General features: G+C 37.7%; 5 protein-coding genes, 2 long non-coding RNA genes, 1 other non-coding gene and 1 pseudogene across 11 annotated transcripts; 7 read left to right on the top strand and 2 right to left on the bottom strand.

Annotated features, from left to right (window-relative positions):
- Positions 1-13,650: 13,650 nt before the first annotated feature.
- Positions 13,651-15,561, top strand: LOC147503643 (1-aminocyclopropane-1-carboxylate oxidase-like). The gene is made up of 4 exons (XM_086556905.1): positions 13,651-13,930; positions 14,184-14,410; positions 14,573-14,906; positions 15,007-15,561. The coding sequence occupies exons 1-4, from the start codon at positions 13,826-13,828 to the stop codon at positions 15,298-15,300; spliced, it is 960 nt and encodes a 319-aa protein (XP_086413031.1). The 5' UTR covers positions 13,651-13,825; the 3' UTR covers positions 15,301-15,561.
- Positions 15,562-18,705: 3,144 nt separating this feature from the next.
- On the top strand, positions 18,706-20,575 carry LOC147503642 (uncharacterized). Its single transcript, XR_015220229.1, has 3 exons — positions 18,706-18,767; positions 19,654-19,749; positions 19,846-20,575. It is a non-coding gene; the product is annotated as an uncharacterized LOC147503642 (long non-coding RNA).
- Positions 20,576-52,801: 32,226 nt separating this feature from the next.
- LOC147503641 (uncharacterized) lies at positions 52,802-55,287 on the top strand. The gene is made up of 5 exons (XM_086604911.1): positions 52,802-52,952; positions 53,143-53,956; positions 54,205-54,293; positions 54,375-54,619; positions 55,141-55,287. The coding sequence occupies exons 1-5, from the start codon at positions 52,802-52,804 to the stop codon at positions 55,285-55,287; spliced, it is 1,446 nt and encodes a 481-aa protein (XP_086461037.1).
- Positions 55,288-55,926: 639 nt separating this feature from the next.
- On the top strand, positions 55,927-56,424 carry LOC147503640 (uncharacterized). The gene has a single exon (XM_086604910.1). The coding sequence runs from the start codon at positions 55,927-55,929 to the stop codon at positions 56,422-56,424; it is 498 nt and encodes a 165-aa protein (XP_086461036.1).
- A 3,585-nt stretch (positions 56,425-60,009) lies between these two features.
- Positions 60,010-60,133, top strand: LOC147503639 (small nucleolar RNA snoR111). The gene has a single exon (XR_015194127.1). It is a non-coding gene; the product is annotated as a small nucleolar RNA snoR111 (small nucleolar RNA).
- A 1,736-nt stretch (positions 60,134-61,869) lies between these two features.
- On the bottom strand, positions 61,870-66,804 carry LOC147503638 (inositol diphosphatase DSP1-like). 4 transcript variants are annotated; one of them, XM_086556904.1, is made up of 6 exons: positions 66,504-66,804; positions 66,165-66,412; positions 65,940-66,033; positions 62,461-62,518; positions 62,331-62,374; positions 61,870-62,249 (listed from the first exon to the last, which is right to left on the bottom strand). In XM_086556904.1, exons 2-6 carry the CDS (start codon positions 66,308-66,310, stop codon positions 62,064-62,066), a joined length of 528 nt encoding a protein of 175 aa, XP_086413030.1. In that variant the 5' UTR covers positions 66,311-66,412; positions 66,504-66,804; the 3' UTR covers positions 61,870-62,063. The 4 variants fall into 4 exon arrangements, with proteins under 4 accessions (XP_086413030.1, XP_086413026.1, XP_086413028.1 ...); XM_086556900.1 differs by having other exon boundaries at positions 62,461-62,536; positions 66,504-66,643; XM_086556902.1 differs by having other exon boundaries at positions 62,461-62,533; positions 66,504-66,643.
- A 1,477-nt stretch (positions 66,805-68,281) lies between these two features.
- On the top strand, positions 68,282-73,547 carry LOC147503637 (kinetochore protein NUF2 homolog). Its single transcript, XM_086556899.1, is given in 12 exon segments — positions 68,282-68,490; positions 68,568-68,788; positions 68,869-68,959; positions 69,030-69,209; positions 69,557-69,646; positions 70,277-70,340; positions 70,343-70,383; positions 71,203-71,256; positions 72,256-72,370; positions 72,456-72,613; positions 72,809-72,904; positions 73,002-73,547. Coding segments are annotated over 12 exon segments (1,350 nt in total). The 5' UTR covers positions 68,282-68,319; the 3' UTR covers positions 73,071-73,547.
- A 7,170-nt stretch (positions 73,548-80,717) lies between these two features.
- On the top strand, positions 80,718-82,808 carry LOC147503636 (protein CYTOSOLIC ABA RECEPTOR KINASE 4-like; annotated as a pseudogene).
- Positions 82,809-84,460: 1,652 nt separating this feature from the next.
- LOC147503635 (uncharacterized) lies at positions 84,461-86,891 on the bottom strand. The gene is made up of 3 exons (XR_015220228.1): positions 86,773-86,891; positions 85,771-85,833; positions 84,461-84,723 (listed from the first exon to the last, which is right to left on the bottom strand). It is a non-coding gene; the product is annotated as an uncharacterized LOC147503635 (long non-coding RNA).
- Between the last annotated feature and the right edge of the window lie 33,019 nt (positions 86,892-119,910).

Here is a 119,910-nt window from a genome sequence, read left to right as displayed (position 1 = left end):
TTTTTCCTCCAACAAATCCCTCCACTACCGGATCGACCACCACAGGTTCCACCCACCGGCACTCCTAATCTATCTGAAATTGATCAGGGGAAAAACCCCAACTACTTTAACAAAAACAAAAACTCAATTAGTTAAAACCATCTCCTTCCTCCAAACTAGATCTGGACCGTCCACCATTAACGTTTGTCAAAGCTTCAAGCTTCCAACAGCACCCATTAACCCCCTTCAAAAGCTCCCAACAGCATAACCCACCCAAAACAAACAACAAAATTAAAGCAATATATACTCGAGCTCGCGCCTCCATTAACGACTCTTTCAAGCTTTAACAGCACTCACCTCAAACCATTACACAACTAAAAATAACAATTCAACAAACACCGTTCACCCAACAACCGATTCTAATCACAGTTCAATCAACACACTTCACCAATACCCCCGACAGTTTAACCACTGATTTCAACCAACAAAAAAAACAACCGACACCACAACAGTATAACAGTTTCAACGATATACAGTACAAATGTTAGTTTGGGCTCGCGCCATTAACAGCCCCATAAAGCTTTAACACTTCATTTTCAGAGTTCCACCAGTTTCAACAGTTTCAATAATAACAAAACAATATACTCATATTTAACCATTTTAACAATAACGACATAGAACTAAGAAGAATGAACAGTAAAACTAAGTGAAAACATTGGACGATAAAATTGTTTCTGTATACCGGTGAAGTAGAAAAACTAACCACTCACATTAATCCAAAGCTCCACGAATCCCTCATAGACCGAATCGTTGCGCTCCAACGCTCTAGCAATCAAGCTTTTATCTTCGCCTCCATTTTTATTTTATTTTAATCCCAAAAACCTATTCTCTGGAAAAATATGAATATATACCTGGGTTTGAAACCTAAGCCCAACACATACTCGGGCCCAAAAATCAGGCCCACATATCCCAAATCCAATCCAACAAATTTTAAATAAATTAATTAATAAATAAATAAATAAATATGTATTTTAAATACGGGTGTTACATTGACCATATGCAACAAGGCCTTAAACCACTAGGAATTTCCTAGTGGACGAGTTATAGCCTCGTGAGAGTTTTCCAGTGAAAGTATTCACAAACTTCATCTATACTACAACGACTCAGAAATAAAACTATTGTTTCCTTATCTATGTCTCAATTATCTATACATCTCACTAGCAATGAATACAGAATAATCAAATCGAAACCTAAGTTAATATATGCATAATAATCAATCATTTACGAGTAATACTATGAGATGAACTAGCAGGTCCGTTTTTGAAAACTCGGAATAACGTACTTAAGTAGGTCCTCACATAAATGTCAAGACAAAAACCACTCTGATTTTTTCCGCTCAAGTTTCGCTACTCCAGTGTGCATTGGGCACACTTTACCTTACAAACTCAATGACACACAAGGAAGTAGGAATCGATCAAACACATCTGTAACTTACTATCACACTAACCTATTCCTAATTGAGCTAGAGGTCTTTATTAGGTGTTGTGGGGATTAGGAAATGGTTTAAGAAGGAAGGAAATGGATATTCAAAAAGGACAAGTCTGAGATAATAGGGTCTTCATATTACGTAACTAAAGAAACCTTTGTTCTTTTGCTTCTACATTTTGTTTCCATCCTTAGCCTTTTTATTTTGGCTTTTTGACTCCTTTTATTCAATTTTTGGAGTTTTTATTTTGTTTCTATTTTTATTTTTATTTTCTTTTCTTTGGATGAAAACTTCTTTTCTTTTTCTATTTTGAAGCAACTAACTAATTTTTGTTTACACAGGTTTTTCCTTTCTCTTTTCTTTACTCATCCTATTCTCAGACTCATTCTATATTGGGTAGGTTGATTTTTTGTTTTGTTTTGTTTTTGTAACAGGGTAAAGGATTTGCGGTTTATGAAAGACTAAAGAAAGGCTTAGAGGGGCGACTAGCGGAAAATAATTTCATAAGGCTTGAATTTCTGGCTATATCGATCCAAAGAGGGCTATTCTCGCTTAGGATATGGTATAGTGATCAAACAAGTGGACGTATGATTTCTCTATTCGGATTTTACTTCTCCCTTGTGTCATTTCTCAAATATTTCACTCGTATAAGGCTTTAGGCTATATTTTCACAGGATTTGTAGAATAAGTACTCTAGCCTAGAATTCAGAAACTTACTGCCAAACAATCATAGATACTCATGTAATATATTTATAAATAGATGCAAAGATTATTACCTACATATTAACCTAAGTTTCTAAAAACTATTCTAATGCAAAAGCTAACATGAAACTTCTAGATTATTAAGAGCAGAGAGAAAGAAACAATACCAATATTCCTAAATGTATAGCATAAATTTTTTATTTATATTTTTGAATTTTTGAAATTTTTACTAGAAAACAAGTGCATATTATACATATCTATATCCTAACAGATGCCTTAATTATACATGTTTCTGTGCCACCCCTAAACAAGAAGCATGCTTTGTCCTCAAAGTATTGAAATAAAAAGGGTAGAAAAATGCCATGGAAACGCATGAAATTTAGAACATCTGCAAAACAAAGTTAAAACATACTAATATAGAAAAAATAAAAACAGACGCAACTCTATATGAGTTCCACCCGTTATGGGGTTAACAAGAATTAAATTTCTTGGGACATAAGCTGACACTAACTGAAACTAAAAACTTACCTTATCTCCAGTGTTTAAGCGTTGTCAACCTCTTCTATAAAGAAATGAGGTTCCTTCGAATCCTGCCACGCCATGATAATTTGCCAGGCTTCACGCCATTTATCATCTACAATCGCTAACCTGCTTAGCGTCACTTGGTTAGATGGGGTGTAGGGCGCAACAAAATAAGGTTGTAGCTTCCACCCCGGCCAAGTCATTGCACGGAAAGAATGAATAATATAGTTGGTGGGTCGCACAATGTCGACCCCCACCCAATCCATGAAACAGGCACAAAAAACAGAGAAGAAATATAGCATAATACGGCAAACTAAAATAGGCATAATAAGGTACTTATGCCTCATGCTATGGGTTCATGCTAAACTAGACATTAAGGTTTGGGGAATATCATAGAGCATACGTCCCCCAGCTAAAGCAAGGAAAATATCACAAGTTTCGTCATTCGCAGAAGAATAATGTCATCCCCCTGTAATGTTTAGCATTATCCAAAACATAATGTGGCTCCACGCTCATGGACAAAGCTACCAAGTGGCTACGTTATAGTCCCTTGGTCCTCTATCCTAAAGATTCCTACCCCATAATCCTCATGCAAATCCTCATAGTTATAGAGGTACATATTATCTACCAAATAGGCCCATGAGTCTTGTATTTCAGCGGGCATAGCAAGTCCGAGAGCAAAGGCTAACAAGAACCTGGTAATTTCCATCGTTTCATCCTCAATGGTGATGGAGAACACTTGTTCTCCATCCGGTCTATCAAAGAACTTACAATTATCATAAAAATAAGATGTAAGTGTAGGAGAATAAAGTTCATTAGGTCTTACCATTAGCGGTTCCCAGCCTGCTTGTATGATTACCTCGCGAAACCATGTACCATAGGTGTCACTTTGGAACAAGTCTTTAAAAGACTGCTCTGGTATGAGTGTAGGAGAGTTCATTTCAATAAATGCACTCTAGAATTGCTGCAAGCTACCCCGGAAAACCTGACAAAAAAATCAGAATTTTTCATAGCTACGAAGGTCAGGGTGCGGGTGGCGCCAAATTCAAATTTAAAGGGCGCTGCGGTCGCTTCAGTGTAAATCGAAGTTATAGTTTTTTAATTTGGGCGCTCAAAATTGGTCTTGCTAGGGCGCGTGTTGCACTCCGTGTGTTCTGAACAGGATGAAGGGAAAAATAAAAGGAAAAATTTGGAGGTTTAAGGTGAAAGATGAAAGTAAGATGTGTGGGTTTTGTGTGGAGGATGAAAGAAGTTTATATAGAGTTTTAGTTTCTAAAATGAATCGACAAGTTGCCAAAAATCTTTAAGGCAATTGCCGGAAACAAAATATTTCCAAAACCTAAAATGGAAACTACCCATATGAATTATTCTAAAACAAACCTAATATCTTTTAGATTGAATTTAGAATAGCAACTTCCTAACTCTTTGAAATTTCATCCTACTACAATATCTAATCATAGCCATGCCAATATCGGCAACATTCCCAACAATCATCGCAAAATTACTGCTAAAATTGTGGATCATATAAAAACAATGCTAAAAGAAATAATACCACCCCCAAACAATTCGGGAAGGTGGGATTAACGTAAAAATCATCGCATGCTCAGACAAGAACCAAATTAAATTAAAATAGAAATTCAAATAACAATTAACTACCAAATTCAAATTTAACTACTGAATTTAACAACTTAACATCCAAACTACTAAAAAAAAATAAAAAACAATATCAAAACACAAATAACAAGAAATCTAGCTACGAGATAAGGAAGGGATAAGAATAAGATGTTTAGTAATCAAGAATGGAATAACCAAACACCCCACCCCAAAACAAATTTTTGAAAATAGGTTTTTGAAAATTTGTTTTAAAACGTGGGTCTTTTAAAGTCAGATTCTCCTAGACTTAATGTGGGGTCATTTTACGTCAGATTCCCCTAGATGGTACACACCCCCAAACAAACAAGAAACTGGGGTGGCACAAAATAGATGATGCGTGGTCAACTATAAACTAGTAGTCGAAAGAGTTTGGGGTCTAGCCATAAAAACATGATACTAAATGTCCCCTCAAACAGAATGAAGTTGTATAATTTGAAACAATCATGTAGAAGAATAAAAGAAAACTTATTCAACCCCTTAAAAAACATATGCAAACCATCATGTTGTAGCTGTGTTAAAAAGTTTGAATGACCTAAAAGATGAATTAGCAATACTTTAGGTGAGAAAGGAATGAAGTCTGGATCCTGATGTCTTTCATGAGGCTCAGATGCAGAAAAATAAAACAAACTAGGTTTCTCACTACACTCGGTCAAAGCTTGGCTCTCAACTACAGGAATGGTGTACTCATAGGATTGTGTGCTAGGCAAACACTCTTCACTGTGAGGGTTGAGAAAATTATAGAGGGTCTCTGAGGCAATAGGCTCAAGTGCAAATTCGAGGTTCCTCTGAAATGGTGGGTGAATGGATGGCTTAGTTGTGGTAGATGGTTAGATATTAGGAGGTAGTAACTCAAGTGGTTGGTGGTTAGTTGGTGGATCCTCACATGCTCTTAAGAACTCTACATCTTGCTTGGCGAAATCCACAAGGTTATGGTTCGTGGCTTTATCTTTAAGAAAGTCATCTATTCCTTCAATTGTTAAGTTATTTCCTCAGCTACCAAACTAAATTGATATTCACATTGCTCTAAAGATGTAACTTCCTCTTTTTTTTTGCACATTAACATGTTCATGCCTTATATTAGAATTGTTAATCTCTATTTCCTCACCCTTTTCCTCTAAAACACTATAAGTATCCTCAATGGTATCATTCGAATGTGTCGAGGAATCGTCCAGCCGAGTGTAGTTAGCAAATACAAAGGCCTGGACATGCTCAACAGGAGGGTCCATATTAAGAGAATGTCAATAGTTATCAAATTCTTCCTCTATCACACCCTTATAAATATCTTCTAATATATCATCATTATATTCATCTTCAAATGGATCAATGGGAGGTTCCTCGGTGGCATCTCTCAATTTGGAGTGGTAATCCAAAACATGTCCTAAAGAGTCGTCTTCAAGAATTTCCTCATCCAGGTAGGGTGTGGAGTCAACATAATGGTTAATGGGAGGGTCATGGGAAGGTTGTTCTAGTTGTGTGTCGATCTCTAGCAAGGTTGAAAGTTCTTTGTTAGGTGAGGAGATCATGGAAATCATCTGGACTATGTTCCGAAGCATAGTTAGGTTCTGAAGCATAGTTTGAGACTTTGGTCTGGGACGGGTGGCGAACTAGATGGGTTGGTGATTTCTGACATGGTGGAAGGGTCTGGCTGGTATGGTGTGTGATAGTCATAGTTATTGGCGTTTGGATATGATATGAGTTCTTCTTGGGATATGGCATTTGAGTGACTCTGGTTGACTTCGTACTGTGATGGGTTAGGTTGAGGTTGAATAGCTGGTTGATTGTTATTGGTGGAACTCCATGAATAGTTTGGATGACTAGAAAACTCTTGATTGTATGGGTTACTATAAAAATCTTAAAATTGAAGCTCATAATTATTATTATATCCTATAGTAGGCTCAAACTCTTGATATGATGGGCAATAAGAAGCCCAATGGTCAGGACTACCATAGCATGAACATGGTGAAGGGTTTTCATAATAATCACATGATTGCTCGTCTACATATTGATATGCCATAATTGTTAATATATATATATATATATATATATAGGACAATTAATATGTAAACGAAACTCTAATTATAAATTTCTAGATAGGCGTGTGGTATACTAGATAGGTGTGTGTGTTGACGTTCACGATAAATTACGTTAGTCATTTTTTCTCTACCTGACATTAATCTCATGCAAGGCTAAGTCCAATATTGACGAAACACGACAACAATCAAAACAACCCTGATATGCTAGTACAAGAACTCCTCTGACAGAAGATTCGAGAAGTGGAAGAAAGAAGTACCTGAATGCCTCCTTGCTTCGCTTATGAATAGCGTCTTGTTTACGCTAGCTCAGTGTATTTAACAAGTTAGAAACATTGAATAACTTGAAGAAATGGCAATTTGAAACTAACCTGTGGAAATTGGGCGCTTTAGAATGGGCTGGCCGAATTAAGGTCCAACTCGAAGTTCGGGAGCTTCATTGGCGGCCGAAGTTTTGTTTTCCTTGGTAAGGCGCGGGTCGCGCTCAAGTGAAACTCAAGTTCTAGGCGCTTCAGCGTGGGGTGCACTCGAGTTTTGCCTTGGTAGGGCGCGGGTTGTGCTCAAGTGAAACTCAAGTTCTAGGCGCTTCAGCGCGGGGTGCGCTCCGTGTATTCTTGCGAGAAAAAATTCAGTTCTAAAACAAACAACCACAGTTAGAATCAAACAAGGGTGGGTGGGTTATAAGACTTTAGAAGACTAACAATACTAAAGGGAACTAAGATGGCAGCTGTAACGCCCGTATTTTTAAATACGTTTTTATCTATTTAATTAATTAATTTAAAAATTTGTCGGATTGGATTCGGGACATGTGGGCCTGATTTTCTGGGCCCGAGTATGTGTTGGGCTTGGGTTTCGGATCCAAGTATATAAACACATTGTTCTAGAGAATAGGGTTTTAAAAATAATAAAATATAATGAAAATGGAGGCAGAGCTTGAAGCTCGTTTGCTCGAGCAGTGGAGCGCGACGGCTCGGACTCGGAGGAATTCGTAGGAGCTGTTCGTACAGGTGAGTAGCTATTTTGCTATTTCACTGGAATACAGAAACCATTTTATTGTCCAATGTTTTCACTAAATTTTTACTGTTCATTACTCGGCGTCCTGTAGCATTGTTAAAACCTGTTGTATATTGGTTGTTGTTCTTAATTACCAAGTTTTATTGGAACTGAGCTCGTTAATGGCGGCGAGCCACAACAAGCAGTGGTTCAGTGTTTGTAGTTTTAAACACTGTGGATACATTAAAACTTGTTTGGGGTCGTTAGTTGACGTCGGGCTGTCGAAGCTTCGAGAGGCGCTAATGGCACCGGCGGTTGGGCTGTTTTTGGGTTGGTTTCATTTGGTTGAGTGATGATGGGTTGAAGTGGGATAGTGTAGGGCGTATGAGGCTGTCGAATGGGTGCTGGGAAGCTTGGTGGAAGCTCCCAAGACTTGTTAATGGCGTTCGCCATTATCGCGGATAATTGGGACTCGGGGTTTATGCGTTTTTAAAATCGTTTGAACTGTTTTTGTTTGGATTTGGTGGGTTGTTGATGTTGGATTGTGTGGGGCTGTCGATTGGAGCTTGGAACAAGCTTTAATGGTGGCCGAAATTTGTGTCCAGATCTAGTTTGGTGAAGGTTGGATGTTAGGATTTGAGGTTTTTTACTTAATTAACGTGGTAGGGGTTTTTGCAGGGATTAAAACCGCCTAGTTAAAAATGGGTGGTGTGTGGAGGAGTGGTGGCCGGATTGTGGTGGCTGGTGTGGTGCTGGATCTGTTGGAGGGAGAAGAGAGAGAACGCGATCCGGTGCTCCCAGACGCATTCTATTTTCTCTACACCTGTTAGCTGTTGGGCCTTGGGCCGATTTTAAATCTTTTGAGTTTGGGCCGATCCAAAAATCTATTTTAGTTTGGGCCGGTTTTTATGTTAAGTTTTGGGCCAGTTCTTTTTGGTTTTGTTTGGGCCCTTTTTTATTTGTTTTGTTTAATTTATGGACCAGTTTAATTTAAAGTTTTCGGGCCGGTTTCAATTCAATTTTTGGGCCGAACCACTTAACTGTTTTGGGCCAGTTTCTAATATTACTTGGGGCCAGTCCATAGGACTTAAAATAGATCTATATGGGTCTTTCAACTTTTAGACTTTCGGGTTCTAAGGTTTGGGCTCGGCCAGTTGGGTCCGAACCATTACCTTAGTCATGATCCCATGAGCCATGCACTTTGACTTTAGCCATGAACCATGGCTATGACCCTGAACCTGTCGAACATGGAAACGACAATTTGACTTTGACAATGACAGTTTGACTTCGACCATAATGTGTTGATTTTGACTTTGACCGTTGACTTTGACGTTGACCATGACGTGTTGACTTTGACTTTGACCGTTGACCATTGACTGTTGACTTTTTCCAGTTTTTCTCATATTTGATTTTATGGACTATTATAATAATAAAATGTTGTCGAACATTATATAACGTGGTTTTTCATTATCTAATTATGATTTGACGTGAGTAGTGTGTATAATATATATATATATATATTGGGCTTTGATTGTGGACTGTGGACTGTCTAATTGTGCTACATTTTATGTTGTATATTGTATGGACAAATCCAATGCTAAAAGGCTGTGAAAGCTTGTATAAATTGGTTAGTCCTTATCTAAGAAAGATTTGACATTGAGGTTGTGTATTTTTGACACGTGCTGAGATAGAAACTGTAGGAGATATATTATTCCTAAAACGCTATAAAAATATATGCGATACGTTTGAAGCAATTGTGATATCATATGATATATTGGGATGTATATATTAAATGCAATAGTTTTGGAGAAATAAATGTATCACCGCTCCATTATTATATATGTGAGATGCTACTATGAGGTAGTATAGTATTGATGAATATTTGCCCACGGGAGTGTGGTGTAGTGCAATAATATATTGGCACGTGAAAGAATGAAATTGGTTATGAGATATAATTAAGATATTTCTAAATATTGTGGTTTAGTGCAATAAGGTATTTGACCTGCACGTGATATAGTGGAATGTTTATGAGTCATAAATGTATGACACTGAATAAAAGCACGTGAACGAAAAATCCTAGAACCTGACTGCCACAACTCATGTGATCTGCCCTGTGTGGGCGTATGTGATATATAAGATGTTGTATATATAAGATGTTGATTGACCCATGTGTTGGGCAATTGTAGCCGAATAGTAGCTTGATTATTCCGTTCGCAAAATAGAACGAGACGCGCGATATTTTATGCCGAATAGTGGCATTACTTACATAATTGCTTCCGTGTGAGGATTTACCGTGTGTGCGCATCTCATTTCGGGTGGTTACGCACGGAGTGGTTCATTATGTAAGGGGAGGCATGTGGATGTACATGTTCGGCGTTGGGTAGCGATTGTGGTAGCCGGGGAAACTAGGTAAGACATAAATACAACGTGAATTTTAGGGACACGCAAGGAAAGCCTTAAATAATCTAATTATGGTAATATGTTTGGTTGGTTATTTGTTTAGTTAGAACCTAGGGCGCCTCGATGGAGAAACTACATGCCTTATTTATGATGCGATATAGTATGTTGTATTAGTTGTTGGAAGTTAAAAGGCCTCGATTGGAGGAACTACCGAGATTATTGTACTTAAGGATGTTGTATTAGTTGTTAAAAGTTAAAGGCTCGGTGGAGGAACTAATTTGCCGTATAGTTTGTGTATATATTGGTATAAGTATATGTTGTATTTTTGGGCTCACACACCAGCATTTTTTATAATCTTGACCGATTTGCATGTTTGCTTATCAGGTGTGTTCATTAAATGAACACAGTTGATAAGTCTTGACAGGTTTAGTGTTGAAGAAGATTGGTTGCTGCTCGTGGTTTACGTAAGCGTCACATTTCAAGATAGGTTTTGTTTTCCTTTGAGGTGATATAGATTTTTAGTCTAGACAATGTTTTGTGTATTTTCATTTGTAAATTTTTATAATGAAGAGGACTCTTGTTTAAGTTAAAATTTTTATTGGTTTTAATTATCCGCATATTTAACTGTTTATGGGTTTTTGGGAGTGGAGAGTGCGTCACACCTCGGAATCGAAGAGTCGGGAACAAATAATGTTTTTCCAAATTCTGTCGAAATTCGGGGTGTGACAGCAACGGTGCCATTTGATAATAAGTCAAATATAGTTTTACCTACGAATAAATGATGAAACTTAAACACAAGTAAAACTAAAACTGGACTTTGCGTGTGATGATTATCAAAGTTTTCTACTCTCGATTCTATAGCAATATAGTGGAAATAGAAGATTCGTTCCACTCCTAGTTCTTTAGAATTCGCGTTTTCAACGACTATCGGTCTATCCAAAGTTAATGAGAATATGGACGGAAATTATACTACGATGCAAATTATACTAACAAGATACGATAATTCAACTACGAAATGCTAAATTGATATTATGATAAGAAATTAGGGGGGATTGATTCCACCTTAACTCGACTTAATTTACTAATGAAGAATCGTCGTAATCCGAATTGAAGTTCTTTCACATAACAATTGGTTCTTCCTAATCCCTAGTTGTTCATGGTAATTTCTACTAACTAACATCTAGCATGTGAAACAATCAAACCCATTCTCATGGTGACCTAATTGTTTTCTAGAATAGAATGGAAATTATGACTATTCTACGCTAACAACAATTAAGTTTTCATCAAGGCTTTCTCAAACCCCTCTAATGGAAGTTTAGCCTAGAATCATTATGCTATCATTAATATATATATATATCTAAGCAAGACATGATATAAATATTCTAAATTTGCTTATTTGAATTCAAATGGAAATCTAATCATGCAAGATTTGATTGAAACTAGCAATGATAAATAACTAAGTCTATGAATTGAAACTACAATGATTTAATGAAATGAAACTAGATTATGAAGAAGCAACTAATTTTATTGATCTAATGAAATTAAATTGAATAGAAAAACTAATACTTTATTGTAAACTAAATTCGATTCTAAAATAACAATCAACTTGTTCTAACCAATCTATTGGAATTAAAAAAAACTAATTAACTGAATGAAATAAATCTAGATCTAAAAACAAGCTATTGAACTAATTTAATGGAGTCTAAAACTAGATCTAGAAATCTATGCTCTAATGGCTACCTAAAAACTAGAATTGCTTAAGAGTTAAGTCTTGTGTTGTGAAATGGAGGAGACCAGATCTACATTTTCGTGCATGGGCTGAAGAGCCATGTTTTGGGCTAGAAAATCGAGCCTAAAGCCTAATTTCTTCAGTCCACAGAGCCCTTTTCAGTTGGATTTGACTTCAGCAGCCTTTTCGTCTATTTTTGCACCTCTGATTGGGTCAAGGCTTGGACCATTGAAAATCTCTTTCCGAGCCGGTCGTTTTGACATAAGGTAGGCCCAATTCCAAGGTCTGAGTCCAAAGATATAGCCTTTGGAAGTTCTGCTGACTTTTGTGCGCTGTTTCTTCCCGCGTTGACTTTGACTTTTCAGCTTTGACCGGGCTTTTTAAAGGCTTTTTTTTCTCCTTGAATCTTGGCCTTTAATCACAAAACTTCTTAGCAACCAACCCTTGCTCCTTTATCTCGCCAAAGTGACACGTTTCTACACATAATTGACTCCAATGCCTGAAATACATAAAAGTACGTAATCAGCATTAACTCTTATTTATTACTCGCCTAATTGGTCTAAAAGTATTATTGTTAAGGGGTTAAAACTACAGTTTTGGGCTCTTATCATAAGCCCTTACTTGAAGGCTACACTGATGCAGACATGGCAGGTGATGTTGACTCGATGAAGTCCACCTCCGGTTATCTGGTTACTTTTGCAGGGGGAGCACTTTCTTGGCAATCAAAGTTGCAAAAGTGTGTTGCCTTCTCCACTGCAGAAGCCGAGTATATTGCATCCAATGAGTGTTGCAAAGAGTTGTTATGGATGAAGAGGTTCTTCAATGAACTAGGGCTAAAGCATAAACAGTTTGTAGTTCTATGTGACAGTCAGAGTGTCATCCATTTGAGCAAGAATCCGAGTTTTCATTCTAGATCTAAGCACATATACACGCATTATCATTGTATTAGAGAAATACTCGAAGACAAGCATTTGCGTATCGAAAAGATCCATACCGATAAGAACGGGTCGGATATGATGACCAAAGTCTTACTGAAAGGTAAGTTTGATTTTTGTCGTGCTATTGCCGGAATAGCAGCACACTCTTCCTATTGATTTGGAAATTGCATAGAGGTATCCCCCCTCACTATTTGGGAAGGGGAGATTGTTGAAATTATCCCTCACATGAGGAGAGAACGAAGTTCATTCTGTGTGGAAATGTTTGAGCGTGACTGACGCCGATTGGCCTGATCAGTAGCCGACCCTACCACGCGGGAAGACTTCGATTAGCCAGCGACCAGCCAAGTCTATTTCCAGAAGAAATTGTGGACCGCGAGTTTGCAATAAGAGTTAGAGTTTTTGGCAAAACCTAACACCCAGAAAACACACAAGAGGAAGTCAGAGAAAACCCAATCTTGGAAGTTATCAAGATTTAGAGATAATATTTACAGAGAGATAACCCTGTAAAGAGATAAGAGTGATCTAGTAAAGTGAGAGACTAAAAGGAGAGATTGTAATATTCCTTCCCACTTTCTAAAGAACTAGCTCTTGTGGAAGTAGGCACCATTGGCCGAACCACGGTATATCTTTGTGTTGTGGTATGCATTTAATTCTGTTTTATATTATTATCTGTTGTTAATAGTTGTTTAGCGAGTTAGGCATGTTAGTATATGTTGTAGTTAATATTTAGAATTTGTCTGGAATTGATTGTGTTCAAGTACAAATTATCTGTGTAGTGAGGAAATCGATTGGTATTGGTATAAACCCCAACAGTTTGTCGTTACAAGCCACTACTCTTGCCTAATAAGAGATTCAAGATAGATTATTTTCTATATAGTAGGATAATTTCACTTTACACAGTTGATAAAATACTTTGAACGTAGGCATACGTCATTTTGATTCCTCTTGAAGTCTAGAAAAGGATTGGTGTCGCATTCAAAACAAAAATCAAACAATAAAAGAAAAGAGTGTTCAATAGAACCACACCAATCCAAGAAATCAGAAGCAGCCAACCATTCTGGTGGCTTCCTAGCAGATGCAGAAAAAACTGTAGCCACCCTAATGGATCCCACTCCTTTAAAAAGAAAGCTGGCTGAAGTGTGGAACAAGTCATGTGGTCAGCTAGTCATGCACCTTATCCATGTGCCAATTATATTGTCGTCTAACACAAAACTTCTTGATTGGGCACACACACTGACACACTAGCCAAACTACAGTTCACTTGAGCCGCTAAACGCCTATAAATTGCACTCGAACCTCCATACAGTTCCCATAAAAAAAGGGGGTACCACACTACCACATACATATATAGAAAGTTTTCAGCCATTGCAAGAGAGTCTAAAGAGTAACAAACATGGAATGCTTCCCAATTATCAACATGGAAAATCTGAACGGTGATAAGAGAGCAACAACCATGGAGATCATTAAAGATGCCTGTGAGAACTGGGGCTTCTTTGAGGTAAGTTGATTTTATTCCTCGCTTGTGCTATGTTTTACAGCAACACAATTCCTTTTTCCAGTACCATTTTTGGACCTATACGTGCACCTTTTTTAGTTGAACCTTAGTTGATATAGTGTTACATTTCTGTCTATAAAATAAAATTAGAAAACGAAATTCAAAAATAAAAATAAAAAATACAAGAAGAAGAAGAAATAAATGTTGTGAAATATATGCATCAGTGCATCTGATGTTTATGACATGTTAATGACAGTTGGTGAATCATGGGATCTCTCATGAACTGATGGACAAACTGGAGAAGTTGACAAAACAACACTACAAGAGGTGTATGGAACAGAGGTTCAAGGATTTGGTTGCAAGCGGAGCTCTCGAGGGAGTAGAAACTGAACTAAGTGACATGGACTGGGAGAGCACCTTCTCTGTGCGCCATCTTCCCGAATCGAACATATACGAGGTCCCTGATCTCGACAACGAATACAGGTAACACTATCAGTAATTTATAAGTCTCAATTCACTTGGAAGGCACAAATATGTGATGCATATCGAAATTCGATACAATGAAGAGTTAACAATGTGTATTGTATGTGTTAGTGAATGAGTCTGTACTAAAATATTTCATAAACTTGTTTGGACATGACACAGGAAGACCATGAAGGAATTTGCTCTTGAGTTGGAAAAACTAGCTGAACAACTGTTGGACTTGCTATGTGAGAATCTTGGGCTTGAAAAGGGGTACCTCAAGAAGGCTTTGTGTGGATCCAAAGGTCCCACTTTCGGCACCAAAGTCGGCAACTACCCACCATGCCCACGCCCGGAGCTGGTCAAGGGGCTCCGAGCCCACACCGATGCTGGTGGCATCATCCTTCTCTTCCAAGATGACACGGTCAGTGGTCTCCAGCTCCTAAAAGATGGCCAATGGATCGATGTTCCCCCTATGCGCCATTCCATTGTAATCAACATTGGTGACCAACTTGAGGTACGTACTGTACTCCAATTTTGATGGCAACACCATTATTTGTTAAATTACAGTAAAAATTTTAAATAGAGTTAATTTTTTTTCTTTTTTTTCCATATAGGTGATAACCAACGGCAAATACAAGAGTGTAATGCACCGTGTGCTGACTCATACTGAAGGTACAAGAATGTCAATTGCTTCATTTTACAACCCAGGCAGCGATGCTGTGATCTACCCAGCACCCACATTACTAGAAAAGGAAGAAGTGAACCAGAGCGAAGTCTATCCAAAGTTTGTGTTCGACGACTACATGAAGCTCTACGCTGGGTTGAAGTTCCAGGCCAAGGAACCAAGGTTTGAGGCCCTGAAGGCCGTGGAAAATAATATCAAGGCAACTCCCATTGCGACAGCATAATTAAAGTGGTTCACTTTATAGAGGGGGACAATCATTTTTAGTTCTTGTGTGTTGTGTATATGTAAATGTTGTGGTCCTTGCCAAGCTAATTATGTAAACGAATTTCTGTAGTAATTTGCGACAAATGCTTGGTTTATTGTAGAAAAATGACCAAAACCACTGTGTTATTGTTACATACATATGCAGCTGTCAGTCCCCTCTACCAATATTAGATATATCTATAAGTTGTCTTAATAATACAAAATCTAGAGTTCATTCAAACTTAAAATGTATAATTTCAAAATCTTCCTCTGCAACAACATTGTGTAATTTCCCATCTAACTGTATATAAAATGTAATTAGGCAGTTAGTTTTCTTCATGACATACTCTCTCCAATCTATCCAAACTCCAAAGTCAATGACATTTAAACATTAATAAGTTCGGTAAACTGAAACTTAAGTTCGACAACGCTTGGGGACCATTAACTCAAAAACTTCGGTACCTATTCTTATTAACTCGAAAACTTCATTTGGTACCTATTCTTCTTTGGTGTCTACTGAGATTTTGGAACTTGAGGGAAATGCATCTCACAACGAAAAGAAGAAGGATAAGAGATCCCAACAACGACGTAGACAAGTAATGGTCCATTTGGCAATAATGCAATCTTCATTCCTAAATATATGTCTACATTCCTGCTCTTAAAAGGATATTTTTTCAGAATCGTTAAATTCAAAGTTTCTTGTAATGATACATTAAAGTTCCAATAAGCGCAAATGGTTCTATAGGTCCAAATTTAAAAGAAAGAGCACTTTAAACCCAATTCTGTCTAAATCAAATAATGACATCTAAAGGAATGACTCCACTCTCAAAAATATAGTCTATGATACCCCTGCAGACATGCTCAAGAAGGTGAATGATGGAAAGGCATCTAATCTGGTGATGGGTGACGGTTGCACTACGGAATGGTCTCATTTCTTAGGCAGCTATCCAAGATCTTGGATATTAGTAATGATGTGCCAAATTCTAACGTCAAGGCATTTTCAAGCACAATTAATTGTGGGGTTGGTATAAACCGCAGTTAAGCGTGCTCATGTGATAGTAGTTTCCGGATGAATGACCTATTGGGAAGTCTCGTCTAAATTAAACCCCATTCTTTCTCTGAACTAAATGGGAATATCATTGGTGTGTAGTGTTGGATGGGGCGGATCGTTACATAGTACAAGTCTCAGTTCCACATAAGATAAAGGTGCATACTTATGTACTTACATATAACTTAAAAAAATGTTCAAAGTCACAATTCCATATCAACATCAAGGACTAAAATGCAAGACTAAATTCTGCCTAAGAATTTATGACTCTTTTGGTCCAAGACACTTCTCATATCTTTTGGCCCAAGACACTTCTCATATCTATTCCAACATTTTGTTTTCAATGTGCATGTCTAGTGTACGATGATTCTCCACGAGAGTGAAAACAACTCCGCATATAAGAAAATCTACACTTTTGTACAAAATCATGTTCCACAAACAACTTTGAAATTAAGAAAGAGTTAACATCCTAAGAATACAAAGAACTTTGCAAGAAATTCAAAACAATATAACAAACTTCCAATTGTTTCTAAAAATACAATGAACTTTAAAATTCGTTTCTAATCCATCATACACATTGTCAAAGAATAGACGGCATGCTTATGTGGATGTTAATTAAGAAAAGGCCTAGGCTACCACGAGAATATCCTCATAGGGATGAGGGTTCCGAGACCATTGGATGTGTGATCCAACAGTCTGAAAATCAAAAACAAAAAGGAAGAGAGAGAATGTGAGTTTGTTTTTGATTTTCGGACCGTTGGATCACACATCCAACAATCTTGGATCTCGTCCCTATGAGGATATCCTTGGGTAGACGAACTCGAAAGAAAACCTCCAAATGTTTCTTGTCAATGTGTGGTTAAGTAAATAAAACGTGTATTTTGCTTAGGTGGACTCAAACTAATGTTTCATGCTACTCATCTCCAAAATGCCAAAATCTCAATCTAACTTTTGTAGAATTATACTTTGAAATGAGAGGCTCTTCCCAACCCATAATTCCAATATCAATTAGTATGGAAATTCCAAGCCAGTGAGTTGCATTTTCTCTCTTTTTTGTTTCTTGTAAAGGGCAGTGAGTAGGGCATTTTATCATAAAAACAACTTCTATCTCCAAATTCGAAATTAGGACTTCGTTAGAGCATGTCCAATCCAATGGGGGTGTTATATGAGCTGTTAAAGGCCATATAGCACCCCAAACAATTTTTACCATCCGTGTGTTAAAATGTGACAAACGGTAGAAATTGTGTTGTCCATATCTATGTAACACCTTAAAGTAGAAACGCCCATTGGAACAGTTTTAAAATTTTGGGCAGACAATTTTGACTTTCCATGCTAAAAGTGCCATAAAATGGACGTATCAATCTTTTAGCAGTTTCTTTTGGCAACTCTCTCTCTCTTAGATAATGAAATATGCAGGAGCATTTTGTTCAAAATACGTTCTTTTTTAAATTTGGCTGGTGTACGTGATAAACCTAGCCAAATTTGTAGCATTGTCTAACAACTGCCATAATTAAGTTGCGGAAGACTAATGGAACAATTTTTACCGTCTGTGTGTTAAAATGTGACAAACGGTAAAAATTGTGTTGTTCGTATCTATTTAGCACCTTAAAGTAGAAACACCCATTGGAACAGTTTTAAAATTTTGGGCAGCAAATTTTCACTCTCCATGCTAAAAGTGCAATAAAATGGACGTATCAACCTTTTAGCAGCTGCTTTTGGCAACTCTCTCTCTCTCTTAGACAATGAAATATGCAGGAGCATTCTGTTCAAAATACGTTCTTTTTTATTGGAAAATGTTAAGTGGTTGATAGAAAGTGGCAATGGATTGGTAATTTGGTTATGTATTTTGAATACGGGTAAATTCCTAATTCGGCCATGATAATTGCACATTGTGCTCCAACTAGCGATGCCTTTTAATTTTGACCATTTCAACAGATTTTAACCATTTTGCCCTTACTTGCAATACTATCTCTCCTCCTGCTACACTCTCTTTCATCCTGCCACATTCTCTCTCCTATTTGTACTTTTGATGTTGACATGAGAAGTCATGAGAAGTTACAATAACCCGTTAGATTCTCTTAGTGATACGGACTATCTACTGTTGACCGTTGGATTTTGACCCTCATAAAATGAAAATATTGTAGTAATTTATACAGGCACAATTAACTAACTTTGAAATCTAGAAGTAGCAATTTACAGACCTACTGTTAGCAACTTTTTCGTTATTTTTGTAATTCAAACATGAGACAACTTTTACTTTGTTTTTTGTGCCAACGTCCAAAAGTTTGTATAAAGCTCCAAAACTACTATTTTTTTTCTTCATCTTCTTGATTGTCTCCTTATTTTCGTTTTTCTATGGTTTTTCATGATGGACAACAACAACACAAACCTTGATAATGGTATAGTTCTTATTGTTTATTGATATGTTTTATTGTTTTCAGTGATAGTTTGTTTTTAGGTAGTCTTGGGTTTGTTTTTACATAGTAATGTATTTTTATTTAATTTTTTTTAAAGGTTTCCATGCTTGTATTTATCATTTCCATGTTGATTTTGTTCTTATTATTATGATATTTATAAAAGTTTTATGTCATAAATGTAGAACAATAAAGTGGTTGTTTTTGTTCTTCTTTAAACTTTAGTGAGCTTCATCTTTCTTCTATCGTTTTTTTGAAAAAGTAGAGTGAAGGGGTTTAGTGATTGGTTTGGGTTGGTTTTTTTTTTTTATATACAAAGATGGTGAACTTGGTTTTAGCTAAAAATTTCGGCGTTGATTCCGCCATGGGTTGGTTGGATTCAAGGTGTTTATGGTAACTTTGATGTCTTGTGGGGTTTCTATTTTTGTTGTCTTGAATTTTTGTTTATATTGGCTTCTTTTGAATTGCAACAAAGGAGGAATAAAAAATTGGGTGTCTTGAATTTGATATCCATGGTTCGCTTGAGGTAACAAGTATATGTGAGACCTACAAACATGACAGCATGTGTAGGAAAGCAATATCGATGTGCGGATGTGCACATGGCAGCTCAAAATTACAAATGGGGATGAAATAAAACATCTGAGTGAAGTGCTCAAATTGTAGTGAGCTGCTTAATGAAGAAATTCCAAGAAGTGCTTCTTCTGGAAAATAATTGTTTTTGAAAGAAAATGTGTTAGCTTATCAAAAACGTTTTTTCAACCAAGTTAACCTTATGGATGGAACAATAGGTAAATGAAAAACTTTATTTACGTTATTGTTAGTGCTAGTACATGCTTTCGTTGGTGACAATTATAAGCATTTTGTTTACCAGACAGTTCATTTGATCAACCGTCAATTGGAAGATATGGAGATTTATGACACCGTTGAAAGGGTCCCACAGAGCTTGTCAACGTTCGAAAATGTCATGGTAGGTAAGGGTTGGCTAACATGTTGTAGGAGTGTAAATGAGAAAGTTACTGATACATCCCTTTCTAATTACTGATTGTTTGTTTTACCATTTTAGATTTTATCCCCAATGGAAGCTCAATTTGGTACTTCAGAGAGAAAATAAGAAAGTGGACCTCCTTCAACCCTCATTGAAGGTGCACATTTTCTTTCTTTCAAGTTGCTGATAGTCCTTGCACTAATGACTGACTTATTGTAGAAAAGTTGAATGTGGGTGATGATCCGCCTGGCATTGCAGATGATGATCAACTTGACTATGATGATTTTCCAAAATCTATATGGAGTACAGTTGACATTCCTGAAGAATACATAATTAACAGTCCTCAAAGAAATGAGAAGGTTGAAGATGAATTTCAAATGAAGTTGATAATGAAGTTCAAATACTATTGGTCGTCCTCCCGTAGATGAGGTAATGCCTAGCCAACCACAGAAGAAGAGGAACCCTTTTAAAGGAGATGGTGTCATAGTGCAAAAGAGAAATGTGCGGTCGTTATGGTGCCCCTGGACACAATAGTTCAACATGCACAGCTTCGACTGATGATGTTGTTTGGATTGACTTTTCAGTCGGGGTTCCGCCAAATTTAGTAATGAAGATCGACTTTATTTGCCGCAACCATCAACTGCATTTACATGTACTGTCAACAATAACTTTTGTTTTTTGTTTCAAAATCTCACTTCCACTTAGAAGATGTTATTGGTTTTTACTTATGATTTTCACAACTCCTCTTATGGTGTACGTTTTGAGATTTTCACAGTTTGTTTTGGGATTTTATAATTTTAGGAATCTATGTATCAACAACCTTGAGTATTTTGTGGTTTGTGAAGTTGCTAGTTCAACTGCCTTGAGTATCAACAACTGTTAATGTTCACAGTACATGTTTTGTTTGTGATTATATATAAGAGTTGTTGTTTATAAGGAGAGAAATGAGAGAAATTTGTAGGGAAATTCGAGGGCAAAAGTTGTATTTATAAGAAAACATTTTCCCGCCAATTGCTTTCCCTCTCAAAAGAATTCTCCCTAACTTTTCCCCATCAAAGTTAGCATTCACAAAGGTAGGCCGAAAGTGTCATTCTAAATTGTCAAACCGGACATCCTAAGATATATGTTTCTTATATCAACAACTTAAGCCATGAACAAGGGCATAATTAAAACTATCGGATTCACTTAAATAAACATTTATAACTTATGTACAAAATAGTATTATCCACTTACAAGTGAAACAAAATTTTACTTCAATACCAAGTTAGGCTAAAGTGTAACATTTAATAATACATACTGAAGTTCAAAAGAAGTAACTGGCATCCTAAACTGTATCGTATATCAGCACCTCGCAATGGCCGAGTTCTCTTGTGGGCGTAAAGTGTAGCACTATGGGCATCTTCCTGAATATCATCTTCATCATTGTTCCCCTGCTTCCCAGTACCATCTTCACCAGTGTTCCCATCATGCTCACTTACAGCTTGAGTATTGTTCCCCATTTTCTCAACATTCTTTTGAATTTGGCAATGCACACATCCTTTTTACTACCATCTTAAGCATTGTTCCCCTCTTGCGCGATGTTCAATATTCTCTTGGGTAATGTCTACCTCCTTTTGACTAGTATCTTCAGCTTTCTTCAACCCTTGCTCAACATTTTGTTGGGTAATGTTGTCCACGTCCTTTTGACTACGAGTTCACCATGCAACAAATATCATATATAAGTGACAAACAATGCCTCAATATGTCACACAACAACCAAATTTCAACAGTTGTTGGTTGTATTATCTTGCCTTTATAGATAGTTTTCTCAGAGGTGTTCTTGAGAGGGTAAACCATATTGCCATGCAACCATTTAGAATGCGGTTGAGAATTGGAATGGATATTATCTCAAGTGGATTAAATCCAGATGAAGTGGCTAATAAGAGCAAAGAATTCGAAAAGAGGTTGATAGAAGGAAGTCAGCAAGATGGAAGCAATTATGAAGAAAGACATCAACAAGTGGGGAAGGAATGTGAAGTTGCTACTGACAACCAAGTGGACATTGGCCAAGAGCAAGAGAGGACCAATGATCCCCCTTCAGTGTGAGCAAGATGAGAAGGGTGTTATAGATGCTAATGAAAAGCAAGTGGACATTGGCCAAGAGGAAGAGAGTAAAACAGATGCACTTCAATGTGAGCAAGAGGATAAGGGTGTTCTAGATGCTACTGTAATGCAAGTGGACATTGGCCAAGAGCTAGAGAGTCAAGCAGATGCAGTTAGAATTAAGAAAGAGGCCAAGAATGTTGAAGTTGCTACTGAGAACCAAGTAGACATTGACCAAGAGCAAGAGTTTTTTAAACTGAACTGACAATGATTATGTGAGTGGTTTAAGTAGTGATTTGTTGACTATGAACACATTCTGTACTGAGGCATTGTTTGTCACTTATATGTGATATTTGGTGCATGTTGAACTTGTAGTCAAAATGAGGTGGACTTTGCCCAACAGAATGATAAGCAAGAGGTGAAGATTGTTGGAGATGGTAGTTAAAAGGAGGTAGGCATTGCCCAAGAGAGTGTTGAGCAATAGGGAAACAATGCTGAAGATGGTAGTCAAAATGAGCTAGTGGACATTGCCCAAGAGAATGTTGAGAAAGTGGGGAACAGATGCTCAAGTTGTAAGCAAGATGAGAATACGGGTAAGGATGGTATTGAGAACCAGGGGAACAACAATGAAGAGAGTATTCATGCCAGGACGAGGCCCACAATGCTACAGTTTAGGACCATAAGAGAACTTGGTCATTGCGAGTTGCTTATATACGAGACAATTTAGGATACCAATTACTACTTTTGAACTTCAGTATGTGTTATTAAATGCTACAATTTTGCTTTACTTGGTGTATTGGATAAATTCATAAAAGTAAACTTTTGTTTCACTAGAAGACCTGTGAAAATCCCAAACACCATAAGATGAGTTGTGAAAATCATAATTAAAAACCAAAAACATCTTCTTCTAAATGGAAGTGGGATTGAAGATGAAGATAAAGAAATTGTAACTCCGGTTTCCCAAAAGTCTTCTGCATCGGTAGTGGGTGGATAATTAAAGGTTACTATTATTGATGGAGTAGTTACAGTGAAAATTGAAGGAAGTATTGGTGATGTTAGTGAACTTGTCAAGAATTTATCCATTAAAGATTAAGTGTTTGTTGTTAGCATCTTTTAAATTATTGTTTTGCTATTGATCATAGTGCCTCTGATTTTAACATAGTGTCTCTGATCTTTTATGACTAAATGTTGTAGAGAACATCAACTCTGTTAAAATAAAATAAAAAACAAAATTAGAAAATTCCATATGGAGAACTTAACTATTGTTGATAGTCAAGACATGTGAACCTGTCAGTTTCAAAAGTGAAAAATGACATTATTTCGATTCTCAAACATATAAAGTCATTATAAGAACTTTGAAAATCCCAGAAAACTATAAGATGAACTGTGATGTAAAAAACATAAGTCTTCATAAGTAAATATCTTTGAAGGGGAACTTGTATTTCAAATATCCACCAGTTGCTGATAGTCACTACATATGAACCTGTCGGTTTCAAAATTACGAAATGATATTACTTCGATTCCCAAACATAATAAAGTCACTATAAAAACTTTGGAAATCCCAAAAACCCATAAGATGAACTGTTATGTGAAAAACATAATTCTTCATAAATAAATCTTCTAAGGGGAACTTGTATTTCAGATAACCACACCAATTGCTGATAGTCGGTGTCAGTGTAGCTGATTGTTTTATCAAATGAAATCTTCATTGCGAAAATCTACCAACGACGTCATAAATCTCCACATCTTCCAATTGATGAGTACGTCCCAGTTGACGGTTGATCAAGCGGACCGTCTAGTAAACCTATAAAACGTTCATAATTGTCAGCTACGAAAACATGTACTGACACTAATCATCTTTAGCATTGTTTCCCTCTTGCTCAACATTCTGTAGGGCAATGTGACCCCATTTTAACTACCATCGTCAACATTCTTCACCTCTTGCTCAACATTCTGTTCGGTAATGTCTACCTCCCAAAAAGTAGCTGATATATATTTTGAAAGTAACTACTATATATATATTTTACATTCAAGAAAAACTTATTAAAAAAAATGTACTAAAACAACACGAGCTCAACATTCAACAAATATCATATATACATAACAAACGAATTCCTCAGTATGTAACTCACTCAAAAATCAACAAATTAAAACTTAGAGAAACTTTTTTTTTTTTAAAATATTTAAATAAAATAATCACTAATAGTTTGTAACTCGATCATAGATCAACAAATTACAACTTATAAGATAATTTAATATGCCAAAAAATAAATAAATAAAAAGTAACCAATCACCACCAGTTTAGTACAAAAAATCATGTAAGTTGCTGAGATATTATATGAAAGTAATGACCATATTCATATATTACATTTGTAGATGTTAGTTATTTTGGGACTACGACCTGATAATTTGTTGGATAGGAAGTGGTTGTACTCTTCTTGGGATAAGAGTTGCCTACGTATCAAGTTTCTCGGGGTAAACTTGAATTAAGTCGTACGTAGTTCATCTCTTTCTATTTATAGATGTGTGCTTGAACTGTTATGGCTTGCAAATCCATCTTGTATGCTATTTTGATGATTTGCCATTACTCTGATGTTACAAAGTAAATGACTCCTTGATTGTTGCGTTGACTGAGCTCCAGGATTGCGCTAGTTGATATCTTTCCATGAATGGCTGTAACTGCTGCTGGTAATGACCTAGGTGTTGGGTCGTTGGTACGATCTGATGTTGTGGGACGAGCTGAAGTAAGACGTCCTGTCTTGTGGACACGTGCTCTATATAGTGTAGAACGGAGGGTACTTACACAGCCCCCTTTACTTTTTGTTTGTTCTTTGGACAGCTGTTGCGTGGAATAAGAACGGTTTAAAAAGTAAAGTTTGAAAGCACGTGTCTGACAGCTGGTTTGTTTTGAATTTAGGTTTTGGGGAATGTGCGGGAACTGCTGGGCTAGATTTGTGGGCCCGGAGTTACGGCGATTTGTGGGCGAGTAATGATTTAAGTTTTTAGAACACGAAACGTTTTGATTGTCTCGATGTGTACGGGTAGTTGAAGGGTTTTTGACTTGTAGAAGATTTTTGTTTGTTCACTTTTCAACCAAAGGAAAATAAAAGAATCTAGAGTGAAAGAAAAAGAAAAAAAGAAAGAAAGAAAGAAAAAAAAAAACTTCTCGTCCTTCTTGAATCAGGTTTGTCCTTCAACTTTAAAAATTTGATTTTTCTTTCTTTCTTTGATTGTGCAATGTCTATGACTAGTGATAGTTTGAGTGGTGAAGTTGAAGTTAATGAATGGAGAGAGAGAACTGTAAGTAAAGAAACTGAGGAGAGGGTTCGTAGTGGTGATGAGGCTTCGTCGTCTTCCTCGTTGGAGATGGTGGATGAGAGGAAGCCTAAGTCAATGAATTGTTATGCCGCTTTGAGGAAAGAGTTTGGTTGGGTGAAAACCGATCTGTCTGTGTACGATTTGGTTGGGGAGAAGAATTTGTATACTAACGACTACGTTCCTTGGGGTGGAGGAGTAGTTGTTTGTTATGGGCAGATGAAGGCTGGGATGAAGGCTGCCTTTTTCCCGTCTTACTGTGGAGGTTTTGAACTTTTGGAGAAATCCCCTTGTCAGCTCGTGGGGAACAGTTGGAGAATTCTCCATGTGTTGGACCTATTGAATGACAGGGTCTACAACATCTGTTTGAACGATGTAACGGAGCACTTTGTTGTGAGAAAGTCGAGTGCTGTGAACTTTAGTTTTCATGTTTATAAGGGAAAGTCTTACATTATTATCGGGGTGAAGCAAGGAGCAAGGAGGGCGTAAGCCAGCCATTGTTGGCTGTAGGTAGATATTGCCCTCCTGGTTTGGAGATTGATAAACGTGTTGTACAACCTTGTGGTCGGTCGTTGGTTATAAGTCGTAATGTGTGTGTTGTAAATTATAATTTGGACGTTCTGATTTATTTGGTTTGTTTTTGCAGAGATTACAATCCACGATCGTACGAAGAACGATGTTATTGAAAGGTTTGCTTGTTTGAGTTTGGAGGATAAGCAGGCTTTGTTGGGTGAGGTTGCGCATTACTTTAAGAGGCGTGGAGGGAAGAAAATCAACCATAAGAAGCTGGAGCAAAAAGCTAAGGCTCGTAAAGTAGTGGTTGAACTTTCTGATTCTAGCTCAAAATCTGCCATGGAGAGGGAGAGTTAGAAGAAAGCACCTGTTTCTGGAGTGAAAAGGAGTGGAGGTGCTGGTGACAGCCGTTCTGGTGGAGCTAGGACGTCTGGTGGGGTCGCTGAACACCGTTCTGGAGCGGTGAGGGCGGTTGGAGGGGTGACGCCTTCCAGACGTCCTGAGTTGGGTGACGACGCAAATCATTTTCTATCCCAACATTCTGAGTTGGGTGATGCAAATCGTTTGGCACCCTAACATTCTGAGCTGGGGGTGGAGGGCGTTCTGCGTCCAACTGCTTCTCCTCTAGTGATGTAGATCGTTCTGCATCCAACTGCTTCTCCTCTGGAGATGCAGGTGTTGAAAGTGCTGGTGGTGCTGTAGGTGGCAGTGCTGGTGGGGAGGGTGATGCTCTCACTTCGTTCCGGAAGCCTAATCTGAAAAGGCATTCCGAAGTGGTTGAGTCGGAGGGGGCTAAGAAGGCCTGATCTAAGTCTGAAGACCGACCTGGTTCTGTTGAAGGTCGTGCGTCTTCAGTTCGGGTTCCCCTAAAGAGGATGAACCTGATTGATTTGGCTGACGATGCTGGGGTGGCTGAGTCCCGTGGAAAGAAGAAAGTTGGTGAGGTTGAGCCTGTTGCTGAGCATGGCAAGGGGTCAAAAAGTACAGACCCAAGTAAGAAAAGTGACCGTGCTGTCCTTGATAGGATGGTTATGTATGAGGACCCTATAGTGGGTTGAAGAAGTTTGTTGAGAATGGTGATTGTAGCTTTAAGTCCCCTTTGGTTGGTAGGGCATTGTTGGAGAGTATTGTGCTTGCTGGGGATAGGCGCAAGCTGGATGGTAAAGGCCTGGATGTGAACTTTGTGGAGATGGAGCGGTCGTTGTGCTTTGTGAGTATTCTTCCATTCTGAGCTTGCTCTTTTTTGGTCTTGTTTATTTTGATCCTTTTTAATGTCTATATTTGTTATCTTGTTTGCTAGGTTCTGGCGATGTATAAGAAGCTGAAGGATATGACTTCTATCTCCGACTGCTACAAGAAGGAGCTGGATCAGCAAGCAAACTTGTAGTAGACTGGTGGTTAAACAACAAGTGGAGAGAACGGAGGTTGTATGGCTAAGGGATCAAGTGCAACAGCTTGGTGGTAAAGTGGCTCTGCTGCAACCCGTTCTGGATTCTACAAAGCTGGAGGTTCAGCAATGGGTCGATGAGTGCAAGAGGCTGCGCTCCGTTGCTGAACAAGCTGAGACTGCATATAACGACTTGGTGGACAAGGTGGAGAGTGGCGATGTGTACGTGCTATTGGATGATTATGTTGAGGCATTGTATAAGTATGATCTCCTTAAGATGTCTATTGAAAGTGGGTTGCCACAGTGTCTGCTGCAGATGCTGGTGTAGATGCTGGTAGACCATCTGATCTGCCGTCTGACCAAGTCGTTGTGCCACCGTTTGCTCCAGTTGTTCCTTTTGTTGTTCCTGTTGTTTCTGGGTCAGGTGTTTCTGAAGTTGTTGTTGATCAGGCTACTGGTTCTGGTGTTGTGGAGGGTGGTGATTTGGACCCTTTGAATGTCGATAATCTTTTTGTGTGAATTAATTCTGAACGTCTTATGCTTGTTCTTGGGATGGGAGGTCTTTGAACAATATTTACATAGCTCTTTGTTCTTGATACTGATATAATATTATTTTTTATGGGGATACTGAGGTCATTTTCCCAGGATAACCTGGGGGCCTCGGTATCTAACTGATTCTGTAATTAGAAAATTTTAAATTATTTACTTGTTGAAGTCGGCTTAAAGTATGCATATGATTGCTTTTGTTTTGACTGATTTGTTGTTTGACAACCTATGCTGAGTAGTACTAGTCCTGATGGACTGCTTGACTTTGATAGGTCGTCTTTTGTCACAGGTCGTAGAGCGTTTGAGTACGACCTGATGCATTTGTGTAGTTGGCACCTAGGTGTGCGCCCTAATTCGTTCCTTTTGGGGGAACTTCTGATTGATATAATTAGCCTTTGAGTGGCCATTATATTTGAGTCTGACTTAAACCTTTTGTGATGTCGTAAGTTGACTTGGGGTCCTTTTGGGGGTCCCCCAGATTGAATTTGTCTGATAATTGGCCTTTGAGTGGCAATTACAGTTGAACTATACTTAACCCTGGTGTTGGTGTTTAAGTTGGTTTAGGGTCCTTTTGGAGGACCTTGGTTTGAATTGATTGAAAATTAACCACTGCATGGCTGTTGTTGAGTCGTTCTGGATTTCGTCTTTGATATCTGACCTGACATTGTGATGTCTTAGGTCGGGTTGCATAGTGTGAAATGCGAGGTGCTCATGTAATGCAAAAATGATAGCTGTACTCAAAGTGTTGATGAAATTTCATTCATATTGACTTGTGTACTTGAAGAAAAACTTATTGATAAAAACGCTTGAGGAGAGCTGTATTCCAAGGTCGGGGAAGTTTTTCACCGAGTTGGGTTTTGATCCAGTATGCGCCATTTCCAACAACTTTGTCAATAATGTAGGGGCCCTCCCATATTGGGTCGAGCTTGGCTGGTGCTAAAGTCTTTTTGAGGACTAGGTCGCCAGCTTGGAAAGATTTTGGGACGACCATCTTGTTGTAAGAACGTTGGATCGTTTGGTGGTACCGAGCTAGGGATATTACGGCAGTTTCTCTACATTCTTCTAAGAGATCAACTTCTTTTGCCAAGACGTTGTCATTGACTCCTGATTCAACAATGTCAGAATGTATAGTTGTGATTGTGAGTTCTGATAGTATCACTGCTTCCGTTCCGAAGCAAAGTGTGAAAGGAGACTCATTTGTACTGGCTCTAGCTGTTGTTCTGTATGCCCATAGAATGTTTTCAAGTTGCTCTGGCCATTGGTTTTTCTTGCTCTCCAGCTTCTTTGGGAGGTTTTCTTTGATGGCCTTGTTGGTAGCCTCTGCTTGGCCATTGCTTTGTGCATATCTAGGTGTAGAAAATGCTTAAGTGATGCACCATTTTTGTAGAAAATCCTTGACTTGTGTGCCAGCAAATTGTGTTCCGTTGTCCATGACTAGGGTGTGGGGTAGACCAAATCTAGTGATGATATTAGTCCAGATGAAGTTGATTACGTTGACTTCCTTGACTTGGACTAGTGGGATTGCTTCAACCCACTTAGTGAAGTAATCTATGGCAGCTAGGACGTATTTGAGTCCTGATTTCTTTTGTGGGATGAACGGTCCCATGATGTCTAGCCCCCACATGTGGAACGGCCATGGGCTGGCTATGTTGATCAATTCCCTTGCTGGACTTAGGTGATTGTGGCCAAAAGTTTGACATTGGAGGCATTTAAGAACGTACCTTTTGGCCTCGATATGCATGCCATGCCAATAATACCCTTGCGTGATTGCTTTGTGTGCCAGTGATCTTGCTCCTGCATGGTTGCCACATTCACCTTTGTGGATTTCGTCGAAAATGAGTTGACCCTCCCTTAGAGTTATGCACCTTAGAGTGGTCCTCCTGCTAATTTGCGGAACAGTCTTCCTTTGACCACTGTGTATCTTTGGGCTCGGAGTTGTATTGCACGAGCATGCTTTGTTTCTGATGGGATCTCACCATGTAAGATGAAATTGAGGAATGGGCCCATCCAAGATTGATTGATCTCTTCTTCGGATGAGGGCTGGAAATCTGTGAGGCTGTTGATATTTTCTTTCTAGTAAGCAGGTCGTTCCAGAATGTCAATGTAGACTATGGTCGGACATGCCTCTTGTGATTTGGAGGCTAGGAAAGCCAAGATGTCTGCATGTCTGTTGTCTTCTCGAGGAATGTGGTCTAAGGAGAATGTTTTGAACAAGTTGATTAAGTCATAAACGACCTGAGCATACTTTGCTAAGTTTGCTCCGTTCGTGACATATTCTTTGGTGATCTGCTTGACAATTAGCTGGGAATCGCTATAAGCTTTAAGCTTTGAGACTTGTGGTTGATGTGCCATTCGGAGGCCTGTGATCAATGCTTCGTATTCTGCTTCGTTGTTGGACGTTGCGAAATCGATTTTGATTGATTTCTGTAGCTGGGCTCCCTCTGGTGAAGTTAATATGGCCCCCAGTTCACTACCACTGTTATTGCATACGCCATCTACATGGAGGTGCCATGTGTCTAGAGTGGCTTGTTGATGGAGTGAGGTGATTGGCTCGGGTTCCCAGTTGATGTCTTCGACGGGGAAATCTGCCAAGAAATCAGCAACGACCTGGCCTTTGCAAGACGTTCTGGGAAAGAACTCGATGTCATGTTCTCCAAGTTCTTCAGCCCATTTGGCCATGCGGGCTGTTTTGTTGTTAGAACTCAACACTTGTTTGATGGGTACATCAGTGATGACCTTGATGCTGTGTGATTGGAAGTAAGGTCGGAACTTTCGAGCTGAGTAGAGTAAAGAAAGCATTGTTTTCTCCATCGAAGAGTAGTGTTTTTCTGCATCTACCAACGTCTTGTTGATAAAGTAGACCGGCTTTTTGATTCCATCATGCTCGCGAAAGATAACTGAGATGATTGCGAAGTCGGTAGTTGCAAGGTATAGCCCTAGTGTTTCTCCTTCTTCTAATTTGGACAGGATGGGTGGAGTTGATAAATAAGCTTTCAGGTCGGTGAAGGCTTGATGGCATTCATCTGTCCAAGTGAATATTGCTCCCTTTTTTAGTATTTGTAGGAATGGTCTACATTTGTCAGATGCTCTTGAGATGAACCTGTTGAGGGCTGAAATCATGCCAGATAACTTGTGGATTTGTCGTAAGTTCTGGCATTTCAAGGGGAGCTCGTATATGTTCTGGGTTTGCTTTAATGCATCTTTATGAGACGAGGTAACCTAAGAATTTCCCTGAGGCTACTCCAAATACGCATTTGGCTGGGTTGAGCTTCATCTTCTTTTGGCAAAGTCGTTCGAAGGCCTCTTGTAGGTGGAAGATGTGATCACCTGCCTTTTCGCTTTTGACCACCATGTCATCTATGTAGACCTCCATAGTGTCTCCTAGCAAGTCTTTGAACATTTTGGTGACCAGTCTTTGGTAGGTCGCTCCTGCGTTCTTCAAGCCGAAAGGTAGGACGTTATAGCAAAACGTACCTTGCTCGGTTATGAAGGACATCTTTTCCTGATCTTCTTCTGCAAGTGGTATTTGGTTGTACCCATTGTATGCGTCCATAAATGACAAAAGCTCATGGCCGCAAGTTTGGTCTACCAGTATGTCGATTCTTGGTAAGGGGAAGCTATCTTTTGGGCAGTGCTTGTTGACGTTGGTGAAATCTATGCAGAGTCGTACCTGACCATTCTTCTTTGGAATGACTACTATGTTGGCAAGCCAGGTCGGGTACTCGACTTCTCTAATGAATCCAACATTTTTGAGCTTTTCTATCTCTACGATGATGGCTTTTTGAAACTTGAGTGCTAGTTTCCTAGGTCATTGTTTGATAGGCTTGATGGTTGGATCTACATTTAACTTGTGGCAAGCGACTTAAGGGTCGATTCCTGGCATATCGATATACGACCAAGAAAAAACATCTTTATTAAGAGATAGAAATTTGACAAGCTGCTCCTTGAGCTTGGGGTCTAAGTCAGCCTCTACATAAACAAATTTTGGGTCATCAGTTGTGCCCAAATTGACTTTTTCTCCTGGTTCTATTTGAGCTTGTTTTCCCTTGAGCTTGTTTGATGTCGATTCTTTGGAAATTTTGGGATGTTTGAGGATCTTGCCTCTGGGGCGTCTTTGGCTTCAACGACACGAGGCTTAGGTAAGGTCATCAGGACTGATTGCATCGGTGAGCTTCCAGTTGGTTGCTTCTGAGCTCCATGATGCCTCTGGGACCGAGATATCGTAGGACCTGGTATAGGGTTGATGGAATTGCTTGGATTTTGTGAATCCAACGGCATCCTAGAATGGCGGTGTAGGATGACCTAACATCGATCACACTGAAGCGTGTTGACGTTTTGACCATGTCCTCTTTTTCGCTAATGGAGACTAGTAGGATAACGTCTCCGATGGCATCTGTACGATCTCCATTGAACCCATAGAGCGATGCATTAGACTCTATCATCACCGAGTCCGGCAAGTGCATGTCCTTGTATGTTTGATAGAACAGTATGTCGCATGAGCTCCCTAGATCGATGATGACTCTTTTGACTGTCCAACTGTTGATTTTTACATGCACTACCAAGGCATCATTGTGAGGTAGGCACACCTTGTCTAGATCCTCTCTTGTGAATGAAATTGTTGTTGTCCTCTTAGGGTCGGTGGGGTTGATCATCTCGGCTTTGTATGAGAGGTGGTAGATTTCTTGGATTGCTCCCACTCGTCTGCGCTTCTCCCGACCTGAGGTTTCGTCATTTGAGCTGTCTGTAATCGTGTTGATTACTTTGTCCTTATCTTGGTCGGAAGAGTGCTGTCTCCTATTGTGCTTTGAGTGACCTGGAGACTTAGATCGTCGAGTTGATCTGCTCCTGCTTTTGTTTCTGTTATTGGCAGGTCGTTCATTGCTACGGCTCCTGCTTCTGTGGCATTTGGCATCCAGCTTGTGCCTCAGACACTTTTCTGGCAGGAACTCTTTTAATTTGCCTTCCTCTACTAGGTCTTGGAGGTAATGCTTGAGGCTCCAGCAATCATTGGTGGCGTGGTGGTGGAGTTTGTGGAAATGGCAGTATGGACGCTCTGGTATGGCTATTACCTTGTTGATGTTTGGTTTGAAGTATGGTGTCGTATATATTTTCTTCAGGATTTGACTTGGCGTCCTAGAGAAGTTGGAGAATTCCCTCTTTGTGTATAAGGGTTTGCTGGCGTTGACTCTCTTGTTGTTGTTATTATTGTTGTTGTTGCTATTTGAATATTGCTTGCTTTCCTTGGGGTCTGGCTCATTGCTAACTGCGAGGACCTCTTTGCCTTTGCGCTTTGCCATCCACTCTTCGTACTTGATGTATTTGTCGACTCTGTGGTACAGGTCGGCTGAGGTGTCTGGCTTGTTGCGCATGAGGGACCCTGCGAGGTCGGAGTCGTCTAAGAGGGCGTTTGTGAACGCAAAAATTGCAAAATCGTCACTGAGTCTTGACTCCAGCGAGAGGAGGTCCTTCTTAAAATGTCCTAGGAAAGCTCGGATCGTTTCGCCATGAGCTTGTTTGAGTTGGAACAAGGAGTCCAGTCGGGCGCTTAACATTGTGGGGCGAACTCACGCTTTCTAACGTCAAAGCAAAGCCATCGAAGTTGTTGATCAAATCTGGAGGGAGTGTGTAAAACCAGTCTATTGCTCCATCCTTTAAACTGGCTGGAAAAAGTTTGCACTTCAGGTAGTCGTAGTCAGGATGGCTATAAAGTGCTAGGATTTGGCTGAAGCGAGCTACGTGCTCGCCTAGGCAGGAGGTACCGTCGTACAATAGGAACTTTGGTTGGATGAACTCTGAAGGAGGTTGTTTGTCTCAGATATCTTGGATGAATGGTGATGCTTTGTACGTCTCTAGCATCTTCTGAGCGAGCTGGATCGCGCTGGATCTTTCGCTTGACTTCTCTAATTTTTGCGTGAAGTCTTCTAAATGCTGATTGGTGGTGTTGGTTAGGGCTACAATAATGTTGTGCTCCCCGGCTTCTGTGGTGCCATTGTTGCGTTGGAGTTGGCCTGTTCTTGCATTGCCTGGTTTTCTTGTTACAAAGTGATGAAGGCTTCTTGGAGTGTCTTCATCTGGTCTGCCAATGCTTGTAAGTTGGGCTCTATTGTGGGTTTTCTTACCAGCTTCGTGGGATTGAGAAAAGAGTGGTCGTTCTTTTCTTAAAGAAACAAACCGGCAGACGGTGCCAATGTAGATGTTGGTTATTTTTGGACTACGACCTGATGATTTGTTGAATAGGAAGTGGTTGCACTCTTCTTGGGATAAGAGTTGCCTACGTATCAAGTTTCTCGGGGTAAACTTGAATCAAGCCTTACATAGTTCATCTCTCTATTTATTGATGTGTGCTTGAACCATTATGGATTGCAGATCCATCTTGTATGATATCTTGATGATTCGCCATTACTCTGATGTTACAAAGTAAATGACTCCTTAATTATTGCGTTGACTAAGCTCTAGGATTGTGTTAGTTGATATCTTTCCATGAATGGTTGTAACTGTTGCTGGTAACAACCTGGGTGTTGGGTCGTTGGTACGATCTGATGTTGTGGGACGAGCTGAAGTAAGACGTCCTGTCTTGTGGACACGTGCTCTATAGTGTAGAACGGAGGGTACTTACAACATTCAAGAAAAACTTTACACAAAATGTATTGGAAAAACCACAAGTTCACTTTCAAGTTCATGTGGAGCACCTATTCCACAATCATCACATCATTTTTTGTACAATTTCTAATGTAACTAAACTAAATGATGGGTTAGTTTACCAATTATTGTTGAAATGATTTTTACATATATATAACTAAAATGGATTTTTGTAGATGACTGATGAAGATATAAGCACAACTAAACAAAAAGAAAACACGATTTTATTTATTTATTTATTTATTTTTAATTCATGTGAACAATGAACAAAAATGACTAAAAATGGAAAATATAATTGGTTGTGAGAGATGAGTTATTTAATGAAAATAAAAATATATGAGAAATAAAAATGGAAAATGGGGAAGGTGAGTGACAAGACAAGAATTAAAAGAACTAATGAGGATAAAACTTCTATAAATATCGTAACAATAAAACAAAATAAACGTGGAAATGGTAAACACACAACTATGAAAATCTTAAAAAATCCAAGCACAACAACGTAAAACAAACCCAATACTACTGATAAACGAAAAAATTGAATAGTTTCCCTATGAAATGAACGATGAACTCAAAACGTAAGAAAACTAAACTGTTTACGTGTCTATATTTATCAAAGTTTCTACTCTCAATTCTATCGAAATAGAGTGGAGTAACAAATTCGTTCCACTCCTAGTGCTCTAGCATGGAATTGTTTTCTAATCTAATTAATCAGTCTTAAGTCAATGAGAGCTTTACGAAGGTGATATACTACGATACTTACTGAATTTGATTACTTGAATTTAACTACGAATGATATGGAAATATGATTGTTTTGAATCTAGATAAAGGCTTAGAGGGAATTGAATCCACCTCGAATCCAACTTAATAACCTAGTATAGATTCTTGTATCTCTCTTCTTACGTTCTTACGGCAAGAAATTCGAGTTCTAATCCCTAGTGTTCATGGCATTTCTACCGAAAGTACTAACTAGCATGTGAGTCGTCCACCCATTCTCATGGCTTAATCACGACCTTCTAGATTGGAATAGATTCTACAATGCTTCTACACTATACCACCAAGTTTTCATCAAGGCTTCATCAACCCCTCTAATAGAGGTTTTAGCCTTAAATCATTCCGCAATCATTCCCATATGAATCTAAACTACACATATTATCAAGATTCGAAATTTACTAATCTAAACTAAACAATGATTAAATTCTAATTAACAACTAAGAGATGGTAACCAACAATAATTAAAACTAGATCTAATAGATTGAAATAACACAATTTGAAATTGCTAAAACAACTATTTTATTTATCTAATCAATCAAGAACAATGATTCAAAGACTTAATCTAAAACAAGAATTGAAAATGGAACTAAAGCTTAATTTAATTAATGAAAACAGATCTAGAATTATCTATATTATTTTAGGTCTAACTAGCTACCATTAACAAAGAGCTAAGCTTTGGTTTTATACTTTCAGATCAAAAATCGTGCATGGGCTTGGAGCCATGTTTTGGGCCGAGAATCGGGCCCAAACCCAATTCTTCGATCAAAAAGGCCTCTTCAGCTATAGTTGGCTTCCACAGATGTTTCGTCCACTTCTGCTCATCTGATTGGATCAAGGCTTAGACCATTGGAAAGCTCTTTCCAAGCCGGTCGTTTTGACATAAGGTAGGCCCCATTCCGAGGTCTAAGTCCAAAGATACGGCTTTCGGAAGTTCTGCTGACTTGTGTGCTGTTTCAGCCCGTGTCGACTTTTCAGCTTTTGACCGGGCTTTAGGAAGGCTTTATCTTCTTGAATCTTGGCCTTTAATCATGGAACTCCTTAGTAACCAACCTTTGCTCCTTTATCTCGCTAAAGTGGCACATTTCTGCACATAATGGACTTTGAAAACCTGAAATGCATAAAACACATAATCGGTGTTAACTCTATAATTATTACTCACATAATTGGTCTAAAAGTATGACTATTCGGGGTTAAAACTACAGTTTTGGGCTCTTATCAAACCACCCCAAACAGCATTTTGCTTGTCCTCAAGCAAAGATGAGAAATTAGAATAAGTGACCAAAAATGGAGTTTTATCTACTCTCGTTTATTTGAGTGCGATTGCATTGACCATATCACAGACAAGGCCTTAAACCACTAGGAATTCCCTAGTGGACGAGTTATAGCCTCGTGAGAGTTTTCCAGTGAAGGTACTCACAAACTTCAACTATACTACAACGACTAAGAAATAAAACTATTGTTTCCTCATTCATGTCCCAACTATCTATACATCTCACTAGCAAATGAATAAGAATAACCAAGTCAAAAACCTAAACTAATATATGCATAATAATCAATCATCTATGATACAAAGATATATACTATGAAATGCCTAGCAGGTTCGTTTTTGAAAACTCGGAATAGCGTCCTTAAGTAGGTCCTCACATAATTGTCAAGACGAAAAACACTCTGATTTTTCCGCTCAAGTTTCGCTTCTCCAGTGTGCAGTGGGCACACTTTACCTTATAATCTCAATGACAACAAGGAAGCCGGAGTCGATCAAACACATCTGCCACTTACTATCACACTAACCTATTCCTAATTGAGCTAGAGGTCTTTATTAGGTGTTGCGGGGATTAGGAGATGGTGTAAGAAGGAAGGAAATGGATATTCAAAAGGACAAGTCTGAGATAATAGAGTCTTCATATTATGTAACTTAGAAAACCTTGTTATTTTCTTTTTTGCTTCTATACTTTGTTTCCATCCTTAGCAATATTTTTTCTTTTTTCTTTGGCTTTTGACTCTTTTATTCTATTTTTTTTGGAGTTTTTATTTTATTTCTATTTTTATTTTTCTTTTCTTTGGATGGAAACTTCTTTTCTTATTTTACGAAGCAACTAACTAATTTTTTTTTGTTTTTACCACGGGTTTTTTCTTTCTTCTTTCTTCCTCATTCTATTCTCGGACTTATTCTAAATTGGGTAGGTTGATTTTTTTTTTTTTTTTTTTATTTGTTTTGTTTTGTAGCGGGGTAAAGGATTTGTGGTTTATGAAAAGCTAAAGAAAGGCTCGAGGGGCGACTAGAGGAAAATAATTCATAGGTTTGAATTTCTGGCTATATCGATCCAAAGAGGGCCTAAATTCTTAGGATAGGATATGACATAGTGATCAAGCAAGTGGGCGTGTGATTTCTCTATCCGGTTTTACTTCTCCCTTGTGTCATTTCTCAATTGTTTTGGCTCATATAAGGCTTTTTTAAGCTATATTCTCACGAGGATTTGTAGAATAAGTACTCTAGCCTAGATTTTGAAACTTTCTGCTAACAATCATAGATACTCATGTAATATATTTATAGATAGATGCAAAGATTATTACCTACATATTAACCTAAGTTTCTAACAATTATTACGATGCAAAAAGCTCATTGAGACTTCTAGATTGTTAAGAGCATAGAGAAAGAAAACAATACAAATATTCCTAAGTGTATAGCATAAACTTATTTATTTATATTTTTGAAAATTTTTGAAACTTTAACTAGAAAACAAATGCATATTATACATATCTATATCCTAACAGATGCCTTAATTACACATGTTTCTATGCCCCAAATAAGAATCATGCTTTGTCCTCAAAGTATTGTAAATAAAGAGGGAAGGAAAAAAAATACCATTGAAATGTGTGAAATCAGGGAACATCGCAAAACAAAGTTAGAGCGTACTAATATAGGAAATAAAACGACTTGACTCTATAAGAGTTCCACCCATTATGGGGTAACCGAATTAAATTGCTTGGGACATAAGCGGACACTAACAAAACTAAAACTTACCTTATCTCCCTTTTAAGCATCCTCTTCCTCATTAGTGAGGCGAGGTTCCTTCAAGATCCTGCCCGGTCCATTGTAATTTGCCAAGCTTGCTTGCCGGTTATCATCTACTAATGCTAACTTTGTTAAGTGTTATCATATGCGATGGGATGTGCGGGGCAACCAAATGAGGCTGCACCTGCCATCCGGCCAAGTCATTATCTTTAACGAAGCGAACCACCCGATTGGTGGGTCTCATGACTTCAACCCTTTTCCAATCTGTGAATTGTGCACAAAATACTGAGGTAAACAACTTCGCATGATCGCGGCTTACCAAAACAGGCATAAGAAGATACTTATGCCTCATGCTTTCAGGCTCTCTTAAGACTAGCGACTAAAACTTCGGGGAATGTCATATCGGCGACGTCCACCGGCTAAAGCTAGGAAAATGTCACCAGCGATCTTGTTTCTTTGAAATGAGCGCCATTCCCCAAAATATTCATCGGGATGAATAACATGGTGGTGCCTACATTTAGGGAAAGGCTACCAAGGGCAATGCTATATAAGCCCCTGGTCCATTACTTTCGAAATACCCCTCCCCATAATACTCATGGAAATATGTATAATTATAAAGATATGCATTATCGGTCATATCGCCCATGTGTGAGCAGGATCGGTATTGGTAATCCACGAAACTAGGCGACCACATTTTTATCGAATTGATGTGTGCGTGTCCTCGACTCTGACGAGAGAATTCTTGTTCTACATCTATTACAATAGAATTTAACATGGTCGTAGAAATAAGCGTAAAAGTTGTGGTGAATATGAATCGTCATCACTTACGGTAGATGGCGCCATCCTAACTGCGAGGATTCTTTGCCGAAACCAATGTCCATAGGTCTCGATGCCCAACACATCTTTGAAGGACTGTTCAGGTATGATTATAGGAGATGTCATCACAATAACTCTTTGAATAGCTCCACAAAAATCACGGAATGACCCGCCTGAAAATTGAATTTTTGGCGTTAACGAAGGAAGCGTGAGCGCTCACATAGAAGCGTGATGCGGCTTCGTGGGTTTTAAATTTACAGTGTTTTGGGCGCTGGAATTCGCTCAAAGGAGGGCGTGGGTCGCGCTCGACAAAATTTTTCGAAAATGTAGTAAAGGCCCGGCGCTCACGAAGAAAGCTGAAACCGGAGTTTGGAGCAAAAAGAAAAGAAAAACTTGGAGTGGAAGGTCTGCGGGATGATGGTGGGATGTAGTGTGGTTTGTTAGTGTAGAAAGAAAGGAGTTTAAATAGGTTACGAGCTACCAAAGCGAATCGGGAAGTTCCCAAATTGTTTGAAGGCAATTTCCGGAAATAGGAAAATTCCAAAACCGAAAACGGAAACAAACCATTTCCATGATTTTCTAAAAATCCTGGTATCTTTCATACTGGATTTAGAATAATAACTTCTAAACTCTCGTAGATTTCATGCTATCACCACACAAGTCATAGATATGTTGATATCGGCCAAATTATCAACCTTCCCTCCAAGACAACTTACAGCATATGATCATATAACGACTTATGCTTGGTATAAATATTTTCACCCCCAAACAAGTCGGGAAGGTGGGATTAATGATAAAAACAAGCAGTACTCGAAATTAACCAATTATATTAAAAATAAAATTTAAATCCAAACAACATTAAATAAACACATTAATATTTAAATTTAACTACCTAATTAAAATTCAACTAATAAAACGAAATTATGAAATAACAGCGAACTCCAACTGGGGTGAACACCTAGTTTTGTGATGATGATGGACCCTGAGATGGAGATTGGCTCTGGGATGGAGAATGACTTGAACCATCTGTCCTTCGGTGACGACGCTCATGCCTGTCGGACTCGGCTAAAACAGAGTCCTCCACGGGTGGCATGAGTCGTAGCATCTCTATTCGGAACAAGCATTGGGCTTCCATCTCAGATCGCAGAGTCATTGCATCTTGGGTTTGTTGTTCTTTGGTGGATAGTCTCCATGTTAGACAAGATATCGTCGAGAACCCCCCGAGCATTTCAAATCTCCTCACGAAGGTTCCCTTGCTTCTTTTGAACTACTATCTGTCTATTTCGGATATCTCCACAAATACCATAAACGCACCGCAAGGCAGTTTGCAACACTTGCATGCGTTCTACATTAGAATTACACTTCTCTAATGCATCTTCATCCAGCCATGTCATATCTTCCCTTTCATCCTCCGACTCATCCATTTTTTCTTCAAACAACGGCCAAGTCTCTTGGATGCAATCCATATAGATACTTGCATTAGAATGCAATTTGATCTTAATAGGAGCAGATCTTGCGACAGCTCTAAAGGAGAGCATGATCTTAGTGATCAATACGGGAAGAGGCGCTAAACTCTTCCCCACTCCTCGAATCACATTAAACATTAAATCAAGGATGCATAAATTATACTTCTTTGTTTGCAAAATCCAAAGAACGTCTCGGACATTGCGAGCCGATATCAGCGACTTTGTCTTTCAGGGCGTTCCTACCAATCCAGCGAGCTACAACCCGGTTGATTGGTTCTCGAAATGATGCGGGCGGGACGCAATGGGATGTCGGATTGTATTCACCCTCCACAACGGTATCCTTTATCAAAGCGGGAACTCGGTATCTTGGGATTCCTGAATTGTCGTTACTAGGTTGCTTTCAAAGCGTAATTCCTAATGATTCGACTAACAATTGTCCGTTACTTCTCTCAGCGTTCCTCCTAACTTTATGAAAATCCTATCCCCTTCCAATTCTCGCTTTTTATAAAACTGTTCTACCAAATCATAGTGATAGAACTCCTCGGTTGAGTACAATAGTCCGTTCAATGTCTCTTGAACATCTCTCGGCGTCGTAAAATGGCCTTTAAATCGGAAGCAATGGCGTGTTCCGGCAAAATTCTACGTCGTAGCGCCATTGAAATTTCTTAGACTACTAATGGTTTGTAGACTGTGGGGGAGGCGAGTTTTGAAGAAAACTATTAAAAATGGCATTGGTGGCGGTGGTGGTGGTGGTGGAAACTATAATTGTTGGCTGTTTTTCGTAGTTGGGTTGGTGGTGATGATTGTTTAGAGAAGATTTAGGTGGATTTGATTTCCTTGGTGTAGGTGTAGTTAGGTTTTCTTCCCTCTCTCTATATTTATTTTTTTATTTTGGTTTCCAAAATTTTATTTAACTTGTAACCGGCGGGATGAAAGTGGAAACAACATGAAGCGTCGTCGCGGTTTGGGAAGGAAGGTGACGCACCGTCGTGCGTGCGGTTTGGCCCCAAGCCCAATTTGAATTCCGAAATTTCTGATTTTTCGCGCAAATTCAAACTCAATTTGCCGCTTTGTTACTGGCCCGATTTTGGCGAATGAGTTATGGAAATGATCAGTAGAGAATTTCCAATCCAACGATTCATAAAACACTCAATTCCAACCATGGGTGACGTATAAGAGGGTGGAAGAATGCCTCGAAGTGCGTGTGTGACGTAAGTTATGCGAACGAAGGAAATCTAAGTTTAGATTACGTCAACCAAATTGAACTACAAGTAATGTGCCTAAACAAAACCAATGGAAAGTTCGAGCAATCCCGATGGAAAGATCATTTGCCCCAAAAGCAATTTTTAAACACAAAATTTGTTTTACAAGCGTGGGTCGTTTAAAGTCGATTCCCAAGACTTGTTGGATTGCTATTTCTATGATTTTAAAATTTTAATTTTATTTTTATTTGTTTATTATAAGAAACACGAAAAACAATAAATACATAATTCAACCCATTAGAGGAACATGACTCAAAAACCAGAAAACATGCAAAAGTGGAAGCGTGAATTATGTGAAGCTGTGGACTTAGGATCCGGTACTTCTGACCACACACTCCATAGGAAGGGGCCGGTTACCTGAATGGTGCACTTATCGGTATATGGAAATGAAAGTAAGTACACCAAATGACAAGGGTCGATCCTCATAGGCGAGGGTCTGTAAAAGGACTTCCTCTACATCGAGGGACGAAGTTCGTGAAAATGTTTTAACCGTTGACCATTAACTTGAAAGGTATGCTGTTGTCGTTTGGATTTACCAAGGTGATTGCCCGTAAGGGGTGACTTGATAACGAGAAAGGGGCGGACCAGCGGGTTTTAGTTTTCACGGGAAAATATGTAGGCGGAGTTGTAAAGCAAAACCTTTTGACCGACTATGAACTCTTTGCGCAAGATATGCTTATCATGAACCGTTTCATGTTAGCTTTATAATCCTTAGCGAGATCATCGAATCGCTCACGGATTTCTTCAAGCTCATTCAATTGCAACTTGCGTTTGACACTGCCTGCCTCATCAATATTGAAGTTAAGGCTTTTGATAGCCCACGAGCCGCGGTGCTCTAATTCAGCGGGCAAATGACATGGTTTTCCAAAACAAGTCTAAAGGGAGACATACCTATAGGAGTTTTGAAAGCAGTTCTATCGCCCATAAGGCATCCGATAAGCGCTTTGACCGATCTTTCCTATCGGGGTTTCTGGTTGTTTCTAAAATCTTTTTGATTTCCCTATTAGAAACTTCTACTTGTCCGCTAGTTTGTGGATGATAAGGAGTTGCTACTTTGTGTGTAACTCCATACTTTTTCACTAGGGATGCAACAACTCATTTGCAAAAATGTTCCACCATCACTAATGATGGCTTTGAATGCCAAAACCGAGAGAAAATATATTCTTTGATAAAAAATACCACGGTCTTATGGTCATTGCTACGGCAAGCTAGGGCCTCTATCTATTTAGACACGTAGTCCACGGCAACTAGAATATAAATGAAACCATGGGAAACCGGGAAAGGACCCATGAAATCAATGCCCCAGATGTCGAAAATTTCTACTATCAAGATTGGATTTAATGGCATCATATTACGTTTCGTAATTTGCCCAAGTTGTTGGCAACGAATACACGTCTTGCAATGCACTTGGGCATCCTTAAAAAGGGTAGGCCAATAAAATCCACATTGAAGAACTTTAGCGGCTGTTTTCATCCTACTAAAATGTCCACCACACTCTTTGTCATGGCAGAACGATAGAACTTCATTATATTCCCACTGGGGAATACAACGACGAATAATCGATCCGACAATACTTAAAAGGTAGGGCTCATCGGTAGTATAACTTAACTCGGCCAAAAACTTCTTACGTTAGTTTCTTGACCAATTATAAGGCATAACATCAGCCGCTAAATAATTTACAATGTCGACATATACCATGGTCTTTGAAAAAATGGCATCTGATGCTCATCGGGGAAAAGAGTCCGGTATGGACTCGAATCGATCGATCGTCGTTTGTGAGTCTAGATAGGTGGTCGGAAACTACATTTTTCACCCCTCTTTTGTCCTTTATTTCTAATGTGAACTCTTGCAGGAGAAGGATCCATCGGATTAATCTACGCTTAGCATCCTTCTTTGCAAGAAGGTACTTAAAATTTGCATGGTGCGTGTAAACTAAAGTTTTAGAACCAACCAAATAAGGGCCGAAACTTATCTAAAGCATAAATGGCGGCTAAGAATTCTTTTTCTGTAGTTGAATAATTTCGTTGAGCATCGTTTAATGTTTTACTAGCATAATAAATGACGGTGGACTTATTATCTAGTTTTTGTCCCAAAACTCGCACCAAGCTGCATAGTCACTAGCATCACACATGAGTTCAAAAGGTTTAGACCAATCGGAGGTTTGTATAATTGGTGAGAGAGGTTAGAAGCTGACTTTTAAAGTTTCAAAAGCCTGCTACAGTTAAAATTAAAATCAAAGATTGCATCTTTCAAAAGCAAATTAGTTAAAGGCCTAGCTATTTTCGAGAAGTCTTTGATAAATCGCCTATAAAACCTGCATGGCCTAGAAAGGCTCTAATATCGCGGACGGTCCGTGGTTTAGGTAAAGTCGCTATCTTATCTAGTTTGGCCTTATCTCTTGATGCCATCACTAGATACAATGTGACTTAGTATTATGCCCTTTTTCACCATGAAATGACACTTTTCCCGGTTTAAAGCGAGGCTCTTCTTCTTCACACCTTATCAAAACCTTAGGCGGGTTAGACAAGCGATCGTGAAGGAGTCTCCATAGATAGAAAAATCATCCATGAAAACTTCCATAAAAAGCTCTACCATGTCACTAAATATATGAAGCATACAATTTGGAAGGTTCTAGGAGCATTACAAAGGCCAAAAGGCATTTGTTTATAGGCATACGTTCCAAAGGGACATGTGAAGGTAGTCTTTTCTTGGTCATCAATATCAATAATAATCTGAAATAGCACGAGTAGCCATCCGAAAACAATAAAAAGCATGACCCGACTAGGCGTTTGAGCATTTGATCTATAAAAGGTAAAGGAAAGTGATCCTTTCGTGTCATAGCATTTAAGCGTCGTAATCAATCACGGATCCTCCATTTTATAGGACCTTGTGTGACAACATAGTCACCCTTCCGTTCACGAACCATGATAACTCCTAATTTCTTAGGAACTACATGAATGGGGTGACCCATTCGCTATCGAGATTGGGTATATGATACCCGCATCGAGTGTCGTAAGACTTCTTCCCTAACCACCTCTTTCATGGCGGGGTTCAAGCGATCTTTGAGGTTAGCGAGAAGTCTTGGCGTTATCCTCAAATGGATACGATGAGTGCAAACATTAGGGTCAATTCCTTAATGTCAGCTAGGGACCAACCAATCGCGAGACCGATGTTCCCTAATCACCCGGATTAAACATGTCTCTTCATCCTTAGATAATGAGAGAAGATATAATTACCGGATGATTACCATCGGATCAAGTTGTATATATTTTAACTCACGGGGAAAGGGTTTAAGCATTTGGGGTGGAAGGAAAATCACTAAATGTTTCGTCGGGGTCTTCATTTTGCATAATGAAGACTTGCTTAGGTAGCAAGTCTTCATACTCAATATAAGGAGCAACCGAAGGGTCTACAACTTGTGTGGACTCAAGGATGGTGTTGACTTCCTCTAAGTAGGAGTCATTTACAAAATCTGACTTTCCAAAGGAAAGGAATTTGTACATATTGTTTTCAGGAAATGTGTTGTTAAAATAATCTTGAGCTAAGCTCTCGATCATGCTAACCTCCCCATCTATAGACGAATCTAGTAATTGTTTCATCATCTTGAAAACATTTACCTCAACTGTGAGATGGCCAAAAGATAAGGACATCTTACCATCACGGCAATTAATAAGTGCGTTGGCAGTTGCTAAAAGGGCACTAAAGATGATCGGTCTGAGTCATTAGCGACTTACGTATCGAGGATAACAAAATCAGCGAGGATAGTAGAAATCCACGAACCTTAACAAACGCGTTTTCCACTACACCCTTAGGATACTTAATTGACTGTCCGCTAATTGCAACATTATTTTTGTAGGTTGCATTTCTGTGAACCTATTTGTTTATACAAGTATCACGGGGAGTAAGTTAACACTTTCGCCCCAGGTCTAATAAAGCGGTCGTCGTGTGGGAATCTCTAAGGTGCATTTTCTGATGGGGCGACCGGGGTCCTTGTACTTAACAATTCCATTATTTTTAGGATAAAGTTGGGAATTGTTCAGTTAAAAGGCATCTTTAGGTATGTTGGTTTTCGCCTAGTAGTGCACAACTCTTTAAGAAACTTAAGCGTGATTAGGTAGCTTTTTAATAGCTTCGAGAAAAAGGAAGGTTTATCGTTAGATTCTTGAAAGCGTTCTAATCTCCTCAAAGTTTGTATCCCTGGTTAGCATGGCTAATTTTTTAGGGAATGGTGGTTTAGCTCTATATTTAGTGTATGGCTCGACTTAATGTGTAACCTTGGCTTTCTGTTTCTTAGGTTGTGGTTTAACTGGTACCTCTACAGTGGTAGGCTCTTCAGTTTCTACTTCGATATCTAGTTCGATATCCGATGTAGGGAGTACTGATGGGGTAACTATAGGCATAGTTACTTTGTTATCAACCACTCTTCGAAGCGGAGAGTGGTGATGGCATTCATGTCACCTACTATTGTCGTTTCGTACTAGTATTACCGTTTACCTCAAATTTTGTGTTTGTTGTTTTAGGGTTTGGTATAGCTTGTCCTGGAAACACGCCTTTTAGTTGGGCTTTCTCTTGGGCTAATTGTTGTATGCCCTGATTTATGGATTGTAAGATCTGTTGATTAGATTGAGTCATTGATTGGAAAAGTTGTTGGGTAACTTTGTATAAAAGGCGTCGATCTGGTCCGGTTGTGTAGGTGTAGTAGTCACAAGTAGTGCATTTGGAACTATCTCACGTTGATTATTTATGGGTGGGTTTTGATAGTTACTATTGTTAACCGGAACGATACCTCTATTGGTATTATAACTATTATAATTACTCGACCTTGTGCTACACCTTGTCGTGGTTTAAGCTTGGTTGTTATAATTATTATAATTTCCTTGACCTTGTCCCTGTCCTTGCCTAGGTGGAGCTTGATTATAGTTGTTTGCTTGCCTAACATTTTGGTTATTAAACCACGGAGGTGTAACTTGTTGATTGTTTTAGCCAACTAAAGTTGGGATGTTGTCTCCATGGGGCATTAGGAATAGGATAGTTATTAATGGAGCAAACATTATCTTGCTCTAATTGTTGTTGTTCAAAGGCGAGAGGACAATAGGAGTCGGGGTGCTTTCGGGGACTCAAAACGAAATTACATGGGTTGGAGTTGACATTCATGACGAGGAATAGGCTTTTGTTGAATAGAAATAGCCTCGACTTTTTAGTTAGAGATTCGATTAAATTTTTAAGTTACGGATCGGGTTTCATCTCAAACATATCGGTGGCCTTAAGCTGTTGAAGAAGAACTAGCGGAGGCGGGGATATCATCGCTCCCCAATTGTTATTTCGTTTAGTTTGTTCTTCTAAAAATTTGTAAGCCTCAGAGACTCCTTTACTTAGGAAACTACCCCATTCATTATGTCAAGGACTTCTTTATGGTGATGTTGAAGTCCTTTGAAAAAAGGCGCGAACTAATGTGTCTTTTGCTAGGTTATGGTGTGGACACTCTATAAGCGGATCGGTGAAGCGATTCAAGCCTCGAGAAAATGATTCATGAGGGTTACAGCCGGAAGAAATGAATCTTGGATAGCATCTCATCCGTCTTTAGGGGTGGATAAAATGTTCCATAAATAGCTGAACAAGTTTAGCCCACGAGTCCTGAGAGTTAAGCTTGGGGCAGTTAACCAAGACGCAATTTGCCTTATCGGCTAAGGTGAAGGGAAATACCCTCAGTTTAATTTGTTCCGCACCAACCGTAGGATGATGGAATGTTGTAAGGACTTGTTCAATCCTACGCATGTGTTGGTAAGGTTTTTCATGGCCTAAACCATGGAAAACGGGTAACAAATTAAATATGTTTGGGGGGATTCGAAAATCCCCCACTGGATCTGCTAGAACAATGCAAGATTTAGGACTATTGCTCAAAGCTTTATAGAAGTCGGAGAGAGGAGTCTCTCTTTCTTCAGCCATTATGTCAGGTATGGTTGGTGGGATAGTAGTTAGAGGTGTTGTGATTGGTATACTCGATATGTTTGTTTGTTGACGGTTAATTACGTTCGGGTTGTTTCTCCGACCAGACCTTAATCTCATGCAAGTCTAAGTCTAAACACGAAAACAATCCAAACAATCTTGATATTTAGTATGAACCTCTAACTGGAGATGCGAGGTATGGAAGAAAGGAATACCTGATAAGCGTCCTTGCTTAAGCTTATGAATAGCGTCTTGTTTCTGGCGTGTTGAGTGTAAATAACAAGTTAGAACAACGAAAAACTTAAAAACTGTTGAAATCCATAAAATTTTGCTTAGGGGCAGGTTAATTTCGCATAGAAGCATGGTCGCGGTCGCTCTTTGTCGATAAGTGGCCTGGTGCGCTTTGGTATGGTAGGCTCGAAGTCTAGTAAGTGAGGGCGGGTCGTGCTGAGTATGAGGGCGGATCGCGCTCGTGTGCCGAACTATAGTAGCGGTAGCTCCTTATAAGCCGATCGCTTCGGTGTAATTTTGTCCCGGAATTTTTCGACGCTGAAACGAATAACCATAGTATGAATCAAACAAGGGTGGGTGGGTTTAATGGGACTTAAAAAATGACTAATTCTACTATGAAAACAATGCTAAAGTGCAACTAAGATGGCAGCGGCGCCATTTGATAAACAATAAAATTGAATAGTTTCCCTACGAAATGAACGATGAACTCAAAACGTAAGAAAACTAAACTGTTTACGTGTCTATATTTATCAAAGTTTCTACTCTCAATTCTATCGAAATAGAGTGGATTAACAAATTCGTTCCACTCCTAGTGCTCTAGCATGGAATTGTTTTCTAATCTAATTAATTAGTCTTAAGTCAATGAGAGCTTTACGAAGGTGATATACTACGATACTTACTGAATTTGATTACTTGAATTTAACTACGAATGCTATGGAAATATGATTGTTTTGAATCTAGATAAAGGCTTAGAGGGGAATTGAATCCACCTCGAATCCAACTTAATAACCTAGTATAGATTCTTGTATCTCGATTCTTACGTTCTTACGGCAAGAAATTCGAGTTCTAATCCCTAGTGTTCATGGCATTTCTACCGAGTACTAACTAGCATGTGAGGTCGTCCACCCATTCTCATGGGGAATCACGACCTTCTAGATTGGAATAGATTCTACAATGCTTCTACACTATACCACCAAGTTTTCATCAAGGCTTCATCAACCCCTCTAATGGAGGTTTTAGCCTTGAATCATTCCACAATCATTCCCATATGAATCTAAACTACACATATTATCAAGATTCGAAATTTACTAATCTAAACTAAACAATGATTAAATTCTAATTAACAACTAAGAGATGGTAACCAACAATAATTAAAACTAGATCTAATAGATTGAAATAACACAATTTGAAATTGCTAAAACAACTATTTTATTTATCTAATCAATCAAGAACAATGATTCAAAGACTTAATCTAAAACAAGAATTGAAAATGGAACTAAAGCTTAATTTAATTAATGAAAACAGATCTAGAATTATCTATATTATTTTAGGTCTAACTAGCTACCATTAACAAAGAGCTAAGCTTTGGTTTTATACTTTCAGATCAAAAATCGTGCATGGGCTTGGAGCCATGTTTTTGGGCGAGAATCGGGCCCAAAACCCAGTCTTCGATCCAAAAGGCCTCTTCAGCTGCAGTTGGCTTCCACAGACGTTTCGTCTACTTCTGCTCCTCTGATTGGGTCAGGGCTTAGACCATTGGAAAACTCTTTCCGAGCCGGTCGTTTTGACATAAGGTAGGCCCCATTCCGAGGTCTGAGTCCAAAGATACGGCTTTCGGAAGTTCTGCTGACTTGTGTGCTGTTTCAGCCCGTGTCGACTTTTCAGCTTTTGACCGGGCTTTAGGAAGGCTTTATCTTCTTGAATCTTGGCCTTTAATCATGGAACTCCTTAGTAACCGACCTTTGCTCCTTTATCTCGCTAAAGTGGCACATTTACGCATTATAATGGCCTTTGAAACACGAAATGCATAAAACACGTGTCGGTGTTAACTCTTAATTATTACTCACATAATTGGTCTAAAAGTATGACTGTTACAGGGTTAAAACTACAGTTTTGGGCTCTTATCAACTACCTAGAACCAAACTGACACTGAAGACAACAAAATAAAGTTCAAAACATATCAATAAACAATGAGAACTACAGAATAAGTTTGTGGACATACCACTATTTGCCTCATGTGCTGATTGGTGGAGAGGTTGCCCAGGAAAACTGTTTACCTGCCCAAAAAAATTGTTTATCTGGCCCACAAAGTGTTTGGACCAATGAGAAGCTGCTGTTTGTGGACAAGTCTGTCCACAAATTCGCTCTCATGAGAACTATACCATTATCGGATTTAATTATGTTGTTGTCCTCCATGAAAAACCTTAGAAAAATTGAGAAAGAGAAGACAATCAAGAAGAACTAAAAAAAACAGGAAGCTTTGGAGCTTTGTAAAAAAAATTCTAGTTTGGCACAAAAATCGAGGTAAAAATTGTTTCATGTCCGTACAACAATCACTACAAAAAAGTTGCTGATAGTAGATCAGTAAATTGCTACTCCGTGATTCCCACAATAGCTAATTCTACTGGTATAAATGATTGCCACATTTTTTATTTATGTGTGTCAAAATCCAACAGTCATAAACCGCTAGTACGTATCACGAAGAGAATCTAACGGGTAACTATAATTGTGCATGTCAACATCACAAGTACAAGAGAAGAGAGAATGTGTTGCAGAGAAGAGAGAATGTGTTGTAGAGGAGAGAGAGTGTGGCAGGAGGAAAGAGAGTTGTAAAGAAAGGTAAAAGGGTCAAAAAGCCGTTGAATCGGTCAAAATAAAAAGGTGTGGCCGGTTGGAGCACAATGTGCTTTTATCATGGCCGAATTAGAAATTTACCCTTTGATGACTATCTTATCATCATCTCTGACAAGTAATTTTAAGTTCAATTAAATAGTAAAATTCGATGGTGTACTGTTGTATATTCGAAAAAATGACTAGTTTGAACTTTGAGGTGCATGCCTCCAACACTCCTCAACTATTTGTAATTTTGTATCAATGGGGGACTCTAGTGGGAGAAAATAAGTAACTTAGCTTAACCTATTTCTGTGATCAGATGCACCATTTTTCAGCTTCTTTTGGCTAATTTTAGTCTTCTCCTTCAGGACTTCCCAAAATTAACATCCTATCTTTCCTTTTTTGTTTTGTTTGACTTCACTGACCAAACCCTTCCCGCCATCAAAACCCTTGTTTCGGTTTACAAAACAAAGAGATCAGCTCCTTCCCTCCATGTTTCTAGCCACCCCGTTTCTTTAAATGGCAAATATTCCTTCTTCCTCCACTAACCCCTTTGCTACTGTTGAGGGCTCGTCTGGTTTGCATAACCAAGCCTCTCGGAGTTCTCATTTTAGAGAAGGGTCCAGTTATACAAGCAACACTCTGAGGAGCTTTGAAACTCATCAAGTTGATGGAGTTGCCGAAATTCCAGCTAGTATTTTAGAGCAAGGAGTATCCTTTTGGAGTGATTATGTTGTTGGGTTTTTTGTTAAGAAAAGACTCCCATTTCCTTTGGTCAAAGCAACTCTGGATTGATTATGGAAGATTAAAGGAAGTTACACCATATCGACAGATAGAGAACTATTCTATTTCAAGTTCAATTTGGATGAGGATAGAAGACAAGTTTTGGAAACGGACCCCATTTTCATAGCTGGTCGTCTATTTGTTGTTCGAAAGTGGACTCGAGAGGTGGAAGCTCAGCGACACAGGACCACAAAAATTCCCATCTAGGTAAAGATCATGGATATGCCAAAAGAATTATGGACAGATGATGGGCTAGGTTATGTAGCGAGCTTGATAGGGAAACCTATAAGTATGGATGAGGCTACAAGGACAAGAACCAGGCTCAGTTTCGCTAAGATATATGTTGAGGTCCCAATAGATTTTTCTTATAGGTCTACTATACTAGTGAAAATGGGTGAAGAGGTTGTGGACCTGGTAGTAGAATATCCTTGGGTGCCGGCTTCCTGTACAAGGTGTAGCTTATTTGGGCATAAACTCTCCAATTGCCCAACTCGACCAAAACAAGTTTGGAGAGCCAAAACTATACATAGAGATAGTGCATCACCAAATACGGGGGAAAATATTATCTGGGATGATAACTCTACTGATGGAGGTTCTACCTATGCTGAGTGTTAGGATGGTGAGGTTATGGAGATGGCTATATCAGGGTTAGAGTTAGTACGATATGAACCACCAGTGGTACCAGTTCAGCAAGAGCCTGAACAGAGCTTCACTCTTGTCACTAATAGAACTTCTCGAGTTATGAGGCCAGCAATTAAGGAGTTCCAAATCCCTTCTGATCACAAAACTGAAGAGTATAATGTGGTTACCATGCAAGCCCAGGGAAAAAGGAAGAGGGTACAGGAAGAGTATACAAATGAACAAAACTCGTTTCAAGCACTAGCGGAGAGTGATGATGATGAGATAGAAGATGACATTTCTGAAGGGGTCCCTATGGAATATTTCAGTGATCATTTACCCCTAAGGGATGTGGTGGTAAAAGCAAAAAATTGAGCACAAAAAAGAGGTGTTGAGCTTGAGAAAGAAAGTGCGAGTTCTAGAAATGAGAATAGCAAGGAATCCCAAATCAGCGAGAAGAAGAAAAAGGCGGGCAGACCCAAGGGGTCAGGGAAGAAAAACATTAAATGGTTTCGATGATTAACTTTTGTGCTTAGAATATCAGAGGGCTTAATGATTTCAAGAAAGCGGATGAAATTAATAGATTTATTTTGAAGAATAAATTATGTCTCCTGGGACTGATGGAAATGAAAGTAAAGGAGGCAAAGAGTATCATTATCCGTGGTATGTGTGCACCAAACTGGAGTTTTGCTAATAACTACAGTAGCAACCCAACTGGTCAGATTTGGGTATTATGGGATCCTAACCTAGTATCAGTACACAAGCTGCATGAAACCTCACAGTTTATCCATTGTAAGGTGTCAGTGCTTTTTAACTCCTCTAGCTTCTTTGCAACTATTATTTATGCAAGTAATAACAGTCAGGATAGGGTGGGCCTATGGATGGACCTTAAACAGCTACACCAAAGCATCTCTGAACAATGGTGTGTCTTGGGTGATTTTAACAATGTCATTTTTCTCATGAAAGGATTGGGGAAGCAGTGCAATCGAGAGAAACGTTACCCTTTGGGGAATGTCTCGCAGATACAGGGATGCATGATTTAAAAGCATCAGGGTGCTTTTACACTTGGACAAATTATGGGTCTAGAAGTAACATGAAATGGTCTAAAATAGATAGAGTGTTGGTAAATCTTGAATGGTCTAGAGTGTTTGCTTATGCCACAATTGAATTCTTAACTCAAGGTATCTCAGACCACTCACCCATGCTGATGCATCTGGTTGACATGGAAAGGGGCAGAGTTCTGTTTCATTCCTGCAATGTCTGGACACTACATAAAGAGTTCAAGGAGGTTGTACAACAGGTTTGGAATGTTGAAGTGGTCGGTAGTCCGCTTTATATTTTGGTTCATAAGTTGAAGCTGCTGAAAAACAGATTGCGTGGATGGGCCCGAACACACATGTCGGACCTTCACCGATCTTAAAATAGAGGCAGCAAGAGATGAGTTGAAAAAGGTACAAAGAAAACTTCAGCAGTTCCCTCAGGATGCTAGTTTGACTGATCAAGAGAAAGATACTAGAGAAAGACTGGTTACCTTGATAGAGATGGAGTATATGGATTTAAAATCTAAAGCAGAAAATGATTGGCTTGACTATGGGGATAAAGGCAAAAAATTCTTTCACCAAGCTATCAAGGAAAGGAAGAATAAAAATTCCATTTGGGCAGTTGATATGGAGGGAGTAAAACATGAAGGGGTCGATGTCTCCAAAGCTTTCCTTCAATTCTATCAAGGTCTCCTGGGTGTTCAATCCCAAGCTATGTGCTCTGATACTTTGTTACAAGATATTCCTGTCATAAAAGTGGTGAATCAAGAGATGTCAGCTTTGCTCTCTGAAGATATATCAAATGATGAGATCACGAAAGCTCTGTTCTCAATGGAAGATGCAAAAGCTCCAGGCCCGGATGGTTATAATGCTTTATTTTATAAGAAAACATGGGATAATGTGGGTGGTGATTTCCTTAAAGCTATTCAATCAATCTTCATAAATAACAATATTCACAAAGGTGTCAATGTTACTTTTATGTGTTTAATTCCAAAGAAAGGTATTATGAATAAAGTTGATGAGTATAGACCAATTCCTTGTTGTAATGTTACTTACAAATGTGTTGCCAAGGTTCTAAGTAGCAGGATGAAACATCATCTGGAAGAGTTGATAACGCTAAATCAGTCGGCCTTTATCCCTGGAAGGTGTATATAGGACAATCTGCTGCTAGCGCATGAGCTTCTTAGAGGATATACAAGGAAGCATGGTCCCCAGAGATGTACAATTAAAGTGGAGATACAGAAAGCCAATGACATAGTCAGCTGGGAAACATTGATTCTAGTCCTTAAAAGATTTGAGTTTCCTAAAAAGTTCATCAAATGGCTTGTCATGTGCTTCACCTCTCCTTCTTATTCTATATTGGTGAATGGATGCCCACATGGGTTTTTCGAAGGCAAGAGAGGGCTCAGGAAAGGAGACCCATTATCTCCATATCTGTTTGTGTTGATCATGGAACTACTCCCCAGGGTCTGAACTCACGAAGTATTATTCCACATTCAAAGTGTCGACGACTTGTCATCTCTCATTTGAGCTTTGCAAATGATGTCCTTCTTTTCTCTAAAGGTGAAGCTGAGTCTATAACTGCAGTAAAGGACTATATTGATTGCTTCTCCAATCTTACAGGGCTCAAAATTAACTCCATGAAAACTTTTATGCTCACGGGTAGCATGACAGAGGATGAAGGGTTAGCTCTGGCCAATTTTCTAGGGATTCAGAAGGTTACTCCTCCTACAAAGTACCTCGGATTACCTCTTACTTCTGTGAGACTAAGCTCCAAGGACTATCTACCTTTGATTGAAAGAATCTTGGTCAGAATTTCAAACTAGAAAAATAGGGCTTTATCTTATGCGGGAAGATTGCAGCTTATACAATCCATTCTTTCTTCTTTCCACATCTATTGGGCAAAGACCTTTATCTTGCCTATGGGAGTTCTTGATAAGGTGGCCAAGCTGTGCAACCGGTTTCTTTAGGCTGGAGTGTCCATGCAAACTAAGATAATACATAAAGCCAATCATGCAAAACTGAGATTACACAAATTTGAAGGGGGGGTTAAGCATTATGGACCTGAGAGTGTGGAACAAAAAAGCATATTGTGGACTAGTCTTCAAAGTGGCGAGTAAAGAGGAATCTTTATGGACACAGTGGACCTGGGAATATCACATAAGGAATAAGCACTTTTGGACCATGAGGATACCCCAAGACACCGAAAGACTGCTAGAAAATTCATACGATGCTTGCTGGAGATGGTGAGGGGACTAGCTTATGGCATGATCCCTGGATGTCTTCAAAGCTGTTGATCCATGATAATCAAGCTCGAAACTTGCTGTAGGACTTTCCAGATGATGCCAAAGTGAGTGAACTGATTACCAATGGTAGATGGAATGAGGTGGTAGCACAGTTACCAGATGGAAAATTTAAATGGAACATCCTGGAGACAAGCATCAACCCAAACATAGGGAACGATTTAGTTGTGTGAACACCTTCCAGTAGTGGCAAGTTTACCACCAAATCTGCATATATGGCGATAAAGAAGGTCAAAGAGAAAGTGAAATGGCACAAGCTGGTTTGGGGTAAGTTCATTGTTCCAAAACACTCGTTCATAACTTGGCAACTGTTCGCAGGGTCTCTAGCCACTCAGGACAGGTTGATACACAGGAGGATTATCACCACATCTAGATGTTGTTTCTATGAGGCCCACCCTGAAAATTAGAAGCATCTCTTTTTCAATTGTAAGTATTCACGCACAATGTGGGCAGTAGTAAAGTAGCGACTAGGGCTACAAACATTGGTTTGTGAATCTACCATAGAATGGCAGCGTATTTTGCGGATTAGTCGGTAAAGATCAGTGACTAGTGAGATAATCAAAGTTGTTGTCTGTGCCACAGTTTATGGTATCTGGAATGAGAGGAATAGCAGGAAGTTCAGATAGAAATCTCATGCAGCTGACACCCTCTCTAATGATATAATTGAAAGGATGTGAAATTATCTCCAGAAAGTAATAAAAGACGCAGAAGACACACCTGAAGCTAGGAAGATCAGTGCTAGTTTCGGTTTTGTCTTATCGCTGAAACAGAGAACACCTATTCTAGGAATTTAGGTGAAACCACCACTTGGTATGATAAATGTTAATACCGATGGGGCAGTAAATGCTGATGGAGCGGGATATGGTGGATATCTAAGGGATCAGGATGGGGTTCTAGTGATTACCTATATGGGCCACTTAAATCTTAGATTGGTTATCATCCAAGAACTAAAGGGAGTTGAAGCTGGGCTTTTAGCAACCCAATACATGAACTGTAAGAATATCTTGGTAGAATCTGATTCTTTGAGGACAGTTCAAGTGATCTACGGGAGGGAGATATGTCCTTGGTATTGTTTAGAACTGGTTGCTGTGATCAGAAGGACCATGAGGAAGTTTGAGTATGTTGTAGTCTCCTTTGAGTTTAGGGAGAGAAATAGAGTGGCTGACTGGCTGGCAAAGGCCAATATTGTAATGGGTAGTTGTAGTCCTTATGAGAGTCAAAGCACTTTTTATAGCATTCCTCCTATAGCGTATGAGTTAAATGTTATAATGGAGGAGGATGTTAGGGGTATGATGTACCAAAGAGGGTAAGCTGGTTTTCTAATACAAGTTAGGGTTTGCCTAACCCCTAACTGTTTCAAAATATATATATATATATATATATATATATTTGTAATTACAATATGTAGTACAGTGATTAGACAAAAGAAGCATTTATTTTGAAAGGTATGTATAAGTCTCATTTATAAGAGCAAGTCTAGTAGAGAGCTGCTACTAATATAGGTTGCTTAAAAAGGTGTCCCATAGAATTTGTAGACTTTATAGCTTGCGAGTCAAAATTGGCATGCCAAAACATGAAAAACCAATCCAATGGGCCTTTTTTTTTAGCATTTTGTGGAATTGGTGAACAGACGATAGAAATTTTGCTGTCTGACACTATTCACTTCAAAGTGAACTATAATCGTGAGCAATAAAAATGAAAAGTTTTGTTATCAGTGAGTGACAAACGGTAGAAATTTTGTTGTCTGTTGAATAGTACAAGTGACAGAATTTCTGCCAATTCTGACGTTTGTTGCAATTTAACGCATGGACGATAGAAATTGTGTCGTATGTCTCCCATAACTTATTTTTTATGTCTAGACAAGGTCCATGGATCTATATTTTTAAAACAGAACATCCTAGAACAAGATAGTCCCACATTGGGGGTTTAGGTTTAGGGTTTAGGGTTAATTTGACTGGATCTATCACACCAGCCAAGTTTAAAACCCTTCGAACATCCTCATTGGAATGGTCATTTGGTGTTTAAGATAGCACTCCCACATTGGGTGGGGGCTTATAGCGCTAGAAGAAAATGTTTTGCTAAATGGATTGGCTAACAACATTTGAATTTAATCATGGCTCCACCACTGCATATACGAATATAACTATATAAGGGAAGCCATTTTTTCTATCAGGGGAAGCCATGGTTTTTATTCCTAAATCCTAATTGTCTTCTATGAGCAAAGGACAGGACAATATCATAAGTGAATGTTACATTACTATACTATTTTCTATGCGAGGTCGACCAGAGTGGTATTGCAGGACAAGAGAGCAAAGGAAACAATGAACCGATGGCACTGGCCCAAATAGCTGCAATGTCCAACACTCCAACTGACCTGGAGATAGATGCTTTAGTTTGAACTCACAAAAATAATGCAATTAGTCAGCCTGGATGTTCATGTGAGTTGAAGGTGGTACTTAACAAAATAATATATGTTACTTATTTTTCTATCTCGTAAAAGGATCCAATAAAGATCATTGTTGCCAGAAAGTGAGACAGGTGCTGGAGAAAATACTAAAAACGGAAGGGGGAATAATAGCAAGTTCTCTTGACGAAGGAACATGAAACTACAGTAAATCGACATGAGATGCATGAGACGTGGGATCAGTTTCGCTGGGGAATTTGCTAATATTCTTATCTCTTGCTAACATTTTTCAAAAGGCAAACTAGGGGTGTCAAAATGGCCCTTAGTCCGCCCACCCCGACCTGACCCATGGGCAGAAAAAACCCTCAAAATGAAGCTCTTACACATTCGCAGGCCTGGGTGACCTGGCCCTTAAGCCTTTGAGTGGAGGGTAAGAGCCTAGACTTTGAAGCTCAGGCCCTTCCTAAGCCCGGCCCTCGTTAAGCCTCCATTAAGCCCTCAACCTTTATCACATAGATTTTAATGAATTTTTTTACAATATATTTTATTTTAGCATTAATACACTAAACATTACTTAAAATAAAGCTTATTTTTTAAGTTTGCCAACCTTATAATTTCATAATAATACTTTATTAAATGAATTTAGTTGATTTTAATTAACTAATACAACTTTAACAAGTTGTTTAGTAGTGTGAAGTTTTAGGCTATGTTTGATAGCCCCATTTGCCATGGTAAATGCAAATAAATGACATACTATTCATTTGTTTGCCATTGTTTGATGTGTTTTTTTACTCGGGGCAAATTTTTTTTGGGTTTGTCACAAGTTGTTATTTGCCATGATTATGGTGTCAAAATTTACTTTGGGGGGAGCTATGTAAATTTTGCCACGACAATTTTGTACACAAATTTGCCATGGATTTGCCACCAATAATAAAAAAAAAAATCCCGAAAACATTCACTCTCTCCTCCTTTCTGGTTCGCAGTCTCCCTCTCTCTCTCTTTCTCCGCTTCCTCTCTCAATAATCTCTCTTTAATTGATTTGGAGGGGCGAGATATTTTATCAATTTGGAGGAGATGAAGAAAATATTGGAAGAGATTGAAGAAGAAGCGGGAGCTCTTTGCGAGATGTCGGCAAAGGATGAGGAGGAGATGGATGCTTTTGAAGGTAATTTCTTTAACCTTGAACTGTTTACCCTTTTTAGTTTCTTTTAATGATCCATTGATAATGTTAGATATATACAGGTGAGTGATCCTTCCAATTTCGTTTTTTTTTTTATTTTATTTTATGTACAATTTGTACTATAAATTGCATATCAAATTGAATATTGAGAATCAAGACATGCATTAGAACAACACATCCAAAAATCGGATCAATTAAGTGTGTAAATTGAGAGATATGAAATTCCCAACATGAGTGATTTTTCTTATTTTCCTGTTTTCTGATTTCTTTATCAGTTTTAGTGTAAATTCAATATAAAATCGAATATTAGTTATTTTTCACTGATTCTAATTCGTGCTGCAAGAAGACTGGTATATTCATGTTTTTTTTTATTGGTTCTTGGCCTTTTTACATCCGCAAATGGGCGCACATTCTGTTTAAAACTGGTTATGCTCCTGTTGAAGTCATGCTCTGTCTGACTTAGAACCGAATTACAGTATATTTAGAGTTTTGATTTAGGTTTATGTAAAATCACAAGATGAAAGTTTTGTTAGTCATCTATCCAACGCAACAAGCCTCAACCCATATATTTGGATGTGTGGGAAGAAAGTTATGGTCTCCACAATTTAGGTCATCAGAGTTTTCTGATAGCATATAAATCAGGTTCTGCCCCAATGTTAGACCCATGCATGTTTTCATATAGTTAGGTTGCAATTCAAACCCTTGTCAAAACTTGAAAAAGTCAGGTTTATGAGTTTTCTTTCCATCCCAATTGGCCTCGTCGCATTTCGTGGTCTATGGAGATGGTGATGGTATATAAAAGTTTGGATGGCAGAAAAATGTAAGTAAGAAAGAAGTTTCTGCGCACCGTGTTCGAGTCTGAAAAACTTCAGGATTTGAGAGCCGGGCCAGACCCATTTGACACCCCTAGGCAAACATCATAAACACAAAATTCACTAAACCACCTGGCTTTGGACCCTGTTAATCTATTCTAGACTTGGGCCGATCTTTGACCTACCTAACAAACACTCAGACCAGGTCTGGACATACATAGGTTCGGCCCGTTCACAGCCCAACTTCAAAAAAGTGTTGTAGAAACATCTGCTGATTCGGGACCATCTGATAACTGTTCAATTGGCTATAAAATGTATCTCTCGCTTCACGATTCACTATTTCAATCCCACTTTAGGGTTTTAGTCTGCAGCTTGGCAGCTGTTGGTGACTTGTGTGATTCTTAGGTCTTGCTCTCTGTTTGTAGACGTGTCATAGTATGGTAGTATTTCTAAGTTGTGTTTGTTTGTTTGTAATGAAAATGGGGATCCTCTATTTTGTTATATGAAACGAGAGACTTACTCGTGTCTCTTCGTTGAATAAAAAAAGAGGAAGAGTGAAATGAGGAGATATCGTTTCTGTTGCCCTAATTATGTTTGGCGATTTGATTGTTGCTCCTGTACAGTTTATTTCGTTACTTTTCTTGTATATTATTTGTTTTTGTGTTAAGTCGTTTTCACAGTTGGATAATGGATAATTGCTGCATTTCACATGTGGTTTTCTAGTATCCACTATCAACTATCAACTATCAACTATCAAGATTCTTCCATACTTCGCTAAATGAACAATTTAAAACACCTTTTAGACAACCGAGTGAATGGAATCAATAGACACAGAAGGTTTCATTTTTTCTATTAAACAATATGAATTAAAGATTGTGTGAAATTTGATTGTTAATTTGAACACAAATGACATTTTTGGATTGAAGTAAAGATGGGAAAGATTGTGAATAACATTTTTGGGCAATGTTACATAACTGGCACTCTGGCAGTAGAAGGGTTTCTGATTAGTGAGGTCAAAGTTGTATCCCATTTTCTACGATGGTGTTGAGTGTTGACCCTGATTTACAACTTTGGTTAAACAATATCAAAACCTAAAGCTAATTTTATGAGGTTTTCCCTTTTCCAAAAAATATAAAGATACCGTAATTGAGAATATCTAAAAATGTGAAAAGACTTTGATAGTCTGATTGTTGAAAAAAAAATGGAACAAAGAAATTGACTTTGTAAGAGCATCTCTAGGTGGAGGCTCCAAGTGTATATTGGTCGGTGGAAGTTGTATCTGATAATGTCGTGGTCCTACTCCAAATTTGTTAGAATTGTTTGAGAACATCTAGAGTTGGTCATTGTTTGTGGTTTCTTACCTCAAATATAGTCTCAAACTTGACAATTGATGGATTGAAACCTAATTTGTTTGTTCGTTGTTCAATTTTAAATTTTAAAAGGAACGTCAATATTATAGTGCAAATGTGGAATTATACTTGGAGTCCAACCACATATAATTGAGAGCATCTCTAAATGGAGGTATCAAGTGTTATATACATGAAGGTATCAAGTGTCGCAAATTTGCTATTTCGGGTGGGGATACAGTGCGGCACAGTTGTAGTGTTGCGTTGGTGTTTTTTTTTTGTTTTTTTTTCAACATTTTCGGCAACTTTGGGAGTTGTCGTGTGGGTTTTTTTTGGGCAACTCTCGCCTATTTTATTTTAGACGTAACAAAGTTTTAATAATTTCAAAAACATTTTAGACGTAACAAAGTTTTAATAATTTCAAAAACTAACAGAGAACCACTTTTAACAAAACAAGACATTTTAAATAAAAATGGATCCCACTATTAACTAAATTTGCTTCTACAACCTAAAGTTGGTCATTGTTTGCGAATGGTTGCTTCAAATTTAGTTTCAAACATGACAATTTATGCCTCCATCACCTAGAGATTATACGAGGATTTGAGGTGCTGTAGTCTAAAGAACTGCAATTTTGAGCTTGCGTGATATTCTGATTCTTGATGGACTCATAAAAGCTAAACCTTGCCCAATGAACATATCATCTCAACTGAGCTGCCATTCGTGAAGTAAGTCAGAATGATATGCTCGTTTACCTATATGGCTATATCACATAGCTACATATTAATTAGTGAGATGAAAGACTACATACAGCTCAAAGGGATGTGACACTCCGCAAGTGAGCAAAGTACAGGAAGCATCAGATTCGTTGTGGGATAAACAGATTATGCCGGGTAATGTACATATGGATTTTGCAATATTTAGCTAATCCGATGGACTTGATATAAGCGCTGACATTGATTCAGTGACATAGCTAGACTTATTCAAGGTGTATACTACTATAGTTGAGACTGATATAGCAAAAAAATTCAAACACAGTTAATCTCAATTACTTGCCCAGGAAGCAAATATAAAGGACACTTCTTTATTCTCTGGCTACCACGAGTTCAAGACACACAATGGAAGCTTATCATCACACTAATATTTCAGAGCGTAAACTCACATTTATCTTCTAAAGTAGAAAAAATACAGTCTCTTTTAGAAAACTCTGCTACCTCTTTGGGCATGAGAATGAGGTCAATGAATGTTTCAAGCTGGAGACATCAAATTTCTCCATAAACCTTTGATCTGAAACCCTAGCTTTGGCTGCAGCAAAGCGTTGGTATTCGTCGAACACTGAGGACAAACACCATCTTTGTAATTTTCTCAAGCATCCAACCACACAACCAGTACGATGCTGGATAGGACGACTAGTCAGCTAGAGGGCACAGATATATTTCATTTAAGGATTTAGAAGAGAGAAGTTCGATCGGCATACCTTTCCACGTTTGCAATGAATTAAAAGTGGGTGGTTCCTAACATCTGCATTAGACATGGTAGATCTTACAAAAATGTAATCCATGTACACGCTTCACAGGTTTAAATATAAATTTATGGAAGTTTAATACCAAGGACAACTTTGAGGGCCTCGCGAATTGTATCCTCTGGAATGTTCACAAAAGGCTCCTGTATGCATGAGCTCTGCTATCAATTCATAGAAAAATGACTACTCAAATGCAGAATAGAGTTATTCAAGAATATGGAACACGATGCCACTGAGATCACTTAAATTAGGGTATGTTAAGTACATTATACGAAGCTGATAAAAATTTATCCGACGGCCAGGATGATCCACTTGACACTTGTAGACTGAGGTATTTCCCCAACCACTGATACTTCCCTACTTATATGATTGGAATAAGAAAATGCCTAAATAGGAACACTAATGAACAATCTGTTTCTGGAAAGTAGGCACTATAATGCTAAGAAAAAAAACAAACAAAAAGTAGATGATCCAGGGTGGTCATGGTGCAAGCTTGCTATGACTGTCCTGGTACGTAGCCTGACTTGACTCACTTGAGAAGCTTTTTAGTAGAGGATTGTAAGTATTTAAATAAAAAGACAACTTGCAATTTAAAAGAATGAAGGAGTGGGAATAACTTGCAACGATGGAGAAGAAGAAGTGGGAATAACTTTGGGAACAAGGTATGGCACTTGCTCCCTTATGTTGTGATCTGGGTCATATGGAAAACAAGGAACAACCATGTCTTCAAGAACAAAGAAAGGTCAATGCAGAGAACTATTTTAGAAGTTAAAGGAACACTGTGGTACTGGTTGTCTGCCTCTGAGCTCAGAAGGAACTATGCCTTCAAGGATATGGTTTTGGGATGGTCTACTGTAATATTGGGGACTTAACTCTGCTAAAGTCTTAGTAGGAGTTTAAATGCTACTTTTACTTTCCTGTAGCTTAGTGTGAGGAACTCACTCACATTCTGTAACTTTTTCTTCTTCACTATAATCAATAAATTTTAACTTAAAAAAAAAAAAAAAAAAAGAATGAAGGAGACCCTACTCTTAATGTCTTCAAATGCGAATTATCCCTTTCAGTTTAACTCTATACAATTTGCATTTTTTTATGTTACAGTCTTGACCAAACACAAAAAATGGAGAAATATTATGTAAAGACAAAATTTCTTCCACCATTACGCCTATTTCTAATATTCCATCACTGGTACGTACTAGGTATTGGTCCTTAAAAGCAGAAGTTCACTGGACAGACCCGAAACCAGAACTCAATTTAATTCCCACTTGGAATTGAATAGAGAATATTTGAACCTTATTTCTTACCCTTGTCAAATGACTAGATTACACTTGCCGGCAACATATATTGAAATAGTCTAGTTCCAGTACATTCCCTTGCTACCATCAAAACCCCTCTTACAAACATCGTCAGTGTCATACCTATATTCCATCATAAATGCCCCTACGAAAACTACAGTTAAAATAGAGGTCAATCGGCCACAATTGTAAAGATCTAAAGCTAGTACATAAAACGGAAGGTCAGAATTCAGAAATACCACTTCTGGCTGAGTGCTTCTTCGCCGAGATATATAATAGGATGGAACTACTTTCTAACTGATAAAGATTACAGAAACCCCTTCCTAGAAGAAAATCGTCAGTTTTCCCTCGCAAACATGTCTCACACGCCGCATTATAGCTAGTAGGAAAAACTTGCGCCTTAATTCCGTATGGCAAGACATATGGCATCCTTCAACTGATTCCAGTGTAGGGGTTTTGTTAATTTTTGACAAGCCACAGAAACACCTATACGTTTGATTTATTACTCTTAAAAGCTACAAATATATGAATAGACTTGAGAAGCAATGATGATTAAATACAAAACATGGCGGCACAAAACTGTGCTGGGAGCCTGGGACTAACATATGGTTTTGTTCATACAAACTAAAAAGAGGAAAGTAATGGTTTATGTTCTTTAGAAGTTGGAATGTAGGTTATATGAGTTATATTATACTCATTTGAGTAAGTGGACAAACAAAAGGTATGACCATTATAACACGTACAAGAACAGTTGAGATTATCAACTGTAGTGAAAGGATGCAAAAATAGTTACGATGAGCACGTAAGGAGACGATGTACAGGAAAATTAATTGACATCAATTGAGCATTTTTCAGTGAAGGTCAATAATAGCGGGCACTGCGAGAGTACACCCTAATGCTAGTTGGAAGCCCCAAATGACATAAAGGTTGCAAATAGTTATGGTTATAGCAAGAAATTTAAGATGACAAATACCTTGTTCATGGTGATCAATTGAAATACACAAGTCAAAGAAGACAATGAAAAGGATTAGAGCACACCAAAGTACTTCAGACATTATCAAGTCTTACATGGAATGGAGAGGGCCTAAAGGGTTATGCAATGGATGTCAAAACATATACCCCTAGGGCCTAGGATGATATTGTAATCAATAATTAGTAGAGTAGAAATATACTTAGGACAACAATACGACATAATGATTATGGAAAATTGGAGGTTCAAAATTTCACAACTCCCTAGACTGGGTAAAACCAATAAATTTCAGTTCACAAGAATATGATCCCATTAGCTGATTAGGATTGAGTACGTATAAGTAAAAGGACTTCATAATTAACATGAAATCACTGACTATACATCAAACCAAATGGCACTCTAGAGCCCTTGAAAGCAAAAAATGATCTAAAGGTGATGTATAGATCGAGCCTTGAAGCAACGAATGAGAAAAGTAACTATTATTATGATGGGTATTTTACAATTTAAAAAAGCTGCTTAACCAATGTGATCACACTACCAGCTAAAAATCAATGACAAAGTAGTGAATAAAGCACAACAATTTTTAAAAGAGAGAAGAAAAGCAAGAAAATAATTCACCTGAAAATTTACCCCTAGCAGACACACACACACACGTACGGATATGAAATACCTAAACTAAATATGACAAAGCCAGTATTGTCAAGAAATTGAACGAATATACTGCAACAAGTCATACAGAGAGGGCTAAAACGAAATTGTACAAATTTCATGTTTTAATAGAGCTGCCACGGGATAGATGCAGATTCACGTTTTAACTTTTAAGCCAAAGTAAGAGAACCACAGCAGATGTGAGTAACTGATTTATAGCAAAATGTTAACTAGTATTGTGCGTTATAAGCACATAAATGATTATCGCCACATTACTTATCTAGATAAAACACTTCTTGATCTAAGAGTTACTTCACTCAAATTGAATTTGGAGACTCAATCAAAGATATGCGAAACAAAGATCAATGTTTAACATAAAAGGAGAGCCCTCAAGGAGCTCTCACTTTAAGGAGGTAGCAAGAAGCTACATGTTTGAAGATGCTTGTCAAGAAAAAACTCCTTAGCTTTCTACATTTTGAACCATGCCAAATCCATTCACAAGCACAATTCATTCCAATAATAATGAGAATGTAAACTGATGAAACAAAATGAATTCAATAGATTCTCAATTTTAACTTAACGGTACGTCGCAATAGACTAGTTCACAATCGGATTAACAAAAGTATAATAAAGTGAAAAATGGAAACGCACCTTATGTCCTTCAATCCCAAGGTGAAAAAGCTGAATCCCATTCGACTTGAGAAACTCCGTGTTTGCATCCGGATACGGTTCTGGACAAAGATATCTACACAAATTTACAATACAAAGAAACCCTAAAATCCATCAAAACACTCAGAAAAACGATAATCAAACATACTTATCCAAATAATAAAGATTAACATAAAATAGAAATATATAAAGACAGTTTAAACTTACATAATAGAGCGTAAACCAAAAGTTTGCAAGAAACTAAAGTTAGATTGCTCCGGAAACCCAGACCTATATATACCATGATCAACCATAGCAAAATTCAAAGGCGGAACAAACATCTCTTCTTCTTCTTCTTCTACTTCTCTTTCCATAGTTGGATATTTACTATCTGGAAAAACGCTGCCACTTGTCCCATCGTTATTCCCATCTCTCCATCATGCTTTTCTAGTTTCATCACTTTCCCGCCAAGAAAACTAAAACAAGAAGATTCTAGGAATCAGCTGAATTTAAACAAGATATTCTGGTTTATTTCGGCAGTCAAAATATAGATTGGTTAGAAAGAACATGTGAAGAAATGGCGGCGCTTGTTGCTAAAATGCACCATGGGTGGTGAGAAGTTGTTGAGAACGACTTGTTTGACAGTTTGAATTTGCACGGCAAATGAAACAGAGAAAAACTCGCCACTATTTATCTCCTTTCGCTCTCGTTTTTTAAAACGTCAGGGATATTTACCAAGTGTCATTCACGACTTCGATAATTGTATACCCGTTCTTTAGAAGTTTACACGTGGACCGTAAAATGTTGTGGGACGGTTGGATGGTGTGGTGTTGATTTGAGATATTGGGGTTGAGTGTGCTGTGTCAGTGAGCTAATATATTTTGAGGGTGGGGTTAGAGTACATTCGAGGGAATATGCTGATGGATTGTCGTTTATACTTTTACAAAGCTCTCGTGTCGCCACGTACTTTTCTTGTCATTTTCTCATTATTATTGTATAGTCCGATCCCTCACTTCCTTTTGTTAGAGGTACTCAATAATAGTTGATGCAACTAGATAGATCATTGATCTTGTAACGAAGTCGTCACTCATGAGCACTGTTATTAGTTTTTGTTTTTGTTTTCTTAGGAAAGATGCTACATTAGGATTGATTACAAAGTTGAATAATTGACTAACGGTGCTTGGTAATGAAAAGTAAAACATAGCTATGGAGACTTACTAACGATACACAATTATTTAAGTCCTTTTTTTCCTGACAAAGCCGCAAGTCAAGTGTCTTACGCCGGCAAATTCCTTGCAACAATGGCTCAACTAGAATGTAGGAAAATAGAACAAGAAATATAAATCCATAAAATAGCTATGGGGATTTGCTAATGAGGACTTGGTAACGATATACAATTATTTAAGTATATTTTTTTTAATAACAAAGCTGTGAGTCAAGTGTCTTGCGACAATGGCTCACTTAGAAAGTAAGGAAATAAAAATTGTAAAGTAGAACAAGAAATACGAATCCATGGTGTAACAAGTAACTAGGCTTATCCCCAATGGTTACTAGTTCGATTCTCTTCAAAATCACTGGAGAGACAGTATCTGGTCGAATATCCAACTAGAATCTTGGGATTAGTCGAAGTGCACGTAAACTAGTGGGACGGCCGGTTAGCAAAAAAAAATAGTAACTAGGCTTATGGCTCATTATCATACCGACCTAACCTACTATCCTATGCAAATATCTGCGTCAATTTCAACAAAAGAAAACTCTGCGTCGACAAATATTCAACATAAAAACCAACACTGCTAGTGGGCAGATTAAGCGAGTGGATGCAATTTGTTTCGGGATACCAAGATGTATGTCTTGCTATTGGGCAAATGAGATTTGGGATCAGTATGCCGTTAAGAGTTATGTGTTGCAGACTTGCAGTGTGAGCAAATCAAATGTAACCTTTTTTTGGCATTTGTAATTATTGTGATTAAATATTGCAAACTTTTAGAACAGGTCGTTTGCAAACATATTTTTCTGTTTCGCTAGTCGTATTAGTGGACCACCACTCGTTCTAAATTAACATACAAGTACCACACATGACAATTGTCTCACAAATAAGTGGCTTCATTATAAGAGTTATACACTTTGTGTTCAAAGTATGTTAGGTAGATATACAATCAATGAGATTATATAATTGGCACCTTGGGTTGGAAAGTCATCGATTAGAGGTTAAAAATTACATGATGACTAAATTTTGTCAAACAAGCGGACCCAAAGAGTGTGATTTGGGCTCCCTTAGGCCTGTGGGCTGTGGGTCCATGAAATCAAAATTCTGGCATGTACACGTGGTAACCAATGTGACTTGAAATAACAGAGGCGCGAAAAAAAAAAAAAAAAAAATCAAATGGCAGCAAGCAGCTACTCATTCCCAGTGCTAACCCGCAAAGAAATTGCAACAGTCCTCTTAGAATCCCAACTCGCGGAAAACATAACCGAACAAAATCTCATAAACCCAACACCCGAACTCGTTACTAAACTCTACACGAATCTATTATCTAACCTCGACCCACTTCAGTAATTTCCCTAACCCTAACCCTAGTTAAATTTTCTTTTGTTTCATTTCCCATTATTCTAACCCTAGTTTAATTTCAGGGTGATGACCATGGACAACTGGATTTTCACGCGTTGGGACATTTGGAGAATCCAGATCACCATGGTGATTCAGTTAAAGTTATTAATTTGTTACACAAGGTTAATGAAGTGATTGCTGCTGTACATTGTCCTGTAAATTTTAATTTGAAAGATCTTGTTAAGCCAGATAGTCAGCGGACTGTTGTTTTTCTTAGCGCCATTCTTAATTTTACCCTTTACAGGTAACATCATTATTATTTTCTACCAGTTACTGTATTTTGTGATGTTGGTGATGATTGTTGTTATTTTTTAAATGTTGTAGGGATACTAAGTTGAATTTGATACACCCGTATGTTGCTCAAATTGGTGTACATGAAGAGAAAAAAGCGGAGTTGGAGACGAGAATTTCACAGGTAGTACAAGGAGTAGTTTATTTTATTATTTATAAAGGGGTCGGTGAAGTAGATTTTGTGTTTTTGGCAGGTTAAGATGGAAATTGAACAAGTTAAAGACGCAAGAGAAAGGGAGAAACCCTTTGTTTTAGAGCTTGATGCGGAGGTTAAAGATTTACGTCAGACTATTCAGGTTCTTAACAATCAGCAGATGTCTTTGAAGACTTCTTTTCGAGCGTTGAGAGAAAAGACCAAAGAAATGGATGAGAAGGTTTGTTCTATTCATTCATTTAATCAGCTTGAAAAATGAATCTTAGTTTATACAGACTGTGTCACGTAGGATACCATGATAAAGTAAGACATTGATCAAGTACGGGTATATAGTAAGGCATTGATCTAGTACAGGTATATTGTTTATTCAGGTATTAAGATGAACTGCCATGTTAAAAATTATACTGTTGAATTTACAAACTTCTGAGTGTTGTTGGCAGACATCTGTATTCCTTTTGTCCAAAAGAACTTCTTTTGTTTACAAGAGACAAACTCGACATGGGTATCTAGAGCTGCTCTGTGGTCATACATCTAATTATTCTGTTTCTCTCTACCTTTTTCTTCCAGATTACGACTGCTGACTTCACATTGTCACAAAGTGCTCAGGAAAACGCAAAACTGCAATCTAAAATAGTTCAATCACCAGAAAAGTTACAGGTGTGTTTTCAATTTGAACTGTCTCAAGAGTTCATCCATATCTTGTACAGGGTTGCTACCTTTGACTTTTACATAATTAAATGTGATTAAGGTACAGTTATGAAGTACGAATTTGAGGATTGCATACAAATGTGTGATATAGATTTAGACTGATAAGTTATCATATACTTAAGGGAGAAATACACGTGTTTGAAGTGTATTTCCCTGTAAAAGTGGCCATTCTTAAATTGATCATTTTAATAAAGGTGCACAAATTTATTACTGTAGAATAGCACACTCTATTACTAATGAACCACACTGCGGTCGGATGAGCGAAGGAGGAAAAGAGAGGAAATCAATGATCTTCACCTCGTTAAAGTATTTTGGTCCTTCCAGAAAGAGGAGATCTTACTCAAACTCAGAGCTATGAATGACTGGATTAAAATTCCTTACTTTAGATGATATGCAGGAGTGCAGGACATTGAACACTGCATGCATGACACATATTTTGTTCCCAAATTAGAACTTTCTAAAGTAGCGTTCATAATCTCTGTTTACCTATCTTTTCCTCTTCCACAGCTTTATTTGATTCATTTTAGAGTTTTCAAATATCAAACTAAAAGTTTGACACTCTGACTTTACATGTAAAAGGGGGCTCTGGAGGAGAAGAAATCAATTCGTGATGAAGTGAAGAACTCTGAGAGATCTGCAATGCGATTTTTGAACAGAAGAGTACCACTCTTGAAGTGTATTCAAAGGTACTATTTGCAGTTAATTCCATTGACCATTTTGTGTTTCATAAAATTGCTCTCAGCCGGCTAAATCTTGTGAGTTTCTATGATCAGTAAATCTAAATCTCATAACCTGTTAATCTGTTTTCCATGTTATAACAAGATAGACGCCCGTACTCTCTTTTTGAACTTAGTGCTACTCTTCCTTTGCTATATGTAGTCTTTATGTCCATCTTAATTCATGCTTCTGGGAGGATACTTTTTAAGAATAGATCCTTTGAATTTATCGGAAAGAATAAAGAATAGATCCTTGTTGAAGTTTATTTAATATTCTTTGTGGTGTTCTGTAAAGACTAAAGGGAAAGGGTCCCATACAACACTCCGGTAACTATTCTTCATTGGAAAGAAAAGAAATACTCACTGTTGGGATCCTCCACTTTTTTTTTATTTGCCGCCTGTCTTATTTTTTTCAAGAAAGAGAAGCGTACTTATCATCCCTTGACAGGTATAATCTTATATCGGGTATCTAAAGCCTCGGAATAAAATAAAGAAATCTTGGAGATGTCTGGTATAGTCCCACAAGGGATGTTTAAAGCCTTGCTATATAATACATAAGTTTTCGGGCCTCTCCACTCATTACCAATTGGTTTTGAGTTGGGTGCCCAAAGTTAATATCATCAATCATCATCTGCATCCTCTAACTCGTGAACAACTATGATCTTTTCTTTTCAATCAGCTTGATTAAGTGTTTTCATTTTTCTGAATTAAACTAATAACAGATCCTATCTTATTGAGTTGAATAGTAACTTTATATTGCTTCTACTCAGTTGGTTGTGTTTTCCCCAGGCTGGCAAGAAAATGAAGAAGCGCTTGGCCCAGATGCAAGCAATACAAGAACAGGTTAGGTTGTACTTTAGCACATTTAAATGCCTTGGACCATCACATATTGTATAACACTTTTTTGGAATTTTTTTTAGTATTACAATCTTCCTGTCAAGTAGAAAGTATTAGCAATATGGTAGTGCTTAAAATGACTAGTAAGGACGTTAAAAAATTTATCTTCTTTCGTGTTTGAACTCCCATGTTTTTTTACGCTATGCAAGAATCAGAGATTTTAGTAGATATTTTTAATCTCGCGTCATTATTTTAACAAAGTGCTTGTGGTTTACACACAAGTCTTCTGCAACTCACATACTCGTATCTCACACTCAAGTTCTGAGTAAGTGAATACGTCAAACACCTTATGAGCATTAGAGTTGAATCCATTTAACTGATGAAGAGTGATTATTTGGGCACTGCTTCTGAATATTGTTCCAACCAAAACGAGGTAAGTGTAGTGTTTCAGCATCACGTACAACAGAGCAAGTGCCTACTCCAGTTTTCATGGTGGAGATTCCAATTTTAGGCCTTCATCCAATAACCCCAAACCCAGTAGGACCGGAATTGGTTGTAGTTGAAAGCGCATAATAAATCATGGAGAAACCAATGGATCCATTAAAGTCATGAAGTGAACAAACCAAAGAAAGATAAATAAAAAGGTCAACATCCTATCTCCACTATTAGGATAGTTTTGAGCAGCACACTTGCTAGGTGCATTACTTCTGTTCATTATATGCTTTATCACATTTTTATGTCTAAATCCGTTTTGGCCCTATAACTAATATATTAATAAGAAGTATTATATGCTAGGTGCATTACTTTTGTTGTTTGGACCAACTCGAAATGTTGTAAAAACACAGCACAGGACCATACATCCCCTTGCACACCACCATTGTAATTTGGTTGGGCCTCTTTAAACTGCATTATTGATTTGAGGTTGTTAGGTGTTTTATAAAATTTATGAAAGATGCCAAGGTATTATAAGATTTTTTTTTGTGTTGAAAAAAATTCTTTTATTAGGTCACCTCTGCCAAAAAAATCGACAAAGATGTCAAGGTTTTAAAAGCTAAGCTAAGTGATATGAGTGTGCTGGATAAGTCTCTCGAAGCCAAGCTAGTTGAACGGCAAGCAAAAGGTGACTATAATTGATTAGGTTTACCTTCGTTTTTTTTACTTTCAACATGACATTTAACTAGAAAGTACATTAATTGTTTCTGTAGCGGAACAGCTGGAGGAGTCTAGGAAAGCATTGGAGGAAGAGAGGGATCTGAAACATGCGGAGGATACTAGATCTTTGAAGAGTGTGAAGTCAGAAGTGGAATTGAAAAAGCGGGATATGGCTTCTAGGGGTAAGAGGGTTGAAGCTATGAATGAAGAGGTAATCCACGCTGTCACTGGAATCGATTTCATTTTTCGTCCAATTTAATCTTCACCGGTTGATATTCTTAGGGGAGTGCTTCCTCCAACAGTTGCGTTACTCCTATGTCTTCTGTTTTCTGTATACTGAAATTATTGTTTTACTTTTAGCATAATGTTCCGTTTACTTTTTCCTTCTGGACACTTGTGATGCTAGGTGGATAATATAAAGTTGAAAATGAATTCGGTACGAGAATCTGGAGCAGCTGCACAACAAGAACTTTTTTTTAAATGTAAAGAGATTGTGAAAGAGGTATGTTGATAGTACCTTTTGTTGTTTGTTTCTGCACTTGGTACCTTGATTCACTATATCATATAAGCTTTGAAATGTGTGTTTTTGGTGCTTGTAGTTTCAAAACAATTCACACACCATTGGGGTTGTTCTGCAAAGAATTGAACCTGGTCTAGAGAATGTTTAGATTACAGTGCTGGTTCCAGATCGGAGAGCCCATTTAGGGGCTTGTAGTTTGGCAAGATTGTTATGTAAAACTGGACTGATGGGAGTTTTGGAGATTTCTAACGGTTTTTTTAGCACAATTGTAGACATCTTTTTTTAGCACAACGCCGCAAGTCAAGTGTCTTACGACAAATTACTTGCAGCGGCAACAATTTCGACAATGAAGCTGACCTTAGCTTGTTTAGTGTGTCTTTTGTACTAGTGTATATACCTACCTATTTTACCTATTAAGTGCTATAAAGTACGAAAGTTGAAATTGTAAACTACAATCTGTGTTGTAACTTGTAACAAGTAATCGGCTCTCCTATGCACCACTCTCATATATATACCACTCTCATATATATAAGGTATTGGATTACATTTCCAAGTCTTTTATTAGCAAAACTTATGTATGCATATAGATTAGCCAATGAGAAAGATATTATTTTTATTAGCAAAATTTTAATTTAGTATGCATATTGATTTGTCAATGGGATAGATATGATGTTTTGTGATTCTAATAGCAACCAATGGTTCCACCACTCCCAAACAAATATTTTTGTAGAATTACTATGTGTATATTCATGGTTCCTATTTTTCCTGGCTAGCTTATAGTTGTAAAGTTTAAATTGGACACTAGAAAAATCAAATAATTTTCTGGAAATTATAGAGCTCATCAAAATGTCTTAAAAAAACGTTTGATGCTCACGCATATGTGGTAAGTTTTCTACCCCTTTTAATATGCCTTTGGCATGTAAGCCAGCATGTATTCAACATATTAATAGGCGGAATCGCCTTTGATTCTTTAATACTCAGAGTCAGTTGATCAATTAAGCAAAATTCAAAGAATCAAAATTTTCTAAGTTAAAAACACAAAGAGCTTGAGATAACAGTTTGTTTGTTTGTTTGTTTTTTTTTTTTTTAATGATAATTACAGCCCAAATAAATTATAAATGTTTCGTACAATAGTTGAAATTAATACACAAATAAATTATAAATGGTTTTTTCTATTCAAAGTTCACATGTTTCTTCATTAATCATGACTTACATATACTTCTTACCTCTTTGAAAACAAAATAGTTGTATACTTTACTAAATCCTTTATTATGCGTTCACATTTATAATTAGGGATAGCAATCCTTAATTGCCCTCCTGATACTTGAACAGAATCCTAACATTCTATTTTATTGCTCGTGCCGGTATGAAATTTTTAAAAATTTCATAAAATGCATGCTTTTGAGACAACTATTAATGTTATAAGAGTTTATAACTATTTAGTACCACGAATTTTTATTTTTTTTTCCTAAAAGTTACCTGAACTTTAAGTATCACGAATTTTCATTTTTTATTGATTTAATACTTCATACATTTATTTGACCAAAATGTCCTTATGTATTTAATTTCCAAATTTCCACTCCATCACTTAAGTTACTATAGTCATCTAACTCTTCCCAATAGAATGAATTCGTAAATGTGATGGTGATTATATATCTTCTTCATCCACCACTCCACTTTTTAGATAAAAAAAAAAGTTTTGGTTGGTGGCGGGGGTGGAGGTGGTGGAAAAGGTGGATGGGCATTTTGGTTAGATAAAAGTATCAAAACCGTCTAAAAATATCAAATCGTAAAAAATTGGAAGTTCATGGTACTGATAGGCAAGAAAAAAAGTTCAGGTACCATTTAAGAAAACAAAATAAAAATTGTAGTACTAAATAGTTATAAACTCAATGTTATAAAATGAAAATTGTAAGCAAAGATTGGAATGATAAAAAAAAACCTTTGTTCTACACATGCATAAGACTTGAAAAAGAGTTGCATTATATTTCTTACAATAATATGGCTTTAGCTAAAAAATAAACAAAAAAAAGTATTTGGCTATAAATAATTAACCGAAAAGCTAGTGTGCACAGGGTGTACCCATCCGCTAGGGTAGGGATCGGGTCGGGTTCGGGTTAGATATGGCTATATTCGAATCCGAATAATTTTATAATATCTGAACCCGATTATATCCGAAATTTAATATCCGAACTCGACTAACCCGATCGGATAACACTAAAAATTCAAAAAAAGCCCAAAAAATATATCCAAACCCGAATCTGAATATGACAGACTCGAACCCGACCCGAATAAGTAAACGGATATAAAAATCGACCCAAACCCGACCCGATTCGAGTTTGGGTCGGGTCAGATTCGAGTCAAACCCGACCCGATTCCCTGCCCTACCATGCGCAGGCATCTGGGCCACTCATATATGCAGGGGATTCGTGTGTATTGTAACAAAGAAGTCATCATCAATCGGCTCTCATTCCTGTGCACACATACATCGTGATGCACCCTAGATTCCCTCAATAATTAAAATATGAAATTCTTGACACACGCGTTTCATTGACTTTCTTCTATCATCTCCAACGTCATATTTATGAATTCAACTTGCTAGCATCCTTAGCCATTACAAAGTCTGGTTTGGAGGTATGCATTGCACTACATTTCAAAAGTACAAATTTTCACCACAAAATACCAAAATTACGGAATGCACTACGCTACACTTTAAATATAAATATTTTCACCACAAAGTATAGCCAAATTACCATAACCAACTTCAGAAGATCAAAGACACATAGAGGAGGTTACACCTAAAATTTCATACTTCCAACTGTTAGGAATATACAACTTAATTGTACTTACTCTTTACCAATTACCAAACCATACAAATCTTTTGTCTTATAAGTGTCTTGTACTTCTTAGTTAAATCCGAGCCTAGTGTAGATACACTATGTCATTAAGAGAGATTTCCCCCCTCACGGTGGTTGAAGGTTGATGGGAAACTGTCTCTCAAGATAGAACGGATTTCCTTCTATAAAAAGCTAGCACTTCAATTCTACAGAATCAGCGAACATAACATAGTATTTGACTAAGAACAGGAGGAGAAGAGAAAGATCAGAACTCTGTGTGATCTGGTGTGTTTTTCTTTCCAAATTTGTCAACTATTTATAGGTGAGTGGTGCCTTTTTGAAACAACACAGTGACTCTTGGGAAAAAGTAAGAAACTCTTTGAAAAACCACATGTTTCAAAAGGACGCACCATTTCGGCATAAAGCACTGTTTCGAACCAATGCCTATTTAGAAAGGTCGCACCTTTTTGGCATGATGCACTGTTTCAAACCAGTGCACCCTTTTGAAAATGTGTCTCTCACTTTACTGTTTCAAGAGAAACTAATTAGCCTATTGGACCCAATTCAGATTGGGCTTTGTTAAGAAATAAGAAGTTTGTAGTCCAAAAAGAATATACATAGCAGCAAAGCCCAAGCCCAAGCCGAGTCGGTGTGATTGGCGGGCGGCGGCGGCGCGTGCGTGCGTGTGTTGTTGACCTTGACTACGTTCCGTCTCCATGGAAAATTAGTGGTACCACCCCTTGGGGCCCAACCCAAGGGTCCACAATAAAGCCTTATCTAGTTAACAACTCTTTGGTCTTCTTACCATGTGGGACTAAGTGTTTTCACACTTTTCCACATACATTTCTCAATCATTTCATCTCAAGTGGGGTATCTTGGGAGACAAATTACTCATTCATTTCTCAATTGATTTATGTAATTCCAAGTTCCATGTGTTCACTGCACTTTGAACTATTAATTACAAACCATTTTTCTAGCACCAACTTCATACCATTCAACCAATATGATTAGAGCCCAAAACTGTAGTTTTAATCCTTTAACAATATTGCTGTTAGACCAATTATGTGATTAATAATATAAGTTTATCACTAATTACGCGCTTTTGAGTATTTATGGCTTTGGAGTTGAATAAATGTAAATTCGTTACTAATTAGGCGCTAAAAAGAGCTAAAGGGATTGCTATGAAAGTTCTATGAAGAAAGCCCAAGTTTCATGGAGAAAAAGCCCTTAAAAAACCCAAGTCAAAGCTGTTAAGTGAAAGTCAAACCGGATTAGAAAGCTGAAGAAAAGTCAACAAAACTTTAAAAGGCCATATCTTTGGACTCAAATCTCGGATTTGGGCCCATTTTATATGAAAATGACCAGCTCAGAAAGCTCTTTCCAATGGTCTAGACCTTGACTCGATCAGAGTAGTATAAGTTGGTGAAAACTCGCGCTATAGTAACACGATCAGAATGGAAAGTCTTGGATTCAACAAATTGGGTTTTGGGCTCGATTTTTCGGCCCAAAACATGACTCCTCAACCCATGCACGAATTTGGGGATCTAGCTCTTCTATATCAAGAGACAAAAACTTAGCTCTTAATCTATCTAGATCTAAACCTAGTTCTAGTTCATAAAATTTAGTTTTGTAATATAAAATTAGTTTTAATTGATTAAATTAGTTTATATAGATTAATCTAGTTAGTTATCAATTTTATTAGTTGTGAGAATAAGTTTTGAATTTTAGAATAAATTACTTAGTTATATTTCAATATTTAAATTCGAATTCAATATTTCATTCATAGATTTAGTTGTTTTAAATTGATAATTAGTATTCATAATCTTAGTTTTAAATTAGTTTAAATTTCAATTGTAATCCATGTTTGAATCTTAGACTATTGTTAATTTAGATTAAGAAAGTTTAATTAGTTCTTCAATAATGACTTGTTTTTACTGTTCTTGTGTGAGAAATGATAGTCTAATGAATTCTAGCTAAACCTCCATTAGAGGGATTTGATGAAGCTTGGATATCACTACTAAAAAAAATGACATATTATGACGCTTCTTTTTTATCTATCATGACGGCTTTGTTAAAAACCGTCAAGATAGGTGTTTTAGTAATATTTTTATGACGGCTATTGCAATATTATGTCGTATATGACACAAGCGTCATGAAATTATAATAAATTTATGACGGCTATTGCAACATTATATCGTGTATGACACAAGCGTCAAAAAAATATAATAATTTTATGACGGCTATTGCAATATTATGTCGTGTATGACATAAACGTCATGAAATTATAATAAATTTATGACGGTTATTGCAACATTATGTCGTGTATGACACAACCGTTAAGAAAATATAATAAATTTATGACGGCTGTTGCAACATTATGTAGTATATGACACAAACGTTAAAAAAATATAATAATTTTATGACGGCTATTGCAATATTATGTCGTGTATGATACAAGTGTCAAGAAAATATGATAGTGTTTCCTAAAACAGTCAAATTAGTAATAAAATAAACCGTCAACCTTCTCACAATTTTTTGGGCACTAGGTAGGTTGGACCATTTTGGCTTTCAATTAAACCCAATTAAACCGTCAACAACTTAACCGAAAAAAAGAATACCAAAATCAACAGACTCCTCACTAAGAATTTAACCTCCTCACTTATGGAAACAGCTTTATCAAAAAAAAAAAAAAAAAAACTTATTGAAACACAAACAACAATAATGAGAAATCCAAGTTCCCCTCGCGATGAAAATTCTCCCGCTCACTCCAATTATTTTTCCCTCTCGCCGGATATTAAGGGATTGATATATATCTTTCTTCCCCTTCCATTGCAAACCCTAACAGTTGCGCCTTTTTTTTTCTTCGTCTCATTGGTTTCTCGTACACTCACTTCTTCACTTCTTAGTTAGCTTTAAACTTTTTGAGAAGGGATCACCGATTACAACTACAACAAAGGTTTCAAATCTAAAAGTAAGTATTTTTTTTTTGTTTATCTCTTTTTTTCTTGTTTAAATTGTTTGTAGAAATATTTGTTATTGCATTTGAATTTTTGTTTTCAATGAGAACCTTAGTCCGAGGTTCAAATCATCTGAAAAATGCAACAAGATTATGTTATTTGGGTTTCTAGTTGTTCATTGTAATATGGATCCTAAACAATTGAACACGCATCGCTCTAGTTTGCTTGTTATTAATTACTAGGTCCCCATCTACTTATATGTTTCATCAACATTCAAGGTCTTGTGAACTATTGCTAAGAATGAAGATTGAATATGTTTAGACATACATATGGAAAGGTAGTGTGCTTGTCGTCCATTTGATCTGTTTCATGGTTGACTACTCTTATTCTTTTATGTAGATTATTAAAAACCTAACAAACTAGTAAATGAAATAAGACAGGAAGTGAAAATATGAAAGGGCAGACATGCTCACTGATTGAACAGTGGTACTGGAATGATAGCACGCATCCCTTCTTCTCTTGTATTGTATATCACACATCCTTGGTGTACTAAAAGTGCTTTATTTCATATGTATTGTATATCACACATCCGATTCTGTTCATCTAGTCCTAATTTCGTTCTAACTGAGCTAGCTCGTGGCTTATTCTTCAATGACATGATCTTCCCTTGGGTGACTTTTTACGCCTATTGATTGACTCCCGCATTGAAGTTGATTAGCTTTATGCTTAGCTACATTTTTCTTCTCGATAGCGAGATAGTGAAGAAAGAAGGGCGGTCTCCATCCTTTTCATCATAAGTAAGTAAGTGCGAGAGCTTGCTTTGCTATTGAGCTACTAAGATTCGTTCCTCATAAAAAGAAAGATTATCCGTTATCTATGAAATTCTGTTATTAGCTTATTCAAAGGTTATTCTCCTTCTCAAGGAAGTGAGCCACTCATCCGAGCTAGCGGATTCTAATTTGGCTTTGCCGGGTGCGCAAGCACGCTTTAGACCGCGATGTGAAATCTTTGGTTTGCCTATCATTGTCCATTAAGTGTTGACTCCGCTAAGCAAGAGGATTATTCAACTACTAACCGATGACCAAGGACTACTCGCTTTTATCCACTACCGATATTGATGGCTTGTTGAGAGAATAGCAGCAGGAGAAAGAAAAAAGAAGTAGAGTTAGGTTACGTTCGTTTGTGTAAGCATCTCCTTCGGACCCTCGGTCGATTAAATGCTTTCATTCAGCAGATGATTCTTATCCAATTGCTTCTTCCGATAAGTCTTATGAAACAGGAGATAGGCATTCGAATCGTTACTTGGCTTGGGGCTGATGAGGATGAGTTACTTCGGCTCCCCGAGGAAGAGGAATCCGTTGTTTTGGGATAAACTTCGATATGTTAGTTCGGCTGATGCTGAGGCCTCTTCACCGGTTCAGATTGAGAGGGAAAGATCACTCCTAAATCTTTGCCGTAATCTTATATTATATACAATAGAGCACCACCGGATAAGATGGTTTGTATTTGCTTTTTCAACTTTCTTGCCTTATTATTATGGGAGTACAATGTTATCTCTTTGTAAGTGGTCTTGTTATATGTTTATTATTATTTTTTTTAGTAGTGATGTGAGAACGTTACACTGATAAATCTTGCATCCATATCATGAATAGCCGCTTTGATGTTCAGGAAGTACCATGCATGGTGCTCTTTCTTTGAATCATGGTCCTATCTCAATTGTTGTTTTGAATCATGCTTTATGGTACTATTATAACATTTATGAGGAAACACATATTTAGCGCACTTCACATCTTATAACCTTGTTATACATGAAAGATCAGGGGCATTTTTTGTTTAGTTTTAGAACTATAAATGTGCATAAATCAACATTTTTTTTCCTTATTTTTGCTTTCATCATACTTGTATGAAGTTCACAAGGTATTCAATTTCTTCACGTATGCTATATATGTCAATGCCTTTATGTCCGTTATGTCCGTGCTTGTCATGCAAATTTTTGCAAGCATGGCATCATGTATATACACAATACACACCGATTCCTCCTCTTTGTTGCGTGTTTTAGGTAATGATCGAGGAGAGCCTAGGGAATCCCAAGTTGAGGGAGTTCAGCTCCTCCAAAGATCTTACCCATTGAAACGCCAAAGAATATCTTTGGATGAACTGAAGAGGTTGACTTCTAACTTTGGGACAAAGGCTTTAGTTGGAGAAGGGTCTTATGGTCGAAGTTTTCTCGACCCTAACTCTGGCACGGGTGAGTCTCAAGAGGTGTAAAGAAGCTAGATCCCGGTAACACACAAGCCGATTCTGATTTTGCCACTTAGGTGACTTGAGTAATAAAATGAAATATGTATAGCTCTCTCAAGGGGCAGTGTATGAGGTTTAAGCCCCGATTCATTGTCTTGATTTTAAAATTTGTTGGTCGCAGAGTTATCAATAGTTTCTAGACTAAAGCATGAGCATTTTGTGGAATTGTTGGCTACCGCTTTTGGAGGCAAACAATCAATTTTGATATATCAAGATGCAACGACGCGCTCTTTACATGACATTCTACATGGTATATCTAATGCATTCCCTATCGGTTGGACTTATTAGCTCTAATCGATCATATATGTGATGACTTACTATTTTTGTTCTCATTCTCATCTCTTGGAACTTAAATTACTAAGTCACTAATTTCTTTATGTAGGAAGGAAGGGAGTATTGGGCTGCACCGCCCCGTTCTCACCTGGAATCCAAAGAGTCAAGATTGCTTATGCTAAAGAAAAGGGCTCGAAAGTATCTTCATGAAAAGGTCCGCCCTCTATAGTACATCGGAATGTTAGATCAAGCAATGTTCTTGTCTTTGATGAACTTTTGTCAAAGATAGCAGATTTCAATTTGACAAATCGGTCCCCGATCAAGAGCTCGCCTCAGATTCGACTAGAATGTTGGGAACTTTCGGATATCATGCTCCAGAGTAAGTTTATGAATATCTTATCATCTTGGTTCCCCCTTTAATTTTCTTGTGATATGTTTTTTTAGCTTTCTTTTGTTTCACTTTTAGCTCTCCATATTCACATATGATATTAATGGCTCTCTGCTTTGGGTTGAACACATATCGGGTTTAATAAAACCTATGAATACATTCCATGACGTATGTTCATACTGAATGTCATTTATTTGCTCTGAATGTTATATTGTTCTTTCTTGATTCAGGTATGCTATGACCGGACAATTGACTCAAAAAAGTGACGTCTACAGTTTTGGCATTGTTCTTCTAGAGCTTTTGACAGGGAGAAAGCCAGTAGATCATACAATGCCTAAGGGACAACAAAGTCTTGTTACTTGGGTGTGTGAATATGCTTTTTTCTTCAAGGGTATATTAGTTTATGATGGTAGTTGTTCTAACAGCTGCTGTAATCTTTAACTGCTTTCTATGATAATTAGGTGACTCCGAGGTTGAGTGAAGATAAAGTAAAGCAATGTATAGATCCCAAGCTAAATAATGACTTCCTTGAAGGCTATGGCATGGGTTTCTTTTCCCACTTCCCTTAATACTTGAATTCCAAACAATGAACTAGGCTTTCTTCATTCTACATTTCTAGTATAGTTGGAATCTAATCTTTCTATTGTAATAATTCAATTGGCAGCAGTGGCAGCTTTGTGCGTTCAATATGAAGCAGACTTTTGTGGAATTGTTGGGCTACTGTTTGGAGGCAAACAATCGAATTTTGATATATCAGTATGCAACGAAGGGTTCTTTACATGACATTCTACATGGTATATCTAATGCGTTCCCTATCAGTTGGACTTATTAGCTCTACTGATCATATATGTGACAACTTACTATTTTTGTTCTCATTTTCATCTCTTGGAACTTAAATTGCTAAGTCACTAATTTCTTTATGTAGGAAGGGAGTACAAGGGGCTACACCAAGCCCTGTTCTCAGCTGGAACCAAAGAGTCAACCTTTCACATCACTTCTCACATGTTAAGTCACTAATTCATGTTGAGTGTAACCTTCTCACATCACTCCGTTTCTTACTTTTTTTTTTGCTTGGTAATTTTTTACGTTCTTTCCTTTGCATATTAGGTAAAGGGTTATTTGTGTATACAAATCAGATATCCTGAGTTGGTGTACGTTTTGGGGCTTAACCAACATGATTCTCTATCATAGTAGCGTTGATCATTATCTCTTTCATTTAGTAGTTATATGATTATATTTTTAGTTTACTTATTAAACAGACTAACACATTCTTCTTCATATTGTTTTTTAGGTTATAAGTGAGATAGCATGGTAGCTCGATTAAGTTTGTTTGAGATGGATCGGTTTATAAGCAATTTGTTAGATTAGTTATGTAAATTGCATTATTGTTGGATTATGACTTGATTTTGAATCAAGTGTTTTGAGTTATTTAATTTTTTTCTTCATGAATAAATCATGTAATATGAACAAGTTCTTGGAATGATTTATGTTTGGTAATAAAAGTATGATTCTTGTTTCCATAATGGACTTGAGTTGTCAAGGTGTATGAATGCATTGGGTTTACAGGAATTTCAAATTTACAGGAAAAAATAATGAAGAAGTTATGACGGCTTCCAAAGAACGTTACATACCAATTCGTGACAGTTTTTAATGTTAATTTATTGATGCTTTTGTTTCTCATGGTGACGCTTAAATAAAAACAATCATAAAGAAGGTTTATTTCTTGACGTTTTTTCTAGTAAAACTATGACGGTTAATTAAAACATGTCACGCAAAAGGATCCAATTATGACGTTTATAAATGAATTTTTGTCATATTAAGTTCGAGCGTTTATGTTTTTTTATTGAACCGCCATCAAAATTATGACGCTTTTGGTTAACTTTTATGACGGGCTCTATAATGACAGTTGTTTTTTAAATGAAAAAATGTCATTAAACCTGTTTCATGACGGCTAAAAGCCGTCATCACATGTCTTTTTTTTAGTAGTGCGATGAAGACTTGATGTGTTAGTTAGAATTATTGCATTTAAGAGTTCACTCTAGTAGGTTAGTTGATTCGCCATGAGAATGGGTTGAACTTCTTTACATGCTAATTATTAGTTGGTAGAGATTTCCATTAATAATTAGGGATCACAATTAATCTTAATTGGTTATGATTGCAATAATCTACACTAGCATATTAGGAATTTATTTAAGTGAAATCAAATCCCCCTAATCTCTTCTCCATATTCTTCTCTATATTTTATTCAATTCATATTCAATTGCTTACACTACTAAAAAAAGGGCTTTTAATGACAGCTTTTAGCTATCATGATATACTTGTGATGACAACTTTTTTTCAAGTAAAACTATCATTATTGGGGTGTCATTAAAAGTGTTCCAAAACCAAATCATTAAGTTTATGACAGGTTATTAGAAAGTTGTCTTAGAAGCTCTTGCTATCATGACATATATTTATTTAAAACCGTCAAAATAGGGACGAGCTATTATGTCACATGGAGCGAAACCATCATTACTGACAAGCAAATGTGTCAAGAAATAAAGCAAGATTTCAAACACTTGTTCTAGAACTGTCATAATTTGTTAGTAAAGTTGTCATAACTTTTATTGGTGCACCTGACATTGAAGGAGTTATTATTATTTTTTTCTCCGCCAACTACATCAATACATTTTGTACCACTTCTATATTGCCTCTAAAATTTGATAAACTGTAAAAACCTGTATGTAAGAAAACAACAAAGATTTAAACTTCAAAAGGATCTTTAACGTGTAAATAATGAACCTCAATACAGAAACTTCAACCATATATATATAATCATTCAAAAAAATTGGTATTACAAGATTTCTTCACCAAGAAAAATAAGAGCTTATTAAGTACTAGTTGAAGATATCTAAAACACTCAAAATTCGTCTCAATAGAACCCTAATTACAATAATTTGAACACGCCCAACAAAAGTTGTAATCAAACTTTATCTTCAACAAAATGAGCGAGCTGCCAAGGTCTAAAATATAGTCCTTCCTTTATCAAAGCCAACATTGTCCAACCTAATAAACAAAGTGAATAAAGAAAATATCAGTAAATTTGTCTAATAAAGTAAAACCGATTATATTCATATATTAAAACAAAATACAAATCAGCTAATCTTAAGCTAGTACACGTAAACACTTTAGCAAGTTTAGGTCAAGGGTATAGTAAAGAAAGCAATAAGTGTGCACATCAAGTCAAGAACTGGAACATAGAGAATGGGAAGACATCTTGAGCCAAAGCAAAAGTAAGGACCAAGCTAAAGTACTTGAATAAGTCCTATGCAGATGAGAGAAATAACATCTTTGATGAAATTAAATGAATTAGCTTAATACATGTGCAACTACAAGTTCTATATATAGATGCCAAATTCTTCATCTGGGAGGCACCACACGAATAGCATTGGAATTCCTATGTTATACAAAAGTAACCAAACTATAGATATAATTTGGACAGCACCCTTACAAGGGATGGACAACACCCTCATAATGGATGTGTACAAACTGAAAACATGCTATAGATTTCAAACAAAGAAAATTGCTAGGGAGACCATAGCAGGCAAGCCTACGAGGAATGTGGCACTATAAAATTTTGTTACCAACTACTTAATCCACAAATAAAGAAAACCTAGAAGATTAGCGATAAAAAAAACAGAAAAACAAAAACAAAAACAAAAAAACCAAAAACAAAAACCCAAAGGAAACCAGATGAAGAAAACCAAATATAGAAAGGACTCAAAGCGTACATGATATTCAAGCATACATAGTGAACTAAAAACCAATTTTCAATCCACATAGTATATACAATTAAATATGATATGAAAATTGCAAGTAATGAATCTTTATCTTTCGATTCTTCAAATATTACAACTTAACCAACAAAAGCAGTCTACTGACACTTCAAAAGCAGTCTTACCAACACTTTTAATTATTTAAAGTAAAGATTAATGTTGTAGCTTAATATCCTGTTGACTTCATTAACGAAAAGGAGCCTCTTCTAGTGTGCATGTGGGTTCAATAACTAATCAAGTGTTAAGGATAAAGTATTAAAGGAAGCTTATATCTCACCACTTGACATACGGGAGGTTGCTTCTTTCCTTTCACCGTTATTCCTATTCGAATGGACCCAACCTAGCAATAAGAAAGGGGTGGGGGTATGAGATGATGAGATGATAGTTCAGAATGATTTAAAATAAGAGAAGTATATGGAGGAACAATGCATACCGTTGGTGATGAGACTAGAACGATCTGTAGATAAATCTGGGTTCAAGAGATGTTTTCCAAAGAAATTAAGGGAAGAAGCAAGGCATGACATATGGCGGCAATAAGCCCATGTTGGACCCACTCTAAGAAACAAGGCATGACATACGAGGGCATACCGCCATTCACAACTAGCAAACTAAACTTTATCCAAAGGCATTGAGAAATAAATTAAGTGAGTCAACATTAGGCGATGTCAAGGGTTGGCAACCAAGCAAGTGCATGAATACACTTTCGGCTTAAACCTATCTATGATCTCTGTTCTATTTTACTACCTATCATAATGAATAGGGGTACCGAAAGGCAAAATTTACAATAAAATTTTCATGAAGAGGCTATCTATTTCAAATAGTCACACCCACGGGAGGTCCAGCCAAGAACATATTTTGTGCTCTGGTATATGGCATCCTAGAAACACTTCAACAGTAAGCCTTGACTAAAGGCGTTCTGCACACTTAAAAAGGTTTTACAAGAGCTCGCTGGGTAAGCTCTGATATAACCAGATTGCTCAATGAAAACCGCATCTGACCATTTTATCAAACATCTGCCGCCCACAAAAAAAGAACCCCCCAAGTGTTGAAATAATTTTAAACTACTACATATAATATTAGAATCAGCAACTAAACAACGATATAAGCATTTTCATTACGCATTAACGCAACACCTCACTTTTTTGAAATCAAAGTTTCGATAAAAATACAAACTTTTCAACCAATACGTTCAAGTTAGGGATAACAAGATTCAGAATATCTAAAATATTAATAAAACACTGAAAAAATATAAGAAGATGGAAATGAAATTAAAACTTACTTGTTCTCAATAAGTCATGCAAAAATAGAGCCTTTAAGTTCCATGTCAAGTTCGAGCAAAAATCTTCATTTTTCTCAATCGATTCAATTGGTTTCAAAATGGCAGGGAGAGAGAGAGAGAGGTGCGCATAGCAGGCAGAAAAAAGTTAACTGTTTTTAAGTTTTTTTTCTATATTTGCTCTAAAAACTACTTTGACCCTATTTTTTCTTTTTTTTTCTTTTTTGGCGAGACCGCTTTAAGTTACAAAAAAAAAGTCTTTGTATTGAAGCCATCGAGATTAGATCGGCAGCCTCCACCCCAAACAACAAAGTCCAAACAAGAAAGCCCAATACACCCCCACCAAATCGCAAACCGAAAACCTGTTTTTCGGGTCATCTCTCGGTCATCTCTCGCCAAAACCCTTCGCAAATTATCGCCAAACCTAACCAAAAATCAAAATCCAATTGAAGCAATCCAATTGAACCTTCGACTATGAGGAAGGGTTTGTTCTAGTAGCAAGAAAGCCGTGTTTATCGCCAACGGCTTCCCCTTCATCAAACTCAAGTTTATCGCCAACATGACTTGCCCTTGATTTTGCGTTTCAATCTTCTTCATCCCGATTCAGGTATCTTGTTCTTTGATTTAGCATGATATTAAAGATACAAATCAAATATTGTTTTTTTGTTTTGGTAAAGGATCGAATATTGTGTTTTTACTTTTAACGAATGCCAGAAGGCCATAATCCTCGATAGTAGTTGATCGACTTGCTCGATGATATCTTTCTTATGGTATAATAACCAAATAACGGAAATAATGGAGTTGTTTCTCACAATTCGATCGATCAAGAGTCCATGATGTATGAATTGTAACAATGGTAAACACCCGATCGTCGTTTACAAAAAAGAGTCATCTCTGTGAATCTATTAGCAGCCATGGATGATCTTTGTATACATTTTTATCGTTTACTAAGTATGTTTCAACTTTCATGGCATTGGTGGAAGATGGATGGAAATCACTTTTCTTTCTCTCATAATTAGAACATGGTTATAAGAGTGACTTCAATTATCTTGTAATTGTGATTGGAAGGCAGTAGCCATTGCCTTTGGCTCTGCTTTCCTTTTCTCATCGGGAATAGCTTTATGTACATAAGCATCCGAAGCCGAAGCAGTTCAATTCTGAATATATATGCATTATCTTACATACAATTGATTGGTCTTGTTTCTTATTGATAACCCGCTTGTCGGTCGTAATGATATTTAAACTTCTTGTATGGTGTGTGTTTCAACGTGTTAGCCATTCAAGCAAAGATTTGAGTATTTGAGTCACCGATGATGGTAGAGATTTGGCCCCTCCGTGATGTAGTTCACAACTAGTCTCTACCAATTATAGGAACATTGTGGAAGGGTGTCATCATCCCGCGTAATCAGATTCCGTCGTAAGGTTGATCAATTCACTATACACCGTGTTTTATGTGTAAATATTAGGCTCTCTGTTCGAAGTAGGCAATGGCTAGCATCGCCATATATCGTGTGGTGCCGCTTGAAATCTATCAAAGACGCATATTAGAAACCGAAGTCAATTGCATAGTCTATACATTCTGTTAAAAGTAAAGAGTTGAGTCGTCATTCTGCATACGAATTTAACCTTGTACCATAACTCAATCCCTAATTCCACGCCAAAATCATGCACCTGTGGTTTATAGATACGAAGTACAAACTATTCCTAAAGTCAATAGAGATCATAGGTTTTATGTTTTCGAGTATCTATAGTAGTTGATCCAGTTTTCCTCTTGGTCAGAGATAAAGTTTGAGTTGGAGAAGACATTCCACTTCCACTATCTATTGAAGACGTTGGGGAAAGAAAACGGGAGCTGACTTCGCGATTCTTCGATCGTCTAGATTTTGGTGAGTAATCAAAAACTGGAGTACTAGTGTCTTTCTTCATGTTTAGTACTTTTGTTCAAAACTATTAAGTACTGTGTTTGTTTGGGTTTTGAGGAGAAGAGAGAAAGACTTTGTTGGGTTTAACAGTTAGAAATAGTGAGAAAAATAAGGAGATGAAACTAACTTATTCAAAATGAAGAAATAGTTTGTTATGTTTGGAGATTTTTGTGGATATTTTGTTTTGTTGGAAGGTGTTGTGATGAATAACAACACTTGTAATTTGGCGGCAAATTAAACACTTGACCGGCCAGGTACAAGAGTGTTTTTGTGAGTTTGTTATGATAGAGGTTAAAACCTTTGCAGCATTTTCTGCCCGCAAAATGTCTAAGCATACAGAGTATAATATGGTATGTACCAAACTTTCAAGATGTCAATTGAGAAAATAAACACTTATTACATATATTGATTATTTAATAAGAACTTCACTGAATCACCTATCAAAGAATTAGATAGAAAACAACTCCACTCGTGATTTAGTGTTAAGCACGTAGACAAATGGCAATAGTAAGTGAATACAGTATGCTGGCCATGTCAATATTTTCTTTTTTTTTAAACTTTCTAAGCCGGCAATCAGTATGACGTGAGGTCCATAAGGCTAGAGAGAAAGTTGTGTACAAGACTGGACTTGGTCAGCTTCACTAATTATTCAAAATCAAAACCTTATAAACATAATTATTCAATTTAAGAGGTCTGAGATTGTTGTGGTTCACTTGAGTATCGCTTGTAGAGATTAATGGTAAAAGAAAATAGTAAGTGTATTATGAAGTGTTCAAGCTTGGTGGAAAGTGTGTAATAGCTTCTGTTTTCGGTTGTTAATATAATTCGTGATAGCTTCACTATTTGAAGAAATAACTATTTGTAAATTTGTACAAACAACCAATAAGATAAATTAAAAGGCTTGCCTTCATATCGGAGGATCGTAAGCCGTTGAAGGGCATTTCCTTGAAGCCTTAATGGAGATTCATAAGCTTTGCCTTCTCGCAAGTCATGGTGTAAGCCTCCACGCCTTCTAAATAGTTGTGCATTCAATTAAATTTCGACAATACTTGATGGTTTTCGGTTTTTGAGGTATTAACTATTAACTCACCTATTAAGGAACAGTTTACAACCGCAATTATGTAACTGGTTCTCTGGTTATGCATCCTTGTGTACAATGACACTGCACCTTAGTTTCAATTCTTGATTGTGTGACATCTAAACTCTCCGGCAACTGGTTTCTACTGACGAATCGCTGGAAGAAGAGCAGTTTGCACAGGGGTTGGGACTTGGGAGTTTGGGACATGGGGTTGGCCAATGCTAGGCTTCGAATGCAAGTCTCGTTCGAAATGTGAGGTCCTAGCCTGGCCCAAACAAAGAAGAATAACCCAGTATGGATTCAAATCCTTTTACCAACCTTAATAGTTGAAATGGAAAACTACCCTCAAAACCACAAATGAAGTAAAAACAAAGAAAGGTTATATTCATCCGATTGCGATTTGGATGTCCGATTTGTTTTCCTAAATCACGTGTTGGACATCGAACTTGATTTTGTTACAATTCTTGGAAAATGACTTGTTTTCTTCTTTTTGAGTTTTCTTTTTTCTGGTAATCAAGGATCACAATAAACTCGTTTGTTCTGAAAATACAAATTCAGATTCAATTGTAAATTAGTTTTCTGAAGCAATGTAAATTCAGATCTCATTGGAATCTAATTTTTGGTGCATTCTGATTTAAGATTGGCCCCCAAGCTAAATATTTTTGTGGTATGGTTAGAACTTAGAAGAGGGTGACAATGTGTCATAGCATCAAGGTGCACTGCTGTTATACGAGGCTTTCTCTTTTGAGGATCAATACATTAGGGTTATGTATCATAGATCAAAGACTACTTTTCGGATAGATGATTTGTAATTTCTGAAAATACAAATTCAGATTCTCTTCTTTTGTCCAGTTATTTTGTCGAAGATGATTTAGTGGTTGGTAATGTTTTTAAATGTATCGTTTTTTCTATGTAAAGAAACCTTTTTCTTTGATCATGAATGATGAATATGAAGTTACTACTTGGGGGAAAGCTACTTTGATAATGAATGATGAATGATGTTATAAGAGAAGATACTTTTACCATTTTATGATTAGTGTTTCAGACATCTCATTTACTCACCTTTCATATCGCTTATGTTCTTGAGTCTTGGCTAATGAGTAATGACCTTGATCACATGCGCCTTTTACGAAAGTACTTGCTTAAGGTCGGATCTGAGGGAACAAACTGAAGCCCGGTAAAGCATTATAGGTGAGAAGCTTTCTTTGGTTTTCAAACTTATGAATGTATGTTATCAAGGTGGTTTTTGGGTGGTTTCCCCTATGCTTGACGAGGGACGAGTCAAGTTCATTTTGTTGTAGAGAGAGTCCAATTATTTTGTTGTAATACTTGATGTACATAAATGACCGGTTCATACGTAAAACAGTCTTGTATATATATACATTTTTGTAATCGCCGTGTAAAAGTTAGGTTATATGTACATATGGTTGTTGGAAGGATGTTATTATTGATTTCCGTGTTACGACAGTTTAAGTATACCTAAATGTTGACCAAACAAAGGAAACTCGCCCAAAATTCGATAGAATTTGGATAGCGAACACCTCATTCTATTTCTTCATATATACTTGGAGTTATCATAGCAAGCTTATAAGTCTATTAGTTTTAACGAATCGAGATGATCTCTTTTTCTAGTGGTTTTCTTTGTACATTGTTTATTTAAATATGGTTTACTAATACTTGTTTTATTTTTCTTTTGTAGCGATGGGTCCTCGATCAAAGAATGTGAAGAATGTAGCTTAAAACTACATTAAAGGGTGTTAAGAAATTGTTTGGTGGCGGTTCCTCTAGCGGTGATGCAGTTGGAAGAAAAAGACATAGGGCAGACGGCTTTAACGGTGATCACAGCAGAGGGACCATTTGGAAAAAGAGGTTCTTGAGGTTCCCGAGGTTGATTCGTTTAGTGAAGATAGTGTAGATAGTGTAGATAGTGATATTAATGTAGGTTTAGATGTAGGTTTAGATGTAGGTTTAGACAAAGGGAAGAGTATATAGAAGAGGAGAGGAGAGTGAGGAGGAGAGTGAGGAGGAGAGGAGGAGGAGGATGAGCGGGGATGATGATGTTGAAGAATATGTGGTAGAAGACGCATTTCACCAAGCACCTCGGTGGGAAGAAAACCTCCGTATTGGATTTCGTAAGAAAATCCAATGATGATTTGGAGTTTCAAAGAGGTGTGTGTAGGGGGAGGCCCGTGGATGCAAAAAGTTCGATCGTCAGTTGTTGTATGACTATGCGGTGCATTTTAAATATTCGTCGATGTTAACGGGGAGAGAAGCGGTAATATTTTGTTTTTCTTGTGTACTTTGATTTTTATTTTACAAAATATTTTATTTTACAATTTTATTCATATATATCTAATGTCATTTTATTCGGTTGTTTTTCGTGAGGATCGCGAATAATTTGAATTATAAGTGACCCAACCACACACTTATCATTTATCCCAATGGAATTTCAAAATGAATGTGAAAGGTCTCCAAGATTTGCCGCGGTTGAGAAGGAGCTGGGTTGTTTGATTTCGTGGAAGGTTATCACGAAAGCATATGGATCCACCATTGATGATCGGCGTTTGTGGAGAGATGGCATCCGGAGACCAACACCTTCCATATGCCGGTTGGGGAGATGATCGCGGACTTTGGACGATGTTGTCCAAATCTGTGGAGTCTGATTAGAGGAAGAGCGGTGCAAGGGACAAATGGAGCTGAACTTACAACAATCGATAAATCTCTTACATCTTGGTCCGGGGCTCCCTATTGATTTGATTATTAGGGAGATGGAAGCTAGCGTGTTCACTTCAAAAGTAAGGCTAGAATTCATCCGGAAGCATTTTTAACAAGATTCATGATAGCCCTATATGTGATTTCCTTTGGGAATGGTAGAGAAGGCCTCGAAGTTTCCGTGGATGTTCAACGGATCGTTAGAGCTTTTATTCTCGTTTTTTTGGATGTGCCGCTTTTATCGACAAGTCCGGGACCGGAGTGCCTATATGTTATCCGAGGCCGTTGTTGAAATTCAATGAGATAGAAGAGTATGCATGGGGTGCAGCAATTTTGGCGTTTTTTATATAGAGGTCTCGGGCCGCCACATGTGCGAAGGTGAAAGGGTTACGGGCTATATGACTCTTCTACGTGTAAAATTTGAGTATTTTAGAGTTTATTTTTTTAATGTTAATTTTATTACTCTATCAATATGTTAACTATTTGTGTATATCTAGGCATGGATCTATGAGTATTTTCCGGTATTCATGACAAATCCCCAAATTTCAACTATATCTCGCCTCACCCGGCGTGCTCATAGACACATCCCGCCGCTCCACACTATTACTATTACACAACGTATGCATTGTGCAGTTTTATCGGCGATAATTGATGATTTGAATGAGTTCAATGTAAGTATTAAATTCAATGACAATTTGGTATTTAAGTTTGTTTATATTTATTTTTTAGTAATTGATCATTAGAGTTGTTAATGACACATTTGATTTTGTTTCAGTTGTTTGGCATCCCTACAAAAAAATATCGAGATACAAACCCGATCGATGACATTGCATTTTTGAGGGATTGCTATGTTTTTTCAACATTGTCGAAGCTTTACGCCGCCGCAAGGGTGGTCGTCGGTTGGGTCACGCAACTTGTACCTAAAGATCCTCCAATGCCAAATGGAGAACAAGAACGCGGGCAGGTGACGCGGTATGAGGTGAAATTTTTGGACCAATATTGGGCCACTTTATCGAGTCGGGCGAATCACGCGGATTCAACTCGCGAACCGAGGACCTATTTCGCCTTATCCATGGGAGTGTCATCAAAACTACATGACTTGGTATGCGAGGAATTCTCATGTAGTTTTGGTGAACCCCGAGCTTCTTCCGATTCAAATCCCTCCCCGAGACACCGCCTAACCGTTCACCGATTGTAAGTATTGTGATTTTAATTGAGTTTTCTCTAACCGTGATTTTTGCATTCGATTGGTAACTTATCTTGATTTTTTTTTTTCATGTAACCGGCGCCATCGATGAAACCAGTCGCTTGCTAGAGAGAGGTCCGCAATTGGCTGGGAATGATATGCCGAGGAAGCAAGGTCCTCCTTCGAACAGCGCATAACTTGACTAGGTGCAAGTACATGGTGGGCGCTTATAGTTGATTTGTTTCCGGTTTAGGGTTTGTAGAATGTGTTTGTAACTTTGTAGTTTAGTTTGATGGATGTAATTCATACATTGATGGATATGATGTTTGCATGAATGTTTGAATGGAATTTAATGTTTAGGGTTTAGGGTTTAATGTTTGAATGTAATTTGTTTCGGTTTAGGGTTTAATGTATGAATGGAATTTTATGTATGGATGAATGTTTGATATCCGATGAATATGGAATTTGATGTATGGAATTTGATGTATTGATGTATGGTTTAATGTTTGAATGTTTGATATCGATGAAAAGTGGAATTTGATGAATATGAAAGTGTTGTAAAACAAAAGCGAATTTTGAAATTTTTCTTCCAAACGACCCATACCACATCGTTTGGCATAAAGGCCAAACGACCTCAGCAGATCGCTTTTCCCTTTATACCAAACGACCATGGCAGATCGGTCACTTTAAATCTCAAATCGACTAAAGGCCAATGCACATCGTTTGGTCTAAAGACCAAACGACATGACCACATCGTTTGGTCTAAAGACCAAACGATCCGGCGGGTCGCTTTTTGTATTAAAGCCAAACGACTTCACCGTAGTTTCGGTCATTATTGACAACATACTTAACGTTATTTCAAATCATTCGATTGCGGTCCGAATCAACTAGTCGATCACTCAATTGCCATCCGAATCAACTTAGTCGATCATTCGATTTCAAAATCCTTTCGATTGACGTCCGAATCAACTTAGTCGATCGCTTCTATTTCCAAATCACTTTCGATTGTCCCGTCGAATCAACTTAATCGATCACTTGATTTCCAAATCAAATCAAATAAAAGCCCTAACATTATTTCCAAATAACAATAAAATAAAATAAAATTACATTTGTTCCAAATTACATCAAAATATCAAATTACATCAATATATCACTTAGTCGATCGCCGATTTCAAAATTTGTCCGTCCGAATCAACTTAGTCGATTACTCGATTTCCAAATCAAATCAAATAAAAGCCCTAACATTGATAACATAAAAATCAAATCAAATTACACTTGTTCCAAATTACATCAAAATACAAATTACATCAAAATATCATATCGACAACATACAAACAACTTAGTCGATAACATGTAATCGTTGGTCTTCAACGAGCTCATTTTCCCATATTAAATTGGGAATGTTCAATGCCATAAATTGCAATTGCCTTTTCATGTCAAGGCCAAATTCCAACTTTCAGCAATATCATATCGAAGCTCTAAGCCATTCATGACATCGAGGAACCGGACAATCTTCAACAAGTTCAACATTGACAAAATGATTTCCACCAACATGTGCGCTACCCAACACTTGGGTCACTCTCTCAGGATTTGCTTTGGGTTCTCGGTGGCATGAGAAGGAAGCACCGACGAGCTCCTAAATGCATAAGGACAACATTAAATCTTGAAGCAAAATAAGTATCCAAAAAAAGGCATGCTCATCCACTTATTTAAGCGGTGCGAACCTTCTTCATGTAGGATTTCCTTCCGAATAATATAAAACCTCACTTTGATTGTACAAAGTACAATAAAGGGGAGGTTGTCGATAAGCTCTTTCGCACAACTCCCCTTCTCATCGTGGCCATTCTTCTTGACTTCTTCCTAATGCAATGCAGAAAGCTCTATAACCGCAGTTGCCATCGCCAACAGGGTCATGGACTCTAACAATGTATTTATGCATTTCTTCAGGAATATCCAACCCGTAATCCTTAGGACCCTTCGTCTTTCCAAAGTCTAAGCCATCTCTCACATTTCGTGGTGTGACTGTTTTTGGAGAAGGCTTATTTCGTGGTGTGGTTGTTTTTGGTGTTTTGGGAGAAGGTTTATTTTGGTGTGGTTGTTTTGGTGTTTTTGGAGAAGGCTTATTTGTTGGTGTGGTGTGGATGTTTTGGGTTGGTAGTTTTGGGAGAAGACTTCTTTCTTGGTGTAGTGTGGATGTTTTGGGTGTTTTAATGTTTGGTTGTGGACGAGACCCACTCTTCATGGTCACGTTGAGAATGTTCAAAATGAGATGGATCTCGCTTTGAAGAGTTATCATCTCGGTTTGAAGCTTTTCGCTGCAGCCTACCTTTCGGCCGACCTTTGGTTTTGCTTCCTCACAAGGGTACTAGCCATGTACTTTCGGGTACGGCAATCTCCATAAGCTTCCTAATCATAAACCCTCCGCTTCTTCTCTCAGAAACCATTGCAAACCTATTCATGAACAAGTCCATCGAAGGTGCAACATCGGGACCAACACCCACCATGACACACATGGGAGAAGGCATAATGTTTTCCAAAAGGGGTCGATAGCAGTCAAAGGGATGGACCGCTCTTGCTCTTCAAACTCAATTAATTCATGAGCACATGGCAGTCCATGGCTTCGGCGCAAATAGCACCAACACCTTATCTCTCCATCTTTAACACGCTTTACGGGTATCTATTTCTTCAAATAACAAGTCTAAACACTCATGCGGAGACAAGGCCTCCGAAGTTCGCTAAACAAAGGAACGGTGGTGGTGCCGAAGTTACAATCATACTTCTCTCGGAAGGTAGCTCTAATTTCGGACATCCGGATCTCTAGAATCGAGTGGATTAAGCTAAACATACTCAAAAATCATGACAGCTTTGCATTTCCTAGTACACGCTTCACACCGAAAGCATGAGACCCTTCTTCAACTCTATTGGTCGTTGTACTCCCCAAAGTGAATGTGTTGGTCAGTCCAACAACATACGAATCGATCCCCGTGAGGAAACCAAGTCTCTCGCAAATAACAAACAAAATCGAGTACTCAACCCCGTAATATTTTTCCAAAGCATCCCATCTATTTGGAAAATACCTCGTCTTCGATTTGACTACGTGTTCCACGAGAACTGGGCCTTCTCTACAAGTTTCAGAGTTGGAAAAATATCGTAACATTTTGAAAGGACGACGTAGCGATATGCCATCTACATAGATGCTTGTGTGCGTTAGGAAAAACTCTGTCAGCGGCACTCATCAAGGCTAAGTCCCTGTCAGACACGATCACAGATGGACTTATGTCACCAAGCAAGCCACTAAAATGATGCAGGGCCCACTCATAGTCATTTGTTGTTTGGTGAGCGGCAAAGACTGACACACGGTGAAAGATTTCCATGTTGAAGTCACCCCAACAAACGTACACGAAAGGCCACCGACACCGTTAGTTTTGTAGGTGGCGGCGTCTAACATGAAAACTGGTTGGAAAAGTCCGAGCCAACTTAACACCTTCCGGATGGGCCCATAACAATCCGTTATCTCCTCGGTATTCTCATCCCGTCTCAACTCCTCAAAATAATGTTCTTTTGCTAACAACTCACGCAATCTCAGAATTGTGTGAGACCGCTCATATCCAATTTCCTCACCTTACGCCTTGCGGTGCAGACTTGGGATATACTAGAGATGTTATCATGATACCTATTCTTGATGGAATCCAATATTTGTTTAGGTTTTATTCCACACTTACTCATCTCTCGACAAATACCGAACTCTGGAACGGTTAGTCGAAAGTAGCAAATGCATGTCCTTCAAGGGTCTTCGCCAATGGATGGTTGTGAACACCATTAAGATCGACAATTTTCCAACTATCGACTGAAGCCGCCAGGCGTTGAAAATACCTTTTAACTTAAATGGACATCCCGATTTCTTGGTTCCCGACCTTCTCTTATTAGCCTTCTCTTCGCCTTCCTTCTTGTGTGACCGATACACACCGAAAGCACTCACAAGCCAAATTCAATCTTGCTACTCGGTTTCCTTTGGCACACTCCGACTTTTCAATGACCACAACAACATTAACTTGTCTTCCTCTAGCGGTTGCCCAATCGATTGCCTCGCTACGTGTATGAAAGACCTAAACACATAAAAAACAACAACTATTATTAATACACTAATAAAATTATATTTAGAAAATTTAAAAAAATGAAATCAATGCCTACTCAATCATACCTCTTCTCAGAGTAAAATTTCTGTTGTATCACTTAAAATCGGTTGACAATCCACATCATTCGAGTTTGCAGAAGATCGGTTCCCGGATAGCGGCAAAGAATTCTACATATAGAAGAATAAAACAAGAGTCTCAAACAATGCATTTAGTTTCAAACGACCCAGCCATGTAGTTTCATCAAGAGTCCAAACGACCCGGCCATGTAGTTCTATAGTGTAATGAAACGACCTGGCCATGTAGTTCTGTAGTGTAATGAAACGACACAGCCATGTCGTTCCGTAGTGTTCTCAAACTACACCGCCATGTCGTTCCGTAGTGTTCTCAAACTACAGGCCCATGTCGTTTGATAGTGTTACCAAACAACCCAGCCATGTCGTTTGGGCTCGGGTTTTGCATTCATTCATTTTGCATCCATTCATTCATTCATTCAATCAATCAAGTGTTTTGTATTCATTTTAATCAAGTGTTACCTCATTATTTAGGGTTTGCATTTTGTCGTCGACGATTTCGAAATTTCATTTGCTCGACTTGTCGCGATCTTCAAATTCTTCACCTTGACCTTCAACATTTTGTTCCACTTCTTCATTTTCAACATATCTTCTATTTTCTCCTTCTAATTTTTGTTCTTCTCTAATTTGTTGTTGACATCAAACATTACCTCAAATACTTCTTCTTCATCTTCATGTTCCATTTAGAGAAACTTGAGTGTGTAGAGAAACTTGAGTATGTAGAGAAACTTGAGTATGTAGAGAAACTCGAAAGTATTCTATGTAAACCCTAAACTCTAAACTGAGTGAATGAGTATTCTATATATATTTGAAATTTTGATATATTTCGAATAATTGAGTGAAATATATTTGTAAACCCCCCAAACTAGTTTATTATTTACAATTGAATAAAAAAAATGGAAAATAACAAGTTTAGATATAAAACAGATTATTATTTTAGATTTGGATAATTTAGTGAAATATGTTTGAAATTAAATTTTTTTTTATGTCGGTACGAAATTTGTAAACCCTAAACCCTAAACCCAAACCCCAAACCCCCAAACTAGATTATGATTCAAAATTTGAAAAGAAAATAAAAATAATAAGTTTATAAATAAAACAAATTATTATTTTGAATAATTAAGTAAAATTTGTTAGCACTAAATTTGTAAATAACTCTAAACCCTAAACCCTAAATCTCAACCTAGTTTTATGATTCACAATTTTAAAATAAAATAAAAAATAACAAGTTTAGATATAAAACAAATTATTATTTCAAATAATTAAGTGAAATATGTTGGTATTTAAATTTCTAAACCTTGAACTCGAACTCTAAACCCCAAACTAGTTTATGATTCACAATTGAAAAAATAATAATAATAACAAGTTTAGATATAAAACAAATTATTATTTTAGATTTTATAGCATGTTTGATTACATGTTTTAACTTTGTTATAAAGATACTATGTCATAACAGATAAAGAGTGTAGAGTGCATGTAGTTTTATTGATGTAATTGTGTTGTTTCTAACCCAATTTTTTAAATCGGATTTCAATTTTTCTAATTCAATTGAAATCGTTTGAGTGCATTTGGAATCGTTTGAGTCGTGTTCACGTCGTTTGAGTGTACACTCAAACACGTGACCAAGTCGTTTGAGTGTAAACTCAAATTACATGTCCAAGTCGTTTGAGTGTACACTCAGACGACATGATCGACCATGTCGTTTGAGTGTTAATTTGAGTTTGAGTTACACTCAAACTAGATGGCCAAGTCGTTTGAGTGTATACTCAAACGATATGGACAAGTCGTTTGAGTGTTACTCACACTAACACTGAAACTACGCGGCCATGTAGTTTGAGTGTACATCGAAACTACGCGGTCATGTAGTTTGAGTGTACACTCAAACGACATGGCCGCGTAGTTTGAGTGTACACTCAAACGACACCGCGTAGTTTGAGTGTTAGTGTGAGTAACACGAAACTACGCTTGACCATGTAGTTTGAGTGTACACTCAAACGACTTGGTCATGTAGTTTGAGTGCACACTCAAATGACATGGCCGCGTAGTTTCAGTGTACACTCAAACTACATGGTCGCCAGAAGTTTTGAGTGTACACTCAAACGACATGGTCGCAGTAGTTTCAGTGTACACTCAAACTACATGGCCGCGAAGTTTCAGTGTTAGTGTGAGTAACACTCAAACGACTTGGTCATGTCGTCGTCCGAGTACACTCAAACGATTGGCGAAGTCGTTTCTGTTTTCACTTAAACGACATGGTCATGTCGTTGTTATTACTCAAACGACCCATTACCATGTCGCTTTGAGTGTAAACAGTAAAACCACTTCGCCAAGTCGTTTGAGTGTACACTTCGAGGCTACGTATGTAAATGTCGTTTGAGTGTAAAATGTAAACCACCGGGAGGGTTCGCTTTGGCAATACCGGTTGAATTGGTTTGCTGGCTTGGGCTTTATGGCAAATTTGTAATATGGCAAATTTGTAAAATTTCTTTTTTTTTGAAGGGTTGCCCAATCCAATTTGATGAGTGCCCAATGGAATCACCTTGAATAAATGGCCTTTTGTCATCATCTCAATTGAAAGAGGGGATAAATGTATGTAAAGTAAAGAATTTTGCATGGAATATATTAAACTAGGATATGCCCGTGCCGTACGGCACTTGTGAACTCTATGCACCATCAGCAGTATCTAACATGAATTCGACGCCGTGCTATCTCCTATCTCCTCTACTAGCCCAATTAGTCATTATCCATAATCCCAATAATATTAATTGGGCAAGCCTTATATGCAGTACCATGTTAAATTTGGAGGCCCAACAGTTTATAGGCTAGCCCAGTGCTTATAAGCCCAGCTGCAATTGTTGACTTTTGAGTGATTTTTAGATATATCACATGGATGCTGATTTGGTTTAACAAAATTACACAAACCCCAAAATCACTTGGATTCGCCATGTCATATTTTGTGAGGAAGATTTGTAGCTACCGGATGGGCCCTTCGGGCCCCACACCGTTCTGTTTTGTTAAATATAAGAAGATATAGGCATCAAACTTAATATTAGTTGGTGATAAGTGGATAGGCCCCATAATTTATATATTTAATTGCGGGCCTTAGATACCTATATGAGTTTATAAATTTATGAGACAGAGACATGCTTCCTCACATGTGGCAAAATCTTGAACTTACCACTTAATTTTTTAAAAGAGTGATGTGGAGTTAGGGCTGTCAATGGATCAGTTTGGATCGGATTTTGGAAAATCCGAATCCAAACCGATAAGAAAATTGAGAACCCGAAACTGAACTGAATTGATAATATTATGTTTAATCTGAAACCGAACCAAACTGATAAGATATATTGTAAATTGAATCCGAACCGACCCGAACTGAAAACAATAAAATCAATTAAATTTTAAATTAAATTAATTAATTTTAACCACACAATTTATCACATATACAAAATTAATTATAAATATTATTAAAATGTTATCTTATCGGTTCAGGTTTATATCGGTTCAGTGGAGGACAAACTCAAAACCAAACCAATATCTTATCGGTTCGGTTCGGTTTCGAGTCGATATAGGGCAAACTAAATTATCAAAACCGAAACCATTTTTTATCGATTTAGTTCAGATCGGTTATCGGGTTATCGAAACCCATTGACAGCCCTACGTGGAGTAATATAGACCTTTTAGGCCAAAGAAATAACCAGCTTTAATATCATATTTTGAAAGCCCAATGCATATTTCAGTCCTTCGATTTTTACATACTTTTTCACATGGTCATTTACTTATTTGATGGCATTTAATGATCTACAAGTCATAATTTAATAACTAATTTAAACTTTATAAATCTAATTTTAACAATAGTCTAAGAATCAAAATGAAGACAACCTAATTTATGAATTTAAAACAACTAAAACTAAATAAGAATACCCTTTAATCAATAACTAAATTGAAATGAAAACTAATATTTTATTATAAAACTAATAGTGATTCTAAATAATAATCTACTTTGTTCTAACACTAATTAATTGAAGGTAAAAACTAGATTTAAAATAAGCTATTAGAACTAATTAATGAAGTCTAACCTAATTTTTCTAATCTAGATCTAGGTATCTTTAAGAGCTAAGTCTTCTTTCTACAAATGGAAGAGACCCGGATCCACTTTTCGTGTATGGGGGAGCCATGTTTTGCCGGAAAATCGAGCCCAAAACCCATTACTTCAAATCCACATATACATTTTCATTTTTGGATTTAACTTCCATAGACTTTTCGCCCACTTTTGCTTCTCTGACGGGGTCAAGTCTTAGACCATTGGAAAGCTCTTTCCGAGCGGTCGTTTTGACATAAGGTAGCCCATTCTGGTGGTCCGAGTCCAAAGATATGGCGCTTCTAAGTTCTCACGACTTTTGTGTGCTATTTCTATTCCGCATTGACTTTGACTTTTCAGCTTTGACCGGGTTTTAAAAGTTTTTTTCTCCTGAATCTTGGCCTTTAATCACAGAACTTCTAAGAACCAACCCTTGCTCCTTTATCTCACAAAGGGGCGATTTTTGCATATATTTGACTCCAATGCGAAATACATACATAAGAACGATGAAGTAGTACTAACTCTTACTTATTAATCACATAATTGGTCAAAAGCGATATTGTTAATGGGGTTAAAACTACAGTTTTGGGCTCTTATCAAGTGACTTTCATCAATCATCTTCTACACCAACCACCTCAAAGCATAACATTCGTTGGTGCCATGGTTTAACTGATGATGCTGGCAATAAGGCTTGTCCGCCCTCTCCTATGGGTAATTCCGTGGTGGTATGTAATCTTGTTGATCTCTTATCACCCTAAAGATTTTCTCCAAAGGCTTGTTCAACTGTGTATATACCTTTTCTTGATATGGCTTTCTAACCTTTTCTTCCCTCCGTTCTCTTTCCCTAGGCTGATCCGCCTTGTACCCCTTTCCCTTATAGTCCACTTTGCCTCTCCTTTCATCATCTTTCTCTAATGTACTTCCCCCTTTTTTAGTAGACCACGGTATATAATCCTCACACCTTATATACTTCTCCAATCTAGGATATAGTTCTGCCAAGCTAGATATCACCTCTTCATTTTTTACTATGGACATGTGTACTTTACTTCCTTGGCGAACTCCATTCCTAAAAGCTATCACTGCAGTCTTCTCATCTAAATTCTCCACTTTCATGGCCTCCGTGTTGAACCTGGACACAAATTTCCTTAATGATTCTCCGTCTTCTTGTTTCACATAAAACAGTGCGGACACGTCCACCGCTATTTTCTTTTGATGAATGTAATGAGTGGCGAATGCCTTTTCTAGTTCATCAACTTTTCTATACTTCATTTGGTAACCGATAAAACCAATCGGAAGCTCCCTCTTTCAAACTTTGGAAAAAGCATACACCATAAACCATTAAACTTATCATCTTGCCATAAAGCTAATTGTTGGCGAAAATGTTGTATGTGATGCACCGAAGTCTCCCCTTTCCATCAAATCTATCGAATACGGGTTGTGTGAACGCCTTGGTACCTCCATTGACCTCACCACCGCCGCTTAACGGGTTGTGACTAAGCGTCACTATTACCTGGTTTGCCGTTCCTCTGCTCTCCTGCTGCACTCGTCGGATGGCTTCCCTTTCCCTTTCCAACATGTGTTGAAGTTGCGGTAATGTGACTCCATCTGCTATTCCACCGCTTTCCATTTGTGGATCTAACTCTACTCCCTTTCCTATTCCATCTAACGGCACAGGTTTTCATCTAAGCTTTCTTCATCAGATTCATCTTCTATGATATTTTCCTCTCTTCTTGTTTCTTCCGCTTCCCGGCCTCTCTCTTCCCTCAGCCTACCCATCTCTACCTCTATCTCTCTCATTCTCTCCACCGCCGTCAGATCTGTTTCTCCTCCTACCTCCTCTACTTGATTGACCACTCCTATACCATTTGCTTCCCCGACCTCCATTTTGCCTCCTCGCTCTTGCTTTTCTTTTTCGATGGTGCCATCTTTTCTCCTAGAACCGTGGTTTTTAAACGGTGTGGTCGTCGATTCATCCCCTCTTCGGCGCCAATTGTTGTGACCTAATTCTTTTCTTAGACTTCCTATTTTTCCCTCCCCTCTCTTTAGGGTTTCCCCCTTCTTTATACTTGGTTCATCCCCTAGTTTTGCGCTTTACCCTTCATCTTCTTTCCATCCCTCGGTTATGATAAACCCCGCGGTCTTCTTCTCGACTTCACACGCCTCTCTCACCTTTTTTTGCTTATCCCTTCTATTTCTGCCCTAGACTTTGCCTACCCCGGTCTGCGATGACCCATCAGCCCATGGGCTTTTCGAACCTTTTGGGCCTAATCATCCCGAATCGTCCAGTAACATATAAAACAATTGATTCACCAGCCATAACTAATGGCATGCAAATATATGCAAGTTATTTTCGTATTAACGTGTGAATAACGTCATAAAAGCAGAGAACCAGAAAAGATGGTGACACAAACAAAAAGGCTTTTACTGCAACGTTTTATTCAGTATTTTTGTTTTCATTACCACCACCATATTAATACCGATATTTCGGACGTGTATCCCTAAAACCATTGGACACAGCCTTAAAAACCCTTGATATTTGAATCTATAGTCTATACTCTATATACTAGCATGTGTCCTGTGCTACGCATCAGTTCGCCAAGTTGTAAAGAACTAAAATGAAAATTGTTAAAAAAACTAAAGAGAAACAATTTTTTGTGAATCTCTCACTAAGAAAAGAGAAACAATTTTCTAAAAATGGGGAAGATATACAATTCCTATACATAAATTTTAGTTTTTAAATTAAGAAAACTATCCTACAATTATTGAAGAAGGAGGTGGTTCAATTTTAATAAAGATCAGGGAGCCAATTGTAATTAATAAATAGGAGAGATGTAATTTAAATAAACGTAGGGAGGTGGTTCTAAAATCTTAAAATTGAGAGATTAGAAATACACTGTTCGGTTGAGAAGTGTGGTTCCTACAAACCCGGCTATCATATAGTGTAGAGATATATTAAATCTCTTTATTTTCTAGTTTTCTTCTAGATTCTAGAATATGAAAAAAGCCAACTCTTCTGGGCTATGTTATGTTCTCAACTTATGAAGTTGGGTATGATTTTTTTTTTTTTTAAAAAAATTTGTAATTATATAATGGAAGGGCCATCTTTGGGCTTTTGTTTAGGTCCCAATATTGTCTTACATGAGTAGTTTTTTTTTTTACTATTATTATTTTTTTAAATAGAAAATTTATTGATAATGATAACGAGTTTTACAAATGATTAGGGCAGGCATGCAACAAAAAGCTGCGTTGTAAAGTCCTTTCTAAATAACAAATCTTATCCTCTTAAATACAAATTCCGTTTAGAACTAGTTGTCATTACGTTATTATTCATAACTTTCTGTAACCTCTTAGGAGCTCAACAAACCTGTTATGCCAAAAATTGAAAGTGTCTAAACCGAACATAATTAAACAATGTTGGTTAGCCCTCACATTACAAACATTCGTGTTTCTCAATCTTCTATGTCATTTTGCTTTATTAGCTGTTTCTCCTACCTCAAAGACTCCATTCCCCAACCCTACCAATGGAGATACTCCAGTTATATCAACACATGCATATTTTTCCTCAGGTCAACTATAAATCAAGACATCAAGTAGTCCGAAGTGTCAATTTGCCTTTATTAGGATCAGTGAGAAAGTTAAGCAGGAGCATCTTTCTTCATTTGTACCTCAGCCCTTCAAAATGCATCACATAAAATGTCTCTAACATGATTATGTCAATATTTAAAATATGGAAAATATCTACAATATGATGCATGGTCCCTAAAGACATCTAGTATGCTCTTTTTGCATCTGGGGTAAAGACCACCATCGAGTACAAAAGAATCATAAGGCGATGCGAATAATTGAACAATACTCCACATGTAACATACATCGGCCCAAGTCCCTTAATCGAATAGCAAATAGAAATTTTTTACATGTTTTGACTGCAATCATCTAATGACTGTTTTTTTACTAGCAAATAACTCAAACTCTCTCTCAAAACAAGCAACAATTTTTTTTTCGATAATCCCACGACCTTACTAAGCCATCAATAAGATTTGGCCAATTGAAGGCACTCAAAACTCAACAGTCAAGACATGATGCCAGGCTAGCCACAATTTTGTTATTGTTTTTTTTTTTCTTTCTTTTTTTTATACCAGCCACAGTTTGGCATGTTCTTACTTTAAGTGACTTGTCTTGCTTTCACTAAGGAAGGATTGAAGGGATGAGAAATCTCCACTTCAATTCATGAACATAACTCCAACCTAACAAAAAAAATTCGAGTTAAAATTTTCCTATAATTTGTTTTTTTTGTTTTTTTTTTTTATCTTTTTTTCGTTTATCTTTTTCGATAATGGCTTTTAGATTTCAGATCATACGATGGAAATGCGACTTATTTGCAATAGAATAATTTGAGAACCTATTGCACGTGGGACACATGCGGATTACTATCCGAACTTGAAGAAAGAATGATATTATTACTTCTCAAAACCAAAGCTTGTTATACATGGATGCACAAAATCCTAATTTCAAAAGTTAAGTTTCTTATACAGCTTATTGCATGTAGTGTTTCGACAAAATATGATCAAAACATCAAGTGTTGATAAAAGAGACAAAGAACGTAGAAAAGTAATTGGAAAAATGATGGTGATCGGGGGAATGATGAGACTGTACCTTGCGGTTGCCTACGTACCCAAATTATCAATGGGATCAAGTATCAAGAACGTAGTTCTGAATGAAAAATAGTTTGGTATTTATATAGGTAGAGTAGAGAGTCCTTGTAGCTCAAGTAATCTTGTAGCTTGAGTAATTGTCATAGACTATAACTTTCAACTGATAATTATCTCTTTGATAAGAAATGAATCTGGACATAAATCAATGTACATTAGTGGCAAGCCATGTGGCTAAGGTTCAGCCTTAGACACATGAGTTAATGAGCCTATACATTGATCCATGGTATTACAAATTGGGCTTTAGCCCTGTCGATTAAATGAATAAAATAGAGACCCCTAGTAATGGACGTTTGCCACGTAGGTGGGGGTTGAAACACCGCCCCCTATTTGTCATGCGAACAAAGTTCACATGGCAAAGAAGAGAAGACAAATGAGCGGAATGTATAACGAAGTGTTGTGCGAAAGGAAATGATAGGAAAACTGATTGTCAAAAAATCGTGAATTATCGGGAACGAAAAAATATCAAACTAACATATACGGAACGTAATTAAATAAAAGATATGGCCCAAAAATGCACGAACGCATCACGTAACAATACGAAAGTTGATTACGACGACGCATGCCAGCGGAATGGCGATACTAGGAATAGACTGTTTGAAATTAAACGTAGGGGTAGTATAATAATAATAGTAATAAAAGGAAGTTAAATACTAATTGGACTCAAATGTTTCGAATGAGATAAGAATTGAGAGTAGAGATGAAATTGGAGTTGGATAAGAATCCCACCAGCACTGGAAAACCCGCTCGTAAACCTATATAAGTGCTGGTGCCGCACACCCCAATCCATAAAAACACTTTACGCTCATCCAACAAAATAGACGTAAGCAGAAATTTTTTTGACATCGCACAAAGCTCGCCCCTCTTCCGTGAAATCTTTGCGCGCTTTAGAACTGGCGTGTTCCGCCTCAATCGCAATTCTCTTCTCACCATTAGCTCTTCTCATATATCTCGCTTTGACACTGTAGGCTCTTGATGACTCACACTTGGGGCTCTAGAATGTCCTGCTCTTGAAAGTGGAGAAACCCTAGCTTGACCTTCAGTCGCCATATCTGAATACCCTACCTGTTTTGCCTTAAATTGGTTCCGGTTCAATCGGAGTTAATAAATCCAGTTTTGAGCAATTTTTTTCAGTTTTTTTGGGTAGAAACGACCGTACTATACTCGAGAAGAAAACTCGATGACGATCGCAGACTTGGTGAGGTGGAAAAATGATGATACCGACACCGAAACCGAAACGATGGTCGCTTAAGGAAATACATAAAATACTGGTACTCGAGAAATTTGAGATGGATGAAGTGTACGAATTTGAAATGAAAGTCGAAGAAGATGAAGTAGTAATGGCTTACACGAGATTTAAACGAGCGGCTCGGCCAAGATCACGTGCAAATGACACATTGTGAATCATCCGTAAGACAATTGACAGAGACTTTAATAGAAACGGGAGATGAACTAGAACGTGAGAAGATGAATTACAAAGATTTGTATGAGTTGTATATGCGAAAAGTTTGTAAGGAACCATTGGATTTGCCCAAACCAATGATCATGTGATTGTGCGTTTGTAATACCATAGAGCTAAAAATTCTTTTTTAATAAAATAAAGTATGTGTTGGCAATTGAATATCATTGTGATGTCAGATAACATACCTGTGGAAAATGGACAATGTTGTTAAATTATATAGATGACTCGAAATAGAATGAAACGCCCCCAATACTAATTTTAAACTTGCAAAATTAGATTGAGCGAAAAAATGTCCACTTTTAACTAAAGCTAAACGAAATGGGGTAACTTCACAAGGATGTTGACATAGCGCGAGTAACCGACTAAGCGAGCGTAAAATCGTTCAATTTAGACTGACGAAATTAAATGTGGTAAGTTCGTCAGATTTTGTCGTAGCGATAATACGACTAAGCGAGCGTAACATCATTAAACTTAGACTGCCGAAATTAAACGTGGTAATTTTGCCAGATTTTGTCGAAGCGATAGTAACGACTAAGCAAACGTAAAAGCGTTCAACTTAGATTGACAAAATTAAACGTGGTAATTTTGCCAGATTTTGTTGTAGTGATAGTAACGACTAAGCGAGCGTAAAAGCGTTCAACTTAGACTGACGAAATTAAACGTAGTAACTTCGCCAGATTTTGTTGTAGCGATAGTAACGACTAAGCGCTTGTGCCGAAAAGCGTTCAACTTAGAATCGACGAAATTAAACGTAGTAACCGCCCGATTTTGTTGTAGCGATAGTAACGAATTGCGGCGAAAACGCTCAACTTAGGATCGATGAAATTAAACATGGTAACCGCCAGATTTTTTGTTGTAGCGATAGTAACGACTAAAAAGCGAGAGTAAAAGCGTTCAATTTAGGAATCGACAAAATTAAACGTGGTAACTTCCCCAGATTTTGTTGTAGCGATAGTAACGACTAAGCGAGCGTAAAAGCGTTCAACTTAGACTGACGAAATTAAACGTGATAATTTCGCCAGATTTTGTTGTAGCGATAGTAACGACTATGCGAGCGTAAAAGCGTTCAACTTAGACTGACAAAATTAAACGTGGTAATTTTGTCAGATTTTGTCGGAGCGATTATAAGGTTCGCTAGAACCAAAATCATACCATTGGAACTGAAGTGAAAGACCTGCTTCTTTATTGATTATCGAGTCTTAAAAAATGCAAAGATAACAACGGAAAATACAAGCCTGAACTGGAAACAAACTAAATATTGTATTATTTTATTTCTCCGGGATAAGGAAAAACACAACTAAAATCTACTTATAGAACTGCGCAGATGAAACGATTCCACGGCTTATCGAGAACATTCCCATCTAAATCTCGGAGAAAATAAGATCCTTTGGTGGCGTGGCGATCTATGATGTATGGACATCCATTTTTCCAAATTTACCGTAATCTATCAACCTTGTCTTCGAAGAGTACCGATCATCTTTCTCAAACACTTTAAGTCGAACTTTCTTATCATATTTTCGTTTCATATCAACTTGATAACTAATTAACCTGTTGAAGACCAACATCTCTTGTCTCATCTATCAAGGCTTTGGCTTGAGCAAGTGTTTCTTGATCATTCGACTCCAATTCCACGTTAGGAAGTTACCGTGTGGTTGGTGTCATCAACTCGTAGGCAAACCGCTTCAGCATCAAAGCAAGATTAAACGGAGAAAATCCGGTTGAATGCTTAGGTGTGGTTCGATAAGCCCACATAACCGCTAGAAGTTCCTTAGCCCAAATTCCTTTGGCTGTTAAAGTCGTAAATTGAAAGCATTGCAAGAATGGATTTGTTAGTAGTAACCGGCTTGTCCATTAGCTCGGAGGATGGTATGGTGCCGAAATTGTGATTAATCTTCAAGTCATAACAAAATTGTCAATTTCTTCAAAGATAGGGTTAAGACTTGTGCCTTTGCGATAAAGTTGCAAATGCAGGCCAAGTCGATATGAGACAATATTTTCGTTGCCGTTTGACACCGATCACCCACTTTATGATCGGGAGGCAAGATGTGATCATGTAAATATGTGATATAAGGAAGACGTCAATCATCTTCGCCACAAGGTGTAAGCGGAAAACTTAGCTCTATATCGGAACCTCACGGAGCATTGTCAGCTTCTTCATGATCGCCGCGGTATGGACCGAACAATATCATCGATGAGGATCATTGTGGTCATCCGATAGCATAAGTCATGGATCGTTTTTCCTGCAATGATAGCTTGATTATCAAGATCACGCTTTGCCCCTCGGCCACAGGAGATATCAAATTGGCATGCCGTGATTCCTCTAAAATGTCCAATAAAAAACAACTCTCGGTGATGTACATATGCGCACATCCTCGACGGACGGTCGATACTCGGTTCCTTTTGAAATTCAATAGTAATCCGCAAGGCTTATCCGACTTAAGCTGCCGTGGATAAATATCTTGAGAGAATCCATGTCGCGATGTCATGATCGACGACGCGCAACATCGATAAATCAAAATTTCGAAAGCAATCCGATGAATTAAGTCCACATAAGCCGCCATTCTATCGCGTCACGAAATGCGCAATGATCCACCAAACCGCTAGCGACTAACTTAGAATATGTGAATAATCAGAGCTTAGTAAGCCCCAAGTGAAGAGCGCTACAAGAAGCCGTGAAATGACCATTTTCGGCCTCATTATTTGAAGCGTCAAAACCCAAACGACCGACTTCTCAATTTTTCTCCATTCGGTTACAAGATTACACACCCAATAACCGAGCCATACTTATTAACGAACCATCGCTGTGTAAACAATCCAACAATCGCCAGATACATCGATAAGTTTGGCAAATCATCGCCCCAAGAGGTAATGGCGTGTTGTCGACGACATTCTCTTCATCTAGTGTCGCCGGACATAAGAATATCCTCACCGATTGGAAAATCAACCATTAGCGGGCGAAAAGCTTGTCCTTTCTCACCGCAATGCGAAGTTTCAAACACAACGCTATAAAGCTTTTAAGATAACTTTCCCATTCTGGCGAGGCTTAATTTGATTCCCGAAAGTACGAAAAAAGCTTTCGAGTGGATATTCGGTAAGATAAACTTTGACTTAATTTCGCCCCCGAAATAAGGCTTAAGGCGTCGGGCAAAGATGAACCAAGGCCAATGCAATTTTCTCCACTCGAGAATATCTTGTTTTCAAATAGCCAAAGAGTCTTGCTAACAAAGAATATAGACTCCATCATCGCCAACGCTAACATACGATCTATTGAAGGATTATAAAACGACATGAAGCGTGTTCATGATAAGCATATCCTGCGTAAAAGAGTTTGTGAAGTCGGACAAAGGTTTTGCTTTACAACTCCGAATCTACATATTTTCGAGAGCTAAAACCGTTGAGTGCGGTCGCTACGGTTCTTGAAGTCACCCGCTACGAGGCCCAATTACGTAGTAAATCCGAGGACAACAGTACCTTTCAAGTTAATGGTCGGTGGTTAAAACATTTTCACGAACTTTTGTCCCACGATGTGGAGGAAGTCCTTTTCACGGGACCACTGTCTATGAGGTGACCTTGTCATTTAGTACTTACTTTCATTTCCATATCTTGATAAATTACACCCGTTGAGTAACGAGGCCCTCCTTATGGAGTGTGTGGTATGTAATCACCGGATCTGAAATCCAGCGATTCACATAATTCCGTTTTCCACTTTTCGCATGTTTTCACCGATTTTTTTGAGTCATGTTCCTCTATGGAGTGAATTATGTATTTATTGTTTTTAGGTGTTTCTTATAGTAAACAAATAAAAATGAATTAAAATTCATAAAATCATAGACATAGCAATCAACAAGTCTTGGGAATCGACTTTAAAGCGACCGCGTTGTAAACAAATTTTGTGGTTAAAAAAATTTGTTTGGGGTAAGAAATCGATCTTTCCATCGGTTAACTCGAACTTCTAGTTGTGTTGTTTAGGTCCATTAGTATAGTTCAATTGGGTCGGCGTTACCAAATTTAGTGTTCATTAGTTTCGCGCATAACTTCACGTCGCACCTACTGAGGCGTTTTCCACTATCTTATTCGTCACCCCGGTTGGAATCCGAGAGTGTTTTATGGATCATTGGATTGGAAATTCTCTCCTGATCATTTCCATATCTCCATTCATAAAGAATCGGACCGATACCGAAGCCGAAATCTAGTTTGAAATTAAGCTAAAAATGCGACAAAAGTCGAAAAATACGAATTGGGCTTGGGCCGATTTCTCTCACTGAAGTAGCGCCAATGTCGGGCGACCAGCTCAAACTCTGTAAGTCAAAATCAAAGGCGCGACTCGCATACAACATGCGCCATCCAGCCTTTCAAAACCGGTCAGCGATCTTCTTCTTCTCGGCCGCTTGACACAAAGTATAAATCAAACCCTAGCAACCCGTTTTAAAAATAAATAAATAAATAAAAATAGAATACATTCAAATAGAAAGACCACCCAACCCCCATTTGTCAAACACCAACACAATCTCAACCGTTTCCACCAACAAACCACCGACCAATTCGAGTTTAGAACCTGCGAACCTACCATAACCACCTTTGTTGGTTTGGTTAGTTTCATCAAACTTCGCATCCACCACCATCTACAAACCCCAAATCGAGTAAATGCTTCAATGGCAGCGGCGTAGAATTCTGCGGGAAGCGTTTGCTTCCGAGCCGGTTTAAGCGCCATTTTATGGCGACCGGAGATGTTAAAGAGACATTGGAGCGGGCCGTGGTATTCAACGGAGGATTTCTATCACTATGAATTGGTAGAAACAGTTTTATAAGCGAAGTGGAGGAAATAGGATTTTCATTAGGATGGCGAGGAGCGGAGGAAATTACGAGAGCGGTTGTTGGTGAGCTATTAGGAATCCCACAGCAACCAACCTGAATCTGACCATTCGGGGAATCAAGAATCTGCCGGTTCTGTTTGATGAAAGATCACGGTCATAGAGGGTGAATACAATCACGATATCTCATTCGTTAAGCGGGCGACCACGAGAACCAATCAAGCCGTAAACCGGTGGATTGGTAAAACGTCCTCGGGAAAGACAAAGTCGCGACATCGGACGATAATGCGCGTTCTGGAATTTGCAAGCGAAGAGTATAATTTCTGCATCCTTGATTTAATTTTGAATGTGATTAGAGGGTGGGAAAGAGGCCTGAAGCCTCTTCCCGTATTGATCACTAAGATTATGCTCTCATTTAGAGCGTTAGCTAGATGCTGCTCCTATTAAGATCAAATTGCCTTCTAGCGAGTATTTATAAGGAATGCATCAAAAGACTTGGCGGTTTAATGCGAGGAAGGAAGTTGGAGTCGGATGATGAAAAGGAAGATATGACATGGTTGGTTGAGGATAATTTTGATAGTCATATTTCTAATTTAGGCCAGAATGATAATCTTTGCAAAAGCGGGTTGCGATCACGGTTATCGTATCGTGAAGATATTAGACATAGGCAGTTATTGCCGAAATAAACAAAGCGGACCGGGGCGGCGGTTAAATGCTTCGTAAAGATTGGGGATGATATCTTGTCTAACATGGAGGTTATCCACAATAACCGCCAAGCCCGGTATTATCGTACTGAAAGGCGAGATGGAAACCGGTAGCTTCGGGGATAGAGATGCTTCTGACATGCCACTTCGTGGATGATGCATCTCGGTAGTCACGAGAGGCATGGCGTCGTCGCCCTTGACGAGGCGGATAGCTCAAACCATTCGACACCAGAGCGATCTCCATCTCGGGGACCATCTTCTTCCCGCCCTAGGTGTGCACCATCGATTGTGTCCTTTAATTACATTGTTTTTATTGTTTTGTTAGTGGAATTTTACCGCCGGTAGTTAGATTTGAATATTAAGTTGTTTGTTTTAGATTATTTGGATTCCATATTATTTTAATATAATTTATTTTGATCATCTTCGAAGGTTGTCTTGGGTAAAAGTTGAAATTAGGCCCGATATCGGCATATCTATGATTTTTGTAGTGGTAGCATGATATATAGGAGAGTTTAGAAGTTACTATTCTAAACCAAGTTTAAAAGATACCGGGGTTGTTAGGAAATCAAAGCTATGGATAGTTTCGTTTTCGGGTTTGGCGGTTTCCTATTTCGAATGGCCTTAAAACAATTTGTGACTTACCCGATTCGTTTTGAAACCCGAACCTATTTAAACTTCCATCATACTACCTCACAACCACACTACGCCTTGCGATCATCTTTCACTTTTCCTCCGGCCTTTTTTCTTGTTTTTCTTGTTTTTTCTTAGAAACTCAATTTACGCACTCCTTGGCCAGCGCTCAAAATTTGCGACTTCGCCCTACTTTCTGTAAACTGAAAAATCATTAAATGGCGCCCAGCATACCAAGTAAGCCCAGCGACCAGCTCTGAAAACATGAAATCGAAAATTTAACGAGCGCCAGCGCCAGAAGAAGTAAGCGCGACGCTCAAACAACTATAATTCAAAAACCCAAAGCGCCCAGCGCCTACAAGATAAGGCAGCAGCGCCTCTCCGATAAACCACGAAATTTTAGATTTTTCGAGGGTTCTTCGAGGAGTTTTCGCGAGCTATTCTACAAAGTAGTGTTGAGATGACACCACCTATAGTCATTCTCTGAAACGGTCTTTTTGAAGACTTGATGGGAACCTATACCTATGGAGCATCGTTAAATGGCCCGGATCTTACGATTAGGATGGCGGCATCTTACGGTGAGTGATGCCGATTCTTTTTCACCTAAAAATTTGGCGAATTCTTCTATAATAATATTACTTTTTGTACCCAAGAAGGAGAACAAAATTTTTCCCTTACTATTGATGAGTACGACTATGGAATTGATAAGCACTTGATAGCTTTGGTTTGGATTGCCATTACGACCTTTTATGCACCGTGGGGATATATGATGGATAACTTCATTACCTATATGAATATGCCTATTTCCATGAGTATTATGGGGAGGGTATTTAATTATCATGGACGAAGACCGATATAACATGCCATACGAGTAGCCTATGTCTGAATGTAGAGCACAACCATGTTGTTAAATCATGATGAACATTCTAGAAACGGCGGTTTATACGCGATAATACCGGCTGGTGGCGTTTTCCTTGCTTTTAGCGAGGGGCGTCGTCGGTATGACATTCCAGTTTTTAGTTACTCGTTAGGCGAGGCCATACCTTGAGGCATAAGTACCTTCTTATGCTGTCTTACCCGCGCCTTATGCGGCACCTACCCGTGATACGTACACATTACCAGCAGTTGGAAAAGGGGTTGAAATCATGAGACCTACCAATCGTGTGGTAAGATCATTCGAGCCATGACTTGGCGGGATGGCGAGTTACAACCATTTGGTTTTGCTCCTTACACCCACCGGACCAAATAACACTAGAGAGGTTAGCATTAGTTGATGATACCACGGCGTAAAGGCGTAGCAAGTTATTATGGCATGGCGGGGATGCGAAAAGAACCTCATATAGAAGAGGAGGATGGCGAGTGAATCTTTGGGGTCGCGGTAAGTTTTAGTTAAGTTAGTGTGCGCTTATGTCCCAAAGCAATTTAATTCATTAACCCCATAATGGGTGGAACTCTTATAGAGTTCGCGTCGGAGTTTTGGTATTTCCTATATTAGTATGTTCTAACCGTGTTTTCGCGGATATTCGAATTTCAGCGTTTCCATGGTATTTTTCTACCCTCTTTATTTAAATGCTTTGAGGACAAAGCATGTTTTTGTTTGGGGGCATAGAAACTTCGTGTAATTAAGGCATCATTTAGGATATAGATAGATATAATATGCATTTGTTTTTTAGTTAAAATTTCAAAAATTTAAAAATATAAATAAATAAGTCCATGCTATACACTTAGGAATATTGGTATTGTTTTCTTTCTCCATGCTTTTAACAATCTAGAAGTCTCAAGTAGGTACATTTGCATGAGAATAATTGTTAGAAACTTAGGTTAATATGTAGGTAATAATCTTTGCATCTATCTATAAATTTATTACATGAGTATCTATGATTGTTATTATGGTAAGTTTCTGAAATCTAGGCTAAGAGTACTTATTACAAATCTGTGAGAATCTAGCCTAAAGCCTTATATAAGTGAAACATTTGAGAAATGACACAAGGGAGAAGTAAAATCGGATAGAAATCACCGTCCACTTGCTTGATCAACTATGCCATATCTAAAAAGCGAGAATTTAGGAAGCTCTTTGGATCGATATAGCGAGAAATTCAAACCTATGAATTATTTTCCGCTAGTAAGCCACTCTGAGCCCTTTCTTTAGCCTTCCATAAACCACAATTCCTTTACCACATTACAAAAACAAAACAAAATAAAAAAAATCAACCTACCCGATTTAGAATAAGTCTGGGAGTAGAATGAGGAAGAAGAAGAGAAAACACGTGTAAACAAAATTAGTTAGTTGCTTGAGGAAAATAAAAGAAAGAAGTTTCCATCAAAAGAAAAGAAAAAAAAAAAAAAAAAATATAAAAAAAAAATAAAATAAAAAAACTCGAAAAATAAAGAAAAAGAAGAATGAAAAAAGAAAGAAAAATATGGCTAAGGATGGAAACAAAGTGTAGAAACAAAAGTAAATAACAAGGTTTTCTCTGGTTACATAATATGAGACTCATTATCTCGGACTTGTTCTCTAGAATATCCATTTCCTTCCTTCTTAAACCATCTCTAATCCATGACACCTAATAAAGACCTCTAGCTCGATTAGGAATAGGTTAGTGTGATAGTAAGTTAAGCGGATGTGTTTGATCGACCCCGGCTTCCTTGTTGTCATTGAAGTTGTAAAAGGTAAAGTGTATTACATTTTGCTTTGGAGTATGAAAACTTGAGTGGAAAAATCAGAGAGGTTTTGTCTTGACATTTATGTGAGGACCTACTTAGGGCAGCTATTAGGAGTTCGAAAACAAAACTTCTAAACATTTCATAGTATTACTCATTGTTATATGTTTATTGTAGATGATTGATTATTATGCATATATTAACTTAGGGTTTTACTGTTATTCTTATGTAATTGCTAGTGAGATGTATAGATAGTTGAGACATGAAGGGAGAAAACAATAGTTTTATTTCTTAGTCGTTGTAGTATAGATGAAGTTTGTGAGTACCTTCCTTTGGAAAACTCTCCGCGAGGCTATAACTTAGATCCACTAGAAATTCCTAGTGGTTTAAGGCTACTTGCTGTTGCATATGAATTGATACAATGCTCTTTCAGTAGCGAGATTAGGTAGAACTCCATTTTGGTCACTTTATTAATTTCTCATATTTGCTTGAGGGACAAGCAAAATCTTTGTTTAAGGGAGTGGTTTGATAAGAGCCCAAAGCTGTAGTTTTAACCCTTAATAATCATCTTGTTAGACCAATTATGTGAATAATAAGTAAGAGTTATCGATTACGTGTTTTTATGCATTTAGGGCTTCAAAGTCCATTATCTTGTGAGAAATGTGCCCTTTAGAGATAAAGTAGCAAAAGTGTTGGGAACTTCGAATGCCATATCTTTGGACTCGGACCTCCAGTTGAGGCCTACCTTATGTCAAAACGACCGGCTCGGAAAGAGCTTTGCAATGGTCAAGCCTTGACCCAATCAGAGGGCAGAAGTGGACGAAAAGTCTGTGGAAGCCAACTGCAGCTGAAGAGGCCTTTTGAATTTGAAAAGAATTGGGTTTTGGGCGATTCTGCAGTGACCCATGGCTCAAGCCCATGCACGAATTTTGGATCTGGATGTATAAAAACAAAGCTTAGCTCTTTGTTAATGGTAGCTAGTTAGACCTAAATTAAGATATAGAATTCTAGATCTAGTTTAATTAATTAAATTAAGTTTAGTTCCATTTAAATTCTTGTTTTAGATTAAATCCTACGAATCATTGTTCTTGATTGATTAGTTAAATAAAGTAGTATTTTTTATCAAGTTGAATTTGTCATTTCCATTTTAGATCTAAATTCAATTCTTGTCATTGTTTTATTCCAGCCATTAAATTAGATTCATTATTATTGCTAAATTAAGTAAATCTAAATTTCTCACATTATGTTTAGTTTAGATTCAATGGTAAATGTTAGATTGATGACTCAAGGCTAAACCTCCATTAGAGGGGTTGATGAAGCCTTGATGAAACATAGTTGTTTAGTATAGAAGCGTTGTAGCATCTATTCCACTCTAGAAGGTCAGCGTTTAGCCATGAGAATGATTAAATGACCTCACATGCTAGTTAGTACTTGGTATAAAATGCCATGAACACTAGGGAGTTAGACTTCGAATTCTTGGTGAAAGCGTAAGAATCGAGATACCACAATCTGTACTAGGTCATTAAGTTGGATTAGAGGTGGATTCGATTCCCCTCTAATTCCTTTATCTAAGTCAAACAATAGTATTTCCATAGCATTTGTAGTTAATTTCTAGTAATCATCTTAATTAAAGTATCGTATTATAATATTTAAAGTAAAAGCTCTCATTGACTTAAAATGACTAGTTAGACTTAGAAAACAATCCATGCTAGGGAACTAGGAGTGGAGCGAACCGTTACTCCATTTAGTGCAATTAAGCATTGAGAGTAGAAGCTTTGATAATAGGCAGTAAAAGCATCAAGTTTAGTTTACTTACGTTGTGGATTAAGTAGTTCATTTAAGTAGGTAAAACTATTCATTTACATTTATCAAGCACACTATCCACAGTCCGTCCACGATAGCCATTCTCCATGGCGAGCAATGCAATTGACCATGTATCTAAACTCTGCCTCTCCCTCTGACCCATTTTCTTGCATGAAGTCATTGATCTAAATATTGGAAAAACCAACTCTAAGTAAAAGAAGAAGAAAAAGTTAATCCAAGAAGCATAGTTGTGAAACATATTTCCGTAGCCTTTTTGGTCCATTGGCTCATGGCGATTACCATGAGCTTCTATATATTATTTAAATGTATGTAGAATAATTTTTACAATAAATAAAATATATGTAAAATAGATAGGAAAGGAGGAGATGGTGGAAGAAGGGACAAAAGGTAAAGTTTCTTGTTGGCAATATGATGAGTACAATAATGCATTGAGATTTAAAATCAATCATATTAAGCAATGTGGTATGGTATAAGTGTGACATTGATGATTGAAAATGTAATAAATGTCCTCGGAACATGCTCCATTCGAATTACACTTTCGAATTAGTCATAGTAGGTGGCATTCTATCCATCTTGGACACACCACCGGAAGGTGTGTCCTTCTATGGGCAAAGAACATCTCATGTGGAGATCAAACTCATACCAGTCTTGACCTTTTGCTTGCGGAGATGAAGTAGAAATTTGAAGCCGAGTCTGTTGAGTCTTGAAAAACCATTTCAAGCTGGTTACGTGTTAAAGAGATCCATGTTGACTTTGAAACAATCGGCTTTTGGACCGCTTTGTTCCTAGTGTCTTGGAAAATGTACATATCGAAGCAATTGCTATACTCCAGCTTCTCCCCATGCGCTAAAGTGGCGGTGTCACCGAGATGTGGCTGATGGGCTAGGGTTTCCGCATCAAGATACTACAAATCTCAAGTATATGGCCATTTGTTATCGAGGCTTGACCCTTTGCACGTATATAGCGAGGCCGGTTATAACTCTCCCGACATAAAAGCATCCTCTGTGCCGACCATCCTCTACCACCGATGTGATAGAAGATATACATGCTTACTCTGCAGTCAAATTGAATTGCCTCTCCCGTGACAAAAGTGATCCACCGTCCTCATGGGATAGGTGCCTTTGAAACACCCTCTCCTACTACCCGATAGGTTC

The sequence above is a fragment of the Coptis chinensis genome, chromosome 4 (genome assembly GCF_015680905.1).
Source record: "Coptis chinensis isolate HL-2020 chromosome 4, ASM1568090v1, whole genome shotgun sequence".
NCBI lineage: Eukaryota > Viridiplantae > Streptophyta > Magnoliopsida > Ranunculales > Ranunculaceae > Coptis > Coptis chinensis.
This window is presented reverse-complemented; position numbering and strand designations above follow the sequence as displayed.

What these genes read in the sequence shown, in the direction of transcription:
- LOC147503638 (XM_086556900.1), bottom strand. Translation starts at nt 66,310, where the DNA reads ATGGAAAGAGAAGTAGAAGAAGAAGAAGAAGAGATGTTTGTTCCGCCT. An exon ending in TTTGGTTTACGCTCTATTAT is followed by an intron (nt 66,034 to 66,164) that starts GTAAGTTTAAAC and finishes AAATTTGTGTAG; the next exon opens with ATATCTTTGTCCAGAACCGT. An exon ending in GGCCCTCAAAGTTGTCCTTG is followed by an intron (nt 62,375 to 62,460) that starts GTATTAAACTTC and finishes TGTCTAATGCAG; the next exon opens with ATGTTAGGAACCACCCACTT.
- LOC147503641 (XM_086604911.1), top strand. Translation starts at nt 52,802, where the DNA reads ATGCATGATTTAAAAGCATCAGGGTGCTTTTACACTTGGACAAATTAT. An exon ending in TCGGCCTTTATCCCTGGAAG is followed by an intron (nt 53,957 to 54,204) that starts GTGTATATAGGA and finishes GGTTTTTCGAAG; the next exon opens with GCAAGAGAGGGCTCAGGAAA. An exon ending in CCAGGGTCTGAACTCACGAA is followed by an intron (nt 54,294 to 54,374) that starts GTATTATTCCAC and finishes TTTTCTCTAAAG; the next exon opens with GTGAAGCTGAGTCTATAACT.
- LOC147503640 (XM_086604910.1), top strand. Translation starts at nt 55,927, where the DNA reads ATGATAAATGTTAATACCGATGGGGCAGTAAATGCTGATGGAGCGGGA.
- LOC147503643 (XM_086556905.1), top strand. Translation starts at nt 13,826, where the DNA reads ATGGAATGCTTCCCAATTATCAACATGGAAAATCTGAACGGTGATAAG. An exon ending in GATCTCGACAACGAATACAG is followed by an intron (nt 14,411 to 14,572) that starts GTAACACTATCA and finishes GACATGACACAG; the next exon opens with GAAGACCATGAAGGAATTTG. An exon ending in ACATTGGTGACCAACTTGAG is followed by an intron (nt 14,907 to 15,006) that starts GTACGTACTGTA and finishes TTTTCCATATAG; the next exon opens with GTGATAACCAACGGCAAATA.